Below are 144,179 nucleotides of genomic sequence, written 5' to 3'. Positions count from 1 at the left end.
AGCTTTGGCCCGAGGCGAGCAAAGTCAAGGTGCACTGGCAGCCGGTGTTAGAGCCTCTATTCAGCGAGCTGCTGCAGAATGCAGTGATTTATTCAATTAGCTGTGACTGGGTCAGGTTGGAGCAGGTGTACTTCTCAGAACTTGATGAAAATTTAGAATACACAAAAACTGTGCTCAACTACCTCCAGAGCTCAGGGAAGCAGATTGCCAAGGTGCCAGGGAATGTGGATGCTGCTGTTCAGCTCACGGCTGCCTCTGGCACAACACCTGTGAGGACGGTGACGCCCGCGTGGGTGCGGCAGGTGCTGCGGAAGTGTGCACACCTGGGCAGTGCTGAAGAAAAGCTTCACCTTCTAGAATTTGTGCTTTCTGACCAAGCCTACAGTGAGCTGCTTGGGCTAGAGTTGCTCCCTTTACAAAATGGCAATTTTGTCCCCTTCTCCTCATCTGTATCAGACCAAGATGTCATTTATATTACCTCAGCAGAATATCCAAGGTAGGGGTTTCCCTTCTAATGTTCCTGCTCACTCTTAGGGTTCCCCTGCTCCTGCTCAGTTGTGAAATTCAATGGTTTTCTATGTTGTTTTATAGTTAGGAAGACTTTTGCAGCAATACATTGTTAAAATACCAACGGATACCTTTTATATTCTAAAGTAAAAAAGTATTCAAATGTTTATCAGTTAAAAAGTTATCTAAGCAGTTGTTTTTCTTGGAAATTTCAATAACAGTACACTGAAAACAATGTTTATAAGGTGCAAATAATGACAAGGCCAGATTAGTCACTAATGAATTATTTTGATGACATTTAAATTAATGAAAAATAGTATATTAATTCTTTATAAACGAGGGTATGTACTGACATTTCAGGAAATAAAATTAATTTTACTGTAAGATATTAAGAATATTTCTGAATTTGAGTAAGGTACGTGATGCCCTCACATTTTAAAGCAAAGTCTAGATAATATTTGATCAAAAATATTGTAATTTGATTTTACATGTGCATTATAATTTATGTAAAATAAAATAGCTTAACTGACTTGAAAATATGTGATTGATTTTTTAAAATCTTGGAATCGTCAGAAGATTCTGATAATTGCTGTTCCTTTCCCTTTTCAGGTCCCTTTTCCCAAGTCTTGAAGGAAGATTTATTTTGGATAACTTGAAACCTCACCTTCTAGCTGCTTTAAAGGAAGCTGCCCAAACCCGAGGTATTATAGTTTAGTATTCTTTTAAATAAACTTCTTTATAAAAATAGAAGTTTTAAAAAAGTTCTCGGTTATTCATTTTAGACTTATAAATCAACAATTTCTTACGGTTCAACCTCATATACTTTTTGTGTTTTAAGATGTTTCAGTTACCAGAATGGCATCTAAGAGATGCCATCTAAAAGAATCTAAAGGTGATAAGTGTATTTAAAAATCTGTCCTGTCATGGTGTGATGGTGTAGTCAACGTCTTATACCTGCATGGTGCTTTACGGTTTTTCCGGTGCTTTCCCATTTCTTTTTTCATTTGAGCCTCCCTCATAACTTGTAGCTCATTTGGTAATGACAGTGATTATTAAATTTCACAGACGAGGAGAGAAAGGTTAAGATCAAGGCCGCCAGCCACGTGCAGGGAGGTCAGGTCTTCCACTTGCCCTGTCGTTGCTCTGTTTCTGACACCACTGCCCCTCCGTGGTTTTATGTAGTTACGATGCTGGGTTTGCATTAGGCTTGATCAGCTCCTGGGAAGTGTGGACGAATCCAGTTAACTCTGTGAAGGGGCAGGAAAGGGGTGTTGTGGGGGTCTTAAAGTGATGGGTGTCTGATAGGTGTCCTGTCTTTTAGGGAAAGACAGTAATTTGGGGAAAACAGTCAACATGGTTCTAATTTTAATACTATCTTTCAACTTCTGCAAGCATCCTTTTCCTTGTGAAACTGTTACCTGAGCTTTTCCTAAGTGAGATGTTGTCCTGAGAAGTTCTGGATTTGTCCTGCTGTTCACATTGTCAAGCATACTCTCTGATGTGTCTTTTGTGGAATGTACTTTTTTCTTGTCCAAGATAATGACTTAGGGAAAGTTGCTAATCATTGTACACCTTTATTCATTAAAATATAAGTGAGATGAGTTGGAATGGGAGAGGCAAGTTAGGTCGGAGTTAAAGTGAGACTAAAAGAAAATGAGCATGTAAATGTTGTTTCCCATCAGGGACCTGTATCTATGAGTTGGTAGCTGTCAGACTGACTTTTCAAACATCTAAATTACTCATTTAATTGTAATTGTCATCTTCAAAACAGCCTTTCTGGAAGTCTAAGCCCGGATTCCTATAACCCTGCCAATCTTTGCTCTAATGTTTTGGAGCTCCTTTTTTTTTTTTTTTTTTTTTTTTTTGAGACAGAGTCTTGCTCTGTCACCCAGGCTGGACGATCTTGGCTCGCTGCAAGCTCCGCCTCCTGGGTTCACACCATTCTCCTGTCTCAGCCTCCCGAGTAGCTGGGACTACAGGCGCCCGCCACCACACCCGGCTAGTTTTTTGTATTTTTAGTACACGCTCGGCTAATTTTTTGTATTTTTAGTAGAGATGGGGTTTCACCATGTTAGCCAGGATGGTCTCAATCTTTTGACCTTGTGATCCACCCACCTCTGCCTCCCAAAGTGCTGGGATTACAGACGTGAGCCACCGCGCCTGGCCCTTTTTTTTCTTTTTTATTAATGATGTGTTATATTTTTGTTAAAAGTTTGTGTTGAAATATAAGATACACGTAGAACAGTGCACATTTCATAAATGTAGGCTTAGTGAAATTTTACCACCTGAGCATACCCGTGTAAACCTAGATCAGAACACAGACGATTACCAGAAGATTACACAGATTACCAGCCCCCAAAACCCCTCTTGCCTTTTTCAATCTGACCACTCCAGGGTAGCCGCGACACTGGCTTTAACAGCATAGATTCACTTTGCTATTAATCATGCTTTGTATAGAAGGAGCCATGTGGCAGATATTCTGTGTCTGGCTTTTATTTGCCGTGATGCTGGTGAGATTCATCCAGATTGTTGCTTGGAACTGTTAACAATTCTTTCTCATTGTTATGGTATTTTACTGTGTGGTCTATTACTTTATTTTAAAGAAAATATTTTTGTTGGTGGCAGATCCTTTCTGAGGTGGATGTGGATTTGGAAATGGCCAAAAGTTAATTCAGGGCCACATCAGGCGAGAAGGGTGGAAGGTCAGCAGAGCATTCTGCTTTCACTCAGCATTTTCCAAATATCTTGTGGCACAGAGTGTGGCTACCATTTGCTTCTCTAGCCCTGGGTGAATGGGGCAAACCTGTTGTATTTTTAGGGATGAGATAAATGTATAAATTAATGTAGAAAACTTGACATCTTTCGAAGTTGCATTTTTCCACTTTTATTTTCTTCTTTTTCTCTATTATGGATTCAAGTTTGTTATTTTGGTGTCATAATGAAGCACTATGTTTTGTTTCTGGTCTTGGTTAATTTTCTTGGCATTGTTACACCAGATGTTCATCTGGTGTTTTGTTCATCACACATCATGTGTGGGTCACTCCCATAGATTGTCCTGATGATCACTTTTCTTTATCTAGATTTAAGAGTTAGGCTCCTATTTTCATGATTATTTAATAACCCTGATAACTAGCTGTATTAGTCTGTTTTCATGCTGCTGATAAAGACATACTTGAGACTAGGTAATTTATAAATAAAAAGAAGTTTAATGGACCCACAGTTCCACGTGGCTGGGGAGGCCTCAATCATGGCAGAAGGCTAAAGGCACATCTTACATGGCGACAGGCAAAAAGAGAATGAAAGCCAAGAGAAAGGAGTTTCCCCTTATAAAACCATCAGCTCTCTTGAGACTTAGTCACTACCACGAGAATAGTATGCACTACCGTGAGAACACCACCCCCATGATTCAATTATTGCCCACTGGGTCCTTCCCACAACACATGGGAATTATGGGAGTTACAAGTCAAGATGAGATTTGGGTGGGGACACAGCCAAACCGTATCACCAGCCTTTAAACTTTTTTAAACCAGTCACATGGGTATCTTCCCAATTATTTTTATCTCTGTGTTCCAGACAAAAATTTGTTTTTGATACAACTTTATTGCCATTAATGGTTTTAATGTTTTGAGAGCATGATGATACAGGGACTTAGGGGAAGCCAGTAAGTGACACCTTGCTTTCCTTTCCTGAGTTCTGAGTCAGTGAAGACACAGCAGAGGAATTCAGCAGATGGATGTCAGAAACCACCTCTGTCACTGATTATTGTGATATTGGAGATTATAGCTGTGACAGGCATTGGACTTCTGTCGACTCCCAGAATGAAATGGATTAGCTCATCAGTCTAGTCACAGGTAGCCCTGGAAAGCCACAGACTTCCTTCCAGAGGTCCTGCCCCTACTAAACATCTGTGCCTGTGAGTCCCGCTGAGCATGTGCAGATGCTTTTTCTCAGCTTACCAAGCATATAAGTCATCTTGCTTTCTGGTATGGGGCGTGTTGGGGGAATTAGTGAGTACAGGAGAAGAAAGGCAGAGTCTTATGTTTATGGAGCCCCCTTCATAAATGGTAGGGAACATCACAGACATGTAACGACATCTGATATTTTTTGCTGTACATAATGATTACTCCATTGCTTTGCTGACACAGAGCACTGTGAACTTCTGTTTATGAGTAATCGGTAAACACTGATCGGCCAGTCTGGGAAGTACTACTGCATAAAATGGAAACATGTGTTTGTTCTGCAATGGAAACTTCTCCTCTAATTCTGTAGCTCAAACAAAATCTGTCACATTATTTAATAATTGTACCTTTTCCTTGTATTACATTTAAAATCCTTAGCTAAATATTGAGCTACTGCTTGTATTTTTAGTGTTTACTTCTACAGCCCCTTTCATTAGCAGTTAAACATGTTTCACTATATTCCATTTCAGGAAAAACAAAACAGACCTCGATCTTGATTTTCTTTCTTGTGTTCTGTCATAGTCCAGCTTCCAGAAGGAGTTGTCTTATTGTCTGTCCTTCCTCATTATTTATTATCACTCCAAACAGACTTTTGCTTCCACTGTCATTCCACTAAAATAGTCTGGCTGACGTCACTAATGATTTTTCTGTTACTCAGCTCAGTGGACTTTTCTGTTTCTTTTACCTGATCTCCCGGAAGCTTGGTATTCCTCTTTGAAGCCCTCAGCCGTGATGATACCATTCCTTCTTGGCATCCACTGATTTTGCTTCCTTCTCAGAATTATTTGTGAACCTCTGTTCCTCACTTTAATCCCTAAATATGGGTTAGTGTGGGGGCTCCTTCATCAGCTCTTTTACTTTGTTCCTTTCTTTGAATACATTCATCCACTCCCATGAAAGCGTTAGTGACCACCATATCCTTGGTCACCACCATAGTCTTCAGAGAGGTAGTGTAGCAGAGATTAAAAACCTGGATTTTGTAGTTACACAAATCTGGGCTTAAACTTCACTCCTCTATTGTGTGACTCTGAACAAATTTTCTCTCCTCTCTGAGCCCCTGTTTCCTCATCAGTAACATGATAATACAGTAATATCCTTCTAAGGGTATATCTGAAGGTCCCCAGGATTTGATTACCTAAAATTCAGGATTGCTTCACTGCAAGGATAATGAAATAAGGATTGAGTGGAGGATGGGAGCAATCACAACTTGCCGGCTGAGTTGTATCCAAGTTTGTGTTATTGCAGCAGATCAGGTTATTGAAAGCTTTATTGTAATATCGTACTCACAGCAGGCATTATGCCGAAGATCGAATGAGGAATACGGAATACATGTCGTTTAACACAATATCCGGCACTGAATACTCACAAATGGTAGCTGTTGTTAGCATTTTGCACTTGGAATCCCATAAGTATTTCAAAATCAACATTGCGAAACTTTAGTCTTCATCCTCTCCCCAAACCTGTTTCTCATTTTGAGTGATCCCATTGAAAATGACACCTCTGTTCACAAGACTGCCAAAGAAAGAATCCTTAAATTTTCTTCTTTGTTCCTCACAGTCTCCAGGATCTATTGACTAAATTTTCTGTGCCAGTCCCGTGGTCTTACTCCACTGCCTATTACAGATCCTCTAATTTCTCGTTGTTACTGGATTCTTGCAGTTGATGTCCCTGCCTACAGCGCTTGGGCTTCATCTGATTATGTCACCCTCCTGCTGCAGGTTTTCCAGTGGACACTGAATCTATCAGGAGAAATCTAGCCCTGCTAGCAGGAACTAGGGGACTTTCCATGATTGTGAACTTCCATGATTGTGGACTGCTGTCTCACTGGCCTTGGTGCATGCAGGCGCCCTCTTCTGTTCTAATTATACAAGCACTTGTAGGTTGATGAACGTGAATCCTCCCTAAATTTCATGAAAGCAGAGAGACCTGTCAGATTTGTCACCACCATCTAGCACAGTGCCTACTTCAGTGTAGGTTCTCAGTACTTTTTTCCCTGCATGAAAGTTTTCTCATCGCTGCAGTTTTGTACATGGTGTTCCTTTTGCTTAGAATATTTTCTTTCCATCCTCTACTTTGCCCAGCTAATGTTTATTCATCGTTCAGTACTGAGCTCATGTGTCACCTCCAGGAAGCTTTCTTTGACATCTTGCCCTGTGCCTCACCCCTGCCCTGCAGTCTGAGGTGGATGCTTCTCTTTTGCTCTTGGAACCCAGTACACAGTCCATTTGATCCTCTTTGCTTTATTAGAATCATGATTTTACTGTGCTAGACTGCAACATCCTTGAGAGCAGGGGCAATCTTTATTTTTATATTTCCAAGGTCTGGCCGAGAGCCTGCTTGCCAAGTTTGACTGGACAAGTTGATGCTTCAACTGCTGGGCTGGGTGGGGACTGCATGGAGGAGATGCGGCGCAGAGGCCAAAAGGCAAATCTCGTTCTTGTGCCCGTGAGTTAATAGTTCCTTTTCAAATCAGTGTTTTCTGTAGTCTTGTTTTTTCTTTACAACCGTGAGATAATAGAGCCTGTGTCTCCATTTGAGAGATGGAGACATTGAAGCTCAAAGAAATTGAGGGATTTAAATGACTTGCTTGAGTTGCAGAGTTGAAACTATGAGTTTTGTTTTTTTAATTTCCAGGTCTGAATTATTTCTGTGTGAAGTTGCTTAAGTAAATGGATGGCTATCAGAAACTGGAGAATAGTTAGAAGAGCAGGTAAATGGGCTTTGGATGAAGGAGAAAGAAACAACAGTTGAGTGGCACAGATGAACAGTTGAGTGGCACAGATGAACAGTTGAGTGGCACAGACGCCTAATAGTTAGTGCCAGGGTCTTATTTATAATTTTTAAAATTTTCATACTTATTTATTAGATGAGACCAAAATCTGTAACTTTTCCTATGAGGCACTTCATTAGCTGGCTCCATTTTCTGGGTGTCGTGAAGATGCCTGGTACATGGAAGGTTCTATTGATGTTTGCTTTTTTCATCTCCTTCCCTTAGTTCCATGCTTTTTTCTGTTTGGAGGACAGCATGTTCTGTCCCTCCCTCAGCTGTGCTACATGTGACTTCCTCGCCAACTCCTCCATCTCACTAGCTCTGCTCATCTTTTGTGCAACCCATGTGTGCTTCCATGCTCTGGTCTCCACGGCACTCACACACCAGTACCTGTTTAAGTGTTTGTAATAATTTATCTGACACTTGCCTGCTCCATTAGACTGTAGGGCCAGGTCTGGGACTATGTCTAGTTGTCCATTTCTGTATCTCTAGCACTTAATCAGTATTGCCGAACTAACAAGGTACCTGTTGCTAAGGTGATCAGAATGCTGTTAAGATGAGAACAGTTCAGTTTCTTTGGTTACACCTTTGCTCTCTATCTTAGCTACTAGTTTAGTTAGCCTAAGGGACCCAAATACACAGAAATCTCACAAAGCTGTAGCAGTCCACTTGATTAAAAGTTTCTTGCTTCATTCAAGCAGAGGAGGGATAGATGTTCATGAAACAATTCTTAGAAGTTTATAATTGTTGGTTACCATGGGCAAGCAGTGGAAATAGATAATAAAATCTCTTTTTCTTTATTATAAAGTTAGAATTGTACACTTTGTATAGATATTCCAAAACTTTTTAAAAATTAAAAATTTTAAAAATCAGGTTTTTTAGTCTAGAATCTCTGAACATGATAGCCTGTGCAAAAACCTCACTGGTAGGTTATCAAATGATGTTATGAAGGTATAATGTAATTTGTGCATATGAATTCCATAGTTCGTTCTTTGCTTTCTTTCTGAACCAACACTCCTGACTCTTACGTACTTTGATTTAGTTTGCACTGAAATATAGCTTTAAATCTTAGATGTGTATTTTGCTATGTTTGGAGTTTTGTTTCTGGCTTTTCTTTTACATGAGGATGTGTAGAGATTCTACAGACAGCATTATCTTAAGATACAGAATAATTTCTGTAGCCATTATGTGAAAATTGTGACAATTTTGACTTCTAAGAATGGATTTAATTGTATTCTAGCACAACAACTTCTCTGGGGATATTCAGGTAGGATAACTGAATGTCGTGTTCATTTGAAGCCTGATGTTTTTGTTCATTTGGTTCTTTGAATTCTGTTTTTGCATTTACGTAAGTAGCTAGAAGTTATGTCAACAATTTTTTTTTCTGGTGGTAATAACTATAATATTAAAGGAGAGAGGAAACCGTACTAATACAGATTTTTGTTATTACAAATACCACAGTAAAACTATATTCAAATGACTTGGAAACATTCACTTCATAGAACATTTAGTCTCTAATCAAAGAATGGTGTGGGAATCTGTATTTTAAGCTGTGGTATTTAATGGGAAGTGTGATAGTGAATGCATCCCTATTATATGATGCACACAAATATTCTGATTAAAAAGCATAGAAGGGGCCAGGCTCGGTGGCTCATGCCTGTAATCCCAGCATTTTGGGAGGCAGAGGCGGGTGGGTCACGAGGTCAGGAGTTCAAGACCAGCTTGGCCAAGATGGTAAAACCTCGTCTCTACTAAAAATACAAAAAATTAGCCAGGCGTGGTGGCAGGCACCTTTAATCCCAGCTACTTGGGAGGCTGAGGCAGAAAATTGCTTGAACCGGGGCGGCAGATGAACTGAGATCACGCCACTGCACTCCACCCTGGGCAACGGAGCGAGACTCTGTCTCAAAAAGCAAAAAACAAAAACAAACACACAAAAAACAGAGAGGGACGTAGATTCTGGGACCTGTGACTGTGAAGTCAGGAGACCACAGCCTTTCTGTTCTGGAGTCTGGCTCAGTGTGCTGTGGTTGGTGACAGCAGGGACCCCCTGTCCTGGGTGTGCTGAGGAAGGGAAGGTGGCCAGCCTAGGTCTCACTGGGGACAGTCGGCCGATTGTTCTTACAGTGCCTTGTGTGTCATTTTGCTGACTGCCTTTGTTTTTAATAATAATTTTTTGACTCAACTAGTGGTATTATTTTCCCCAACTTCATGTTTCACGTGGAAATTTATAGGATATAAGATTTGCTTGCAGAAATCATTTTTATGATAAATATTATTATTTGAAGCAGGTGATACACTAAAAATAGTTTAGAAACCAAGTCATTATTATAGTGATAATTCGTGTAAATATTTTTGAGTTCCTAGCTTATATTAAAAATGGTTTATCATTCACAGTTCTTATTACTGTATTTTTCTTAAAGCTTTGTCAATGTATCTTACATGTTTTAAGGTGGCATCAAATCAAAGAGGAAAACAAAATCTTGATATAAGTGGACTGCATAATTAACATTTGCCCTGGTACTGTCTGGTTACATCAGCGATTCTCTAAGACGAAAGCTAAGAAGTCGGTGACAGAGTGTCAGTGGTGATTTTTGAGGAAGAAATGTGGTCACTGGGACTAATGTTGAACCACCCTGGCTTGCTGGACTTTTCTGCTGGGCCCTGGGGTCTGCAGTGCCACCGCTAGGCTGGAGGTGGAGGGAGTCTGGCCTGGCAGGAAGGCTGCCTTTCTTTCCTTCCTTTTTTAGTTTGGTTGTTTCATTTCTTTTTTTCTATTCTGTCTTCATTTCTTTGAAGATTGACTGATCTACAGTACATCATTTAATTGAACCCTGACTGTACATTTACAAAGAGATTTGCATCTCTGTGCTCAGTGGGGCATTGTTAGAACTCATCAGCTACCCAGGCTGCCACCGCCACTTTTTGTAAGGGAGAAAAGTATCAAAAACTGTCACTGTGCTTAGAGCTTTGGATGGATTGTTATTGTAGCCAGCTGGAGACTGGAGGAGTCTGGCTGAATGTAGTAAACTCTCAGTTAATTAAAGCATTCAGGACTGAGATTTCTTGGTTAAGTAAATTTTTAAGTAGACTACATATAATATTTCCGTCTGTGCTGAAATTCATCTCAAGGTTAGCACTGAACATAAACATAAACGATAAAAAGCAGTGCAGTCTTTGAGTACTGATTCATTATGTTGATGTTATTATTTTGAACCAATGAGGGATTGAACTGACAATAGTGAAGCAAAAGCTACTCTTGGAAGAGTTCCTTCTAGGTTAAATGTGGTCATTGTTTAAACCTTTCTGCCTCTTGGAATAATTTCAGTACTGTAGCTAACCTCTGTAGACAGTGCTGATAATTTTTAAGGTTACAAAAACCATTTCATTTATTAAACTGCTACAGAAATTATTTTGCAGATCCTGTTAGAGGTGCTTTACAATTTCTATGACTTTCTAACCCAGGACATGGAGACTTGTTTCTGTGTTAACATTTATAACTAAAAAGCTGAATGTCTTAAATACAATGGATAGAATTCAGGACTTCAGATTGAACTGACTTAATGTACATATGCTGGTGTCTTATTACATTTTCTCTCTCCTTTATTTTCTTTCATGTTTTTTTCAGTTGAGCATGACCGATGTGTTAGTTGCATGCTATATGTGGTGTGTGTGTGTGTGTGTGTTTTGTTGGCATTTAATGTATACATTAAATGAGATCATTTTCCTGAAGGTAGGTATATGTTTTATAAATTGCCAAATTTCATGAAAGGATATTGGGTAAGATTATCTATGGAATGCATGTCGTGGTAATTATTAACATAGAGCACAAAGTGGTGCATATTTAATTTTTTATTTGCTGAGTGTTTTGAATTTTAATTTCTAACTCTTTTTTTGTATCTCTAGTATTATATCCTTGCCTTATTATTTGGATATTCCATTATAGTTAAATCTGATTCAGTGAGCATTTTTTAAAGAAAAATGTTGGAAAATCACATTTTAATAGGACTTACAGATCAAACAGGCTATACTAGTCAAGCTGCTGACAAGATTTTGTAACTTCTTAAATATTAGTGCTTGAATTATTGTAAATCACACAATGTAAAAACTGAAAAATATTCTGAATTTGGGTATTGACACCTTCCTAAAGTTGCAAAAGTGTGCCCTTGCTTAAATTTCTATGGCAGTAATTTTAAAATATCTTGTTGTTACATGAAAGGCAATTTCTTGGTAGAAGATAAAGTCATCTTTTTTATACGTAAGCCTCTGAAATAAGGGTATGCTTTCTTGGACAAAAAAGTAACAATATGTAAAAGTTTCCAGAGCCTGAGGTGGGATTCCTCTTACAATATTTTCCAAACTTGTTTTTTTTTTTTTTTTTGAGATGGACCCTCACTGTGTCGCCCAGGCTGGAGTGCAGTGGCGTAATCTCGGCTCACTGCAACCTCCGCCTCCTGAGTTCAAGCAGTTCTCTGCCCCAGCCTCCTGAGTAGCTGGCACTACAGGAGCCTGCCACCATGCCCGGCTACTTTTTGTATTTTTAGTAGAGATGGGGTTTCATCATCTTGGCCAGGCTGGTCTTCAACTGCTGACCTCGTGATCCACCCGCCTTAGCATCCCACAGTGGTGGGATTACAGATGTGAGCCACTGTGCCTTGCCACTCTTTTATTAAGAGTCTAGAAGTCGTATGTACGTAGGGAGAATATTGAATGTTAGTATCTATACCAGATCGAATTTGAGATGTTTTTTATTTCTGTGGGAAAAATATACCTATAGATGAATGGTGTTATTTTTTTCATTTTTTTCCTACTGATATTATAAATGTTATACTCTGAAATACTAAATTCATTTAGAAAATGTTCATTTCTAAGGCCAGTGGTTAAAACCAGTAAAAACTGCCCCCCCTCAACCCAAGCAAATATCTTCCTAGTGTTCTAGTTTATCAGACATCCAAAAGCGGAGCTGCTCTGCTGCCTTCACAGCACGGCCCCACGTGCTCCCTTTGTTGCCTCCAAAGTATTTCTGCAAAAATCTCAGGGCTCTGAACAGCACACTTTAATAAGTAGCTAGATACAGGGTACTTTGGAAAAGTTGTAAATATGTTCTGTATTTGGGCATAAATACAGAGCAGTCTTTAGATCTAGAATGTCATCCCCATTATTTTTCCAAATGAGAGAATTCAAGTCCCAGAAAAATGAAATGGCACTTAAATTAGACATCTGTTTAGTTGTTGAAAGGAAACCATGTAAGTCTCATTGCTGCCTCAGCTGCAGAAAGCGCTGGTCAGCTGCAGCTGCGACTCTAGCCTCTGTGCGCTGACTTCATGCCCTTCTCTGTAGGTCATGCAGCTGCGTGGCTCCTGGAAACTTGAAGTTAACACAAAACATCCTTCATACAGGTTGGGTGTCCCTAACCCAAAAATCTGAAACCCCCAGTGTTTCAAAATCTGCAACAAGTATCTACATGACACTCAAAAGAAATGCTCATTGGAGCATTTTAGATTTCAGATTTTTGGATTTGGAATGCTCAGCTGGTAAATACAATGTAAATATTCCAAAGTCCAAAAGAATCCGAAATCCGAAACACTTCTGGTCACAAGCATTCAGATGAGGCATAGTCAGCCTTTATTGGGGTCGCGTATCAATTTTTACCTTTAAATAAAAAAGATTCTTATATAAATTTTATCTGCATTTTTTCTTGGTGTTTTTATTTGTGGGCAAATAAGTGCTAAACATTGTTTTCCATATTGATTTCATTTGCAGAACATTATAGGATACTTTAAAAAACATATTTAAATGCATTTTGTATATTTATTTAAAATAAGCATTTTCCAGGCAGAATTATTTCTCTCACAGGTTATTGTAAATATGGATTTATATATAGAGTTTCTATCACTATTATTATTTAAAAATTATTTTAGCCCAGTTTTGCCGAATTTTTACATGTACTTCCAGCTCTTAGAAAACTTTCCAGTACTGGCCAGGCACGGTGGCTCATGCCTGTAATCCCAGCACTTTGGGAGGCCAAGGCAGGTGGGTCATGAGGTCAGGAGATTGAGACCATCCTGGCTAACACGGTGAAACCCTGTCTCTACTAAAAATACAAAAAACATTAGCCGGGTGAGGTGGCGGGCCCCTGTAGTCACAGCTACTTGGGAAGCTGAGGCAGGAGAATGGCGTGAACTCGGGAGGTGGAGCTTGCAGTAAGTGGAGATTGTGCCACTGCACTCCAGCCTGGATGATAGAGCGAGACTCCGTCTTAAAAAAAAAAACAAAAAAACAACGAAACGAACTTTCCAGTACTGTCTTATTTGTGAGAATAGAAAGCTACTGTGGTAGAATTATATGTATTTATGACATTTCTGTGTATGATTTACAGGAAGACCATGTACTCAGCTGCAGCTTCTAAATCCAGAACGATTTGCACGTCTTATCAAGGAAGTAATGAATACATTCTGGCCTGGCAGAGAATTGATCGTTCAATGGTATCCATTTGATGAAAACAGAAATCACCCATCTGTTTCATGGCTTAAGATGGTTTGGAAAAATCTTTATATACATTTTTCAGAGGATTTGACTTTATTTGATGAGATGCCACTTATCCCCAGAACTATACTAGAGGAAGGTCAGGCATGTGTGGAACTCATTAGACTCAGGATTCCATCATTAGTCATTTTAGATGATGAATCTGAAGCACAGCTTCCAGAATTTTTAGCAGACATTGTACAAAAACTTGGAGGATTTGTCCTTAAAAAATTAGATGCATCTATACAACATCCGCTTATTAAAAAATATATTCATTCACCATTACCAAGTGCTGTTTTGCAGATAATGGAGAAGATGCCATTGCAGAAATTGTGTAATCAAATAACTTCGCTACTTCCAACACACAAAGATGCCCTGAGGAAGTTCTTGGCTAGTTTAACTGATAGCAGTGAGAAAGAGAAAAGAATTATTCAAGAATTGGCAATATTCAAGCGCATTAACCATTCTTCTGGTCAGGGAATTTCCGCTTATACAAAATTGAAAGGTTGTAAAGTCTTACACCATACTGCCAAGCTCCCAGCAGATCTGCGACTTTCTATTTCAGTAATAGACAGTAGTGATGAAGCTACTATTCGTCTGGCAAACATGTTGAAAATAGAACAGTTAAAGACCACTAGCTGCTTAAAGCTTGTTTTAAAAGATATTGAAAATGCATTTTATTCACATGAAGAGGTAACACAGCTTATGTTATGGGTCCTTGAGAATCTGTCTTCTCTTAAAAATGAGAATCCAAATGTGCTTGAGTGGTTAACACCATTAAAATTCATCCAGATATCACAGGAACAGATGGTATCAGCTGGCGAACTCTTTGACCCTGATATAGAAGTACTAAAGGATCTCTTTTGTAATGAAGAAGGAACCTATTTCCCACCCTCAGTTTTTACCTCACCAGATATTCTTCACTCCTTAAGACAGATTGGTTTAAAAAATGAAGCCAGTCTCAAAGAGAAAGATGTTGTGCAAGTTGCAAAAAAAATTGAAGCCTTACAAGGCAGTGCTTGTCCAGATCAGGATGTTCTTCTGAAGAAAGCCAAAACCCTCTTACTGGTTTTAAATAAGAATCACACACTGTTACAATCATCTGAAGGAAAGATGACATTGAAGAAAATCAAATGGGTTCCAGCCTGCAAGGAAAGGCCTCCAAATTACCCAGGCTCTTTAGTCTGGAAAGGAGATCTCTGTAATCTCTGTGCACCACCAGATATGTGTGATGTAGGCCATGCAATTCTCATTGGCTCCTCACTTCCTCTTGTTGAAAGTATCCATGTAAACCTGGAAAAAGCATTAGGGATCTTCACAAAACCTAGCATTAGTGCTGTCTTAAAACACTTTAAAATTGTCGTTGATTGGTATACTTCAAAAACCTTTAGTGATGAAGACTACTATCAATTCCAGCATATTTTGCTTGAAATTTATGGATTCATGCATGATCATCTAAATGAAGGGAAAGATTCTTTTAGAGCCTTAAAATTTCCCTGGGTTTGGACTGGCAAGAAGTTTTGTCCACTTGCCCAAGCTGTGATTAAACCAATCCATGATCTTGACCTTCAGCCTTATTTGCATAATGTACCTAAAACCATGGCGAAATTCCACCAACTATTTAAGGTCTGTGGTTCAATAGAAGAGTTGACATCAGATCATATTTCCATGGTTATTCAGAAGATATATCTCAAAAGTGACCAAGATCTCAGTGAACAAGAAAGCAAACAAAATCTTCATCTTATGTTGAATATTATCAGATGGCTATATAGCAATCAGATTCCAGCAAGCCCCAACACACCAGTTCCTATACATCATAGCAAAAATCCTTCTAAACTTATCATGAAGCCAATTCACGAATGCTGTTATTGTGACATTAAAGTTGATGACCTTAATGACTTACTTGAAGATTCTGTGGAACCAATCATTTTGGTGCATGAGGACATACCCATGAAAACTGCAGAATGGCTCAAAGTTCCATGCCTTAGTACAAGACTGATAAATCCTGAAAACATGGGATTTGAGCAGTCAGGACAAAGAGAACCACTTACTGTAAGAATTAAAAATATTCTGGAAGAATACCCTTCAGTGTCAGATATTTTTAAAGAACTACTTCAAAATGCTGATGATGCAAATGCAACAGAATGCAGTTTCTTGATTGATATGAGAAGAAATATGGACATAAGAGAGAATCTCCTAGACCCAGGGATGGCAGCTTGTCATGGACCTGCTTTGTGGTCATTCAACAATTCTCAATTCTCAGATTCAGATTTTGTGAACATAACTAGGTTAGGAGAATCTTTAAAAAGGGCAGAAGTTGACAAAGTTGGAAAATTTGGTCTTGGATTTAATTCTGTGTACCATATCACTGACATTCCCATCATTATGAGTCGGGAATTCATGATAATGTTCGATCCAAACATAAACCATATCAGTAAACACATTAAAGACAAATCCAATCCTGGAATCAAAATTAATTGGAGTAAACAACAGAAAAGACTTAGAAAATTTCCTAATCAGTTCAAACCTTTTATAGATGTATTTGGCTGTCAGTTACCTTTGACTGTAGAAGCACCTTACAGCTATAATGGAACTCTTTTCCGACTGTCCTTTAGAACTCAACAGGAAGCAAAAGTGAGTGAAGTTAGTAATACTTGCTATAATACAGCAGATATTTATTCTCTTGTGGATGAATTTAGTCTCTGTGGACACAGGCTTATCATTTTCACTCAGAGTGTAAAGTCAATGTATTTGAAGTACTTGAAAATTGAAGAAACCAACCCCAGCTTAGCACAAGATACAGTAATAATAAAAAAAAAATCCTGCTCTTCCAAAGCATTGAACACACCTGTCTTAAGTGTTTTAAAAGAGGCTGCTAAGCTCATGAAGACTTGCAGCAGCAGTAATAAAAAGCTTCCCAGTGATGAACCAAAGTCATCTTGCATTCTTCAGATCACAGTGGAAGAATTTCACCATGTCTTCAGAAGGATTGCTGATTTACAGTCGCCACTTTTTAGAGGTCCAGATGATGACCCAGCTGCTTTCTTTGAAATGGCTAAGTCTGGCCAATCAAAAAAGCCATCAGATGAGTTGTCACAAAAAACAGTAGAGTGTACCACGTGGCTTCTGTGTACTTGCATGGACATAGGAGAGGCTCTGAAGTTTTCCCTGAGTGAGAGTGGAAGACGACTAGGACTGGTTCCATGTGGGGCAGTAGGAGTTCTGCTGTCAGAAATCCAGGACCAGAAGTGGACTGTGAAACCACACATTGGAGAGGTGTTTTGCTATTTACCTTTACGAATAAAAACAGGCTTGCCAGTTCACATCAATGGGTGCTTTGCTGTTACATCAAATAGGAAAGAAATCTGGAAAACAGATACAAAAGGACGATGGAATACCACGTTCATGAGACATGTTATTGTGAAAGCTTACTTACAGGCACTGAGTGTCTTACGGGACCTGGCCACTAGTGGGGAGCTAGTGGATTATACTTACTATGCAGTGTGGCCCGATCCTGATTTAGTTCATGATGATTTTTCTGTAATTTGCCAAGGATTTTATGAAGATGTAGCTCATGGAAAAGGGAAAGAATTGACCAAAGTCTTCTCTGATGGATCTACTTGGGTTTCCATGAAGAATGTAAGATTTCTAGATGACTGTATACTTAAAAGAAGAGATGTTGGTTCAGCAGCCTTCAAGATATTTTTGAAATACCTCAAGAAGACTGGGTCCAAAAACCTTTGTGCTGTTGAACTTCCTTCTTCAGTAAAATTAGGATTTGAAGAAGCTGGCTGCAAACAGATACTACTTGAAAACACATTTTCAGAGAAACAGTTTTTTTCTGAAGTGTTTTTTCCAAATATTCAAGAAATTGAAGCAGAACTTAGAGATCCTTTAATGATTTTTGTTCTAAATGAAAAAGTTGATGAGTTCTCGGGAATTCTTCGTGTTACTCCATGTATTCCTTGTTCCTTGGAGGGGCATCCTTTGGTTTTGCCATCAAGATTGATCCACCCTGAAGGACGAGTTGCAAAGTTATTTGACATTAAAGATGGAAGATTCCCTTATGGTTCTACTCAGGATTATCTCAATCCTATTATTTTGATTAAACTAGTTCAGTTAGGTATGGCAAAAGATGATATTTTATGGGATGACATGCTAGAACGTGCAGAGTCAGTAGCTGAAATTAATAAAAGTGATCATGTTGCTGCATGCCTAAGAAGTAGTATCTTATTGAGTCTTATTGATGAGAAACTAAAAATAAGGGATCCTAGAGCAAAGGATTTTGCTGCAAAATATCAAACAATCCCCTTCCTTCCATTTTTGACAAAACCAGCAGGTTTTTCTTTGGACTGGAAAGGTAACAGTTTTAAACCTGAAACCATGTTTGCAGCAACTGACCTTTATACAGCTGAACATCAAGATATAATTTGTCTTTTGCAACCAATTCTAAATGAAAATTCTCATTCCTTTAGAGGTTGTGGTTCAGTGTCATTGGCTGTTAAAGAGTTTTTGGGATTACTCAAGAAGCCAACAGTTGATCTGGTTATAAACCAATTGAAAGAAGTTGCAAAATCAGTTGATGATGGAATTACACTGTACCAGGAGAATATCACCAATGCTTGCTACAAATACCTTCATGAAGCCTTGATGCAAAATGACATCACTAAGATATCAATTATTGATAAGTTAAAGCCCTTTAGCTTCATTCTCGTTGAGAATGCGTATGTTGACTCAGAAAAGGTTTCTTTTCATTTAAATTTTGAGGCAGCACCATACCTTTATCAGTTGCCTAATAAATATAAAAATAATTTCCGTGAACTTTTTGAAAGTGTGGGTGTGAGGCAGTCATTCACTGTTGAAGATTTTGCTCTTGTTTTGGAATCTATTGATCAAGAAAGAGGAACAAAGCAAATAACAGAAGAGAATTTTCAGCTTTGCCGGCGAATAATCAGTGAAGGAATATGGAGTCTCATTAGAGAAAAGAAACAAGAATTTTGTGAGAAAAATTACGGCAAGATATTATTGCCGGATACTAATCTTATGCTTCTCCCTGCTAAATCGTTATGCTACAATGATTGCCCTTGGATAAAAGTAAAAGATACCACTGTAAAATATTGTCATGCTGACATACCCAGGGAAGTAGCAGTAAAACTAGGAGCAGTCCCAAAGCGACACAAAGCCTTAGAAAGATATGCATCTAATGTCTGTTTTACAACACTTGGCACAGAATTTGGACAGAAAGAAAAATTGACCAGCAGAATTAAGAGCATCCTTAATGCATATCCTTCTGAAAAGGAAATGTTGAAAGAGCTTCTTCAAAATGCTGATGATGCAAAGGCGACAGAAATCTGTTTTGTGTTTGACCCTAGACAGCATCCAGTTGATAGAATATTTGATGATAAGTGGGCCCCATTGCAAGGGCCAGCACTTTGTGTGTACAACAACCAGCCATTTACAGAAGATGATGTTAGAGGAATTCAGAATCTTGGAAAAGGCACGAAAGAAGGAAATCCTTATAAAACTGGACAATATGGAATAGGATTCAATTCTGTATATCATATCACAGACTGCCCATCTTTTATTTCTGGCAATGACATCCTGTGTATTTTTGATCCTCATGCCAGATACGCACCAGGGGCCACATCCATTAGTCCTGGACGCATGTTTAGAGATTTGGATGCAGATTTTAGGACACAGTTCTCAGATGTTCTGGATCTTTATCTGGGAACCCACTTTAAACTGGATAATTGCACAATGTTCAGATTTCCTCTTCGTAATGCAGAAATGGCAAAAGTTTCGGAAATTTCATCCGTTCCAGCATCAGACAGAATGGTCCAGAATCTTTTGGACAAACTGCGCTCAGATGGGGCAGAACTTCTAATGTTTCTTAATCACATGGAAAAAATTTCTATTTGTGAAATAGATAAAAGTACTGGAGCTCTAAATGTGCTGTATTCAGTAAAGGGCAAAATCACAGATGGAGACAGATTGAAAAGGAAACAGTTTCATGCATCTGTAATTGATAGTGTTACTAAAAAGCGGCAGCTCAAAGACATACCAGTTCAACAGATAACCTATACTATGGATACTGAGGACTCTGAAGGAAATCTTACTACGTGGCTAGTTTGTAATAGATCAGGCTTTTCAAGTATGGAGAAAGTATCTAAGAGTGTCATATCAGCTCACAAGAACCAAGATATTACTCTTTTCCCACGTGGTGGAGTAGCTGCCTGCATTACTCACAACTATAAAAAACCCCATAGGGCCTTCTGCTTTTTGCCTCTCTCTTTGGAGACTGGCCTGCCGTTTCATGTGAATGGCCACTTTGCACTGGATTCAGCCAGAAGGAACCTGTGGCGTGATGATAATGGAGTTGGTGTTCGAAGTGACTGGAATAACAGTTTAATGACAGCATTAATAGCTCCTGCATATGTTGAATTGCTAATACAGTTAAAAAAACGGTATTTCCCTGGTTCTGATCCAACATTATCAGTGTTACAGAACACCCCTATTCATGTTGTAAAGGACACTTTAAAGAAGTTTTTATCATTTTTCCCAGTTAACCGTCTTGATCTACAGCCAGATTTATATTGTCTAGTGAAAGCACTTTACAGTTGCATTCATGAAGACATGAAACGTCTTTTACCTGTTGTGCGGGCTCCAAATATTGATGGCTCTGACTTGCACTCTGCAGTTATAATTACTTGGATCAATATGTCTACTTCAAATAAAACTAGACCATTTTTTGACAATTTACTACAGGATGAATTACAACACCTTAAAAATGCAGATTATAATATCACCACACGCAAAACAGTAGCAGAGAATGTCTATAGGCTGAAACATCTCCTTTTAGAAATTGGTTTCAACTTGGTTTATAACTGTGATGAAACTGCTAATCTTTACCACTGTCTTATAGATGCAGATATTCCTGTTAGTTATGTGACCCCTGCTGATATCAGATCTTTTTTAATGACATTTTCCTCTCCTGACACTAATTGCCATATTGGGAAGCTGCCTTGTCGTCTGCAGCAGACTAATCTAAAACTTTTTCATAGTTTAAAACTTTTAGTTGATTATTGTTTTAAAGATGCAGAAGAAAATGAGATTGAAGTTGAGGGACTGCCCCTTCTCATTACACTGGACAGTGTTTTGCAAACTTTTGATGCAAAACGACCCAAGTTTCTAACAACATATCATGAATTGATTCCATCCCGCAAAGACTTGTTTATGAATACATTATATTTGAAATATAGTAATATTTTATTGAACTGTAAAGTTGCAAAAGTGTTTGACATTTCCAGCTTTGCTGATTTGTTATCCTCTGTGTTGCCTCGAGAATATAAGACCAAAAGTTGCACGAAGTGGAAGGACAATTTTGCAAGTGAGTCTTGGCTTAAGAATGCATGGCATTTTATCAGCGAATCTGTAAGTCTGAAAGAAGATCAGGAAGAAACAAAACCAACATTTGACATTGTTGTTGATACTCTAAAAGACTGGGCATTGCTTCCAGGAACAAAGTTTACTGTTTCAGCCAACCAGCTTGTGGTTCCTGAAGGAGATGTTCTGCTTCCTCTCAGCCTTATGCACATTGCAGTTTTTCCAAATGCCCAGAGTGATAAAGTTTTTCATGCTCTAATGAAAGCTGGCTGTATTCAGCTTGCTTTGAACAAAATCTGTTCCAAAGACAGTGCATTTGTTCCTCTGTTGTCATGTCACACGGCAAATATAGAGAGCCCCACAAGCATCTTGAAGGCTCTACATTATATGGTCCAAACTTCAACATTTAGAACAGAAAAATTAGTAGAAAATGATTTTGAAGCACTTTTGATGTATTTCAACTGCAATTTGAATCATTTGATGTCCCAAGATGATATAAAAATTTTAAAGTCACTTCCGTGCTATAAATCCATCAGTGGCCGCTATGTGAGTATTGCAAAATTTGGAACATGCTATGTACTTACAAAAAGTATCCCTCCAGCTGAAGTGGAAAAATGGACACAATCATCATCATCTGCATTTCTTGAAGAAAAAATACACTTAAAAGAACTGTATGAGGTGATTGGTTGTGTACCTGTAGATGATCTTGAGGTATATTTAAAACACCTCTTACCAAAAATTGAAAATCTCTCTTATGATGCAAAATTAGAGCACTTAATTTACCTTAAGAATAGATTATCAAGTGCTGAGGAATTATCAGAGATTAAGGAACAACTTTTTGAAAAACTGGAAAGTTTATTGATAATCCATGATGCTAACAGTAGACTAAAGCAAGCAAAGCATTTCTATGATAGAACTGTGAGAGTTTTTGAAGTTATGCTTCCTGAAAAATTGTTTATTCCTAATGATTTCTTTAAGAAATTGGAACAACTTATAAAACCCAAAAATCATGTTACATTTATGTCATCCTGGGTGGAATTCTTAAGAAATATTGGACTAAAATACATACTTTCTCAGCAGCAGTTGTTACAATTTGCTAAGGAAATCAGTGTGAGGGCTAATACAGAAAACTGGTCCAAAGAAACATTGCAAAACACAGTTGATATCCTTCTGCATCATATATTCCAAGAACGAATGGATTTGTTATCTGGTAATTTTCTGAAAGAGCTATCTTTAATACCATTCTTATGTCCTGAGCGGGCCCCCGCGGAATTCATTAGATTTCATCCTCAATATCAAGAGGTAAATGGAACACTCCCTCTTATAAAGTTCAATGGGGCACAAGTAAATCCAAAATTCAAGCAATGTGATGTACTCCAGCTGTTATGGACATCCTGCCCTATTCTTCCAGAGAAAGCTACACCCTTAAGCATTAAAGAACAAGAAGGTAGTGACCTTGGTCCACAAGAACAGCTTGAACAAGTTTTAAATATGCTTAATGTTAACCTGGATCCCCCTCTTGATAAAGTAATCAATAACTGCAGAAACATATGCAACATAACAACTTTGGATGAAGAAATGGTAAAAACTAGAGCAAAAGTCTTAAGGAGCATATATGAATTCCTCAGTGCAGAAAAAAGGGAATTTCGTTTTCAGTTGCGAGGGGTTGCTTTTGTGATGGTAGAAGATGGTTGGAAGCTTCTGAAGCCTGAGGAGGTAGTCATAAACCTAGAATATGAATCTGATTTTAAACCTTACTTGTACAAGCTACCTTTAGAACTTGGCACATTTCACCAGTTGTTCAAACACTTAGGTACTGAAGATATTATTTCAACTAAGCAATATGTTGAAGTGTTAAGCCGCATATTTAAAAATTCTGAGGGCAAACAATTAGATCCCAATGAAATGCGTACAGTTAAGAGAGTAGTTTCCGGTCTGTTCAAGAGTCTACAGAATGATTCAGTCAAGGTGAGGAATGATCTCGAGAATGTACGAGACCTTGCACTTTACCTCCCAAGCCAGGATGGTAGATTGGTGAAGTCAAGCATCTTAGTGTTTGATGATGCCCCACATTATAAAAGTAGAATCCAGGGGAATATTGGTGTGCAAATGTTGGTTGATCTCAGCCAGTGCTACTTAGGGAAAGACCATGGATTTCATACTAAGTTGATAATGCTCTTTCCTCAGAAACTTAGACCTCGATTATTGAGCAGTATACTTGAAGAACAGTTAGATGAAGAGACTCCCAAAGTTTGTCAGTTTGGAGCGTTGTGTTCTCTTCAAGGAAGATTGCAGTTACTCTTGTCTTCTGAACAGTTCATTACAGGACTAATTAGAATTATGAAGCATGAAAATGATAATGCTTTTCTGGCCAATGAAGAAAAAGCCATAAGACTTTGCAAAGCCCTAAGAGAAGGACTGAAAGTGTCCTGTTTTGAAAAGCTTCAAACAACGTTAAGAGTTAAAGGTTTTAATCCTATTCCCCACAGCAGAAGTGAAACTTTTGCTTTTTTGAAGAGATTTGGTAATGCAGTCATCCTGCTGTACATTCAACATTCAGACAGTAAAGACATTAACTTCCTCTTAGCATTGGCAATGACTCTGAAATCAGCAACTGACAATTTGATTTCCGACACTTCATATTTAATTGCTATGCTAGGATGCAATGATATTTACAGGATCGGGGAGAAACTTGACAGTTTGGGAGTGAAATATGACTCTTCAGAGCCATCAAAACTGGAACTTCCAATGCCCGGCACACCAATTCCTGCCGAAATTCATTACACTCTGCTTATGGACCCAATGAATGTTTTTTACCCGGGAGAATATGTTGGGTACCTTGTTGATGCTGAAGGTGGTGATATCTATGGATCATATCAGCCAACATACACATATGCAATTATTGTACAAGAAGTTGAAAGAGAAGATGCTGACAATTCTAGCTTTCTAGGAAAGATATATCAGATAGATATTGGTTATAGCGAATATAAAATAGTTAGCTCTCTTGATCTGTATAAGTTTTCAAGACCTGACGAAAGCTCTCAAAGCAGAGACAGTGCTCCTTCTACACCAACCAGCCCTACTGAGTTCCTTGCCCCTGGCCTGAGAAGCATTCCTCCTCTTTTCTCTGGTAGAGAGAGCCACAAGACTTCTTCAAAACATCAGTCCCCTAAAAAGCTTAAGGTTAATTCTTTACCAGAAATCTTAAAAGAAGTGACATCTGTGGTGGAGCAAGCATGGAAGCTTCCAGAATCGGAACGAAAAAAGATTATTAGGCGGTTGTATTTGAAATGGCATCCTGACAAAAATCCAGAGAACCATGACATTGCCAATGAAGTTTTTAAACATTTGCAGAATGAAATCAACAGATTAGAAAAACAGGCTTTTCTAGATCAAAATGCAGACAGGGCTTCCAGACGAACGTTTTCAACCTCAGCATCCCGATTTCAGTCAGACAAGTACTCATTTCAGAGATTCTATACTTCATGGAATCAAGAAGCAACGAGCCATAAATCTGAAAGACAGCAACAGAACAAAGAAAAATGCCCCCCTTCAGCTGGACAGACTTACTCTCAAAGGTTCTTTGTTCCTCCCACTTTCAAATCGGTGGGCAATCCAGTGGAAGCACGCAGATGGCTAAGACAAGCCAGAGCAAACTTCTCAGCTGCCAGGAATGACCTTCATAAAAATGCCAATGAGTGGGTGTGCTTTAAATGTTACCTTTCTACCAAGTTAGCTTTGGTTGCAGCTGACTATGCTGTGAGGGGAAAGTCTGATAAAGATGTAAAACCAACTGCACTTGCTCAGAAAATAGAGGAATATAGTCAGCAACTTGAAGGACTGACAAATGATGTTCACACATTGGAAGCTTATGGTGTAGACAGTTTAAAAACAAGATATCCTGATTTGCTTCCCTTTCCTCAGATCCCAAATGACAGGTTCACTTCTGAGGTTGCTATGAGGGTGATGGAATGTACTGCCTGTATCATAATAAAACTTGAAAATTTTATACAACAAAAAGTGTGAAGGTATTTAAGGGGAAAAAAAAGAGGTAGATCTTGAATGTGTTGTAGCACAAATACAAATTGCTGTACTTCATTAAGCTTCATTGCCAGTTAGCTAGGAATTGTGAAGCACATTGCAGATTATTCTGGGAGAATTCTGGAGTTATGTGCATGAATACCAACGGAAAACCTTAACTGAATCTAGAAGAAAAGTATTTTGAAGATGGTGGTGAGCTGCAAAACAGGTGGATGGATTTGAATGATTGGGATGGTACATTATTGAACTGCACTTTCTATAACCAAAGCTTAGCAGTTTATTAGATAAGAGTCTACGTATGTCTCTGGTTAAGATGAAGTTAATCTTATGTTTTTAACATGGTATTTTTGAAGGAGCTAATGAAACACTGGACATATCATTGGTTTAAACATAAGGGGAATTAAGTCTTTGTAGTTTGTGATTTTTTTAAGTGGATCTTCTTGGATGCATTATTTTCTTATCAGCTGGCTCTGATTATGAATTTGTTGCAATTTTATGTCGTACTCAGTGCATTTAAGAAATGGTACAGTATTTTAATCCTGTTACTTGACTAAGAGTGTGAAGGTAGTACTTTTTAGAGTGCACTGAGTGCACTTTACATCTTTATTTAAATTTTTTTGACATCTTTTGTTTACAGGCTTCCTGTTTCATGAAGATAGCAATGGAAAACTCAAAATGGTGGCAGTTCTTATTACCAGATGAGATGTTAGTATTGTTTCTGGAAACTGCTTGCCAAGACAACATTTATTAACTGTTAGAACACTTGCTTTATGTTTGTGTGTATATATTTTCCACAAATGTTATAATTTATATAGTGTGGTTGAACAGGATGCAATCTTTTGTTGTCTAAAGGTGCTGCAGTTCAAAAAAAAAAAAAAAACCTTTTCTTTCAATATGACACTTAGTGGAGTTTTTTTTTAAACTTTAAAAACATTAACAATTGTTAAAATCATTGTGTTATCTAGTAGCTTATAATGATCAGCTTATATTTCCCCGTGGTCAGAACTGACATTTAATTCACATTTGTCTCGCCATACTTCTGTAACATAGTTCTGTCGCAGAATGTAAAAGAAAGGTAATGATAATTAGTTTATACAAGTGTACTGGCTGCAAATGATGCTAAATATATTTTATGCAATTAAGGGCTTACAGAACATGTTAAAACTTTTTTACTTTTATCGGTAATAAGGAATGTTTGCACCTCCACCCTGCATTGCTTCTGGATGCGAAACCATGTAATTATTTCTGCTGTTATATAAGGTGCCGTACTTTTAATAAAGCAAAATGTACATATGAAATCATCGTAATGGGTATTTCCTGGGAAATAGTTCATTGGAAATCAAACTTAACATCTTAATATTGAATTTTGATGTGTGTCTAGGTGTGTGTTTATTGGAAATATTAGGAAAATATTTTCCTGTATATTTTCATGCTGGAATTATAGATTTCTTTTTTAGGATTAATAGAATATAAAGTGCTTATTATATACTAGGTTTAGGTCCTCATTGATTTAGTTGAGTTTATGTCACCTTTTTAGGGAATCAGATTAGTTGACATATATGGTATATACGTGTTTGGAAACAGATACATTAAATATTTTTTTCCTCTAGGTAGAACTGAATTGGTATTTCCCTTGCCTCAGGGACAGCTGCATGTCTGGGACTAATTCACACTTTATTACTGACAGATATGAGTTCTTCATCTTTGTAGTTGAGGTACAAGTCTTCAGAGTTAGGCGGATGAGGGCTAAGAGCGCTCTCTGTTCTGGAGCTACCTGAATTGTGCGTCTTCAGCTTTATGTAAAGTACTTGCTATTCCGAAGCTCCAATTCAGCACTTAGATTTTATTGCTTTTGAATATTAAAATTTACACAGAAAGCCTCATTTGGCCTTGATGATAGTTGATCTAGTTGGAGTTTTGTGTTTTTCCAGGCAAAAGAAACCCCAAAAAACAAAAAACCTGATAATTTGATTTTAGAAAATTAATACAATTATATATAACTTTTTAATGAAGCACTCCCACCAGGGTCAGGCTGTACCTGTAATCAAATGCATTGGTGTATTTCTGCAATGAAGCCTATGAGGGTTCACGCTAAATTGAATACACAGACCTGATAAATAGCCTTATGTAATTTGAGTCAACTTTTGCCACCAATAGTTTACAGCAGACTTATTTGAAAATTTTCACTTTTTGAAGCGTTTTAGATACTGAAATTGAGGATAAGGAATTTTGGACCTGACTGTTTTCTTATTTTGCGCTTCCCCCACCCTTTTCCATGGTTTGCTTCTTTTAAAAAGACAAAGGAAGCTGTGTGCTGTCTGTCGTGGATCGGCTGCTCCTGAGTAGCATGCAGTCCAGGAAAGGGATGGAGCAGCAGCTTGCACTCGTGAGCAGGGTCTCTGCTGCAGAGGCTCCAGGGACAGGGCGTCCCCGGCAGGATGGCCCAGTGGTTCATAGTCTCCGTGAGGACACGAGTGAAAAGCACCATACAGTTAGTTAACGGAGCAGGCAGTGCCGAGAGCCCAAACATGATTTGGGTAAAATCTGAAAATAGTATTTAACAGAATGAAGAGCAGTTGTTCACAGGTCTGATTTTGGGATGAGTGGGATGTACTTGTTTCATTAGTGCCAGATGACATTTTTGGTAGTTTAAATGTTTTGTAGATCTCAAGGATGACATTTATAGCGCTGGTAGAAAATAGCATATAGAAGCATATTTGAAGTGGAATTTACTATGTGAAGAAGACTGCTAAAGCCAAGTAAGAGGCGATGTTTCAAAGGAATGAAAGAAGGGGACACAAAGCTACAGAAGCAGACACAATCTGAAAACCATCGTGCACAAAATTCTGCCCTTTCAGAAGAGCTCCTACCCTCATTCCCTGTTTCCCATAGGAGCACGGACTTAACTTGTTGGATGACCTGGTGGGGGTTGGCGGGGGGAACCCAAGACACATGGCTTGACTCTTTTAATATGAATTTGGCTGCTTTCAGAGAAGGCATCTGTCCATCCTCCTCATGTAGTGATTATAGAAGTTGGGAGACTCTAGTGCTGCCTGTGACCAGAGTGGTTTGTATTTTATTCAGCTGTGAAGTTATTAGGAAGTCCATTTTGCTGCAAACCAGCTATCTTTATTATTATTTTTTATTTATTTTTTTGAGACAGATTTTCACTCCATTGCCCAGGCTAGAGTGCAGTGGCACAATCTCAGCTCATTGCAACCTCCACCTCCCGGGTTCAAGTGAATCTCCTGCCTCGGCCTCCTGAGTAGCTGGGAAAACAGGTGTGTGCCACCAAACCCAGGTAATTTTTTGTATTTTTAGTAGAGGCGGGCTTTCACCGTGTTAGCCAGGATGGTCTGGATCTGCTGAGCTCGTGATCCACCCGCCCCGGCCTCCCAAAGTGCTGGGATTACAGGTGTGAGCCACCGCGCCAGGACCACTATCTTTATTATTAAAGCATAATAGTAGATTTTGATCTTCATCTTTTTGACTGTATGTACTTCTCAGTTCATAAATTGGGAAAGAAATGAGTGCTATTTTTAGATCCCTAATGTAGCAACACTCAATAGTCTATAATCACGTAGTATAATAGCAGTATCAGTCTATATACCCTGTGATATATGTTTATAATCATGACCATATGCCTTCAGTGAAAATTTAAATTACATGATGTGTTTAAGAAGACAGATTTATATAATGCATTCTAGAATACAGCTCATCTAAAAGCTTTGATTCTAATGAAGGATAAATTCCTTACTGTGGAGAATGCATTTATTCATAACAACTTCTTTCAACATTATTCCATATAGCTAAGGATCAAAAAAATAGAATTTAAACCTTTTATTCAAAAGGTTCTGTTCTCCACACTTTCTACTTGACTATTTTTATTTATCTCACTTTATCATCTAAGCACAAATTTTTGGACATACGCTATGAGAACCAAGCTAGTTTATAAATGATTAGTGGTTCCGTGTTTTATCAGCTGGGCTTGAAGGCATATTTCGCACAAACGGAACAAAATACCAGGAACCATTTACTTTGACAATAGGAATGTCACAGTAAGAAAGCAATTTTTACTCAGGACTCAACCAAATGGAAAAAGGTAAATACCAATTTGTAAGTAAAAACACCCAACTGCCTGTGAAGTGTGAGGAGCATTACACCGAGTTGAGTTTGCTCTTAACTGCTTGGAAAGCACTGTATTTTTATTTTGCAGTTTCAAGTGTTTATACATTCTGGCCATTTAAACATCAGGGAGTTGTTATAAGCAGGCTATGCTGTTAAATGAACATCTTACTAAGCATTAGGAATAAAGAGTTCACTTTTGTACTTTCTCTTGATTCTGAGACTATGGAAAATGAATTTGAACTTGTATTTATAGTTATTAATATGTCATAACATTAGAAAGTGGTAGTGCTGTTGGTCTCCCTACACCTGTTTGGAGATTCTTCTTATCATAAGTAAAACAAAAACAAATCCCACCACGTTTTGTGATAGAAGTTTGTGATAGAAGGCATTTTACAGAGTGAGCGGATGGCCTACACAAAACGCACCTGTCTTCAGAGGTTCAGTGTGTCCTGTTTGATTTCTATAGCAACTTATAGAGCCAATTGGCACTAAGCATTTTCACAAGCTCTGAGTGTCTTGCTTCTATGAAGTTACATCCAGACTTTTGTCTATCGTGTGGAGGCAAGTACCACAGACTAGCCCTTTGATCTTGGTAGAGACAAAAACTCTTTGGGCTTCAGTTTCATTGTTTGTCAGATAAGTTCTGTACAATGATCACATAGACGGGTATTTCGGACACAGCACGTGAAACTTTTTCAAAGTGAAAAGAGCTATGCAAATTGAGGGTTATATTTTGGTTTAATTTCAGTAGTTACCATGTGATCTTGTGACTTGTTCTACCTGAGCCTTTGCCACCAGTAACTTGGGGAAAAATAATACCTACCTCAAAGATTTGTGAGCATTAAAAAAGTAAGACACCCTTAAACTGTGAAATCTGAAAAATGAGGTTGATTTTTATTGTTTATTGACTATATACAGAAAGTTTAATTTTGTGTGATTTATTCCTTTGACTACATTTTGAAAACCAGATCAACCTCAAATACCCTTCAAAACTTGAAATTTTTCTTGTGAAACCTGATATACTTGCATTGAACTGAAGGGAGGATGTGAAGTTTGAATGCTGTGAAGGAAATGCTGTATAGAACTTTGGGGCATTTTAGTATTGAGCAAGGCTACTCTCAACAGGATGTTAGATAGCCACAGTGGAGCGTCATACGTTAACTCCACACCGAGTGTGTGCCCACAGGGACAAGATGGGGGAGGCGAGGCAGAATTCACAATTGTTCTGGTGAAAATTAATCCAGTGGAAAAACACATTGCTTTTCCATTTCTTCAACTTTTGTGTCTCACATCCACGTGCATTTGGAGATCATGTAGTTTTGTCCAAACACTTTTTCACTGGCACATTTTTTTTCCTGAGTTCCTCTGGAAGCGTTTACTTCCCATCCACGCTTCCTCGGTCTTTCACGATGTGCAGCTGTTCCCTGGGTGTGAGGATCTGGGGCCGGCACTGCACAGCTCACCGAGAGGACGCAGGCAGCTCAGAGGCAGATGCGGCTGTGCTCCTGGCACGTGGTGCCCACGCCGGCCACAGACAGGTACAGCTTCCCATCTGGACACACACAGATTTCGTAGAGGCTCTGTGAGCTGCCAGAGGGACCCCACGTTCCCTGCGCCAGTTTGGGTAAGCACACGGTTTCAGCATCGAGCACAAGCTGGTTGGAAGAAGACGAGAGACGAGGTGTTAAGGAAGGGCCACCCTGGTCAGCAACAAATCCTCATTCTCACAAGGTTTCCAATTAGTTTCTTCTCCTCATGGAAAACGAAATAGGCACCTGACTTTATGTGAGTCATTTCGTAATTATCCGATTCTTTTAAAGCCTAGTTCTACTTTACATGCAGGCTGGAACGTCACAATTCCTTCCACACTGGAGGGAGGCACTTCTCCTTTTTGTCACTGTTTGAGTCCAGCTTAGAAATGTGACCCCATTGTGAAAACGTGTTTCACCTTTACAGTTTGTTTTTGTTTCAGTAAACTGGGTTGCTTTTCAGTTTTGTGACGCTACACTTCTAAAAACGCTTTTCAAAATCGTTTGTCAAACATATTAGAATTCTGCCGCTTCACGTTTATCTTGTGACTCACTTTGACTTTACATAAATCCTCTCCTCCCCATTAGGATAAAGTACAATCCATCGAAATAGATTCATCTTAATAATTTCTACCCATGAATAATGAAATTTATCCTGATTTTGTTCCTGATTTTGTTTTCCTATGAGAGGCAATTAAATTCATCCTATTAGCTGGCAACCATTTCCCTAACTTTTAAATGTTATTTGAAATGGCACGGCCTCCTGTTAGATGCCGAAAACCTGCAGACACACAGACTCAGCCAATTAAAATGAAATGAAAACGACTGGATTTTCTGGCCATATGATAAACTGAAATGCAAACAAAGAGCCGAAGATTGAGGCTCGGAAATCTTTTTGATAAAGAAATAAAAATTGTCACATCCAGCAGCCAAATGTCGCCCACTCCAGGGCACTCACTTGTTATAAGGAATTAAAGGGAATGTGGGTAGGAATAATTCTGTCTTTGCCAACAGGAGAGCTCCTTCCTTTACTTTGTGTGGCTCTTATCCTTGCCTTCCAGTCGATTAACAACCTGCTGTCGGCTGCACGCATTCCCCGGTGTGGACCTGCCCGGTGAGGCTTGATCACACGACCCCACAGCCTCGCAGGCAGCTCTGCGCCCTGCGTGGTCTGGTGCAGTCAGGGTCAAAGAAGTCAAATAGGTGTCAATATGCTTTTCAAGTAGAATCTCTTTAGTTATTACCCAGTGCCTCAGGTTCTTTGGGCGCTTGCTTTTCACTAACACACTTTCAACTTGTTGGCTTCTCCTGTCCCCTTTCTTGTGGTTAATTGGTCAATTTTTTTTCTAGTTGTCATTTTTGACCCTACTCTTCCAGCAAACTCCAGCCGCTGGAATAGTCCACACACTGCCAAGCATCTTTTTTTTTTTTTTTGCCTTTATGGGATTATGTTTGGTGAGAGGTTGGAATCTCTCTCATCCCTTTGAAGTAGCTCCTCATAATAAGGAAGACCCACTCGAGTTATGGGTCTGGCTGTGTGCTGCTTGTAAAAATGACTCCTACTTCATGTCAATAAGTAATATCATTTCAAAATTAAGGTAAGTTTACATTTGTGAACGTAATACTTTTTTTTTTTTTTTGAGATGGAGTCTTGCTCTGTCGCCCAGGCTGGAGTGCAGTGGTGTGATCTCGGCTCACTGCAAGCTCCGCCTCCCGGGTTCACACCATCCTCCTGCCTCAGCCTCCCGAGTAGCTGGGACTATAAGCGCCCGCCACCACGCCCGGCTGATTTTGTTTTTTTGTATTTTTAGTAGAGACGGGGTTTCACCGTGTTAGCCAGGATGGTCTTGATCTCCTGACCTCGTGATCTGCCTGCCTCGGCCTCCCAAAGTTCTGGGATTACAGGCGTGAACCACCACACCAGGCCGGTAATACATTTTTAAGTGTGTAGTGACATTATGATTTCATAATGAAATTCCAACATTCTTGATTTTTATTTCTGCATTTATCTGCTCCTGACATCATAACTTCATAGGTTATGACTTGCAGTGGCTTCCCCTGAAGAACTGTGTTCCACTAGCAGGCTGTTATCTGATGGGTCCTGCCCACACACTCTACATATCCACCTACACCTTTACTACACCTTCCTACTAATATCACAGTAATGTAGTTTCAAAATGTTGGCACCCATATTCCTAAGTAGTGCCTCAAAACCCTATGACATAATTGAGCAAATATTATGTCCCTATTTGAGGAGACAGGCCCAGAGAGGGCCGGGTAAGATTCCCGAATTCAAACAGGTAATGAGGGAATTTGATCTAACACTAGGACTGAGGCTTCCTGCCAGCTGAATCCTCTGTCTGCTGCACCACATTTCATGTGTAGGGGGGGTCTGTGCATTGCCACAGGTGCGATGATAGGGCCAGAGCTGGGGAGGAGCTTGGAAACCCATGTGCCCTCTCACTGTACTAAGAGCGTCCATGGACATTTATCCCAGCACATTCACCCGGTGTATGGAGATGCACCTGACTGCAATAACTCAGGCACTCCCTGAGAATGACTCTAGGACCCAAGAAGAATGTGTGTTCAGAGTTCTGAGCTAAGGAGTCTGGGAGTGGCCAACCCAGAGATTCAGTCCACATCTGTGAAGGACATCGGAGCGCCTGGCCCATCCCTTGGAACACAGGCCATATGGAGGATTGAGGCCCTTTGTTTTGGGTTAAATGGAAGTTGTTGCTAAGTGAAAATGCTGTATAACCTGCATGCTTTTTACAAATGGGAGCAGTTTTCCAGTCCAGCTCGCCACTACTGGACTGCCCTGTCGGTAAGTCCTCCGTAAACCCTACGTCCTGTTCCATGGCTGTGGGTCTCTTCCTTGGCGTTTTGGACATGGTGCTGGCATGACAGCCAGGCAAGGGTGGCATGAATGAACGCAACCCACGGCACTCACTGCACTCGCTGCACTCACTGTTGGTAAGACACAGCTATGTACAAGACAATCCAGGCAGCAGAGGCTTATTGTGAGCACATTCGTACGTACGAAAATATCTGGGCTTAGGCCAAGAAGATGAGATCAGTTGTTCGTACAAATCTATAAATACGGCATCATACAATTGGAATGAGCTTATAAACCAAATCCTTGATTTTCTTCTAGACCATTTAGGAACATCCCTAACATGTCTGAGTTTCTGGTTGACTGAAATCGAGCTTTTTCCTTTTTTTTTTTTTTCTAACAAACAGGGTTCCAATATCAGTAGTGAGCAGTGTGTGCTCTAAGCCTCGTTGTGACTTTGGCTTGTGTCCGTGAGGTTTTAGTAGCTCCTCCCCTGCTGTCTGCTGTTTCGCTTTCCTTGGTTTTAGTTTTGATTTTAGTTATCTGCTGTCAACCTGAGTCTGGATAACATTAAATGGAAAATTCCAGAAATAATTTGTACATTTTAAATGGCACACATTTCTGACTAGCGTGATGGAATCTCGAGCCGTTCAGCCCAGGACACGAATCATCCCTGTGCCCAGCATCTCCAGCTGTCTACGCTCCCAGCCTGTGAGTCACTGAGCAGCCATCTCCGTCGTGAGATCCGCTGTTAAGTTACTGCGGTGCTTGTGTTCAAGTCGCCGTTAATTTTACTTAATAATGTCTCCAAAGCACGAGAGCGGTGATGCTGGCATATTGTTATAATCACTTCATTTTACTGTGAGTTATTATTGTTCTTAATCTCTCACTGAGCCTTATTTATAAGTTAACCTTTAGCATAGGTATGTATACACAGGAAAACAAATAGTGTTCACAGGGTTCAGTACTCTCTGTGGTTTTAGGCCTCCACTAGGGGTCTTGGAACATGTCCCCTGTCAATAAAGGGAGACAACTGTATTTCTAGACTTGAAGTCCCAGGTTTTATCTTTATTGTAGTTGACTTTGAAAAAACAGTTATTTTTCATCTTTCATTTTCGTTTAAACTGGAAATGCAGCTTAAGCGCAGCACTCTGGGCAGTGGAAGGTGACAGTGGTTGTTGGTGGGTGACTCCTAGTGACAAGCCATCCCCAGAGAAGCCGGATCCCTAGGAAATGGCAAAATGGACATTCTCTGTAAACCGTGAATGTCTGTAGTGGTTTTTTTTTTTTTCCAACTTGAAAATAACAAGTCATGGGCCACGCACGGTGGCTCATGCCTGTAATCCCAGCACTTTGGGAGGCTGAGGTGGGCAGATCACGAGGTCAGGAGATCGAGACCATCCTGGCTAACCTGGTGAAACCCCGTCTCTACTAAAAATACAAAAAATTAGTCGGGCGTGGTGGCGGCGCCTGTGGTCCCAGCTACTCGGGAGGCTGAGGCAGGATAATGGCATGAACCCGGGAGGTGGAGCTTGCAGTGAGCCGAGATCCCGCCACTGCACTCCAGCCTGGGCGACAGAGCGAGACTCCGTCTCAAAAAAAAAAAAAAAAAAAAAAGAAAAGAAAATAACAAGCCACTAAGTCATTTGATAGCAAAAATGCCAGTCAAAGAAACCTGTCCGGATCTAATACAGAATAATTTTAGACTTTCTTGGCCCTTCTTTCAATGCTAAATTGTCTTTTGCTTTCCTTGTACATTTGCTACTCTATGACCTTCATGTTTTCCTGCAAACTACTAGAAATTTAATACAGCTTTCCAGACACGATACTCAGGAATATCATCGGGACATACAGTAGGAGGCTGATCTGCGAACTCACCATTCCGTCACTACTATGAAAAAGAATATCCATTTGAGAGAGCGCCTTGATTTTCCCAGCGTGAGCTTGAAGATGCACACCCCTTGGGGCGTCCATGCTTAGTCTCCGAGTGGGGGATTCTAACCTGAGGTGAGGAAAAGAAGCAAAAAAAAAAAAAAAAGAAAAGAAAACAGAAAAAAGTATCAAAAGCCACTCCAGCACTCCCTCAACTTAGCATGGAAAAGATAACTAGTAAGATACATAAGTCTTCAAGTCATTCTCAAATGGTAACATACTGTGCATTATTCGTTGATAAATCCAGAAATAATGTGAAGTAAGAAATAAACTTTCTATCAATGAAAGCCTATGAGATTAGTATCCTCTAAAAGCCGATAAAAACATGAGGCAGTCCTAATCCCATGCAGCAGTTTCCAATGGCGTAGTTAAGTACTCTGGCATACTATTTCAGAAGAAAATGCCATTTATGAAGAACTACACAAAATTATTTTTGCTATGTCGCCCAGGCTAGAGTGCAGTGGCTCTTCACAGTTGTGATCATGGTGCATTGCAGCCTCAAATTCCTGGGCTCAAGAGGTCCTCCTGCCTCGGCCTCTCAAGTAGCTGTGGTAGGCTTGTTTTTTTAGTTAAAATGCCAATTTATTTAGGAAAAAAAGATAGATGTAAGGACAACACATGCATTTTCCACATGTTCATGAGACAGAATATAAGTTTGGTCTTTTTTAGAAAGATTACAGGGCAAATGGAAAGATTTCTTTTGGAAAAATTACTGAACTGACAGAACTGAAAGGAGGGAAGTTGGCCTCAGCTGGCTTTGGTTTTGTACAGTTTATCAGACTCTCCTTGTGGTTAAGCCAAATACAGAAAGAGAACCAAAAATATAAGAGCCAGAGGAATTCTCTTACTTGCCTCTGCCTGGAAAAGGCTGCATTTCCACCAGATGGCATAATGTGATCATTTGAAACACTTTTCAGCTGCTCAGTGCCCAAGTTTGAAATGCTGATTTCAAGGAAACGCTTAAAAGGGCAGTAAGAAGCAGAACAAACAGAAAAAGATACGTAATTCGGAAATCCTACCCAGTGTAGGCTAGGGTTTCATGGGAGGAGAGGGGCAGGGAGCAGAGAGAAAGGGAAGTGGCTTAAGACAGAAGTACGCCGATAATGAATCTGCACTTAAATTGACTGAACATTTATTTGACAGACTTTTTACATCTGATGACTTGCTCCCTTGAATTGGCAAGTTGTTGTTGTTGTTTTTTTTTTTTTTTTTTTAATCACTGTTTGTTATAGAAGGCAAAGTTTCATTTTCTGAGCATGTGGAGTTTGACCTGCCACACATTGTGAAGACTTACCTTGAGTATGAGAAAATGCTTAGAGATATTTATGGAATTTATTGGTCAAGTCAGGCTGGGGAACACTTTGGTACAGCTCCATGTGCATGGTGTGGCTGCCGGCCCAGTTTGCTTTTTTTTCTTTTCTTTTCTTTTTTTTTTTTTTTCTGAGATGGAGTCTTGCTCTGTCACCCAGGCTAGAGTACAGTGGTGCAGTCTCAGCTCACTGCATCCTCTACCTCCTGGCTTCAGGTGACTCTCCTGCCTCAGTCTCCCAAGTACCTAGGATTACAGGCACCCACCACCGTGTCTGGCTAATTTTTGTATTTTTAGTAGAGAGGGGATTTCACCATGTTGGCCAGGCTGGTCTCGATCTCCTGACCTCGTGATCCACCCGCCTCGGCCTCCCAAAGTGCTGGGATTACAGGCGTGAGCCACCATGCACGGCCGACTGATTTCATCTTGATAGTCTGGGTCAATCACCCCGACCAACACTGTAACTCCCTTCTTAGCCTGTTGACTTAAAAGTAGGAGGAGCCCAAAGTGTCCAGGTGGCAATCTTAACTTTCAATTTAATGGAATCATTGTTGTGTCTCCTGGTGGCAGCATTCCTCCCTCTGGAACTAAGACCTCTAGGCCAGCAGAACGTAATGTCACATGAACAGGAAGCAAAAATTTTGCTAGTGGATCACTGGGGTAATGGCAAGTGGTGCCACTTCCACTTCCACTTCCACCCCTTAATTCCTGGATCCGAGAATCCTGGCTATGGGAAAAACAGTACCACATACTGAACACTGATTCAGAGTATACACAGCCTTCTGGAGAACGCTGCCCCAGCCCTGCAAAGTATTGTCACCTAGTTGGCATTGTAATTGTGACTTTAAAAGGTCATTCCATTGTTCTATCAATCCAGCTGCATCAGGATGATGAGGAACATGGTAAAACCAGTGAACTCCATGAGCACGAGTCCACTGCCGCACTTCTTTAGCCATAAAGGGAGGGCCTTGGTCAGAGGCAATGTTGTGTGGAATACCACGATGGTGGATAAGGCACTCCATAAGTCCACAGATGGTGGTCTTGACAGAAACACTGCATGCAGGATAGGCAAACCCCTATCCAGACTAACTGTCTATTCCAGTGAGGACAAACCTCTGCCCTTTCCATGATGGAAGAGTTCCAGTATAATCCAACTGCCACCAGGTAGCTGGCTGATCACCCCAAGGATGGTGGCATGTCAAGGGCTCAGTGTTGATCTCTGCTGCTGGCAAATTGGGCACTCAGCAGTGGCTGTAGCCAGAACAGCCTTGGTGAGTGGAAATCCATGTTGCTGATCCAATGCATAACCTCAATCCCTGCCACCACGGCCACTTTGTTCATGGGCCCACTGGACAATGACAATGATCATGCAAAAATCAATAATAATCACTTTGAAAATGTAATAGAATAAAGAACTCATTCTCAATAGAAACAAAAACTATCAACACCCTGGTAATGAATTCTAATAATTATGGACCAAACCTAAATGGAGAATATCATAAAACATGAAATGGCATAAAAAAGGCTGTGTGAATAGAGAGAGATACCATATTTATGGACAACAGAATTCATTATTATAAAGGCATGAATTCAATGTAATTCCAACAAAAAAACCAAGAGAGTTTTTCATAAAACCTGAAAAACTGATTTTAAAATTTACATGAAAAATAGGCCAGGCACAGTAGTTCACACCTGCAATCCCAGCACTCTGGGAGGCTGAGTGAATCACTTGAGGTCAGGAGTTTGAAACTAGCTTGGCCAACGTGATGAAACCCCATCTCTACAAAAATTAGCCGGACATGGTGGCATGCACCTGCAATTCCAGCTACTCAGGATGCTAAGGTGGGAGAATCACTTGAACCCAGGAGGCGGAGGCTGCAGTGAGCTGAGATCATGCCATTGCACTCCAGCCTGGGTGACAGGGTGAGACTCTGTCTCAAAACAATGAAAAAAAATTACATGAAAAACAAATGTCTAAAAACAGTCAATACAACTCTGAAGAAGACATGATGGGGACACTTGCCCTAGCAGGTACCAGATACATTGTACAGCTCTTAGGGAGATACTGGTTTAAGAAGAAAAAAGCCAGAACAATGGACAAGAATAGGGCATCCATTAAAAGTAGCTTTATATATGACAAAAATAGCATTACAGATAAACAAGGAATAGATTGACTTTTGAAACAACTGGGTATCCCCACTCAGAAAACAAAGGAAAATTATTCGTCTACTTCACATTCACATGAAAAATAACTTCTTGTCTGATTAGAGACCTGAACACAAAAACAAAAATGTTTTTGAAAGAACTCACTCCCTCCTTAGTGCCCAAGCAGTGGTTTCTAAAACACCCAAGTTCCTGAAAGTGTATTTTCATAGAATGCTGCAAGGATAAGTTAACTTTCATACTGGCCAAGTACTCTCCAGAGAAGGATCAGTGTCTATAAATTCATGATTCACGAGTGAAGCATTCATGATCTTCAGCAATCCACTTCTTGTTAGACCTGACCACCATCTAGTTGTAATGTTGACATTTATAGAGATCCGTCTGTGGGTTTTTATTTTTATTTTCTCACTTCTATACTGAATGTTTTTGCACATAAAAACTTGTGTTTTGGTTTACTAATGAACTGTGCAAAGATACCATCTATATGTAGTCGTATTTACACAATAAATGCCTGCATTTTAATAGTTAATGTATTGACGATATTCTTTATGATTTATGACAATGATGAGCTTTGAAATTCAAGTATTTCACTTGAATTCATGGAATCCATGCTTTTAAATGCAGATATAGTGTGATACATTGATATTAACATGGTTGCCCTATATTTCTTCTTCCATGCATCTGTACTGACTTCTAATATTTTCCTTTGAATTGGATCACCTTTCATTAGAACCTTGAAAAAAAACCATACAGTTCTGTAGAAACTATCTCCTAAAAAAATGCATAATAGGGCATAGTTCTAAGTACTGCCCACAGTCAATGCTGACACCATCCCACAGTAATCCAAATTACTGCTGGGATTTCATTATTTCTGAAAAGTGTGCTTCTGTCTTGAAAAAAGATGACTTTTTTAACTCATGAAAAATATAAAATAATCTTCTAAGCTCATCAAGACTGTACTTCACAGAAAAAAACTAATAATTTCTGAGGTCTAGAAGGGAATGGAGTGTCACTGCAATGAACAGAAATTTGTGAAAGATTATGTTGCATTATAGAGTAATGTCACTCAGATAAGATGGCTACAATTAAACATCTATGACATATCCAATTCAGTCTTTCAGGGGAGCCTCAGACTTAATTACTGCAGAAGTCAGTGAACTATAAAAGTTCAGTTCGTCCTTAAGACCTCTGTTTTAGTAACTTTGTTTAGTATTTTGCATCTTACTTGTTCATCTTAAAAGGAATTAGAAGTTTCTGTTTGTTAAGAAAAAATATTAAGTCTTAAAAAGTTCCTTTTAGCTAAAAGAAAATTAGAACGAATATATTTGTAAGTGGTTCTTGAAAAGGGCAACCTATACATTTACATTTGGAGAATGACTTTTCACATAACGTACTTCACATTCTGGATTTAATGGAGCTTTTATAGCTCAGGAGCCCAAGATGTCATCAGTGAATTCTTGTATGAGCACTGACTGCGCTCTTCTGTTATTGAACGAAACTTTCAATCCTCAAACTGTTTTCAGTGGTTGAATTGATGATATGTACTTTTTTTTTACATTTTGTAGTTTTTTCATTTTTCTTGGAATTGCTAGAATTAAGGAAAATAAGCCACACCATAAGTTGTCAGTTACCGGAAGGAATAAATTGTTTTCATTGTTCAAGTTAAGAAGACTTAAGATACTAACTTGTGATGAATAAAATATACATACTTGGAACCAAGGATGTGATTGCGCAAACAGTGTTAGATCACTTCAGTGCTTCACTTGTATTTGTAGACACTGATTTTTATCAATGAGTGGTATAAAACCATGAAAACAACAGGAATTTTAAAATTCCAATGAGACTACTTTCAGACCACTTACTATACAAATACAGTTGAATACTTAGATTAAGTGAATAATTTCCTAGGGAAGTACAGTCGGCCAAAATCAACTACCATTAAAGGTAGAAAGCTTAAACACAATTTTTTATAAAAGACGAAATAAACTATTAATATTAAAATACTGTCTTTCAAATTTTCATCAGGCCCATATGGTTCCAGGGAAAATTCTATCAAACCTTCAGAGACCAGAACATCCCAATACTCCACAAATTATTCCAGAACATTGAAAATGAGGAAAAACTTCCTAATTCTTGAACCAAGAGTAACAGGGTTACTTAAACTTTTTAATCATAGCATAGCCAGGCACAGTGGCTGACACCTGTAATCCCAGCACTTTGGGAGGTGAGGTGGGAGGATCACTTGAGGCCAGGAGTTCAAGACCAGATTGGCCAACACAGCAAGACCCTGTCTCAAAATAGTATGATAATAATAATAATTATTGTAGTGCATTCCTGTAGTCCTATCTGGAGGCTGAGGTAAGAGAATCGCTTGAAACCTGCAGCTGGAGGCTGCAGTGAGCTGAGATCCTGTTCCTGCACTTCAGCCTAGGCAGACAGCAGAGCAAGACCAAAAAGAAATGCAGACTAATATGAGTTATGTGTATAATACTTCATGGCCAAAGTAGGATTTATTCCCAGAATGCAAGATTGGTTCAGTATTAGAAAATCCATTAATGTAATACTCCATATTAGTATATCTAAGAGACATAGATGACTATCTCTGTAATTACTAAAGACCCTCTTACTAAATTCAATACCTATTCAACACAAACTAGAAATTGATATGTGCTTTCTTTATAAAATACACATTCACATCATTTTGCTTAATGGAGAAATACCAGAGGCATTTCCACTTTGACTGGAAAAAGACAGGGATGCTTACTATCTCCATTTCTTTCTCACACTGTATTGAGGACATCAGGAAATCCAATTAGCCAAGAGAAATGGATTAGATGTTACACTTGCAAAATAAGGTGTAAAACTACATCTATTTGCAAATGATCTGATGGTATACCTGGAAAATCCCAGTGAATCAGTCATCAAATGGATGTGAACAATACAAGGTTTAGTGAGGTTTAGTAAGGAAATAAAATTAGCACACAGGAATCAATAGCCTTCATATCTAAAACAATAACAGGGAATAATGATGACATGATAAACCTCCTTTATAATAGCAACGAATAGACGTGGAAAACATATATGAAGAAAACTTTTCAATGCTCCCGAGAGGTGTAGAAGTAGCTTTGAACCAACGGAAAGACAGCCCTGTTCTTGGGTAGATCACTCAACACAGTCATTTGTCAGTTTTCCCTAAGATAATTTATAAACTTAATATAATCCTAATAAAAAATAAGTTTTCTGGAAGTAGACAATACTCAAGTTCATATGCAAAAATACATAAGCAAGAATAGGCAGACTAATATTCAAAGATATACAAAGTTTGTGTGTGAGCACGTGCATGCATGTGTGCACAACTAGTCCTACTAGACATTAAAATATCTTCTCTGTAATCCCAGCACTTTGGCAGGCCGAGGCAGGTGGATCACCTGAGGCCAGGAGATCGAGACCAGCCTGGCCAACATGGTGAAACCCGGTCTCTATCCAAAAAAAAAAAAAAAAAAAAAATTAGCCATTCGTGGTGGCAGGCTCCTGTAATCCCAGTTACTTAGGAGGCTGAGGCAGGAGCATCTCTTGAACCTGGGAGGCAGAGGCTGCAGTGAGCTGAGAATATACCACTGCACTCCAGCCTGGACAACAGAGCAAGACTCCATCTCAAAAAAAAAAAAAAAAAAAAAAGAAGCCTGTTTAGTTAACAAAGTCAGTACTGACTCATGAATGGAGAAACTGGTGCAATAGACTAACAAGTGCAGGAACAGCCCCAAGTCTACAGAGACATTTAGTGGTAAAGGTTGTATTTCAAATCATAGGGGAAAAGTAGAGTTTTAAATAAACAATCTAGTTGGTAGCATGTCTGGTTGGCCAATTGGAAAAGATAAAATTAGAATCAGACCTCACACCTTATACATCATACCTCACACAATAATAAACTCTGAGTGGATCAGAGGTCTAATCGTAAAAGATAAAACCATGCAATAAACATATTAAATTCAAACTTAAAATCCAGATACAATAAAAAAGATTAATAAACATGAGCATGTAAGCATTAAAAAGTCTGCACAGCATAAAGTACAATAAATCAAAAGCCAACTGAAGCTGGGAAAAATTATTTAAAACATATATTACGGATGAAGGGCTAATATCCCCAATATTTAAAGAAGTCTTAAAAATTGAGAGGAAAAATATTTTTTTAAAAAGTAGAAAAAGATAAATAATTCACAGAAAGGAATATAAAAATGGCCTTTAAACATATGAAAAGTTGCTCCACCTCACTCATATTAAGAGAAATGTAAACCATTTTGAGATATAATTTCTAATCTATCAGATTGGCAAAATTTAAAATATCTTAAAACACATTGTGTTGGCAGCTATGGGGAAAGGAAAATAGGTTTTATCGTATCAATGCTAGTGTGCAAACTGGCACACCCCAATGGAGGGGGAAGTCACTGGAAGGGAATTTGGCATTATCTGAGTAAACAATATAGGCATTTATGTTTTTCACCCACGGATTCCTCTTCCAGGAATTTATCATGAAGCTGTATCTCCAACAATATGAAAATATACCTGCACAAGCGAACTGTAAATAAATCAGGTGCTTACATATAGGGGAGCAGTTGAAAAACCTCTGATACGTGCACACCTGGGAAGCTGTATGCGATTTCTGGGACTGTTTCCCGGCACATGCCCTCTTCTCTGGTCCGCTGCCCCACAGACTCCCCACTCTCGGATCTCTTTCTCCTCCACTCCCAGAGATGCCCATGCACTGACTGGATTCCCCCTCCCTGTGCCCTGATTCTGAACATGCCTGTGGGCAGAGAGCTCGGGCAAGTGTAGGGCTCACCTCATTAGTTTCTATCTTGTTTTGCACTTCCTGTTATCCAGTGTCTGAAAGTGGTTGTTTCATATATTTGTCAAGTGTTCTGGTTACCAGAGAGGGCGCATCCAGTCCCAGTGACTTCATCCGGGCAGAAGAGGACTGTTGCCAGACTGCCCTGCTGCAAACTTGCAGGGGTTCCCCTTCCCAGATCCTTCTTAACAATCTCCTTCTCCCACTTCATAAGGAAAGACATGCTCATTCATTCTGAATCGATTGTGATGTATTACCCTGGGGTAGAAATATTTCCAGAGGGGATGGTGTGGGACGAGTCGGTGAGGATATGGCAGTCACTCGTGTCTGGGTGGCAGGGTAGGGGAGAAGGTCCCGCCGGTCACAGCCCAGACTATGAAGGGCTGGGAGTGCCCAGTGGAGCTCTTAGGATTTTCCTATGGCTGATGTGATGTGGGAGCAAAGAAGCATTTAAACCAGCTTGCATTTAGCAAACTCATTTTGATACCAGTGTGAGAGGCAGATTGGAGAGGAGGAAGGAGGAGGGAGGAGGAGGCTGTGAAGAGGCACCAAGTGTGGAGTCAGTGGGACTTTTTGACCTCCTTTGGATTTTAATAAATACTATCTAGTTATAAGCAGAAAGTCTTGAAAATAAAGGCAACGGATGAAATAAGAAACAGTCAGGTCGTAGTCACTGCTGACATATTATTCCAGCACATACCCCCTTGTTTTCTACAGGAGAGGTTGTTAATATTTGAAGAAAAATTCTTACCTAAGGTCTTGAAATGGGTCGGCTCTGACAAGGGGCGTCTCCACTGAATGTTCGAAAAGAGCCCCTTCAGGCCCTAAACAGAAAACAAAGATGTATCAGGAGCAGAAGTAAAACAAGTGGCACCGGACAAAATAAACATTTAGCCTAGATATTAAAGAACATATGGATTTTGTTCTTTGTTGCAGAATTTTTGCAGATGTTTGAGTTACGGGTGGAAAAATAGGCCCAACTGCTTCGCTACTTTTCTGAGGCTATCACAATTTCATTATGTTCCCATAAACAAAGTATGTTTTTCAAAGCAATTACAAATTAGCAGGCTTATTTTAAAACTAGAAAGCAATATTAGTCTTCAAATCAAAAAAGAAAAAAAAGTCCTTCTGAAAGTTGCATACATCCGTATATTTTAAGTAATACTAATTTAACTAATTCTCTAGATTTTATGTGTAAAAATTGTATCTTGTGTTACTTGTTTCTAAGGCACTCAGGATATTTACAGAAAAATTACAAGCTTTAAATATTTAAAATGAACCTTCTAATCCCTAGGAATCAGTATGTTCCCAGCTGTTTCATGAGTCTGAGAACCTAATTATATGCAAGGCCTTGTGTCAGCTGGGGTGCAGAAAAACACAGGTGAAAGTGACATGCTCTCTGATGTATCCTAACTTGATTAATAATCAGACCCCTACAATGCAGGTAATATTTTCCCATTGTACCCATGAGGAAGCTGAGGAAGAGAAAGGTTAATTAACTTGCCTAGGGTTCCACAGGTGAGAAGTGGCAAGGCTGTAATTTGAATTCAGAGCCCACACGTTTAATCTATATGCTATAGGGGTTTTCATACATAAATAACAATATGTGATAGAAAGTAATGTGCCAGTAGCAAATTGCAACAAAATCATCTGGAGAGTCATCAACGGGGAAGAATTACTTTAAGGCATCAGGGACGACTATATAAGAAAGTGAAGTGGGTCTGAACCTTAAAATAAATAAACCTTTATGAACATATGGAGATTGCGAGCAAGAATTTCAAAAGGAGCAGCAGTCCAGGGGCAGGAAAATGTGCTGAGTGTCCAGGAATAAACAAATAATCCAATTCACTGGAAGCAACGAATTCTACATGGAATACAAACGTGTATCTTTCACATCATATTTAAATCTATATCCTCTTGAATTTCATGGGCATATTCACAGATATAAACAGCACCACGCACTACATTGCGTATACATGCTCATCATGACTTCCCCAGGTTGCTCATGCCTATCTTGGGCCCTGCCCTGCCTAGGGTCCCACCCCTGGCTCAGGCCCTAGCCTTGGCTTAAGAGGCTGTGGCTGCCGCTTGCAAAGCGTTTTTCTCTCCCTTGTGATTCCACAGGAACCTCAGGATTCATCCTCACGCTGTGAACTTCCCTCTTTAGGAAATACAGAGGGTCCCCGACTTGCCATGACTTTGTAGCAGGCAAGCCACTGCAAGTTGAGGAGCTTCTATAATGAAACAACTAAAATATTTATTTTTAAATCAACTCTTGTACTAGTTTCAATATTGGACACTGAAGAAAAATTGCCTGGGTAAAGGTTTCCCAGCCTCTGTGTTGAGAAATCCTCATCCTGGGCAAAACATCTTTTGAGCAGCCCTTACTAATTTAAAAAAAAATTTTTTTTTTTTAAGACGGAGTCTCACTCTGTCACCCAGGCTGAAGTGCAGTGGCACGGTCTCCGCTCACTGCAATCTCCGCCTCCCAGGCTCAAGCAATTCTCCTGCCTCAGACTCCTGAGTAGCTGGGACGATGCGTGTCCACCACCACACCCGGCTAATATTTTGTATTTTTAAGAGAGACAGGGTTTCACCATGCTGGCCAGTCTGGTCTCAAACACCTGACCTCCAGTGATCTGTCCGCCTCAGCCTTCCTAAAGTTCTGGGATTATAGGCGTGAGCCACCGCGCCTGGCCAGTCCTACAGTTCACAGTACCTTCACATTTTCTCCAGAGTATTACTGGCTATATTAGCTTTGTTATTATAATTACTACTTCCTTAGTAATTTTATTTAAATATGAAGATACGATAAAAATCTACACTGGAAAAAAGCCCTTATCCAAGAAATAATAGCTCGTGGCACAAAAGCAAAACAGACTTAAATCAGAACAAAGCGAAATTTTAAAATTACAAACGGATTTAGTAGGATGATTTACATAAAAACTATAATCAACTGAAATAAAGGAACACACATAAGTGAAGGTTAATGTTTCATGAAAATTATAATTTATGTAAATTCTACTCAGATGAGAAATAGATCCTCATACATGCTGTAACAAGTCACATTTTCTTAAAATACCACTTAAGCAAACCTAAATGATAATGGAGATCATTATGTAAAGTTAGGCTATACCAAGCACTGGCGTTTCCACAATAAATGGTGCAGTCAAATTTTAGAGCACAATATCTGGTTTGTTGATGTATTGACAACATTTCCTGCTTGGCATACAGAGGAAAATAATTTAACATAGTAATCTGTATAATAATATGTATTCATTTTATTCTTTTCTTTCCTCCTTGCTTCTTCTGATTTGCAAAATAATACACCTCAAGTCAATTCTCAAGAAGACAAGCAGAGCTATGCTTAGTTTTATGTAAGTATATTTACTGTGGTTTATGTAGCATTGTTTGAAACCCAAGTAATGCTTTGTTATCACGAACCTAGAATGAGCTTTATGAATCATCAAAAAATAATGATTTCTTTCCATAACTAAGATATAAACAAAAGGAATGTGGGCATAAATTTTTATGTAATTATTTTCTCCATTTTTATATAAACAAGATGATATTACGAATGAGAAAAAAGTCAACACATTTTACTTTCTATAACACATACCCTTGTAAAACAAAACTAAAGACTGCAATCTATTCCACTTTCATGGGCAATTTTTATTTGAGCACAGTGTTGGGTCAAAATAAATATAGAGATAAATCTCTAAATGATTTTTGGGGGAATCACAGAACTGCAATTTGGGGCATATCTCCAAAGAACAAAGAAAAAGTTGGGAGTTTTATTAGAAAGAGAAACGTGGGCGGGTGCAGTGGCTCACGCCAGTAATCCCAGCACTTTGGGAGGCCAAGGCGGGCAGATCACTTGAGGCCAGGAGTTTGAAACCAGCCTGGCCAACATGATCAAAGCCCATCTCTACTAAAAATACAAAAATTAGCCAGGTGTGGTGGCGCACTCCTGTAATCCCAGCTATTCGGGAGGTTGAGGCATGAGAATCATTTGAACCTGGGAGGCGTAGGTTGCGGTGAGCCAAGATCGTACCATTGCACTCTAGCCTGGGCAAGAAAGTGAGACTCCATCTCAAAAAAAAAAAAAAAAAAAAAAAAGGAAAGAAATGTTATATATTGTTTTGAAAGAAGGCTCATTGGCACTAGAGAAGCTTCTGGGAGCTGGGAAGCTCTGATTGGTGAGTGAGGGCAGCAGGTAGAACACTTGTTGGTGTCACGGCAGGTCGTTTCAGCATTTACTAGGTAACACTGGTCTTAGGGTGATAGCAGGCCATTTCAGCGGCTGGGCTTGAGGACAATTCAGTTCTTGAAAAAGGTGCTACATGCCCTGAGTGCTTTCCCCCGCAGCCCCTCGATTTGCTTGGGTATGACAACATGACCCAATTCATATAATCAACTTTCACAGTAGCTTCAATTCTCTTTCCCAATAGCTGAATTTATTCAAAGACTTTCAGTGGCACTATTTTACAGGGCAGTAAAACTCGGTAATTAGTTTTTAAATGCGTGCCAATTACTTACCTTCTAATGTAACTATAATTAGTGATATTATATTGACATATGATTATGGTAATGTACTTATAGGGAGAGAGAAAATCTATAAACTGATATGTATTATCTTTAAATAAGAGCAGCAGTTTCTCTACATTGAAATGATAAATGCCCAAATTATATGCTCTTGATTATATCATTAGTATTCAGCCTCAAAGTTAAATACTCCTCGGAACCTATTTGCATATAATACAATGAATTTTCCTAAATGGTTTCATAAAATGATTCTCAGGAAATGGTTGTTGATCTTCAATTTAATTGCATTTTCTTTACGTTTGCATTCATTTAAATATTCACAACCAAGATGATATAAGAAATATAATTGGTGTAATACCTCTTCTTTGTGGAAAATAAAACATTATTTGAAGTCCTATAATCTAAAATTTTAGACAGGAAAAAAGTTCTACTATAAAATATCATTATATAAATCACGCATTAAAATGACCCTGTATAATATGCATTATTTATATAGGAAAGTACAAATAAAAAGGAAAATAAAGGAAAGCCTAGTCTAATAATGTTAACTTTTTTATTTTTAGAATATGTCATTGAGATTAGACATGGACGTGTCATTGAGATTAGACATGTCTGTTTCTACTGTGAAGCAGTAGCACTCAACATCATTCTTCCCTTCTGGATTCTAGAGCATTGTATGATGAATGATGCTCACATGAAGATCCGTAGTAAGACTGTGGTGCAAGATGGACTGAGATGGTCATGAAGGCAGTTGGAAAGTTCACGGTACAGAGCCCAGCAATCATGACACTCTTGGACAGAGCTCAGCAACTGAATGGCAAATTACTCTAAGTTGCTACATTCTTTGCAACATACTGTTGTTTCTAGGTTCCTTCAGTTATAGAAATACATAGAATTCAATATTAATACTTCTGTTCAAACAGTAATACATTATGTGTCTCAGTATGCATTCATTTTTGTATCAACACTGATAACTATTTGTTAAGATTTATTCTACGCATTCATCGAGCATTTATGGACTGATATGGGCTTTTCAAGTGATGTCAAAAATATTCCATTTCTCTTCTTCAGGCAAACTTCCGCTTAATGTCCCCACATAATGCCTCTACTGCCTCCCATCCTATTCACTTTGTAATCACTTCAACCTGCCTTTTGCTTTTATTACTCCAGTGAAAAATGCTCTCCTTAAGATTGCAATGACTTCCATAATAATAAATCCAGTGACAATTTCTGTCATCTCTCCTGGGTCCAAATTCTGAGAAAATAGTCTCTCTTGACACCAGAAAAATGATTATTGTAATATCCCTCCCGCCGCATTGCCTGTCCCTTATTCTCCTTTGGTGGCTGCTCTGCCTTTATTTGGCCTCGTTGGCATTTTTCGGAGCTCAGTTGGTTGATGACGCCCACATTTATCTCTAGTCTAGACTTCTGCTCTGAGCAGTAGCTAACTCACATGCCGAATAGCTGACATGACATATGCACTTGGCAGTTTTCCCAGATGATCTTCAGTTTACGTGTCTAAAATATTAACTGTTGATGCTGTCTGCCCTGCAAATGAATTCTCCTCCTCCTCAAGCCTCTCCATTACCCAGAGAGTAATGCCATCACCCAAAGCAAATATTATCATTGAGTGTCCTCTTGGATGCCTGCCGTACATGTGATTCATGGGCAAGGCTGTAGCTGTCAGATCTTAAATTGGAGTAATTCACTTCCCTCTCTGACCATTGCTACCACCCAATCCAGGTCACATTCACTGAGTACCTGTACTACAATTGACATCCTCCTAACTGGTCTTACTGCTTCCATTCTTTCCTCCAACCTCCCTTGTAATGGTTGGATTGACCTTAAGATGTATAATGAATCAAGGAGTACCCTGTTCAAAACAATTCAATGCCCCCCCATTGAATTAAAACAAATCCTAACTTCTTATAACGGCCAGCAAATCCCCTGCGTAATCTGGTCCCACTCTATCTCCCTTTACACCAGGCTTTTTTCAGACTCAAACTTGGTAAGATTAAAAATAATAATCATGAAATAATATGGCATAGATAAGCCAAACACAGCAGTTATCACAATGAATGTGAATGTTTTAAATTCCACATTAAAAATCAAAATAAATTATGTTACAAAAAATAAATCCAGCCAAATGCTGCATACAAAAGAAATTCAAATAGTTTAATATGAGAAAAATTTCAGCTGGGAGAGTCACTTAAGATGCCAAATCACTGAGGTCCTCTTAGAGAGAGATGTTGAGAGAAGTCTTTGCAGCGGCAAGTGATGTCTGCAATTGATGGAATCATTTTGCAACCAAAAAGGGAAATATCAACATACTTGCAGAGAAGAAAAGGTAGAGAAATATTACTTGGCTACTAAATTAATCAACAACCTGGGGTTACCCTTTCCCCAGCCTTCCTATGTGAGATTTGCAGTTTAAGCCTGTTTTAATTGGGACTCTTGTTCCTTTCAGCTGAAATACCATTGACTGCAGCACAGCACTGACCGCTGCGTGCAGTGCTGCATTAGTGTTCTGTGCCCTTGGGTATGTGTTTGAAGGATATGGTGCTCCTAAAAGCACCTTCCAGATATCTGTCTTCACGTCTTTTTCGACTTAACATCCTTGTTTATTTTCACTTCTTCAGTGGCTGAACACATTCTCCAGGTCCATTTTTGTCACTGGCTATAATTATGGGTGACTCTAGCATTTCTACACTATCACTTTTGACTTTTTGTGATCCTGCTTAGCTGCACAGAAGGCATGAAGAATTGGGATTGTTGCTAGATCTTACTTTTTCTCATTAGTGGTGGGAAATGGATCCTATTAAAAAACTCTGTTTTTAAAGATAATATTGGGAAACAGACCAAGCCTAGCAAATTGTTGCCAGGGAGCTAAAATACACTTATGGTGGCCAAACTAGCAATTTGTCATCTGGCAGAAGTCAGTTCTGGCAATGGTGTAGAATAGTTTTTTGAAGACAACATTGTGATGTTATTCCAATGGTATGTTCTGTAATTTGGGTTAATAAAGGAAACGTTAACTTTGGCCACTTGGTGGCTAATTTTGTGGGGGAGGAAGATGAGCCTGCTCAAAGGCCTAAATCGATTTCAGACTGAACTGGTGAAATTGTGTAATCGCTTCCATAAATTTCACTTAAAAACTATTATTCAGTAGCCTAGTTGACTAAAGTATAAATGGAAGCTGTTTAAGAATTAAAGAGAGGTTTTAGCTTATTTGAGTCATTAAAATAATAGCAATAGCAATTGTCTTAATTACTCAAAGAATGGCAATTCGAGTCAGGATTGGGACTTGGTGCAGCCAGGAGTTTCGAGTGCACCGTCTTAAGGAGAGAGCCACTTTAAACTCCCCTTTCATCGGAGCTATGGGCTGCTGTGCAAGTGACGAGAGCAGAGAAAAGAAGCAAAGAATTGGGTTTTCTTTCCAGTCCTCAGAGTGAGGCCGCCTATCTCTTTTCCTACCACTGCTCTTTCCTTGGCTGTCAACTGCTGTTGCTTTTGCTGACCTGAGAAACTCCAAAGGCTACTTGAAGTCCATCCAAGTAGATTTATGACAAAGGGGTCATATCCAGAATCTACAAGGAACTTAAACAAATTTACAAGAAAAAAAAACCCCATCAAAAAGTGGGCAAAGGATATGAACAGACACTTCTCAAAAGAAGACATTTATGCAACCAAGAAACATATGAAAAAAAAGCTCATCATCACTGGTCATTAGAGAAATGCAAATCAAAACCACAATGAGATACCATCTCACACCAGTTAGAATGGCGATTATTAAAAAGTCAGGAAACAACAGATGCTGGAGAGGATGTGGAGAAATAGGAACGCCTTTACACTGTTGGTGGGAGTGTAAATTAGTTCAACCAGTGTGGAAGACAGTATGGCAATTCCTCAGGGACCTAGAACCAGAAATACCATTTGACCCAGCAATCCCATCACTGGGTATATACCCAAAGGATTATAAATCATTCTACTATAAAGACCCATGCACACATATATTTATTGTGGCATTATTCACAATAGCAAAGACTTGGAATCAACCCAAATGCCCATCAATGATAGATTGGATAAAGAAAATGTGACACATATATACCATGGAATACTATACAGCCATAAAAAAGATGAGTTCATGTCCTTCGCAGGGACATGGATGAAGCTGGAAACCATCATTCTCAGCAAACTAACACAGGAACAGAAAACCAAACACTGCATGTTCTCACTCATTAGTGGGAGCTGAGCAATGAGAACACATGGACACAGGGAGGGGAACATCACACACTGGGGCCTGTTGGGGAGTGGGGGGCTAGGAAAGGGATAGCATTAGGAGTAATACCTAATGTAGATTACGGGTTGATGGGTGCTGCAAACCACCATGGCATGTGTATACCTATGTAACAAACCTGCACATTCTGCACAAATATCCCAGAGCTTAAAGTATAAAAAAAAGTTACCCATTGTTATTTTCAGCAATTGTCCATTAATATCTGTTCTTGAGTACAGTCTGTGTAGAATGCTAATCCTTATGTTTTCTTCCTGATAAACTCCTACCCATCTTTCTAGGACCAGCTCAAATGTCTCTTTCCTGGAGAACTCACTGCTGACCTATTCTGCCTCTCTTTCCACGCATCACACCCGGCAGAATGAATCCTTTTCTCTGGGCTGCTCCTGTAGGCTTTTGCTCAAACATCTTTTAGTGTCCTTAGCCGATTGTATCCAACAAATTAATTTGTGTTTCCACCTCCCCAGCCAAAGTATACGCATCATGTAAAAGGAAGCATGTCTGAATTATTGTGTACTGGAGGCTTTTAGGTTAGTCACTGACACACAGCAAATGCTATGTAAATGCTAATTCCAGAGAAACAGTATAAATTTAAGTGCTTCTAAATTGGGGGAGATTTTACTCCCCCTCCCCCAATAATGGGGAACTTTGGCCATGTTGGGAGAGATTTTTGGTTGTCACAACTGCTGGGGTGGGAATGCTACTAGCATCTAGTGAGGCTAAGGATGCCACTAAATGGCTAAGGATGCCGCTAAACATCCTGCAACGCACAGGACAGTCTCCCCCAATCTCCACCAAAAACATTATCCAGCCCAAAATGTTAACAATGCTAAGGTTCAATAGCAAAGACATAGAATCACCCTAAATACCCATCAGTGACAGACTGGATAAAGAAAATGTGGAATACTATGCAGTCATTAAAAAGAATGTGATCATGCACACCCTTCTAGGGACATGGATGGAGCTGGAGACTATTATCCTTAGCAAACTAAGACAGGAACAGAAAACCAAATTCTGCATGTTCTCACCTATAAGTGGGAGCTAAATGATGAGAACATGTGGACACATAGAGGAGAACAACAGACACTGAGGCCTATTGGAGGGTGGAGGATGGGAGGAGGGAGAGGAACAGCAAAAATAACTAACAACCTGGGTTAATACCTGGGTGATGAAATAATCTGTACAACAAACCCCCATGACACAAGTTACCTATGTAATAAACCTACACTTGTACCCGTGAACTTAAAGTTTAAAAAAAAAAAACAGTGTTAAGATCGACAAAGCCTGCTACCGTAGACAATGGTTAGAGAGTCAGACCTTGGATAGAGACAAAACAAGAAGGGAAACATCAAAACTGTGGAATCTCTTAGTTTCTTTCATTACAAAATGTAAGGAAGCCAATAACATATTGGAAAATTGAGAATTATGGTTTGCTCAAAATTGTACCGTTTGTACACTCTCAGTTCATGGTGTCTCTGGCAATAAGAGCTAGAAATGTTTGCAACACCAAAATAACAAGGAAAGCGTAGAGTCATTAGAGGTGGGGTATATTTTGCTTCGTTAGCTGCACTGCAGAGGAGGAGTTTGGGAGAAAACTGTGCCTCAGGCAAAAACAATTATGAAAGAGAAGATTATAACTTGTCTTTTGAAAGGACAACTTGAATGCATGTTCTAGAGCAGGGACTCTAGATCCCTGGGCCATAGATGGGTCCTGGTCTGTGGCCTGTTAGGAACTGGGCCTCACAGCAGGAGGTGAGCAGTGGGCCAGCGAGCATTACCGCCTGAGCTCCGCCTCCTATCAGATCAGTGGAGGCGTTAGATTCTCATAGGAGGGCGAACCCTGCTGTGAACTGTACGTGTGAGGGATCTAGGTTGCATGCTCCTGATGAGAATCTAATACCTGATGATCTGAGGTGGAGTCGTTTCATCCCCAAACCATCTCCCACACTGTGAAAACATTTTCTTCCATGAAACCAGTCCCTCGTGCCAAAACGGTTGGGGACCGCTGTTCTACAGAGAGCGTTGACATATTTGCTGACCTGCTGTTTCTCCTGCTGGTTCACGTTAGTCCAGGGCAGTGGTTCTCAAAGTGTGGTCCCCAGAGCTGTGGCATCAGCAGCACCTGGGGACTTCCTAGAAACACAGATTCTCAAGTCACATTCCAGACCTGCTGAATCAGAAGCTCTGGGGATGAAGGCCAGCACTATTATTATTATTATTATTATTATTATTATTAAGACATGGTCTCACTCTGTCGCCCAGGCTGGAGTGCAGTAGCTCAATCTCAGCTCACTGCAACCTCTGCCTCCCAGGCTCAGGTGATCCTCCCACCTCAGCCTCCCGAGTAGCTGGGACCACAGGCACACATCACTGCGTCTGGCTAATTTTTGTATTTTTTCTTTTGTAGAGATGGGGTTTCACCATGTTGTTCAGGCTGGTCTTAAACTCATGGGCTCAAGCGATCCACCTACCTCAGCCTCCCAAAGTGCTGGGATTACAGGTGTGAACCATTGTGCCTGGCCCCCAGCAGTGTATTTTTAAACAAGTCCTCTGGATGGTTCTGACGCATGCATACAGGTAATAAATAATACAGTTGCTTATCAATTTTTCTCATCTGTTCCTCTAATTGATGTCATGGCCCGGAAGGAGTCCTGGGCTAAGGAAAAGTTCATTTTACTGATTCTCTGTGTGGGAAGGCTTGGGTTTGAAGCGATCTAAGCTGTTAGACTGTTTTCCCTGCAGATTTTACTGCCCTGCAGTGCAATGATACTCTACCAAGAACTCTGCTGTCCTTTGCATACTTAATCCACTTAACCCAGCAATGATAGTACAGTTGACATTATCAACTCACTTTTAGAAGTCAGGAAACAGAAAACAAAAATTAACTTACTTGAAATTATGCAGCTAGTAATTGCAGAGGTAGGAACTGAATCCAGGTCTACCCAGCCCATATTCTTTATCGTACGCAACAGTGCATTTCTGATGCTCAAGGTGCTTTGTTGGACAATGACCAATTTCCTTTAACTAAATGCCCTAGTGTCTTTCATTTTAGTAACAAAACCAGATACATGACTGTCTTAGAGTGTGCAACATTAGGTTATGATTGTTGTAGTTTGTTAGGGCCGGTAATAGGGTGGAGTCTACTTCCTTGGCCAGGAAATATTATTTGTTTTTCATTTGGGAGTATTGATAGGATTGTGTGAGACAATAACATCGCTATTGGTTTTCACAGTAGTACAGAAAGGCACTGGGATAGATTTAACAAGTGTCTGCTTATGTCTTCTAGTCTTTAGCAAGTGAATTTAGAGTATGTTCTGAAAAATTTTTTTCATAAAATGGTCTCTTCTCAGTCTTAAAAATGAGTCCTATGAGACCGGTATTCAACTTTTAGTTCAAAAAGAGAACTTTTTTGGTAGAAATATGAGAAATTCAAGTACATGATATGATGAGAATAAAAGAAACTTGGGAAACAGATACTTGAACTGCACAGATAACAGTGACATTTGATAAGTCTGTGGGTTACTCCAGTTAGAAAAAGACGAAGAGTGGCAGGGCACTGTGGCTCACACCTGTAATCCTTTGGGATTACAAGCACTTTGGGAGGCCGAGGTGGGTGAATCATTTGAGATCAAGAGTTTGAGACCAGCCTGGCTAACATGGAGAAACTCTGCCTCTAAATTAGCCAGGCATGGTGTTGGGTGCCTGTAGTCCCAGCTACTCAGGAGGCTGAGGCAGGAAAATCGCTGGAACCCAGGAGGCGGAGGTTGCAGTGAGCCAAGATTGTGCTACTGCATTCCAGCCTGGGCAACAGAGCGAGACTCTGTCTAAAAAAAAAAAAAGAAAGAAAAAGAAAGAAAGAGAGAAAGAGAGAAAGAAAGCAAGCAAGCAAGCAAGCAAGCAAGAGAGAGAACGAAGGAAAGAAAGAAAGGAAGAATGAATGAAAGGAAGAAAGGAAGAAAGGAAGGAAGAAAGAAAGAGGAAGGAAGGAAGGAAGGAAGGAAGGAAGGAAGGGTAAACCTGTGGTGGAAGAAGGGTGGGCATCAAGAGAGTTGCAATGGAGAAAATGCAACACATTCAAGCTCTCTTATCTGCTTGAAAGATTCCACATAAGCTTGTCAATAGTACAATGTGTTTTTGCAGATGTGTACTCCATCGAATGTTGTGTTTTTCTCGAGTTAGTACATACCAGTTACTCGAAGTTTATCTGTACCAACCACAACTTCCTTCTCATCTACAGTAAATAGTGGCTTGCCGTTGTTGGAGTTGATCTGAAACTGTTGACTCTGGACTTCTACCATTTTGGGACCTGAAGAATTAATTAAAACAGTTTATTATAAACTGTTCACTACAAGCAGTGTCACAATCTCTATTTTTACACATGCCATGTCAACCCAACAAGACCAAGTACCTAAAGATTTGGTATTTGTTAGCATTAGTGGTACTGATTGATTCTGTAATTAAACTTTGCAACTTTTAAGTCTAAATTTATCATATTATTAAAATTAATTTATGTCAAACATATGTTAACCTATATCAATATATGTACAAATACATTATTTAAGAGTTTCTTCTTTAAGATTTTTAAATACTTGCCCAAAATAATATGGTTCTCCTATTCGTGGTTAAACTTGTATTCTTTTGGTTATGAACCACCTAAGAATCCTACATTCCGAAATGTGAGATTTGTGAAAGACCCTCTTACAAATGGCTCACTTTAATCGTCAAAGTTAACCTAGAAGATGAGTCATATCCTGAATTTTTTCTCTGCCATTATTCTCAGAAGAGCTGCTCACCCTCTACTCCACAGGAAAAACAAGCATCACTGTGGAAGAACACCTTCCTGTTTTTGCCCTTCCCCTAAAAAATTTTTGACTTTGCCATGCCTTCTGTTTCACGTTTGTATCCAAGCTTATGCCCTTCACCTGAACTCTAGACCCCCTGCCTTCCAGCTCTTTCATCTATTCAGCAGGTGTTCTGTGGGTGCTCACTCACCCTGTGCCATCCAGACATGAGGGTGAGGTCACACCTCCCACTCACTCAGCTACACACCAACCCCCGGCACTCATCATATGTGTTCCCCAATTCGTCTTTGATGCTTCCAAACTTTCTAACCCAGGCCTCATGGATTAATCTCCCTAGAGTACAGCCTTCATTATCTACTTAAGAAACTATGAGTTCCCCAATTTGTTTATGTTAGCTTTATATTCTTTTTTTTTTTTTTTTTTTTTTTTTTTTTTTTTTGAGACAGAGTTTCGCTCGTGTCACCCAGGCTGGAGTACGATGGCGCCAATCTCTACTGGCTGCAACGTCTGCTTCCCAAGTTCAAGTGATTCTCCTGCCTCAGCCTCCAGAGTAGCTGGGATTACAGGCATGTGCCACCACATCCGGCTAATTTTGTATTTTTAGTAGAGATGGGATTTCACCATGTTGGCAAGGTTGGTCTCGAACTCCTGACCTCAGGTTATCCGCCCACCTCAGCCTCCCAAAGTGCTAGGATTACAGGTGTGAACCACCACGCCCAGCCTATATTCTTATCTGTAAAAGTAAGTTGAGGCTGGACACAGTGGCTCACACCAGTAGTCTTAGCAGCTTGCCAGGCCAAGGCAAGCGGATCACCTGAGGTCAGGAGTTTGAGACCAGCCTGGCCAACATGGAGAAACCCCATCTGTACTAAAAATACAAAAATTAGATGGGCATGGTGGTGCGTGCCTATAATCCCAGCTACCTAGGAGGCTGAGGCAGAAGAATTGCTGGAACCCGGAAGGTGGAGGCTGAAGTGAGCCGAGATCGCACCACTGCAGTCCAGCCTGGGCGACAGAGCGAGACTTAAAAAAAAAAAAAAAAAAAGGAAGTTGAGAAAAGAAGTCATATCTTACAATTTTTTTGTATGTGTCCCTCTGACCCTAACAGTTCTCAAAAAAATTTTTGGATACCTGGTAGAAATTAAGTAAAGTCTTTCTATTAATGCATTAATCAGTTTTGGACATGCTCATTTAAGTGTTCTTAATTTTATTAATTTGTATTTAAAACCCTCCAGTGAGTCTTTATTTAAATAAATAAATGTTTTTGGCAAGAGTTCCGGTTATAAAGTTGACTTTTTTCTCTATATCTCCTTTTTTAAAAAAAAAAAAAAAGCTTCACTTTATTTTTTGGTATTTGTATGTTATTTTCCCCAATCTGAGACTCAGAGTTCCTGTTTATCTCTTCCGGGTCACTGACATGCCTGTGTATTTATTATATAAACACCGATTTGCATTTAATGGTGACTACCAAGTTACCTGACTTTAAAATTGAGAAATAATTGGAATAATTAATCCAGTAAGAGTTCATTGTTTTGCTCACTAGAGGTTCATCTTACAATTCTAAGAGGCCTTATTAAGTATAAGGGGTTAAACTAAGTGACAATTTTTTTTCTGTAGTTATTACATCGATAAAATATTCAACAAATAAGTTTAGTTTCATAGTAAGTCTGTGCAGCAAATACACATAAATTGTTACTCAAATCAAATAAAATGCAGGAAAGTGAATGGTTCCATTCAGTACAAATCTATTGCATGCTTTTTATGTACAAGGTTCTGTGCTAAGCATTGACAATGTGCAAATGAGTGAGATATAGCTCACAGCGTAGAGGATTCTGTGGTTCACTAAAAAGAAAAGCATGTAAGCCTGGTTTCAGGACAATTTGCTAAGTATTAGGATGCAAGCATGAGAGAGTCTTGACTAGGAATTCATGGTCCATCCATCCAGGCTAAGAGCAGCGTCCAGAGACGCGATGCCTGAACTGACTTGGAAGAAGGAGTTCATGCTTCCTGCTGGGCGTGGTGGCTCACCCCTGTAATCTCAGCACTTTGGGAAGCCGAGGCGGGCGGATTGCCTGAGCTCAGGAGTTTGCGACCAACCTGGGCAACACAGTGAAACCCTGTTTCTACTGAAAATATAAAAATTAGCTGGGCGTGGCAGCATGTGCCTGTAGTCCCAGCTACTGGGGAGGCTGAGGCAGGAGAATTGCTTGAACCCGGGAGGTAAAGGTTGCAATGAGCTGAAATCAGGCCACTGCACTCCAATCTGGGTGACAGAGCGAGACTCTGTCTCAAAAAACAAAAAAGAAAGAGTTCATGCTTCCCTGTTGAAGGAAGAACAGGGATCTCCAGGTAAAGGAAACTATTTGAGCAAAGGCATAGCAGCGAATAAAATCCCATCTCCATTTTATTAAAAATAGACACTGCATGTTTAAATTTAAATACGCTTTCCACTTCAGAGAAAACTGTACTGTTCTTCAATAGTTATGGAGTTTGTAATTAATTTTCTAACTTTTATTAATATTCTAGCAGTTTTTTTAACCTAGTTGGACACTGATTAAAGCTGAGGATGTAATTGTCTTTTGCAGTAGAGGTCTTTGAGAAATAAAATTTAAATTCTACCTTGTTGATAAGAAAAGAGCTATCTGTACAGTCCCATTTTTAATGAAAGGCTTTGGTACAAAGAGAAAAAGTTAATGGTTTTGTGATCTGATTAATTAAGTTTGGGAAATTAGCTTAAGGGTTTTTCTGGTGAAAATACCATCAAATTCTCCCTTACATATAATGTGTCTCATCAGCAACCTTCTTTTGTTCCTCAGGATATCTTTAATTTAAAATAAAATAATTTAGAAACAAATATCACAAAGTCCTTTAAAAAAAGGAAACATATATTCTGCTGGTGCAAATATGGTATCACAGAGAAAGGACTGGGCTGGAAGCACAAAGCTGTGCTTGTTAGCGCTACTACTTTTGTGGCATAATCTTGTATTATACAGTTCCACTTCATATGCCTGGCACTAATGACCTTTACTTGTGTTAAATAAAATAAAATGAAATAAAATAAGAGACGAGGCTTGAGAAGTCCCTGAGCAAACAAAGCTAGTTATGCTATGCCAGTGAAACTTAGGTTATTTCTAGTCAATGTCCCTGATAATCATAAGCAAAACTGACGTAGCTTTCCAAAAATGCTGTAAAATGATTTTTTTTTTTTTTTTAAAGACAGGGTCTCAGTCTGTTGCCCAAGCTGGAGTGCAGTGGTGCGATCTCAGCTCACTGCAACCTCTGCCTGCCGGGTTCAAGCGATTCTCCTGCCTTAGCCTCCCGAATAGCTGGGATTACAGGCACCTGGTTGACTTTTGTATTTTCAGTAGAGATGGGATTTTGCTATGTTGCCCAGGCTAGTCTTGAACTCCTGGCCTCAAATGATCCGCCCGCCTCTGCCTCCCGAAGTGCTGGGATTACAGGCATGAGCCACTGCACCCGGCCAGATGATCACTTTTAACCAATCTTCTGCCATCTGGAAACCCTGACTGTAATAATCAATCATTGTAAAGGTTAACCTCCTCATTTCACTATATATATATATAGTGAATATATATAAATAATATATATAATATTTATATAATTATATATAAATATATCTATATATAATAAATTATATACATATAAATATATATATATAATCCAACCATTAGAACACTATCCTACTTGCCAACTGGTTTGTCAGCCCATCCCATCCTACCCAATCTTTTATTCATTCCTCCCTTCATTTATTTAACAAATATTTATTGTATAACCTATTACATGTAAAAGGGTAGCCTGAATTATGAATTGTGGCATTAACTGAATTGAAAAAAATCTAATTCCAATTAGTGAATCAAATTATTATACATATATTCCTTGAAATATTACATAGCCATGAAAATAATGCTATGATTTTTAAAAATTTCATAGATTAAATTGGAAAAGGATGGACTTCTGGGTGGCTGATGACCACGCTGGCTATATAGTAATCAGTTTCCCAAAAGGTCATCCCCAAACTCTAAGGAGTAGCTTCACAGCTATAAAAATTCCACACAAACCAGGCGCGGTGGCTCACGCCTGTAATCCCAGCACTTTGGGAGGCTGAGGCGGGCGGATCATGAGGTCAGGAGATCAAGACCATCCTGGTTAACACAGTGAAACCCCATCTCTACTAAAAATACAAAAAATTAGCCGGGCGTGGTGGTGGCACCTGTAGTCCCAGCTACTCAGGAGGCTGAGGCAGGAGAATGGCGGGAACCCGGGAGGTGGAGCTTGCAGTGAGCTGAGATCTCACCACTGCACTCCAGCCTGGGCGACAGAGCGAGACTCCGTCTCAAAAAAAAAATAATAAAATAAAATAAATAAATAAATAAATAAAAACAAAACAAACACACACACACACACAAACCAAACCCTTGCATTACTTAAAGGCAGAACTGTGAGTTAAGGGAGAAAAATTAACAAGTGCCAGGACTACAACTTCTCACACACCTGCTCCATCACAGGCGTTATGGTAAGCAAAGGCCATGGGAAGGACGGATGAGGAGACTTAGTGAGAAGCCACTTAAGGAATGGACAAAAGTAATGCAGGAAATGAATACTAATGAGCTGGGATAAAAATCCTGATATCAGACAAAGTGGAATTCAAGTCAAAAGCGTTAAATATGACAAAAAAAATTTAATGCTAAAATTACAACCCACAAAACAAAGTATTTACAAATATCTATCTCCCAAATATCACAGAAACAACCTGCATGAAACAAAAATAAAAGATGTGAGGACCCAATGCAGGAGCACCCAGATTCATAAAGCAAGTCCTTAGAGACATACAAAGAGACTTAGACACCCACACAATAATAATGGGAGACTTTAACACCCCACTGTCAATATTAGACAGATCAATGAGACAGAAAGTTAACAAAGATATCCAGGACTTGAACTCAGCTCTGCAGCAAGCTGACCTAATAGACAACTACAGAACTCTCCACCCCAAATCAACAGAATATACATTCTTCTCAGCACCACATCGCACTTATTCCAAAATTGACTACATAGTTGGAAGTAAAGCACTCCTCAGCAAATGTAAAAGAATGGAAATCACAACAAACTGTCTCTCAGACCACAGTGCAATCAAATTAGAACTTAGGACTAAGAAACTCACTCAAAACTGCACAACTACATGGGAACTGAACAACCTGCTCCTGAATGACTACTGGGTAAATAATGAAACGAAGGCAGAAATAAATAAGTTATTTGAAACCAATGAGAACAAAGATACAATGTACCAGAATCTCTGGGACACATTTAAAGCAGTGTGTAGTGGGAAATTTATAGCACTAAATGCCCACAAGAGAAAGCAGGAAAGATCTAAAATTGACACCCTAACATCACAATTAAAAGAACTAGAGAAGCAAGAGCAAACAAAGTCAAAAGGCAGCAGAAGACAAGAAATAACTAAATCAGAGCAGAACTGAAGGAGATAGAGACACAAAAAATCCGTCAAAAATTCAATGAATCTAGGAGCTGCTTTTTTGAAATGATCAACAAAATTGATAGTCCACTAGCAACACTAATAAAGAAGAAGGGAGAAGAATCAAATAGGCATAATAAAAAATGATAAAGGGGGTATCACCACCAATCCCACAGAAATACAAACTATCATCAGAGAATACTATAAACAACCTCTACGCAAATAAACTAGAAAATCTAGAAGAAATGGATATTTCCTGGCCACATATACCCTCCCAGGACTAAAATAGGAAGAAGTTGAATCCCTGAATAGACCAATAACAGGCTCTGAAATTAAGCAATAATTAATAGCCTACCAACCAAAAAAAGTCCAGGACCAGATGGATTCATAGTCAAATTCTACCAAAGGTACAAAGAGGAGCTGGTACCATTCCCTCTGAAACTATTCCAATCAACAGAAAAAGAGGGAATCCTCTCTAACTCATTTTATGAGGCCAGCATCATCCTGATACCAAAGCCTGGCAGAGACACAACAAAAAAAGAGAATTTTAGACCAATATCCCTGATGAACATCAATGCGAAAATCCTCAATAAAATACTGGCAAACCGAATCCAGCAGCACATCAAAAAGCTTATCCACCATGATCTAGTTGGCTTCATCCCTGGGATGCAAGGCTGGTTCAACATATGCAAATCAATAAATGTAATCCATTACATAAACAGAACCAAAGACAAAAACCACATCATTATCTCAACAGATGCAGAAAAGGCCTCTGAGAAAATTCAACAGCCATTCATGCTAAAAACTCTCAATAAACTAGGCATTGATGGGGCGCATCTCAAAATAATAAGAGCTATTTATGACAAACCCACAGCCAATATCATACTGAATGGGCAAAAACTGGAAGCATTCCTTTTGAAAACTGGCACAAGACAGGGATGCCCTGTCTCACCACTCCTATTCAACATAGTGTTGGAAGTTCTGGCCAGGGCAATCAGGCAAGAGAAGGAAATAAAGGGTATTCAATTAGGAAAAGAGGAAGTCAAATTGCCCCTGTTTGCAGATGACATGATTGTATATATTTAGAAAACCCCATCGTCTCAGCCCAAAATCTCCTTAAGCTGATAAGCAACTTCAGCAAAGTCTCAGGATACAAACTCAATGTGCAAAAATCACAAGCATTCCTATATACCAATAACAGAGAGCCAAATAATGAGTGAACTCCCATTCACAATTGCTACAAACAGAATAAAATACCTAGGAATACAACTTACAAGGGATGTGAAAGACCTCTTCAAGGAGAACTACAAACCACTGCTCAATGAAATAAAAGAGGACAGAAACAAATAGAAGAACATTCCATGCTCATGGATAGGAAGAATCAATATTGTGAAAATGGCTGTACTGCCCAAGGTAATTTACACATTCAGTGCCATCCCCATCAAACCACCAATGACTTTCTTCACAGAATTGGAAAAAACTACTTTAAAATTCATACAGAACCAAAAAAGAGCCCGCATTGCTAAGACAATCCTAAGCCAAAAGAACAAAGTTGGAGGCATCACACTACCTGACTTCAAACTATACTACAAGGCTACAGTAACCAAAACAGCATGGTACTGGTACCAAAACAGATACATAGACCAATGGAACAGAACAGAGGCCTCAGAAATAATGCCACACATCTACAGCCATCTGATCTTTGACAAAGCTGACAAAAACAAGCAATGGGGAGAGGATTCCCTATTTAAAAAATGGTGCTAGGAAAACTGGCTAGCCATATGTAGAAAGCTGAAACTGGATCTCTTCCTTCCACCTTATACAAAAATTAATTCAAGAAGGATTAAAGACTTAAATGTTAGACCTAAACCATAAAAACCCTAGAAGAAAACCTAGGCAATACCATTCAGGACATAGGCATGGGCAAGGACTTCATGACTAAAACACCAAAAGCAATGGCAACCAAAGCCAAAATTGACAAATGGGATCAAATTAAACTAAAGAGCTTCTGCACAGCAAAAGAAATTACCATCAGAGTGAACAGGCAACCTACAGAATGGGAGAAAATTTTTGCAATCTACCCATCTGACAAAGGGCTAATATCCAGAATCTACAAAGAACTTAAACAAATTTTTAAGAAAAAAATCAAACAACCCCATCAAAACGTGGGCAAAGGACACTTCTCAGAAGAAGACATTTATGCAGTCAACAGACACATGAAAAAATGCTCATCACTAGTCATCAGAGAAATGCAAATCAAAACACAAAGAGATACTATCTCACACCAGTTAGAATGGTGATCATTAAAAAGTCAGGAAACAACAGGTGCTAGAGAGTATTTGGAGAACTAGGAACACTTTTACACTGTTGGTAGGAGTGTAAACTAGTTCAACCATTGTGTAAGACAGTGTGGCAATTCCTCAAGGATCTAGAACTAGAAATTTCATTTGACCCAGCAATCCCATTACTGGGTATATACCCAAAGGATTATAAATCATGCTGCTATAAAGACACATGCACACGTATGTTTATTGCAGCACTATTCACAATAGCAAAGACTTGGAACCAACCCAAATGTCCATCAATGATATGACTGGATTAAGAAAATATGGCACATATACACCATGGAATACTATGCAGTCATAAAAAAGGATGAGTTCATGTCCTTTGTAGGGACATGGATGAAGCTAGAAACCATCATTCTGAGCAAACTATCGCAAGGACAGAAAACCAAACACTGCATGTTCTCACTCCTAGGTGGGAATTGAACAATGAGAACACTTGGACACAGGAAGGGGAACATCACACACCGGGGCCTGTTGTGGGGTGGGGGGATGGGCAAGGGATAGCATTAGGAGATATACCTAATGTAAATGACTAATCGGTGCAGCACACCAACATGGCACATGTATACATATGTAACAAACCTGCATGTTTTGCACATGTACCCTAGAACTTAAAGCATAATAATAATAAAAAAAGTTTTCATGTTAGTTTTCACTTTTTTCTTGTAGTTCCTTGAGTAACTTAATAATAAACACTTTGAATTATTTATCTGGTATTTCAAAGATTTCATTGGTTTGGATCCACTGCTGGAGACTCAATGTGAGCTTTTGAAAGTTTTATAAAACCCTGTTTTTTCATACGGCCAGAATTATTTCTCTGGTTCCTTCTTATTTGGGTAGATCCGCCCGTCTTGGCCTCCCAAAGTGCTGGGATTACAGGCTTGAGCCGCCACACCCGGCCATACCTTTCTCATTCTTATTCTCTTTTTTTCAGACAAAGGTTCTCCTCCACCACAGAATCAAATTCCTAGTGATCCTCCCTGCCTCAGCCTCCCCAGTAGCTGTGACTACAGACATTCACCACCACACCTGGCTAATTTTTTAAATTATTTTTTTAGAGATGTTGCCCAGGCTGATCTCGATCACCTAGGCTCAAGCAATCCTTCCGTCTTGGCCTCCCAAAGTGCTGGGATTACAGGCATGAGCCACCAGGCCTGGCCTGCATTCCTTCTTACCAGTTGGTTTGCTCTTCCGATATTGCTTTCATCTATATTTCTTCTTGCTGATCTTCTCCGTTTATAGGATTCCATGTGCCCTCGCTCCCGTGTGACCTTATTCTCCCGTCTTAGTTGACTGGATGGGTGGACGTAGCTGACTGACCCGATGGAATGTGGTGGGACAGATGAACTGGGCTAATTAGAGTACTTTGTGGACTTAGAATTTGTGTAATCGAAGACTAAACTGTGTGATGTTGATAACTACAGCCGAGCAGATAAGAATCAGGGAGGCCCTGTAGGTTCTGTACAGTGAGAAGTGATACAGCCAAGTGAAAATGGTGGCAAAGATAAACTGGAAAGGAGGAGAATGGAACACATGGGGAGAAGCAGAGAGAAGAGAAGAAAGAATAGGGAGGGAACTGAATCTATTCTTGGCTCTCAGCCATGGGTCTCTGTGCTCTTTGAGGCCAACTACTTGGGTTCCTCTCCTTTGGTTGCTGCAAGAGTCTTTGGTAACCTACAATAAACATTTGTTTCTTGCACTAGCTTTAATTGTCCTCTATTTCTTGGAACAAAAATAACTCTAATCAAAGCACTTCAGGCTGTCCCCTCAGCCCCCACCCCACTCTGTGGTGCTATTCTGTGGTCAACACAGCATGATATTTAGAAAATTCATACTTTGTTCATAAGTAGCTTTGATTTCTTTAGAAGAAAAAACAATGCATCCATTTAGCACTATTCACGGACCACATGCATGCAAAACACCACAATGAAGCTGGACTCACCAACTTTCAACCTGCCTGTGACCTCCCCTTCTGAGTTGCGTGCATTTACAGTCACATTCTGGGTTGATTGTAGAAGCAGAGATGAGTCCTAGAAAGGGATTTATAAAATTTGCAAAATACGTACTGTTTAAAATGATTACATCTTTATAATTCTATGTCAATTTAGGATTTATGTAAAATTATTTACCCATTGTCACAGATCCTAGAAATTCTATAAATTTGTGGCTAAGACAATTAAAAGTCCTGAGTCATATTTTTTTTAACGTTTTGAGAACTTATTGAAAGATAAAAGAATAACAATCATAAAATGAGACCCAAATGCAAGATAGGGATAGAAAAAATATGAATTATTTAGAGAAATATGCAATTTAACAGCGCTATATGGTCACAACTATGTCAAGGAAAGACACCAACAACGGTGGGGTTCTAGCTAATAGAAATGACATATACTTTTTCCTGCTACACTCGATTTCCATAGTTTTGTAATACATTTGTATTTTTATAGTGTGTAAAGTAAACTTTATCAAAATAAAAAATCGATGTATACAGCAGAGTTATAATTACAGACACATTTGTGGTATTGACCGCTTTGTTCTTGCTCGCCAAGTTAAAAATAAACTAAGCATTTAGCTTAAGACGTTAGAAAATACACAATAAAACAGACATCAGAGAATAGAAAGAAAAATAAATTTCAAAGCACAGTTTTATGTATCAGTAAACAATAGTTTTGAAAAAGCACATGCAGTCTGAGTTGGTTATTTAAAACAAACAGAATTAAACTTAAACAAAAAATAGCGAAAACAATGTATTTAAATCAAAAATTCAGAGGAAGTAAAATGTATAGCTATGCTAACTATGAAGGGAATAGTATTAATTAGCCAAACTGACTTAAGAACAATGCTGGAATTGGCCAATAACTACGGAAATATTAGAGAACACTGCCAAAGAGCTACTCCAAATGTTAGCAATTGTCTCTTGGTGGGTAGCATTATGGGTTATTTCACTCTCTCTTTGTGTGTGTGTGTGTGTTTTAAATTTTTACTTCTTACTTTTTTCTCCACTACAAGCTACTTTAATTCCTTGAACAACTTTTCCACGCAGGTAAAGTATTACCATATTTTCCTACTAAGATAAATTTTCAATAGCTTTTTTTCTACAATAAAATTTACTAAAAACATCTGGTTCACTAATTTTTGTCTATATGAATGCTGTCCATAGTGGCTTTTGAAAATCTGAGTTTTCTTTGATGACCACATTTCTACCAAGATCAATTTTCCTGAGTCAAATTTTGTATATCCAGTATAGCATAGTATAGTACAGTATAGTATAACCTTTTACTTTTAATATATTTGTTTCTAGGCAAGCTTTTGCATTCCTTGTGGAAGAGGCACATGCACCAGCACTGCACATTTCCTGGCTATGTGTCTTGGACGTGGCCTCACAACTGTCTAGTGATTATGAGGGGCAGGCGAGTGGCTGGCAGATACTCTGGCCCTAACATGGTTTAGTGCTGAACCGAAGCTGTAGCTGCCCCCTCCAGCTTCCTGTTATGTGAGACTAAAAGCTCCTATTAGTTTATTCCATGGCTAGCTGGGTATTCTGTGTTCACAGGGTAAAGATCTTTTAACTGATGCAGTGACAGAGCAGAAGTGGCTCTGTGTCTATATTACCAACAAAACTGTATTCATAACTGCTACAATAATGCAATCTCTTATATTGAATTGTACTTGCTCTTTAATCTACATTTTTAAGAAGTACCTTAAAACAATCAACACGTACATTTTTAATAAAACTGATGTTTATTGTGAAGTCCAGAGACTTTATTTCCATGTTCTAGGTAAGAAAACTGAAGTCTATAGATTGTGAATGCAATTTTCAGGTTTTTGTTTTTTGACTTTTTAAAACAATTTTTATTGTATTAAAAATATATATGCTATGCATATAAGTTATACATAGCATAAAATTTACTATTTTAACCATTTTTAAGTGTATCGTAGATTGACATTAGGTATATTCACAGTATTGTACAACCACCACTACTATCATTTCTAAAATTTTACATAAGAGATTTTCAGTTTTTATCATTAGCTAATGACGCCTTTTAGAAAAATTTTACGCCATTTAGAGAGTGACAGCAAGGTATAAGGAGAACATTTTATTTTTCTATTCATATCAGTTGAACTCTGAATGTACCTGTTTGAATACAGATGTTGTGTCAACACTACACCTTAGGGAGTAGTGAAAGAGTCACAGAACATAGAACTTTTTATTACCTTTCTCAACAGTGCGTGACACATAGAAGGAGCTACGAAAGAGGTGTATAAAAAGACCATTAACAATATAAGGGGTAACTGGTATGACCCAAAGATAAATCAAAACTGCTATAGGAGTTATCAATACCCTATGAGGCTGATGAGGTTGAAAGTTTTAAGATACTTTTTAAAAATGTAGATTAGAGGGCAAGTATAATTCACCACTTCATTTACATACATAATTAACTACTTCAAACTTGAACCTAATATGGGAATGGCAGAAACTAATTTAATCATTAAAGCAGCAACCTATGTTAAGAATTCTATCAAATAGTACATGGGAAAATTACGTTTATTGGCATAAAGTTATTCGTAATATTTCCTTCCCATTCTTTGAATGTCTGTGGGATTCATAGTGGTGCCCCTTCTATTTGTGCCCTCTCTTTTTAAAATATTCAGTCTGGTTCAAGGTTTATCAATTTTTATTGATCTTCTAAAGGAATCCGTTTTGGGTTTCATTAATTTCCTCTATTGTTTTATGTTTTCTGTTTTGTTGATTTCTTCTCTCGTCTTTCTTTTCTTCTCTGACTTTTGGTTTATCATGAAGGGATGCTGAATTTTATCAAATGCTTTTTCTGCATCTATCGAGATGATCAAATGGTTTTTGTCCTTCACTCTATTGATGTGATGTATGGTGTTTATTGTTTTGCATATGTTGAATCATCCTGGCATTCTTGGGATAAATGTGTTGTATTTATTTGGTTTGCTAATATTTTGTTGAGGATTTTTACATTTATGTTCATCAGAAATATTGGTCTGTAGTTTTCTTTTTTGTTGTGTTCTTGTTTGGTTTTGGTATCATGGCTATGCTGGCCTCGTGTAATGAGTTACAAAGAATTTCCTCTGCTTCAAGTTTTTGAAAAAGTTTGAGAAGGACTGGTATTAATTCTTCTTTAAAGGTTTGGTAGAATTCAGCAGTAAAGCCCTCTGGTCCTGGACTTTCCTTTGTTGGGAGGCTTTTTATTACTAATTCAATATTGTTACTCAATATTGGTCTGTTTAGATTTCCTGTTTCTTCTTGTTTCAATATTGGAAGGTTGTATGTATCCAGATATTTATCCATTTTCCCTAGGCTTTCAAATTTATTGACATATACTTGTTCATGGTAGCCTCTAATGACGTTTTGTATTTCTGTGGTATCCATTATGATGTCTCCTTTTTCATTTATGATTTTATTTGTTTGGATCTTCTGTCTTTGATTTTTGGTTTAATGTATTCTTTTTCTAGTTTCTTAAGGACTTGAAACTGCAGGTCATGTGATCTTGGCTCATTGCAAGCTCTGACTCCTGGGTTCATGCCATTCTCCTGCCTCAGCCTCCCGAGCAGCTGGGACTACAGGTACCCACCACCATGCCTGGTTAATTTTTTGTATTTTTAGTAGAGACGGGGTTTCACCGTGTTAGCCAGGATGGTCTCTATCTCCTGACCTCGTGATCTGCCCACCTCGGCCTCCGAAAGTGCTGGGATTACAGGCGTGAGCCACTGCACCCCGCCAATTTTCTTCTTTTTTAATATACGCATTTAATGCCATAAATTTCCCTATAAGCACTGCTTCAGCTATATCCCCCCAAATTTGATGTTATTGTTTTCTTAACTGTCATTCAGTTCAAAATACTGTTTAATTTCCCTTTGGATTTCTTCTTTGACCCATGGTTTATTTGCAAATTTTTATATAATTTCCACTTATTCAAAAAGTTTTCAGACATATTTGTGTTATGGTTATCTTATTAAATCCACTGTGGTCAGATAACATGTTGGAAGACTTGAATGTTTTTAGATTTATTGAAAATGTTTTATGGTTCAAAATGTGATCTATCTTGATAAATGTTTTCCCTGTGCACTTGAAAAGAACTCTTTGTCTGCTACTATTGAGCAGCATGCTCTGAAAATTTAATTATGTCAAGTTGGTTGATAGCATTGCTCAAGTCTATATGCTTACTGTTTCTACATCCATTTCTCCTATCAGTTATTGGGGGGGGGCTGAAATCCCTGAGTCTAAATGTGAATATTTCTGTTTTTTTTCTTACATTCTATCAGTTTTTGCTTCATGTATATTGATGCTCTGATAGTGGATTCATGTGTTTAGCAACATATATATTGAAGAATTTACTTCTATGTCATCTTAAATGACCCTCTGTACCTCTAAAATATTTATCTCTTTGTTCTGAAATCTACTCTGTCTGTTTTAATATAGTCACTCCAATTTTCTTTTCATTAGTGTTAGTATAGTATAGCATAGTATAGTACAGTATAGTATAACCTTTTACTTTTAATATATTTGTGTTTTCATAATTAAGGTAGGTTTCTTGTAGACGGCATATAGTTGGATCTTGCTTCTGTGTTCAATTTCACAGTCTGTCTTTCAGTTGGGATGTTTTGACCATTTATATTTAATGTGATTATTTTAATGTGATTATTTATATGAGTTGATTCAAATATACCAAATTGCTATTTGTTTTCATATTCAACTAATTTTCTCTTTGTTCCTTTACCTCCTTTTGAATTGAGTATTTATCATTTCATTTTTATCTCCTTAGTTAATGTATTAGCTACACTTTTTATGAGTTTACTTTAGATATACTAAGCATCTTTAACTTATTATGGTCCATCCTCACTAATTTTTTGCCACTTCATGTGTGATGTGAGAACATTATAGCAATACTTCTATCTTTTCCTGTTATGGTATTTGTTTCATTATTCTCATACACTTTATTTCTATCCTGTTGCAACATCCCAAATACATTGTTATTCTTTTGGCTTTGAGCAAAGTGTCTTCTAACATTTTTTAAAATTATTTTTTGTATACCCACATATTTACGATTTCTGGTATTTAAAATTTTTTCTGGTGAACATCTAGATTTTTCTTCTAGCATCATATTCTCTTTGCCAGAAAGGCTTCCTCTAATATTTCTTGTGGTGCAGATCTGCTGAAGTAACTTGTTTTCAGCTTTAGTTAAGTCCCCAAAAGTCTTTATTTTGACTTTGTCTTTTAAAGATACTTTTGCTAGGTATAGAATTCTAGGTTGGTCTTTTTTTCTTTTAGTACTTTAAAGTCAGCACTTCAGTGTCTTCTGGCACGAAATGTTACTGACTAGAAGGCTGATGTCATATTTTTTTCACTCCTTTGTATGTTATATATCCTTTTATTTCTAGCTACTTCTACGATTTTCTCTTTAAGATTTTTCTCTCTTGTTTTTAAGCAATTTAATTACAATGTACCTTGTAGTCTTCCTTGTTTCTTTTGTTTGGGGTTCACTGAACATATTTTATCTGTGGACTTAAAGTTTTTATCATGCTTGGAAAAAAAATTACAAATTATTCTTTTTAAATAATATTTGTCCTCTCTTCTTTCTTCTTCTTTGGAGATGCCAGTCACACATACATAAGGCCCCTTGGTATTGTCCCTGTAGTTACTGATACTCTGTTGCTTTCTTTTTCTAGTCATTTTTCTCTGGGCTCCATTCTGGAGAGTATCTATAGCTATACCTTCAACTTTACTAATCTTTTCTTCTGTGATGTCCAGTCTGTTAGTAATCTGTTAGTCCCACCATTGGCTTTTTAAAAATTTCAGATGTTATACTTTTCATCTCTAGAAGATTTGTTTGTGTTTTTTCTGTCTTTCTATATTTTATGTCTCTCCTTAACATGATTATGCTTTCCTCGACTTTTGTACACAGATGAAATGTAGTTTTTTAGAACTTTGTTCTGGGATGGAACAAATCACTTGGAAAAAGCATGATGCTTTCAAGGATTCCTGCAAGCTTTGTTAGAATGGACTAGAGCAGGATTTTTCCTAGTGTTGATCTTGTACCACTTCTGAGCCACACCCTTCTGTATTCTACCTGATGCCCATAATTTATGAAGTTTTCCACTCTGACTGGTGAGAATATGAACTGTTCCCCACTCTGTGTGACCTCCAGACATGGTTCCTTCTGCTCCCTTTGAGTGGGTATTTCACTAGTCTCAAGGTAGCTTCCTCACACACACGCACTGGTAAATATTTATCCATGGACTTGGACTTGGTGGGGGTGGGATGGGGTGAAGTCTCTGCCATCTCCGGAGTGCCATCCATGTGCAGCAAGCTCCTCTCTGCAGTACTCTGCCTTGCAAACTGCGGCTGCCTTGGTCTCCTTGACCTTCCAACCCTGTCTCTTCAACTCAGGGAGACCACCTGCGTCTGCATTGGCTCCCCTCCCTCACTGCAGCCTGGAAACTCTCTTCATGCAGTGAGTTAAGGCAATCTGAGGAGTCACTCTTTTCTTTTTCTTCTTGCAGGGATAACTGTCTCCTGAGCTGTCCATTGTCCGATATTTGAAAACCACTGTTTCATGTATTTTTTTTCAATTTTTAGTTATTTCTGCCCCGTAATTTCTCTTCTGATTTTATAATTTCTTGTTATTTTAAGGAAAACTCCTTTAAAAATAGCTTTATCTCTTTGAGAATCTTAAGTATGTTTTTCTAGTCATTTTCAGATTGACTATTTTTATTTAGTTGGATATTGATCTTCCTTTATGTAAAGTTTTTTGGGCTTTTTTTTTTAGATGAAGATTTCATCATACGAAATTTCAATTTTTATGTTCCACTGTGTGGATGCGTCTACCTTTCGGCTCTTGCCAGCCTGTCTAAAGTCTGTCCTGTTGTTTTCACTTGGTCCACAGGGCCTCCCAGTCTTTCAATGGTGACTTAGGGCTTCTGTCCTCAGTGATATTCAAGTTCTGGATGGGCATCTTTGTAGCTTCCTCCCCTCAGATATGCTGCTTTACTCAAATAGTTGTAGCTGTTTTTTAATATGCTGTTTTATTCAAATAGTTGTAGTTGTTGTCTGTCTTCAGCACTGTCTTATGCAATGGGCTTGCCTGGAGTCCCAACGAGGTGACCATTTGGTTCCTGTCACACTGTGGGCTCTGGCTGTAAGCTAAAGCTTCTTTTCAGGGCTGGGAACTTCACAGATGATCATTTCAAGTAAGCTTTATTACCACGTATTTGTTTCATTTAGTTTTTGATCATGGCTCTGTATTTTTTAAAAACCTTTTTGTTTAAAGGAAATAATTGTTATGTGTTTGAACTAATGGGCGTGGTGGATGGGTTTAAGCCATGAATTCAAAGTATGAACTCAATACAGGCCCTCATGTATTACTTTTGAGGGACTACTGGGTAATAAGATGTTAGAGGCCAGAGTAGCATGTTGAATTATATTTATAATGAAGAAATTATCTCAGCCCATCAGTACACATAAATGAGTTATGTGTCAAATTTTGCAAATTCATAAAGTAATTTCTTTTCTCTAATTTTATGGAAAATTGCTTCCTATACTCATCTTTGAAAAGGAAATTTATAACTAATATATCAATCCATACAGAAGTTAGGAAGCATAGTTTTGTTCTGGGATGGCTCTTATTGGAAAGCCATATTAGTTATAAAACACTGTACAGCTCTGTTATCACATAATATTATTCAAATTGTTACTGAATTTTATGTATTGACATACTCATTAATGCGACATTCTAAGACTTTAATATGTGATTATCTGAGATATTCTCTATAATTTTGCTTTCTGTTTTTAAAAGCATACTGGAGATGAAATGGCCTGATAAAATATAACTGAGAGTTATTATTAATTCCAGAATATTAAATTTGCTATGATCTAGTCACCTGATTTCAGTCACTGGACTGTTCTACCAGTCTGATTCTTCCCAAAATATAGCAGAAGATCAGCCAACGCAACTCCGGGGAAAAAAGAAGGCCAAGTTCTAACACTCGAACGCTTCATTCATGTCTGACTTCCCTTTTTACAAAAGGGAAATCCTGTAGGACAGGATTGTTTCACACACTGAAATGCCATCGCAATTAAGGTAAGTGTATGACATAAGGTAAAGGTAAGCCTCACAGAATCAGGCTCTTACCTGCCTATTATACTGCAGGTCATCATCTGGCTCCCACTGCCAATAAGATAGCCCCAGAAGTAACATAACAGCACCTAAAACTACTTATGTATTTTTCACTCACTGGGATCTGTCTTTGTGATATTTATGTGTTAGTCACATGCCATGCCATTTTGCAATTGGTAATAGAGCCTGGTGAATGTCTGGTTCAGGAGTGTGTTTTATCTCTCTAACAATACCTCATGTTTCTTAGTAAGTCTTTTGTTTCCTTTCTAATTCTCCTATAGTAGCTGGTACAGCCTCCACAGTAAGGAGACACTGAAATACCCTTTCATATTCAGAAATATGAAAGGAAAATGAAGACTCTGCTCTTCGAATAACCAGAAAGTTATAGCTGGGTGAAGTTTTCACTTTTTGTGGGTCGGGGAGGTAATGCCATTTATCAATAATCTGGCAAAATGTTCATGCCTACTATAATGGTCATAGCATTACTTAAGTAGAAATAGAACATACTGCAAACACTGTTTGAACGTATTTGCACTTTATTCTTGGCTGTCCTTCTTATAAGCTCCATGGAGGTAAATGAAGAAAACCTTGATTTACTTTTAAAGTCACATAATTATTTAATGACAATGCTGAATCTACTTATTTAGAATCTTACAGGATCATAATCTATAATTAGTATAATAAATGCAGAACATAATACAATGAAACGATTTTTTTGTGTGTGTGTGTGTGACAGAGTTTCACTCTTGTTGCCCAGGCTGGACTGCAATGGTGCTAGCTGGGCTCACCACAACCTCCGCTTCTCGGGTTCAAGCGATTCTCCTACCTCAGCCTCCCAAGTAGCTGGGATTACAGGCGCCCGCCACCACACCTGGCTAATTTTGTATTTTTAGTAGAGACAGGGTTTTTCCATGTTGGTCAAGCTGGCGTGACCTCAGGTGATCCGCCCACCTCGGTCTCCCAAAGTGTTGGGATTACAGGCGTGAGCCATCGCACCTGGCCGAAACAAATTTCTTTCTAAGCTTCTTAGATAATTTTGAATACCCTAAGATAAATAGGTTTAAGTTAGTTGATCTAACATAAGGAAGTTTAAATTGTTCTTGGTAAAAATTTTCATTTCTAAAACCTTTAGTTTATTGTGGTCTAAACTACTGAGGCCACTGAATTCAGATCTGAAGCACATTAAAATGAAATATTTTTAGAAGGTAATATCAGAGATAAATTCTACAACCTAATAGTCAAGCTTTTTATAAAGAGCATATCATGAATACGTGCACGTGTATGCGCTTTAAAAATCTTCTCTAAACTATATTGAATTTTTGTGCTTAAACATGATTTATTTTTCATAAAGCACAAATTATTTGTCTTTCAACATTTTCTTACCATTCTGGAGTGTATTTCTTTGGCATACAATGGGAATAAAAATTCTGATTCCCCTTCCAAGCGCAGTCCATCTTTTGTTACACGCAAGTGGCCCATTCCTGCCTGTTAAAAAAAAAAAGAGACAATGCATATTTTTTTATTGCTTGCTTTTTCATTCCTCTTGCTATTGACTTAAATCACGCATGTATTTCCATATATTGCCTACCACCTTTTCTGTATTTCTCCTAAATACTGTATTTAAAACTTCACATCTTTTAATTCAATATTCAATACTATTAAATCTTGTATAAATACAAAGAGCTGTTTAGAAAACACATATAAAATTTCAAGAGTCATTTTATAATAAACATTCAAGAGCCCATCACTATGCAAGAAAAAGAATCTTACTATTACTATTTTTTAAAATTTAAATTAAGTTACAATAAAATTAATTGTTTTGAGGTGTACAGGTCTATGAGTTTTAACACATATATAAGATTTGTGTAATCATCAACACAATCAGAATATAGTATAGTTCCATCACCTGCCCGAAAATACCATAAATACCATCATCTGAGTTCGCTATGTAGTAGATATTTACTGAGCACTTCTTAAGTGAAAAGCAAAACAGGAGGATGTAGAGGTCTGTTCAAGGTGCCTGCTCTCAAGGAGTTTACAGTCATGAAGGGTTACCAGATTGGGTGGCAGACATGATTCTGGAGGTCACCAATGACCGCTGTGCTGTTAAAACTTGTGGGCATTTCCAACTTCATGCCCTTTGCATTCTCAGGGGCATTTGGCACTGGACCCTTTCCTCCTTGAAACACTATCTTCCTCTGGTTTCCATGATGCTGTGCTTGTCTGCGCTCCTCCCACCTCCAGAACCACATTCTCCATCTCCTAACAGGCTCGTCCTCCCTACCCAGCCCTTGACTACTGGCTCCCTCAAGTTCGGTCTTAGGCCCTTTCCTGCATTCATGCTATGAATTGGCTTCCATTTACTATTTCAGTGTGGAGGCTCATCCGTTTTTTTCCAAATTTTAAAAATTGTAGTAAAATGTCATATACATTTTACCATCTTAACCACTTAGAAGAGTACAGACCCATGCTATTAAGTATATTCATGATGTTGTGTGACCATCACCACCAACCATCTCCAGAACTGCTTTCATCTTGCACAATTAAACACTGTACCCATTAAACAATTAACTCCCCCTTCTCCCCTCCACCCAACCCCCGGCAACCACCATTCTACTTTCTTGTTTTAAAGTTTTAATATGTAATTGAGGCATTGTACTTGTACACATTTTGGGGTACAATTTGAAATATATGTATATGGCGATAAGGTTAAATCTTATAGCATTTCTGTCTCTATGAATTTGATTATTTTAAGTACCTCATGTAAGTGGAATCATATCGTATTATCTTTTTGTGGCTGGCTTATTTCACTTAGCATAATGTCCTCTAAGATCATTCATGTTATAGCATATTATGACATTTCTGTTTTTTTAAGGCTGAAAAATATTCTACTGTGTGTACAAACCATATTTTGCTCATCCACTCATCCATTGATGGATACTTGGGTGGCTTCCATATTTTAGCCATTGTAAATAATGCTATGAACATGGGTATGCAAATATCTCTTTGATTCCCTGTTTTCAATTCTTTCAGTATATAGCCAAAAGCAGAATTGATCGATCACATGGGAATTCTATTGTTGATTTTTTGAGAACTGCCATACTGTTTCCCGTGGTAGCTATTCAATTTTATATTCTAACAGTGCATAAGAATTCCAGTTTCTCCACATCCTCCCTAACACTTGGTATTTTCTGTTTGATAGTTGCCATCCCCATGGAAGAATCCGTTTTTACCTGTAAATAGTCTGTTCTGAGCTTCATACCCATGTATCTGATTGCCTACCTGTCATCCCCTTCTGACTGTCTTAAAAGCATCTGAATTCAACCAGCTGAGCTTTGATCTTCCCGCTCTTCCCCAAATAGAAAGCATTATTTAAAAAAGGAAAGCAGGACAGTCCAAAGGATGAAACAAAGCAATAAGGGACATTTTACGTTGTGACAAGTGAATTTCTAGGATACAGATATGTTATCCTGACGTGAATCTTACCTGCTAGGCAATAGACTTCTACTTTCAAAGACATCATCAGTTGAAAGCTCCATTAACAAGAACCAAATTAAATGTGTGGTTATGCCATGTGGTTCAATCCATAAACTACAATTCGAACTGACATTTGGAGTGGTGGCATTAGTAGTGTGCATGTGGAAACCACACACACTGCTGGATGCAGCTACCTCCCACACTAGGTAGATGAGCACTTCTGAGCTTTTTTTTTTTTTTTTCTTTATGGAATCTCACTCTGTCTCTCAGGCTGGAGTGCAGTAGTGCAGTCTTGGCTCACTGCAACCTCCACCTCCAGGGCTCAAGTGATTCTCCCGCCTCAGCCTCCAGAGTAGCTGGGATTACAGGTGTGTACCACCATGCCCGCCTCATTTTTGTATTTTGAGTAAAGATGGGATGTTGTCATGTTGGCCAGGCTGGTTTCGAACTCCTGACCTCAGATGATCTGCCCACCTCAGCCTCCCAAAGTGCTGGGTTACAGGTGTGAGCCACCACGCCTGGCCTTCTGAGCTCTTTTATCCATGTGATGCACTGGGAGGTTTTGTTTGAAGAAAGGGCTCAGAGCCTAAAGAGGCTGACAACTACTGTTTGGGATTTTCTCATGGGATCCAGCCAAGCATTTATAATATAGTTTATAAACTTAAACCAACATTAGAAAATTATAAAAATCGATCATGTATGCATAATCAGCCAATTTTTAAAGCAAACATTTCCATTAAAGATTTTATGGCCTAGAGTTAAACAAAGCAGAATTTCAAGATTACAAATTCTGTTCTGAAAATCTGCTGCTGAATTTTTGGGTTCAAGTAAACATATGGCAGCAGTTTTCTGGACTCTACTTGTTATATCACCAAAAAAATCCTAATGTTAATCCTAGCCTCTGTGGTCGCTAATTTCCATAGTCAGCTTACCAAAGCTGACTGTTCATTGTCATTTCTTTCTCTGGCGGTTACTTTCTTTACTTGAAAAACATGCAGGAAAATACTGAAGCTACTCAAAAAAATAAAATAAAATAAAATAAAACAAAATAGAAGGAGGGACTCATTCCCAGCTCATCCTAAGAGGCAGCATCATCCTGATACCCAAACCTGGCAGAGACACAACAAAAAAGAAAACTTCAGTTCTATATCCTTGATGAACACAGATGCAAAAATCTTCAACAAAATACTAGCAAACCGACTCCAGCAGAACATCAAAAAGCTAACCCACCATGATCAAGTAGGCTTTATCCCTGCAATTCAAGGTTGCTTTAACATATGCACATCAATAAATACGATTCATTACGCAAACAGAACTAAAGACAAAAAGCACATGATTATCTCAATAGATGTAGAAAAAGCTTTCCATAAAATTCAACACCCTTTTGTGTTGAAACTCTCAATAAACTAGGTATTGAAGGAACATACTTTAAAATAAGGAGACGTCTATGACAAACCCACAGCCAATATCATACTGAATGGTTAAAAGCTGGAAGCATTCCCCTTGAAAACCGGCACAAGACAAGGAAGGAGGCCCTCTCTTACCACTCCTATTCAACATAGTATTGGAGGTCCTGGTCAGAGCAGGCAAGAGAAAGAAAGAAAAGGTATCCAAATAGGAGGAGAGAAAGTCAAACTAATCCTGTATGCAGATGACATGATTCTACATTGAGAAAACCCCATAGTCTCTGCCCAAAAGCTCCTTGAGATGATAGGCAATTTCAGCTAAGTTTTGTGATACAAAACCAATGTACAAAAATCAGTAGCATCCCTGTACATTAACAGCACCCCTAAGCTGAGAGCCAATTCAAAAGTGCAGTCCCATTTTTTGCATTCCCATAAACAATAGAGGAGAGTTATAGTTGTTCCACATTCTTGTCAGCACTTGGTACTGCCAGGTTTTTTTTTTTTTTCCATTCTTAATAGGTGTATAATGAATTTTTTTTCTTTCTGGGATTTTAATTTCTGTAAAAGAATTCATTCAAATGATTATGGTCACAAACATGATTTTAACAAAAAGATTGCTTGCCTACCACATCAGTGCATGACGGACGTGGACAGGCAGCCAACACATTGTGCATTACCTAAGCTCTCCTCTTTCAGCTGCCTCATGATGCCATCTTCATTTGAAACAAGGGGGATTCATGCCAAAATCAGGAAAAAGAGCCTTCATTTTCTTTTTCTAAATTATTCTAAAAATAAGACAGCAGGTAGAAACACAATGCACTGTGAAGATAAAAAGAAAAACTGAAAAGATTCATTGTCCTAGTAAATTTTCATAGTAATGTTGGATCCGTCAACCTGTCTGTAAACCCTTCAGTAATTTTTTGTTATAAATCTAGTAATAAATTTCTGTCATTCCTTCTTGGTCATTGCTAACTTCATACACACAAACACTTGTGAAAGTTATCTTTCATATTTACACATTTTTTGAATCATAAAATATTTATTGGGTACCAAATTATATGTATGGCACTGTGATATGGCTGAGGATTCAAGAGTATAGTGTTCTACTGGCCCCTGAATTTCTCTGACACAAACAGATACACCCCTAGTATAGACAAATTCAGGGGTTCTGAATGGGACTTGAACAAAGAGTACTGGAGAATTTGGGGAATGCCTCTCAGAAGACGTGAGATTTGCACTGGGTCAAGCTGGAAGGGTGCATCTTGAAAGAGTTTTAGATATTTAGTAGAATGTCCATGATAATTCTGTCATGGAGAGATTACTCTGGAATAACATGTTCAAGATTCTAATATGCTTCATTGCTAAGAAAAGGTAGATAATTATCCTCTTTTACTATCTCATTTTTTGAGTACTGTCTTCTTTGAAATTGTTATTTCACATTTTGTGCACATAGTCTTGTAAGTTACTGAACATCTGAAATTGGTCTGACTTCCACATTTGGCCGTTATGTATAGCCTACATCTTATTGCTATAAGATGATGGCGACTATCCACAAAATATGTCTTTGTTTAGGTTTTTTTTTTTTTTTAACTCTCAGCTTACTCTGTTAACACCTACTAAAACATCCATGCTGGGATCCATATTTCCATATTGTACCAGTGGGGTGGTGGTTTTTGTCTGAGTGCAAATTTTCACATTATTTTTATAATGAGAAGTTTAACAGGATAGCAGGTACTTTTTCACGTTATACTAAAAATAGAATAAAATAAAGAATAACTTTCGTCAAAGGATTTCATAATTTTGTGCCAGGCTTAAACTGAGCATTTAATTAACATAAGTAATCACTAATGGTCATTGTTCTATGAGTGTGTGTGTGCTATCAAAGAATCACTGATTGAACATAATCCTAATTAAAACCAAGACTCTTACCCAGTCTGAATCCTAAGCTAATATTCTTTTCACTGTTTTTACAGTGTCTCAAAGTAGGTTTTCCTAAATAAAACCTATCAAGTACATAAGATTAGTTGGTTTATAATTTCAAGATACTATCTTTGTTAGCATTTGTGAGAAAAAACTGTTACCAGAAGACATTAACAGTTTCCTATTATTGGTAGAAACGGGAGGAAAGTGAATAGATCTGCATCTGGAGCCTATTAGTTTTGTTATAATAATATTCCCTGCGACAGGAAAGTGAGCCCTAGTTCCAGTTCAGGCTGATGAACGTCCCTCCTTGCAGCAAGAGCCTATAGCTTAGGAGACCAGGTGTGCTGTTGCCTTCCTTATTTCCCAATTGCTGTAATATGGTTAAATCACTCATAAAAATTAAAATAAAAGAGAAAATTGAAGGCATATCCCTGGGATAAAAATTAAAACTATAGTGCTATTTGTATCTTTAAACACTGGTAATGATGGGATTTGTATCACTGATATCCATGATAATGAAATTCCTCTGTACGTGGAATAGCTCTAGGTTTGTCTTCCTCCTCCAAACTCAGTCTTGATAATATCTTGTCTTCTAAGAAAGAAAATGCCATTAAGTTAGTACATGTTCCTACTCTCTGTGACCTCTGCTTCAACCCTACTCTATTACAAGTAGCATATAAATCAAACATTTCAATTTGGTTTTTGGACTGGAAAGCACTGATATAATATAATACCTTTTAGAAAGACATAAATAATTTGAGAGAATGCCAGGTACTGGTTAAAAATGCTACAGTGTCATATTTTTCTTTTAATCACAGTTCCATTCATTTGAAAAACAAATGGGATGGAGATGCAGGTGGTTTAAGGCATCAATATCACACTGCTGAAAATCAAATGACAGTGTGAGCTGGGCATCATTAAGGCAGGAATGGAGGAGAATAGCAGGGGATAGGGTTGGTCTGGGCACCAGACACCTCTCTGCCACCAGCACAGTGTAGACAGAGGCAGTTGGAAGACCAGTGGTCCAATGTTTCTAAATGGAGCCACCAAGAATGTCAGATAGGCACAGCAAAGAAGTTGACGTCTCTTCCTTGGTTTGTGTGCCAGGTAATACTCCACTGCTCTTCCTTCCCGCACGTTGCTTTCCCTGGGGAGGTTACTGTAAGGGAGGAGACCACTACTACTCCCGCTGCCCTCCTCCCCCAACCTTGCCTAGTTCACAAGACAAGAAGAAAGAGAGAAAGCAAAAAGTTGGAAAAAACAAAAGTAAGATAAATAGCTAGACAACCTTGGCACCACCACTTGGCCCTAGAAGTTAAAAAAAGCAATAATAATAACGTCAACCCCTGACCTAAACTACCTGTGTTATCTGTAAATTCCAGACACTGTATGAAAAAAACATTGTAAAACTTTTTGTTCTGTTAGCTGATGCATGTAGCCTCCAGTCACGTTTCCCACGCTTGCTCAATTTATCACGACCCTTTCACATGGACCCCTTAAAGTTGTAAGCCTTTAAAAAGGCCAAGAATTTCTTTTTCAGGGAGCTCGGCTCTTAAGACACGAGTCTATCGATGCTCCCGGCGTAATAAAAACCTCTACCTTCTTTAATCTGGTGTCTGAGGAGTTTTGTCTGTGGCTCATCCTGCTACAACTGAAACAGCAGGGGTTTGGTCTAGGTCCTGCTGTTTGCTGCACAGAAAGCCAAGTGACAAGGAAGAAGGCTTTAATTGGGTGCTGCAGCCCAGGAGATGGGAGCTCTGTCTCAAATTAATCTCTGATCAACTAAAACTAGAGGTTTTTACAGCAGGGAAGAAATTTAACAATGTGTAGGAAAACAGGAACTAGGGTGGGACAAGGAAGCAACCATGATGAATGTGGGGTCAGGCATTTTATTGTCTGGATGTGGTGACCTGGTAAGTTTCAGTTCTTTGATACTTTTTTTGAGAGGTCTGAAGGCCCTTTCCTGAGAAAGGAACTCAGATAAAACAAATGCAAGTTTCAAGCTTTAAGACCAGAAGGGTCAATTTCTGTTTATCCAAAAAACTGTCTATGGAAAAACTGGGTCACAGTTTCAGAGAGTTCCTTTCATGGCCAAGTTTGTTAGAGGTCTCCCTGCAGCCGAGGCCACACTACCCTTCCTTAGGGAGCACACAGGAGCCAGCCCCAGGGAGCAGAGCAGAACCACCCCCAGACTGAGCCATGGTTGCCTGCAGGTGGCCATATGCAGCTGCCTTAGGGGCACCTGCCAGCCTCTCAATGATGAAGGCAAGCAAAGTGGGATGATGAACAAAGATATCTTAAGATACACTATAGCACTAGCCACTAAAAATATGGTAGACATTCTGTTTGTTCATATAACTATCACAGTAAGTTTTTTTTTTTAATTAAAATATCTGTCCAATCTGATAAAATGTTATTTATAAAATATATTTGCAAAGTGTGTTCATATTTGTAAAATACTGAACATGTTCCCAGAAAGCATTTTAGTAGAAGTCATTTTAGTTTTGGATAACTTTGATCTCTTTAAGTTCAGTAAATGATCAAGGGCAAATACAATACAATTTTAGTAGTTTGCATTGTCATCTTTTCTTATTTATTTTTGAAATGGAGTCTCACTCTGTCACCCAGGCTGGAGTGCTGTGGCGCCATCTGGGCTCACTGCAACCCCCACTTCCTGGGTTCAAGTGATTCTCCTGCCTCAGCCACCCAAGTAGCTGAGATTACAGGCACGTGCCACCACGCCCAGCTAATTTTTATATTTTTAGTAGAGACGGGGTTTCACCATGTAGGCCAGGCTGGTCTGAATTCCTGGCCTCAAGTGATCTGCCTGCCTTGTCCTCCCAAAGAGCTGGTATTACAGGCATGAGTCACCATGCCCCACCAGTTGTCTTTTCTTAAATTAATTAATCCTATAAATTGCAACCCTAATTATTTGCCAATGAAACCACTGCAGAGATGTGGTACTCTGCCCGTGAGACCATTGCAGAGATATGGGTAATAAAACTGACAGCTCCTTACAGAAAGTTTCCTTGTGCTGTTTGCATGATTTCATTCAGGCATACTCCTTCTTTTACTTCCCTTTCACCACTTAAGAAATGGAATGCCTCTATCTATATCACATCAGCACTGTCAGCATAAAACATTACGAAGGAGATAACATGGGAAAGAATGTGATATCCGAGTTGAGGACTCCTGCTACTGATGCTGTATTCCCTGAGTGTAATTTAAACTTTAGATGACCCTGAAGTCTGCAGTGTCTGCAAACCAAACCTGCTCTGTGACACAGGACTTATCTGGGGCCCCTCCTCAGACCCAATCCACCAGCCTCTCCTGGGAAGCAGCTTAGCAGTATCCATTTCTAAGAGCCTTCCCAAGTAACTGGAGCCTCTCTTCTCGCTCTCTCATATCATGCCCATGCTTTCACATCCTCTCTAATTTGCCTTTGGGAGATTCAGTTATTCTTCTACTAATTTTTAAGCATCTGTGCTTTCTCTAGGTTACTTTGCCTCTTTCTATACTCATTTGCTAAAATCATAAAACAACAACTATATTAAAGTAAATAAAAAGAATACATCCCTTGGTCATTCAATCTCTTATTTATCAACTCAAGAAATACTTACAGAGCATCAGTTTTTTTGCTAGATCCTGAGTCTACCAGGCTCAACTGACATGATCCTACAGGGTTAGCAGACATTTAACAACCACAAACAAAGTTGGGTTTTTTTTATATGAACAAAAATTGTGGTGTGCTATGCTATGGAAAAATAAGTCCGACTCCTACAGAAGAGAATAATAGGAGGATCCTGTCTTAGACTGGAGGTGATCAAGATAACCTCATCAAGAAAGTATCATTTTGAGCTGAGACCCTGCATTAGTCCATTCTCGCATTGCTACAGTGAAATACCAAAGACTGGGCAAATTATAAAGAAAAGAGGTTTAACTGGCTCATGGTTCTACAGGCTGTACAGGAAGCATAGTGGTTTCTGTTTGGCTTCTGGGGAGGCCTTAGGAAACTTATAATTACAGTGGAAGGCAAAGTCCTAGCAATCACGTCTTACATGGCAGGGGCAGGAGCAAGAGAGAGAGGGAAGATGCTACACACTCTTCAACAACCAGATCTCATGATAACTGTCAGGACAACAGCACCAAGGGGGTGGTGCTAAACCATTCATGAAGGACCCCCTCCCATGATCCAATCACCTCCCACCAGGCTGCACCTCAACACTGGGGGTTACAGTTCAACATGAGACTGGGTGGGGACACAGATCCCAACCATAATGATGGGACTGTGTGTGTGTGTCTGGGTTGGAGCGGATGCTCTAGATAGAGAGAAGAGCATATACTAAAACACTGAAGCAAGAGAGAACTGTCTGCAGAATTGGAAGCCAATGAGCAACAGGAGAGCAGTTTAGAGCGAGACGGCAGAGGTAACTGTGCCCAGCCTGCGGTCAGAGGCTGGTGTGTTTCTTTTGTTTTTCAGTGCAACAGGAATGGATCCATTCATGTATTTTCAATAATAAGGTAAAATCAGATAAATACAGTGAGGGCATTTCCTGTCCCTGATTCTCACAGGCAGAACTTTGAAATAGCCAGAGGTGATGCGCCGGTAAGTGGGAATAATGATTAATCACTTGGTCTCTATGGTGAAAGGGGGGTCAAGCTTTCCTCTCCACTTTTCTGCCCCTCTCCCCAGTTTCTGACTTAGATCCTCACTCTGGCAGCCTGAAAAATCAACATGAGATCACTTAAGTGGGGGATGTAGGAGGGATCTCTCATGAGAGAAGCACTCTGCCCTTCTCTGCAGCCCAGGGCAGGAGAGTGACGTGCGTGGCTGGAGAGTTAGGAGAAGTGCAGGCTTCTGGCTCCTCTCCTCCTTCCCCAGGGATCCACTTGCCCATGCATTTCGGGTCTGATGCGGGTATAGGAAATCCCACCAGGAAGAATGTGTCAGTATCAAGTCCTTGCCTCGCAGCAGGCGTCAGGAATTCTCCATGCTGCCTGTGACTTGATGGGTCATCTTTCTAATTCTGGGGTGCAAGACATTTGGCCAAATCCAAGCCAGTACCCTCCAATCAGCTTTTTATAAGTAACACAGATGGTATTTTAAGCTATCTCTACCAGATTTTTTTTTGTTCCTTTCAGTTGGGTTTGAATTTGGATGGGGAAAAAATTTGTATTTATTGGGTCCCATAAAACCCCAAAAGGGCTTTTTTTGGACATGGTTCAAGGATAACAAGTCTGTGTATTGCCTTCATGGTACCATCTTCTGAGTTGGTTTTCCTGATCTTCAAGGATCCTGTTATCTGCTGAGATACACTTAGCTTTGAAATCACTGAAATAACAATACATAAAGTTGAAGTCTGTCAATCTCAAACTCATGGGATGATGATGAGGATAAATTGAGTTAGTAGGCATGAATGGATTGTGAAATCTATTATATGCTAAATGATGAGTCATGAAAATAAAAAAGACAAAAGTCTTTTAAAAATAAACTTTTTTCATAATAAATACTACATCAATATATACACTGATTTCCTCAATTATGATGAGCTAAAATGATCACTCATATTAATGCATCAAAGAACATTTTTGTTATTAAAATGAAATTATTTTTCATTTCAAAATATTTTAAAAAAGAATAATGTAATTAATAAACAAATAATTTCCCAGTAAGAAGTGGTTAAAACATACATGATTAGATTAGGCTACACATTATCTTATTGCTAAATAGTTATTTAAAATATATATTAATATCCAGTAATAAAAGATTAAGAGCTAACAATTTCTCTCTTAATAAATGGTCAAGAGTATGGGTCATCAGATAAGTTTATACAGGTAATTTTAGAGTTTTTCTCTTTGTTTTGTTTTCTTTTTGTCAATATCCAGCAAAACAGAAATTAAACACTTCACATGGTGTAGTAACATTGTACTAGTTTTCTATTGCTGTGTAACAAATTTCCAGTGAATGATCACCAATTGCTTAATGACAAAACACAAAGTTAGTAGTTTAAACAATATAGATGCTGTTTGATTTATGAAGAGAATTGAAAATGCATTTGATACACCTCACCCACCTAACAGCATAGCTTGGTTTAGCTCACCTTAAATATGCTCAGAACCCTTACATCAACCTACAGTTGGGCAAAATCGTCTAACACAAAGGGTACAGTATAGTGTTGAGAGTCTATAAAATGCAAATGGGATTTCAGAAAATACCACTACAAGGGTGATATTTTAACAAACTTCTATGACCATTGTGCATTCACAGACAGCCTCTGGTCACTTGCATATCTGCATTCTTTTCTAAGTTTTAAAAATCCTTTTCAAATGATTATATTAATATAATCATAAGGCTGAAATAAATGTCATTAAGATGCCATCTAATAACATTTTCCCAGCTTCCTATGAATGATCACTAATTGCTTAATGACAAAACATTTATCTAAGGAAATATCCACAAAGGCTGTGTAGCAAGGGTTTACTTTCTTGCTAAATGAAAAGTTCTTAATGGGAAAGTCCTTAATGGGGAATTCCTAATTGCTAGTTTCCAAAATGAATTAATTTTAAATCCTTGTTAAGGAGAAATCTACCAGGGTTTCTTGACCTCCTAAAAAGGGCAATGTTACTTATTACCATAATAAATGAAAACAAACAAAACTTATCAACAGAGTATTTTATAGAATTATAAGCTTAATGATAACATTTAGTATTATTATTCTTCCTTGATCACTTATATCTTTTTTCCCAAATAAAAGTGCCCCCAAGATTTAATTACCAGAGTTACTATAATTAGCTTAGAATCATTCATCTTACCTTGATGATAACCTAAAGCTACATTCACTAAAATGCACTAAAATATTTTATATGCAAAGGTTGATAACTCTAATGGTCTTCTAAAAACTCAGTATCATTCAAAATTAAAGATGTCTTATTTTAACATGCAGATATGACCCATGTATATTATTCTACACTCGTGAACGCTGTAACAAACTAATATTGCATATTATTTTTATAGAATGAAAATATAATAAGGAAAAAGCATAATAAGGTACCCTACTACACTGATTTCTTTTAATAACTGCATTCCTGACTGATTTAACTATTATAATGGCTAACAGGGAATATTTTAGAATGTTTATGCTTAGCATCAGTTGTTACAATGTCCTAAATATCACTTTATATTCAACAGATGTCTTTTCTGGAAATTGTGAAAATTTCTCTTACATCAAGTTTTAATTCTAAGAGTAGAATTGGATTTGTGAGATACTGGTAATTTGGGTTCTTTCTAACCCCAGCTGGGCAGATAAAAGCAGGCTCGGCCTTATTTGAATTCAGATTAATACTCCTGTCAACATTTTGCTCTTGTCTTCTCTCTTTTTTTTAAACTTTTAATATTCTTTGGTGTCCTTACGCATTCATTCTGTGATGTTTTACTGGCTTTCTCTCCTAATGTTAACTTGGCATTGTTGAATACATCATTTGTAGTTAGTTTTACCGTTTTCTACAGTGAAACATTAAAGCATGATGAGGTGTTGAAATGACAGTACATGTAAACTAATAAAGGTGCCATTGCTACACTGTTGAGGATCTGAGCAGAGAAAGCCATGCTGAACTTTGTTAATTTGAAAAAATTATGGGTTTCCCTATATTCTAACAACTGGATGGGTGATAGATAAGCAATTACACCGAGTTTGGGTAAATAATTATATGGTAGTTGTTACAAGCTCAAAACTACGCAGATCTCTGCAAATGCTCAAAGCCCTATTTAACTTTACCATTTCAGTGTCAAAGTGCTCAAAAGAGTTCTTTTATAGACATATTAAAAGTTCTCTTACAGACATACTTCTTTGGGATGTTAATGTTCAAGAAAATACATTGGTTTATATATGAAAATAAAAAAGAAACTGGTTTCCATTCTTTTGGATAAATATCTGAAAGTGGAATTGTTGGATCATAAGGAAGTTTGATTTTTAATTTTTAAAGGAATTTCCATACTGTTTTCCATAGTGGCTGCACCATTTTGCATTCTCACTGACAGTGCACGAGGATTCCAATTTCTCCACATCCTTGCCAATATTTGCTGTCTTTTGTTTTTTGATAATAGCCATCCTGACAGGTGTGAGATAGTAGCTTATAATGGTTTTGATTTGCATGTCCCTGATGATTAGTGATGCTGAATACTTAGGCCATTCTATGTCTTCTTTGGAGAAATGTCTATTCAGATGTTTTGTCCATTTTTAATCGGGTTGTCTTTTTGGTCTTGAGTTATAGGAGTTCCTTATATATTTTGGAAATTAACCCCTTATCAGATATATAGTTTGCAAATATATTCTCCCATTTCATGGGTTGCCTTTTCACTCTGCTGATTATTTTCTTTGCTGCACAGAGGCTTTTTAGTATAGTGTAGTCCCACTTGTCTATTTTTGCTTTGGTTGCCTGTACTTTTGATATTCAAGAAATCATTTCCAAGACCAATGTCACGAAGCTTTTCTCCAAATATTTACTTCCAGAAGTTTTACACTTTTAGGCCTTATGTTTAAATCTTTAATCCATTTTGCATTAATTTTTATGTATGGTTTCAGATAAGGGTTCAAATTCTTCTTTTGCATGTGAAAATCCAGTTTTCCCAGCACTGTTGAACAGACTATCTTTTCCTTATTTGATATTCTTGGCACCCTTGTCAAAGACCAGTTGATCACACATGCATGGATTTTTTTCTAGAATATCTATTCCAGTGGTCTATATGCCTTTCTTTATGCCAGTACCATACTGTTTAAATTATGATAGCTTTGTAATATATTTCAAAATCAGGAAGCATGATGCCTCTAGCTTTATTCTTCTTTCTCAAAACTGATTTGGCTGTTTCAGGTCTTTTGTAATTCCACATGAATTTTTGGATTGTGTTTTCTATTTCTGTAAAAAACATAACATTAGGATTTTGATGGGAATTGCACTGAATCTATAGATCACTTGTGGTAGAACGTACATTTTATTAATACCAAGTCTTCCAATCAATGAACATGGGATGTCTTCTCATTTGTGTCTTTAATTTTTTCATCAGTATTTTATAGTTGTCATTATGTAAGTCTTTCATCTTCTTAGTTAAGTTTATTTCTAGATATTGCATTCTTTTTGATGTTATTGAAAATGGGATTGTTTTTCTAATTTCCTTTTCCCATAGTTTGTTGTTTATCCAAAAGAATGGAAATCAGGAACTGGAACAGGTATCTGCTCTTTCATGTTCATTGTGGCACTATTTATAGTAGTCAATCAAGATGTGGAAAAAACCTAAAAGTCTACAGACAACAGATGAATAAAGAAAATGTATATCCATACAGTAGAATATTATTCATCTTAAAAAAGAAAAAAGTTCTGCAATGTGAGACAACACGGATAAACCTTGAGGACATTATGCAAAGTGAAATAAGCACAAAAGGACAAATATTGCATGTTTCCACTTATATGAGGTATCTACGGTAGGCAAACTCATTGAACAAAGAGTGAAATGGTGGTTACCAGGGGCTGAGGAAGTGAGAATGGGTGCTATTAATCAATGAACTTCACATTTCAATCAAGCAGGATGAGTAAGTTCTAGACATCTGCTGTACAACATTGTACCTATTGTTAATGATATCATATTGTACAATTAAAATCTGTTAAGAGGGTAGATCTTGTGTTAATTTTGTTCTTGAAATAAAATTTAAAATAAATAGAACATGAAATCTTATATTTTAAAATCTTTCAAATCAGTAAGAATTAAAACATATGTTAATTTACAATTTACTGTTTCAAAACATATGGGATAATTACAAAAGTAAGAAATCAAACTTACGCACCTATGAGAATTACATCATTTATGTCATTCCACTTTGAGAATAATGATGCAAAGTCTAACCGGCATCTTCCAATTAAGGCCTGGCATTTTCTGTAGGTTAGTGCCTTTGGGTATCTTGCCTTTTGATTCCATAAATGTTAGTAGTAGTTTTTCTTATTTTGTTAAAGACAGCACTAAAGAATCCTGAATACTCACTACCAATTAGCAACAGGTTCCTAACTGAAGAAAATACCACACTCGACCATATCTCACTAGAAAGGGCAGGGGATGGGCAGCTGCGGTGACGGCAGGAACGTCTGTGCTAATGTCTGTGGGGAGCCCTTCTCCATCAGTGAAATGGACTCAGCTGCTGGCACAACTTAATTTAATCCACATTTATAATACCTCAAAGTTGTTTTAGATGCCACATGACAAGATTATAAAGTAGACATATTGTCACTTTACAGTCAAATAGTTTACAAAATTAATTCACTCTTATTTCATAAATAATGCACATCATTCATTCCAGATAAAGTCTGTCCTTGCTCAGCATGTGCTGGGCTGTGGGTGGCTTTTCCTCATTCCTGGGCCCTTCCATGGGCCTCCTACTCAGGACACTGCCTCTCTTAACCTTCTGCATAACTGACAGTCTTACAGCAGGCTGATGCAGGGCTCTCTATTCAGAGTTGTCTCTGGCAAATCCCATAGTTTATAATTTGAGGACTTTAACACTGCTTCAGTCTCCAGAAAATGTTAAACTATTTTATATTTAGATATTAAAATTTATATGATGTGCAAAAACATGTACCCTGTTAGTTGTGCCACTTTCATGAAGTAACATTGTCCAATGGGACTAAGTACTAATGTGATGCTGTAGAAATAGTGATTTTATAAATTTTAACTGAGAAATCACAACTTAAATTGGATTAATTTGAATATATTTACATAATTGTTCATATATATTTATAATATTTATAATTTATAACAGCTTATATTATATATTTATATTGATTGCATTCATATTTACATCAAATATACTAACACAGTTTCAAACTATATTTTGATTTGATTGGTATTTTACCTCTTTGCATATATAAAAACAAAAATATTTATTATGTCAATAAAATAAATAATGTATCTACTGGCTAGAACTATAGTGGGATAGAAATACTTGCATAGAAAGTGAGGAAGAATAATAATAGAAGGTGTTTCAGAATGAATGACTTCAAGCATTGTTCTCAGAAAGAGCCTGTGCAGAGGTGAAGGTTGCAGTGAGACAAGATTGCACCACTGCACTCCAGCCTGGGCAACAGAGCAAGACTCCGTCAAAAAAGAAGGAAGGACGGAAGGAAGGAAGGGAGGGAGGGGCCTGGGCATATATCACACCTTCAGATGCATGGAAGCAACAGACTGACCTGCCTGCGATGTTCTCTGCAATATTTTTGTCTCACTGTGGCTATCTTGTAAAATTAAGACATTCTACATTAAGCATTTTTTCAAAAGTACACAAAATATTATCAAAGAATACAAAATTATGTAGATCTTTAAAACATAAGAATGTTTAAAATAGAATATGAATTCCTTAGGATTGACGTTTTAGTTACTAAATCTGTTGCTGAATGCTGAAGTGTATACATGAATTTACTGTCTATTAGTAAAGGGTCTTTAAAAAATGAAAGTGTAACTTGATTACCTGTAAATAAAAAAAAATTTTAAAGGAGAGTGCCATTTAAAGTAAATATTTATGAATTAATGAAAATTAAGAAAATTATTTATACAGTTTTACAAACTGATGAATTAAATAATCAGTAAATAATCTTGACTCAATCAACCACAAACTAAAGACTATTACAATATTCCCACTATATAGAGATGACTAATGAAAAAAATTACAGCAAAAATACACAAAACCAACACACTATAGTTCACAATGAGGTTTCAGGAAAAGGGAAAAATGTAAATGCTACATACATATTTTGCTCCTGAAATTCTGATCCAGATAGCAAAGAAATGAATGTTAATCACATAAAAGGAAACTCCTATCAATATAATATAGACGAAGTGATACAGTGAACAAAACAAGAACATGGTTACCAGAAAACAGTGATACTTACTGGAGAAAACCACATGACTTTAAGAATCCAAATTGTAAGAGCTAAATTCACAACGAGGATGATGAGTAAAAGAAGAACAAACAAGTAGAGGCAGCGCTTTCTCCAGCCATAAATGCCAATTTTGTAGACATACGGATTCTCTGGCCTCTCTATGTGGGTGCCTTCTGTGGCTGTAGTGTACTGCTCACGCACCATCTGCCACGGGTGTGTTCATGAGAGGAGAGAGAAAGAGACAGAGAGGGAATGAGGGAGTCAACTTGTTTGTTAATACTGATTTACTATGAGCCTGAAAACATATTTTTCATCCCAGTCATAAATTTCCAAAATTAATGATTTTTTAAAAAGATAATTAAATATTATTCTGAAACATGTCACTGTGTTTCAATCACAGGGAGATATTTAATCTGTCATTTAGAATATTTTATGTATGATAAACATTTGAAATCTAGTGACCATATTTTCAGATGTTAGTAACTTCAGATGTTAATAAATTCTCTGTATCTATCAAAGTTCTTCAGGGTTAAACTTGGAATTGAAGCATTAACCTAAAATAATCAAGTTACCAAGTTCTACGAAGGTTAATTGGGAGGAAAATCAAGCTGGTATCTTTAAAAAGGAATCCGTGGCCAGGGAGGTGGCGCGCGTCTGTAATCCCAGCACTCTGGGAGGCTGAGGTAGGCGTCTCACGAGGTCAGGAGATCGAGACCATCTTGGCTAACATGGTGAAACCCCGTCTCTACTAAAAATACAAAAAATTAGCTGGGCGTGGTGGCAGGCGCCTGTAGTCCCAGCTACTTGGGAGGCTGAGGCAGGAGAACTGCTTGAACCCAGGAGGTGGAGGTTGCAGTGAGCTGAGATCATGCCATTGCACTCCAGCCTGGATGACAGAGCGAGACTCCATTTCAAAAAAAAAAAAGAAAAAGAAAAAAAAGAAAATTAAAAAAAGTATTCATTTTTCCCTTTATACAAAGAACAGAAGTACTTCTTAGCTACAAAGTTAAAATGGGAGATTATGAAGACTTTCCTGATGGTAAATGTAGTAAAAAGATGAATCAGAATATAAATACTCTTCTCTGGGATTTCTTTTGTGCAAAAGTCACACATTTATTTTTAGGGGTGATTTGGAGTTGTCCTTGTTAAAAATAAGTTATGGTCTAAAACAAATCTTTAAATCTCCTTCCAATTTAACGACAGGCATTTTCACATATTCTGATTACCTAAAATTAGGCTATTCATCACATAGTATTTTCAAATATCCAGGACTGACAGCCAGCATTATTCAACCCCTAAATGTTTAATGATTTCATAAGCGCATTATTCATTGACTCATTTCTTTGAACTCCTCCAGTCTTCCTTAGATCACAGCCAGCGGCTCAAGCCAAAGTACCAGATGTATCCCTGATGGTTCTCTCTTCCCTCAAGCCCCACATCAGCAAGTCCTATCAATTCTAACTTTCATATATATCCAAAATCTGTCTACCTCGCTACATTTCCATTGCTACCGCACTAGTTCAGGTTACTCTGAGTGCTCTCAACTACACTGCTGAAAAATCCACTTTCATTCTTTCCCTTCTTGAAAACCATTCCCCACCCAGCAGCCAATGTGTAAAATGTAAGTAAGCTCCAGTCACTCTATTTTTCCAAACCTTCTGATGGCTTTTCACCACAGTGACAATGTCCAAATGCCTCTATCACCTAAAAGACCCTATCTAAGCCGGACTTTGCTGATGTCTTTGGCTTTACCTACCACCATTGTGTCCTTTGCTCACAAGACTGAAGCGAAGAGTCGGTACTCTTCAACAGACCAGGTTAATTCTCACCCTAGGACCTTTGTCCTGGACTCGGTCTTCCCCTGCTGGTCCTGCTCATCTTTCAGTAGCAGCACACGTGCCATCTCCTCAAAGAAGCCTCCTTCTCTGGACACGCAGTCACTCTCAACCACTTCCCTCTATTATATTTATTTCAAAGTGCTTATCATCTGAAATAATGGCTCCAGAATTTCTATAAAGGACAGACTAGGAGAGCGCAATTGGATGGGGAAGGGTGGCCAGGGAGTCTGAACCAAAAGCAAGCACAGTACTTACAATATTGCTACAGATGGACACAACCAGCAAAGTTTTCTAAGAACACATGTGAGTATATTTCTATTTCTACATATTCCTAGTCCTATATATATAGTTTCCTACTATTGCTGTAGCAAATTATCAGAAACCTAGTGGCTTAACACAATTTTATCTTTTAGTTGTGGAGGTCAAAAAATAGGTCTTACGAGTCTAAAATGAAAGCGTGGGCAAGGCTGTGTTTTTCTGGAGGGTGGAGGGGAGACATTGCTTGCCTTTTCCAGCTTCTAGAAGCTGCCCACGTTCCTTGCTCGAGCCTCTGTTTCCATCACACCTCCTCCTCTGGCTCCGATGCCTCTGTCTGCCCCTCACAGAGACCCCTGTGATAGCACCACGCCTGCCTGGATAACCCAGGATGGCCTTTCCCTCTCAAGAGCCTGAGCATAACCACACCTGCAGAGCCTCCTCCTCTTCCACGTAAGGTGACCTCTTCACAGGCTCCAGGGGTTATTAGAACACGAATGTCTCTGGGGGCCATTATTCTGTCTACTGGATAATGGTTTTGTTCACCCTTACATAACATTGAGAAAACTTCAGTATCCATTTAAAACAATTTTGTCGTGGTTTGCTGGAGAGCTGACAGCAATCCTGTGATGAGGACAGCTCTTAGATCCCCGAAATCAGCACCTCTGCCATAGTCTTTCACCTGCGTCACTGCAACAGCCACCTGACCGTCCCCCTGCCTGTGCCTCTAAATCTCCTACAGTCGATTTCTAACGTAGAGGCTGGAGTGGTCCTTCAAAGCATGCGTCGGTTCATGCCCCACCTCTGCAACAAACCTTCCTGTGGCTTCCCATTTCACTCACAGCAAAAACCAAACTCCTCACCCCCGGACATGGTTCCCTGCCTTCATCCAGTCCCTCTCGCCCTGACTCCTCCTGCCCCAGGAACAGTGGTCTTACTCGACCAGGAGTCCCCCAAGTGTGACCCCACCTCAAGGACTCCACAGTTAGAATTCCCTCTACCTGGAAGGTCTCCCCGATGCCTGCATGGCTCCTCTCAACTCTCTGTTCCAAGATGGCTTGTCAATGACCTCCCCGATCATCCTATTGAAACAACAGACCCCACCAACACCACCACAGAGCTCCCCGGGCTCCTCTGACATTTTTTCTCCTGCAGCACTTAACTCCCCAGGCATACTACGTATTTTACCTACGTATTTGATTGTAAATGCTCACCCCCCACATATAAGCCCTGAGAGGCTGAGGTTTGCAACTATTTTGTTATTTTGTTTTACCCTCGGCCCCTAGAACAGCAGCCGACATATAGTATGTGCTTAATAAATATTTGCTGAATTAATTACATACACATGTTGAAAGGAAAAATTCCCAGACTTTTTTTTTTTTTTTTTTGAGACAGAGTCTTGCTCTGTTGCCAGGCTGGAGTGCAGTGGCATGATCTCAGCTCACTGCAAACTCCGCCTCCCGGGTTCAAGTGATTCTCCTGCCTCAGCCTCTTAAGCAGCTGGGATTACAAGCACACACCACCACACCCAGCTAGTTTTTGTATTTTTAGTAGAAACAGGGTTTCACCATGTTGGCCAGGCTGGTCTCGAACTCCTGACCTCAGGTAATCCACCCGCCTCGGCCTCCCAAAGTGCTGGGATTACAGGCGTGTGCCACTGTGCCCGGCCAACCCAGACATTTTTATTCAAGCATACAACAAGCAATAAAATAGGTTGGGAGTTACTTCAGAATTTCCTTAACTTTTTATAATGAGTCAATTTGAAGCTTGTGCATAAACAGGGTATGTTTAGTGTGATTAGTTGTTTAGGACTCAGAAGACTCAGCAAGATCTCCTTCAGTCTGGTGAGGTTCTCCCAAAAGAGGGGAGCCTGGGGAATGTGCTGTCTTTGGCTCTTGAGTCCCCCTACATCTGCCCACTTGCCCTGCTGACAGCTTGAGTAAGAAGCTGGACCCTATATCCCTGGAAGAAAATACTGATCACACACTGGTTTTTGGAAGCTGGCGACCTGCCTTCTAGTCCTCCCATATTTGAGCTGTATTTACCAATCTTTTTTGTTTTTAAAAAGCTTGCCAGCTGTAATTCTTTTTATATCGTGTTTTGTGATAGGCTTCTTTAACGTTTTTAAAGTGCCATCTACCAGTGTTCACTGCATTGTGTAAAAAAGTCCTTTTACTCTCGACAAGCCTGAGTTAAATCGCTAGGTGAAACATTCAATTTAAATATCTCTCTAAAAAGTTGATTTTGTTGTTTATATTTCTCACAACTCACAAGTGGCTTTTATTTTTATTACACACTATATTACATTTTTGCCAGGAGAGACTTTCAGAGGCTATCTGGTTCAACCAGCTTCCTTTAGGTATTTACTCAAATTAGGCTTGAGAAGAATATCAGTGCTTCAGCACTTGGGGGTCAGGCAACTGCATTAGTGGTATTCACGTTGGCAAGAAACTGCACTGGAATAACGCACAGCACTTTGTGATCTACTTACAAACCCTTTACAAAACATAATTAGTGAAATAAGTGTATTAGAACTTAAAGTCTATATTCCAAGATAAAGAATTCTAATTTTTAATGTATCATGAACTAAATTTATTTTCATAGACTCGTTTATTAAAACAAATTTTGTCATTGAAAATTACATTATTTCTCCTGCTAACCATCCTTCAAAGTATGTTGGTGCTATACTTAATTTTTTTATTTTTATTTTGAGACGGAGTCTCGCTCTGTTGCCCAGGCTAGAGAGAAGTGGCATGATCACGGCTCACTGCAACCTGCACCTCCCGGGTTAAAGCAATTATCCTGTCTCAGCCTCCTGAGTAGCTGGGATTACAGGCGCCGCCACCACGCCCAGCTAATTTTTTGTATTTTTAGTAGAGACGGGGTTTCACCCTGTTAGCCAGGATGGTCTTGATCTCCTGACCTTGTGATCCACCTGCCTCGGCCTCCCAGAGTGCTGGGATTATAGGTATAAGCCACCGCACTCGGCCATGCTATACTTAATTTTGATTGCTTTTCAATGCATCTCTCAGGTATAGTTTTCAATCCTTTAATGGATAGGGCTCCAGATGTGAAGCACTATACTTGTTTTGGTATAAATATCTGCTTTTATATGCTTCTGAATTCATGATCCCAGGTTTGTTATTTAAAACAAAATGACCTTAAGGACAGATAATCTGTCTTCTACATTATTTGATTCTTGTCATAGCATATAATATAGTGAATCGAACATAGTGTCTACTAGGTAAATGTCGCTAAATGACATTCTTCATTTCAACCAATATTTATTGTCATGCCTAGTTTGGGTAGGTCATTATCAAGAGTCTAAGATAGAAAGATTATAAATGCAAGGATAATGCCCAAAAGGAGTTAATATCGTATAATTTTTGAAAAGGTGAGTTTGAGAAAGAACAAAACAGATCTTTTAGAAATGAAATTTAATTCTAAGAACTCAAAGAATGAGTTATAATAGTTTAAAGTTATCTGTCTGATACTGACTTTGGTATACCACTTTGGGTTTCAATATTTTTCTAGTACAAATTTCCACCACTTTGCTTTCAACAGTTCATTGAACAAGTATCTACAAAGCTTTCTGTTAGTGTTACGTCTTTTTTTTTTTCCATTGGGATTTTTAAAAGTTTTTTTTACTTTTACTGTTTTCCAGATTCAGAATGATTTTCATAAATTTGAATTAATTTATTGTGTTTGTGAGTCAGTGTCTGTTTTCAATTGAACTTGTCTTCAGTTCAATTAGAAAACTCTTGGCAATTGCTTCTTTAACCATTGTCTTCCCTACATTTTCTCTAGTTACTTCCATTGGGGCTTCAGTAAGATATATTTAGACCTCCTCATTCACCAGTCATGTTTTTTAAACTTAGCTTTATATTTCCACAGCTTTATCACTCTGCTGTTTTCTAAGATCTATCTTCCAATAGACTAATTCTCTTTGCAGCTGTATGCAATCTGTCAGATACAGAGTAAGCCATCTTTCCAGTCTTCATGGGAGATTCACCTGAGTGTCAGGGATGGCATTCTACCTGCCTTGGGTAAGGTCCTTTCTGGCCACAGGGCTTGCTGACTAGGGGCTTAGCAAACCTCTTATAGCACTTATGATGTCAATCTGAAAACTCCTGAAAAATTACTTTCCACAGTTTCAAAAACCGTCTTTCATAAGCCATGTCACCTAGCTCTAATATCCAGATAGGTAATTTCTTACTAGGTAACAAGCACCATCATGGTGCATCATCCCTCTGAATGACAAGGTCACCCGTGTGAGAAGTCAATTACAACAATGTGACTGGGTAACCGTGACCAGTATCAGTTATGTGCACATAATAGGCAGTCAGTAAGTGCTTGTTGAACACATGAATGCATAGGGAGTGGGACTTACCCTACAGGTTGTGATGATACAGCTTTGTGCTACAGTAACAACAACAAAAAAAAATGAACTAGTGACAAATAATTGACAAGTGAAAGAAAATAGAGAGTCTAGAAACAAGCCCATACACACGGATCGTAATAAGGCAATGAAAAGTGAGAACTAAGACACATCCCGTCTATACAAGTTGCTCTTCCAGAAGGCAAGCTGGCAGGGAAGGAGCAAGCTACTGTGCTGGTTAAATTCAGGCTGCCTATGTTATGCTAGTATCGAGAATGACTGCATGAGTTTTACCTCTATTTTCCTTTAAACTTCCAAGAAACATCTCATCTCGTGCTAATTAATGGCAGTAATTCTCAGTGTGTTTTCTGCCTCACTGTTTGCATCATAACTTACATAGTTCTGAATGAGCTCCAACATTTCGGAAAGGAGGAGGAGAGGGGAGGTGCCTGCCCTAGGAGATGTGTGGTACAAAGAACACCATGGCAGATAAATTGGGAAAAGTATTTGCCTTAAAGATAGGACAAGGTTAATATCCTTAAAATATAAATGATCTCAACTCAGCAAAAATAGAAAAAATTCCAGTAAAACTCAAACAATGAATATGCCTATACATCAAAGAAACACACACGACGAATAAACATATCAAAAATGTTCAGCTTCACCCTGAATTAAAGAAATGCAAATAAACACCATCACTGCAGCAGTTTTCAAAGATTAAGGGAAATTTAAAAACTGATAATAGGTAATACTGGCCAGGTGATTGAAAAAGAGACATGCTGCTCCTCTGATGAAGAAAGTGAAAGTTAACATAAATCCCCCAAAAGATACTGGGCACTAAGTATCAAGAACATCAAACAAACAATAGTACTTCCAATTCTAGTAACCTACCCAAAGGAAACACCTAGAAATGAAAACTACAATTTGTGCCTAAAGATACTGAATTTACCATTATCTGTACGGGGGCAAAACTGGACATTAAATGAAGAAGGATTAAAATTAGAGTAATTAATTCATCAAATTATTGCAGTATTACAAAACCAGTATTTTGGGTATGTGACGTATGTTTGAAAAACATATAATAACCTAGGGAAATTCTAGTGATATAATGTTAAATGAAAAGTTAGAATACATACATATTAAAATATATACCCATAGGAAAAATACTGCAAGGAAACTAAAAAATTATTAATAATTTCCTCCTAGAGTATACCTTTTTTCATTCAAAATAGTATTTCCCAAATTTCTTTTGCATTTTTTTCAGATTTATAGAATTGATATATATATATTTCTTTTACAATAGTAAATTCAATAAATTTACCATACTCATCCCAACTTCATTACTATATTTAGATGACCAAATAATTTCAAGAATAGTTCTCCTTTATCCTTTAGTCAAATTGCTCAGCACAGCACACAAAATATAGCAAAATAGATGGATCATAATTATCAATGTCATCAAAAGTTATAATCAGCATAATTCCCAAATTCACACATACCCTTATCACACACACACACATCTAGATTAAAAGGTCAACAAATCATTCTCTTCTTTACAATAGGATTGACTTTTAAAATAAAATGGCAAACTCTGCCATTTTAAAAAGTTCCCTACAAAATACACCAAACCAACAGAACAAATGCCCTTTAAAATCTAACAGAACTGAAAAAAGAAAACACCTTTATTCAAAAGGGCAAGTGACTAAAAGGGAAAAATAAATAAATAAATAAATAAAACAAGCTCAAACCCACAGGCATACAAATGTTAGCTTACAAAACTGGTCTTGTTTTGATTTTTACTTCAGCTATAGGCTCATTTTAAAACACAGTTTTATATTTACACAAGTAGGCAATTCAGACAAACTTTTCTCATTGCTCTGTCCTGGTTTTTATCAGGTGCTCTCAGAAATCAGAAATCTAAAGCTTTTGTGGTGTCATTAGGTAGTACTTGACTAAGGAATAACACCAACATCCAGAAACATTAACGAGTTAGCAGAAACAAGACGCAGAATGGCAACTGAGCAAGACCAGCACTTACAGACACCTAGCCTCTTAACCAAGACCAGTTGTTATTTGGTACCAAATCTCCTCCAGCTCTTGGCATGATTTATACCTACCATCAATCTCTGACTTAGTGCCCAAATAGCTAATGGTTAAGTTAGTAGTTGGCTGCAATGAGAGCTGAGTTAATGTTAACAAAGAACTATATGGAGGAACTGTTGGATGCTCAGCTGTAACCCTGTGTCTGCTTCAGTATCCTATTACAGTGGGCGCCTACTGTTTTCTTCTGTATCCTATTATAGTGGGCACCTACTGTTTTCTTCTGTGTCCTATTACAGTCGATGTCTACTTTTTCCTTGTGTACTCTGTTATAGTGGGCACCTACTGTTTTCTCGTCCATCCCTAGAACACTCCTCAGCTCCACGTGGTTGTGGTCCAGGTATCGGTCATGTGGGCACATCTCCAGTAACACAGGTGTGTATGTGGCACATACTGACCAATCAGGGTATATCAACAGTCCAGACATGGTGAATACCATTAGGAAGTCATGGGACACAAGCAAGCCAGTGTCGGTTGTCTCATAATTAATATGAATGCTCCAAGAGAGAAGCTGGCCTCTGCTATCAGAAGTTAATGGACCTAACACTGCAGTGCCAACATTCATCCCTTAGCCACTTGGAGAGAGACAGCCAGAGAAGAAATCAGGAAGAATGAGAAAAGAGGGAGAGAGGGTGAGAGTAGGGGTGAAATCCTAACAACATCATTTGAGATCCTAAATTCAGCACTAAGTTTCATCTTCACCTGAACTTCTTCGACTTGGGCTTCTGTCACTTGCATCTGAAACAGTCCTGGTTAATACACATAGCAAGAGGTGCAAAGGCAGGACGGCTTATGATGGTAAACCACGGAATAAGAACACCTTCGACCAACATGATGAGTAATGCTTGCAACTATTTTTGACCTATTTTCCTTCCGCACCAAACAGGTCCTTCTAAAGAACACACAAGTCTTTAGATAGAAGGATGTGTTTCCAGAAGTTATTTTGCCATATTTAGCTTTGGCTAATATCAGTCAGAGGGATCACACAACCTCCTTGTTTCCAAATCCAATATTCACTTCCTATTTTATTTCTCTCACTTTTTAAAATTCATTTCACCGCCGGGCGCGGTGGCTCAAGCCTGTAATCCCGGCACTTTGGGAGGCCGAGACGGGCGGATCACGAGGTCAGAAGATCGAGGCCATCCTGGCTGACACGGTGAAACCCCGTCTCTACTAAAAATACAAAAAACTAGCCGGGCGAGGTGGTGGGCGCCTGTAGTCCCAGCTACTCGGGAGGCTGAGGCAGGAGAATGGTGTGAACCCGGGAGGCAGAGCTTGCAGTGAGCTGAGATCCGGCCACTGCACTCCAGCCTGGGTGACAGAGCGAGACTCCGTCTCAAAAAAAATAAATAAATAAATAAAAATAAAAAATAAAATAAAATTCATTTCACTCTTCATTTTATTTGAAATGGTTGGCTATTTCCTCTTTGAAAACACTTTTTTTCTTAAAATCAGTATTCTCCTAGTTTTATCCTCTACCTTTCTGGACTTTCTCAGGCCCTTTCATAATCTCTTTCACTCCGGCCTCTAAATGGTGGGTTGTGCCTGAACTGGTCTAGGACCATCTCTTCTCTCCCATCAATCTTTCAAGGTGATCCTTTTCATTATCATGTAGTTAAATATTATTTATAGGCTGACGGTTCCCAAATTTTTATCTCTACCTAAAACATCTCTGAACTCTCTAATCTGATAATTGCCTGTTTGACATCTCCACTTGGTATTTCGAACTGAACTTGTTAAAAGGTAATTTAATTTTCAATAACTCTCCCCTCACCTCCTGAATTTCCCCCCTTCCCTTCTCTATTCCCATCTCAGTCCATGGCACCGGCCATGCCTAGCTGATCATCTCAGAAGCCTGAGTGCCATCACAATCCCTCTCTCTGCCACCTCACGTCTACTTCATCAGCAAGCCCTGCCTGCCACATCCTGAGGACAGCTGTGCTCATTCTGGCCTCCCCATCTGCACTGCCCCTGCTTCACTCCAGCACTGGTGGTGCGGCCTCTTCGGGGTCTCCTCCACCCACTCTGCCTCTCTTTATCCAACCTCCACACGGCACCCAACAAGAGGACCATTGCTGCCCTGTTTAAAGTCACTCGTGGCTTCCCACTGCACGTCTGATGAAGCTTCACTCCATCTGGACCAGCCAGCCTCTCCAGCTCCATCTCACCTCACTCTGCCCTTCTCAGGAGCACCAGCCTTTCCATCCCTCAAACGGAATAAGCTTTTTCCTATCTTACAGTCTTTGCACACATTGTACCCACTACTGGGAAAACTGGTCCATACCACCTGGCCACCACTCTGTCCTCCCGACCTCAGCTTTCCATAAACACCTGCTCTTGTCCCTTTTATCCTGTACAATCTGCAACTGTGTCCTGTTCGTTTCCTTCAAAGTTCCTTTTAGAACATAATGATGCATTTATTTGTTTTACTTTTTATTGCCTGGTCCTCATTAGGCTCACCTCCAGGAGGACGGGAAGGGTGTCTGTTTGTTTATTATATAACTGGCACCTAAAGTGGGGTCTGGCACATAGTAACGGCTCCGTTATACATATTTGTTAAAGGCAGGCAGAATAAAGTATATTCTCATCTACTGTATTGATCAAATAGACTTCCATGTTTAGGATATAGCATTACAATTAAAAACCTAAATTATTCTATCTTTACTCATACTTCATACATCTCTCATAACTGTTCTTTAATAAAGACCCTAACAGCCAGGCACCGTGGCTCACGCCTGTAATCCCAGCACTTTGGGAGGCCGAGGTGGGCGGATCACCTGAGGTCAGGAGTTCGAGACCAGCCTGGCCAACAGAGTGAAACCCCGCCTCTACTAAAAATACAAAAAATTAGCTGGGCGTGGTGGCAGGCACCTGTAATCCCAGCTACTCGGGAGGCTGAGGCAGGGGAATCATTTAAACTCCGGAGGTGGAGGTGGCAGTGAGCCGAGATCACACCATTGCACTCTAGCCTGAGCAACAAGAGCGAGACTCCGAGACTCCGTCTCAAAAATAAAATAAAACAAAACAAAATAAATAAAATAAAATAATAAAGACCCTACCAACTTCAATAGAAACAGCAGCATCCCTCAATAAGACCAAGCAGCCACTCGAAGTCAGCAGGGAGTGCTTCTATCAGAGGACACAACGTGAGTCCCAGTCATCTTCAAGCTGCTGCAATCACTTCACCTCTTCATACCATATACCACTGGTGAGGACACGATGCACCATTCTGACAAGAATTGTCTGGGAAGAATATGTTTGTCACCTGGACGGACCAGCAAGGCATTTGCTGGTATTCCTCTGGCCATTTTGGGAGCAAATGCTCAGCCATGTGTGAACCACAAGTGCATTGGGACTGGTTAGGGGCTGGTGACCAAGGCTAAGACCCCTCAGAGTTGAATGTCTGGGTCACCCCAAGGCTACTCAGACCAGCCAGGGTGTTAGATGAGAATGAAGAGAATGCTGAATGGGTAGGTGAAGGCGGTGGGAGGGGAAAAGGATGAATAAGTATCAGCTGTAGTCATGAGACCATCTGCATAAGGGGAGACTCTAGTTCCTGTCATTAATATTCCCTCAGCGTTTCCCCAGGAAAAGAGATCAATTAAACCCTCGGAGGAGCTGTTCCCAAATTAGGTAAACAAAGCAAGAGGATCTGAGTGATGCGAGGGGTGGACTCTGGTGCTGTGTCACCCCTGTCACCCTTCAGAACCAAGACACTCCTTCCTTCAGTTGTGGGAGTGATGGCTGATGACGAGAATGACTTCAGACTGCACTAAGCTGCCTCGCCCATGGCTGTGTTTCCCCACGAGAGGCGCACTCCAGCGTTTTATCAGTGCACTGGATGAAAGCCCGGCCCCCTCCCCTGCAGGCAACAGCCCTGCATGACTCCAGTTCCGTGGCAGCTACAGTGCTATCCTACATCTCCTTCTGCCCACTTTGCCACCTTTGCTGTCCTACAGGGATTTTTTTTTCAAGATGGGTTCCAATACATGGCACGCATATCTCCAGCTTGGAGTCTCTTTCCCAGGGAACCTGTCTAAGCAATTGCTGTTGGAAAAATTGGAATTTAAAAGTGATCAGGGGCCGGGCGCAGTCGCTCATGCCTGGAATCCCAGCACTTTAGGAGGCCAAGGAGAGCAGATCACGAGGTCAGGAGATCGAGACCAGCCTGGCCAACATGGTGAAACTCCGTCTCTACTAAAAATACAAAAATAAGCTGGGGCGTGGTGGTGGCTGTCTGTCGTCCCAGCTACTCTGGAGACTGAGGCAGGAGAACTGCTTGAACCCAGAAGGCAAAGGGTGTAGTGAGCCAAGATCGCGCCATTGCACTCTAGCCTGGGCGACAGAGCGAGACTCCGTTTCAGGAAAAAAAAAAAAAAAAAAAAAAAAAAAATTAGCGATCAGGTACACTGATAGATTTCTCAGAACACTATTCAACTTTATCTATGTGAAAGTTGTCAGGATCAAAATGGTGTCACTAATGTTAAGAAAACTCTGACAAATAGAACCAGGGAAGATCATAAAGAAAAATTTTTTATGCTTATATGCTAATAAATTATCACAAAAGATTGCAAAAACCACAACCTTAAATACTTCTGCGAGGACATCTGCCTGCAATCTCATACAGATTTCATAATCATACCGATTAATTTCAGAACAATGTGTAATCCTCATATTCCCACCGCAATGCTCTATTCACAAATGAACATCTTTTCTTTGGGAGCTTGCTTGTTATTTAGGTTGACACTATCTCACATCAGGTTTCCTGGAAGCAGCTTGAGATGCGGATTCTTGTTCAGGTATTGTATTAAGGGAATGCTCTCAAGAGGAAGGCACCAGGCAATGAGGGAAGCCGGCTAGGTTAGGAGAGGAAGCTGGGAAAGGTGTGGGCTGAGGCCAAGGACACTTCTTAGAGAAGTCAGAGACAGAGAGAAACAGAGAGAGAGAGAGAATTAAAAAGACCCCCTTACTGGTCATCCAGAAACCAGTTCATTACATACTAGCCCTGTGAGGGGGACCAGCCTACACTGCAGTACCATTTATCCTGTGTAGACATGACTCTTAAATTTCATGTTATTTACAAAGGATAAGGGAGTTTAGAATATTCTTAAAATTACACACGAACGCTGTGTTTAACCAAACAGCAAATAAAGTAGCCTGTAATCTATTTTATAAATATTTTGATTTTTATACTAAGCCTAAAATTTTTAAGCAAATCAACTATCACTGCCCCCCTCAAGAAAAAAAAAAAACCTTCAATTTGCCTAGTCCCTAAAAATTGCGTATAACTAAATTCTAACTCTGAAAAACATTCACACAATATTAAGTGAAAATTTTGAGAAAAGGAAGTTATTTCAATGTATCAATTATGCTGTGCTTCTTTTTAGTTACAAGACTAAATGCAAAAAGAAATTCCTGAGGTACACTTAATTAAGTTTCTTATTAAACGTGGTATATATGTATTTTTCCTATGGCCTGACAGTTCATTTAAAAAGTTTCAGATGGCCTCAGGGCCATTATTCACTTCCACCCTTATTAGCACCTTTGCTTTGGGATATGAATGGGATGATTTAAAGTGACTTTCAAATGTTGCCAAAATACACACATTCAAATGCATTCCAGTATGGAGACAACACACTTGTATTGTTTCACCAAGGTTAACATTTTAGAGTATTTTGTATCAGCTGGGCATGGTGGCTCATGCCTGTAATCCCAGCACTTTGGGAGGCCGAGGTGGGTGGATCACTTGAGGTCGGGAATTCGAGACCAGCCTGGCCAACACGGTGAAATCCCATCTCTACTAAAAATACAAAAATTAGCTGGGCATGGTGGCGGGCACCTATAATCCCAGCTACTTAGGAGGCTGAGGCAGGAGAATCGCTTGAACCTGGGAGGTGAGGTTGCAGTGAGCCGGGATCGTGCCACTGCACTCCAGCCTGGGCGAAAGAGACAGACTCTGTCCTCCAAAAAAAATAAATAAATAAAAATAAAGAGAGAATATTTTATATAAAGTTTTTGTTACAAGCTAAACTGTTGAACGAAAGGAAGATTTTCATGGGAAAGGAAAAGTCACTTGCCTTTCTTTCCTTCATAGACCTTACCATTAGGGATAGGCAGGTGGCCACCAGGAATGCCAGGAGGGTTATTTGCATCCTGGAATGCACACGCCCCTTCTGAGCAGCCATGGCTGCGTGTAGAGAACTTCCTCCATAGAAACGGCAGAAATAGCCTCAGCCTGGAGTCTCCTGCCTGCTTAGGGCTCCTTTCTGGTGTGCCTTCTTAGGGGACTGTGAGGAGCAGGTTCAAGCTCCTGACCAGTTACCGTCATTTTCCCGTCTTCCTGACTTCCCTGCTGTGTGGGGTCAGGATAAGAGGGTGCATTGAATGGTGATGACCGTGGAAGCTACTATTTACTAAGAAGTCAGAAACTTTCTAATTGTCTTATATAAGCTAGATTTGATACTTGCTAAAATGGTAGCTGCTACAGTGCAACTCCTCTCACCTTACAAATGAAGAAACTGAGACATATAGAAATGAAGTAATTCATACAAGGTCAAATGGCAGTCTGGCTCCATAGCCTAAACTTTTACTCATAGCCTCTTCATTGATGTTAGACTTTCCAGAGATGTTTCTCAAGTAAAATCAATTGAGCATTTTAAAAACAGAGTTAAACAAGTCACGAAGGTGAAGCTGGGTTTTAAGGTGCCCTTCACTGCCGCCTCCACTGTCCCTAATCCATTCTCCATGTCAACTGCAGTGATCCTATCAAAGCACCCACGGGACTGCGCTGTTCTCCTTTTCTAGAGGTTCAAAGGTCACACCGGTGCTTAGGATGAAGCACAAACGCCTTTGGGCACAGCGAGCCCTCCTTTGTCCCGTTCCTCAGTGGTCCTACACACCAGTCCTACTGAAGTTGAGTAGGCACTGAGATTTTCACAGATTCTGAGAAAAGTCTTGAGACCTTTACCAATCCACACATTACTAAATACTCCTGTACCAATGTTCCCGTAAAACTATCTACAGCATAACATAAACAATTAAAAATGAAGCTGGAATCCGAAATGGCCAAAGTAGCAAGCGATGGATCCTGCAATCCTCATGAGAACGTCGTAGAGCTATCTGGCTCTGCAGTAGGTCTGGAGAAGAATAAAGCCAGACAGATGCTACAGAGGCTGAGAGAAGAGGAGGGAAGGAGGGAGGGAGAGAAAGGAAGGTATCATGAGGGTCAAGGCGGGTTCTGAAGGAGCAGGACAGTAGCAGAGCCATCCTCAGGATGCTGTAGTTTCTCCCTTCCCACTAGGAAACCACAGCCCTGGCACCTCAGCTGAGAAGACGCAAGGGCTGTGATGAGGGAGTGGAGGGAGATCCTCAGGTCCTATAAATTATGCAAAACTGAACACACTGGGCACCCACTATAATTTATTATTTAATTTTTAATGCAATTTAATAACAACTTAGTTTAATGACTAGCAAGTACATTTTTTAAAGGACAATATGGCACAATTTCATTTTCGGCATTTTAACTGCAAGCTTAGCTGATATCTTTCGGACACCTGAATTTGTTAGTCCTTGGAATGCTATATCTAACTACATTGAAATGCTACTTTTCATTCGTCTTTGAAAGACAATCTGAGATGAATCCTAGAACCTAGAAAACGAACCCCAACTTGTAGCACTACTTTTTAAATTCCGCAAAGGTGCCTCTTTGTACCTACAAAATGTTTGCAAGAAAATAAGCAAAAAATAAACAGTGTATTCTGTGGTTCATTTTGTACTGGTAGCTACTCCATCCTGCTGGCAAATCTTTCAGTCAGCTGAGTTATATTTTCCCTTATTATTTTTTTCTAAGCCTTCCTTTAAAAAAGTTGTGTGTGCTAGTTGTCATATATTAATTTAGAAAACTCAGAGAAAGAACTCATAACTTCAGTAAGCTGAAGCATTAGCACATGTGTACTTTTACCCTACTTATGTTTATTTTTTCATACATATTTTGAGCAGCATTTTATATCTTCCAGATTTGGGGAAAGAAACATTCTTCCCTTTTTCACTCCAAAAATAGCGAAGGAGTCAGGTTGCTATTTTGCTCTTGTTTTGTTTATTTCCAACTTATAAAACCACTGGACTTTTGTTGTCACTCATTTTAGTTTATTTCTTAGTGTCTACAACAAAACTATCAAGAAAATCTAAAGCAAAGGTAATTCTACCACTAAAGTTTGACAGCAGAATTACAAGCAGGTGATCTTAAAGATGATACTTTGTCTAGATTAACTACAGGATACACTTCAATGCCCAATAATACAGAAATGCTACCTTTGGCATTCTACAAATTAAAAATATTAGAAATACAGGATTATGCCAAAACTACAGAGCATATTAGTAGTCAGAATAACTTAGTTGAAATGAGAATGCTATTGATATTTGATATATCATTATGTTCTGATACACAAATTTATTCAACATTGTTTCAAATTTACTAACTATTATGCCACCAAAGAAGAAAGAATATTAAGAATCCTCATAAGTGTTTGGTTTTTAGGTTGTACTTTGTATTGATATAAAATCCAAGTTAAAACTGAGTGCTTACCTCAGCTATTAAGAAAAGTGCACTGGCGAATGAACTACTGGCGGCCTGAGCTCTCCCGAAGACAGAATGTTTCAAACTTTTCCATGACTTACAGAAAGAGAGCAAAGGATGAAGCTTCAGCAACTGTCCCTGGAGAAAGCGCTCTCACGAGTTTAGCCCTGTCTCATGTTTCATCCTCTCACATTAGCAACAGGCGTGTCTAATTTTACTCAATGACATAAACAGTTCATACCACACTTAAAATTGTTTGGGCACCAATTCCAGGACACAGCTCTTTACGTGCCAAAAACAAACCAAACTCTTCTTGTTACAAAACCAACATTTCAACATTTAAACCCTAAAGCATGATAGTCTAACATAATTATAACTTCCTAAAAAAACCTTTACCTCAAACAAATAACAAAAAACTTCTAAGACTAATTTCCATTAGAAACTAATATTGATAAAATTTTATGAAAAATCTCTTCAAATTAATATGCAAGTTAGAACTTGTGACTATATATATTACACATATACTAGTCTCATCCAAATGCATATTACCATGTAACAGTGACTCTTTAAAAATCACTTTCCCTGAGCCTTTTTAAGTGAAAAACGTTAATATCTGAGGAGAAAATCCTAAACAAAGATCACCATAATAGAAGGTAAACAAACTCTGCATGTTAAAATTATGACCATTCTTTTCTAGGAAACTCACATTTCTATTATGTTTAACAAATGATGTGAATGTTACAACGTGATCTTAAATTGTCTTTATCTTCATTTAAGAGTAATTAGGCCATTCCATTTTATAAGGTGTAAAGGCAATAGAATAAATATCCAACTTCTGAATAATTTTAATATTTTATTTTGCCTTATTTTTATGTGGCCTGGTGTGCAGCATGAACTAAAACTTACTAAATTATATACTTCATATTTGCATTTTAGTACTAAACCTTGAATGTAAGAAACAGCGCCTTAGTATACACGCACACAGAGTTGGGAACAACAGATACTGGGGCCTACTTGAGGAAGGCGGGAGGGAGAAAGGTGGGGATCAGAAAACTGTTGGGTACTAGGCTTACTACCTGGGTGATGAAATTATTTGTACATCAAATCCTGGTGATATGCAATTCATCTATGTAACAAACCTGCACATGTACCCCTTGAACCTGAAATAAAAAATGAAGAAAAAAAGGAGCAATGCTGTAACAATGCATATGCTACATTTTCATTTTATTTTCTTCTCAGGACACTTCTCTTCATTCTGCTTATTCACACTCTACCACAACTTCTTTTGAAATTTGATGCTTCTATCATACCAACAGCTGCAGGCCTTAAATTACAAGCCGATACAGCTTCAAATAATCTTACATTTGTAAGACATTTGAAAACCTTTCATGAATTCTCTGCACATTAGTACTTCTACTTTGGGAATTCAGCTAGACATAAAATTGTAGGACAACTATCAATTTCAAACAAAAATAATATATTAAACAATAATGATATGAAATGTATTTTTGTATCAGTGTCTGTCTGAAAAGTCAAAGTCTGAAACTGCTAACTCGATATTCTGATTGAAATGTCATGCATTTAAAGGTTACAACTGAGAGACCTTTTCATCAATCGTAAATTGGTTTTGTTGCAATGAACTTTTCAATGTTTTGGGAACTGCTTTGTACAAATATTAGCCAGGCGATGTGTTTGATCCCCACTCATATTTACAGATTCATTTAATACTATCCACACCTATGTTTAGCAGGGCAGAAGAATGACATAAAGAAGCCTTTGATTTTATCAGTTAGTTGAAATTATTAAAGCAAGACCTTCAGTTTGTAATGTAGGCAGCTAAGATTGTAATGCGCGCACGCACACACACACACACACACACACATTTTGAAATGTTCTCAAAGGAATCATAACATTTTAAAGCTCCAAGAGACCGTAAAGAAATCTAGTCTAACACTCATTTAGGTGTAAAATAATTGGTTCCAGATTACAAAGCTGGTAAGCCTATGGGTGGAAGTGACTTCGAAAGTCCTTAGGCCTAACGTACCCATTTGGTACTTGGGGGCTCCACGACAAACGTGCTTCCAACTATAGTCCTACGAGCCTATGGGGACCTTTCCTGGCTTCCCCCTCATTCTCCCTCTGCTTCCATTCTTGACTACTACAGTCATCAGTTAGCGCTGACCTTTCTTCCTGACATCCTCTCATCAAGCTCTTCCTTCAGTTTGGGCATGGATAACCCTGTTGCTGGCTTAAGCGGTTGGGTTGGGGGGGGATCACTTTCAGAACCAGTGAAAATAGGGAATTTCAGTAGTGATGTGGTCAGTTTTGGAGAAATCATTTCTATTTTGAGATGAAGTAAGAGATGAGGTTATCTGTAGAGGGAGAATGTGGAAATAAGGGAATGAGAAAGTTCAACATTTGAAAATAACAGAGCATTTTAATGATTTGGGTTGTCAATTGACTAGTGAAACATATTAGGCCATGTCCAAGGCCCAAGTGAAGTTGACAAATATATGGATAGTAGTCTCATTTTAATAGTTCTCATGACTTTGTAAGCTAACTGCAGTCATGGATTACTGTGACTAAATCCCTCAAAACTGCTCAGCCTTTCCTCCAACACAACACACCTTGTCTCTCCACAGTTCCTCCAATACAACACCCATTGCTCTTTCATCCGTCTTTCCTTCCTCAGTTGACGATGCCATCCCCCAGAAGCTCACAGAAGACAGCAGACTTAGGGCTCTCCCTCACTCACCAGTCTGCCAGTCACTAACTTCAGTGGATTCCCTCTGCAGGACCTCCTGCTCTGCCTGCTCTCCCTCCTTGTCCCTGCCTGACTTAGGGCCTCACCTTCTCTGGCATCGCCTGTTGCCATAGCCAAGTACCTACTTCCTACGCTTCCAGGAACTGCCAGTCCCCATCCTATACACCTGGGGACTGCCAGAGGAATGACGAGAACAGGTAATTCTGTCCGTATTACTCCTTGGCCTAAAGCCCTTCAGCGAGCCTCCAGGATGCAGGACCAAGTTCTTGACACATGCCTTCAGGGATGGGCCTTGTTCATCTCTTCTGTGCCTTGTACTGGGGAGTTCAGAATCACAAAAGTGACAATGTCCTTGGGTGCCTGGCTATCTTTGAATAGGGTTACCTCCCATCTTTTTCTACTGGTGAACTATAATTTAACCTTTAAAAGTCTGCTCACAGGCCGGGCATGAACAGCTTATACCTGCAATCCTACTCTTTACTTAAGGGGAATGAAAGCAGAGCAGATCAACACTAGATTAAGGAGTTCAAAACCATCCTAGCCGAAAAAGAAAAAACATGGTGAAACCATCTCTACTAAAAATACAGAAAAAAATAAAGCAGACATGGTGGCAGATCTATAATCAATACTTGGGAGGCTGAGGCAGAAGAATGGAATTGAACCTGGGAGGTGGAGGTTGCAGTGGGCAGAGATCACGTGCCACTGCACTCCAGCCTGGAGTGACAGACTCCGTCTCAGAATCTGCTTACATGCCACTATCAGTTTCTGCTTAAAAGGGACACATACTAATTGTATATATTTACTGGGTACAAAGTGATATTTCAATACACGTATACATTAGGTAATGATCTAATCAGGATAATTTTTTATTCTGATTTATCCTGACTAGCATATCCATCACCTCAAACATTATAATTTCTTTATGGTGGGAACACACAAAATCCCCTCTCCTAGCTTTTTTGAGATACACAATACCTTTTTGTTGACTATAGTCACCCTACTGTGCAACAGGACACCAAACTTCTCTAATTCTAACTTTTTACCCGCTGACCAAGCTCATCCCTTTCTTACCCTTCCCCTCCCCATTCTCTGGTAATCATTGTTCTACTCTTAACTTCTAGGAAATCAACTTCTAAGGTTTTGCATATGAGTGAGAACATGCAGTATTTGTCTTTTCATGCTTGGCTTATTTTACTTAACAGGATGTCCTCCAGGTTCATCCATGTTCTCAAAATGACAGGATTTCCTTCTTTTTAAAGGCTGAACAGTATTACACCATGCAGATATATAGCATTTTCTTTATGTATTCATCTACTGTTAGACACATAGGTTGATTCTATATCTTGGCTACTGTCAATAGTTCTAAAATAAACATGGGAATGCGGATGTTTCTTTGACATACAGATTTCATTTCCTTTGGATATATACCCAGTAGTGGCACCACAGAAAACCTCTAAACTACAAAGGTAAACAACAAGAGAGGAAGGAAGGAACAAAGAATCTACAAAACAGCCAGCAAGCAATTAATAAAATAGCAGGAATAAGTCCTTACCTATCAACAATAAACTTCCATGTAAATAGGTTAAATTCCCCAACTAAAAGGTATAGTGTGGCTGAAGGGAGGAAAAGACTCAGCTGTATGCTGCCCACAAGAGACGTATTGCACCTATAAGGACACACACAGACTACAAGCAAAGAGATGGAAAAAGATATTCCCTGCAAATGGAAACCATAAGTAAGGAGGGTAGTTATACTTGTATTAGAAAAAATAAACTTTAAGTCAGAAACTATAAAAAAAGACAAAGATGGTCATTATATAATGATAAATGAACATTTTCAGCAAGAAAATATAGCAATTATAAATATATACGCACCCAACAGTAAAGCACACAAATATATAAAGCGAATGTTAGATCTATATGTACTTTTAAACTTAACTGTAGTTACTTGTACTTTTGTTGTCATTACTTGTTTATGCTGTCCTCTCTACTAGACCATAAACTCTTTGTTCAATGTATACATATAGTGAGCCTTCAATGAACTAAACTGAATAGTTACACCAGCCTTATTAGTTTTTTTTAAAAAGTGATATTAATTCCATACAGTAACCTTAAAAAACTTGAGCTATCACAGTATCTGGATGACATTATAGGAAGTGTCCAGAAGAGGTCAGTATAACAGTAATAAAAGTATGGTTTTGGGAGCAAATTAAATGTGAATGCAAATTAAATTATTTTGCAATCAATAAACTTTAAAAGCTTTCAAAAATACTATGTCAATTATTTTCCTCTTTAATTAAAGTTACAATCCTCAAAATAGATGGCCATAGACCTTTCACATAAAAAAAATGAGTAATCAAATGATTTTATACTCAACTAAAAACTAAGAGTTTTCATCTGGATTGTAATTACTTGGATGATTCTCACTCAGATTCTCTGATTATTTATCAATATGAATCACCCAGTGAACACATTTTAACAAATATAATTAATATTCCCTGTAAAATTGTTATATCAATTAAATATTCGTATATTAGACTACTAAATGTATTGTTTTCATGGTACCTTTGGGGAACTGGAAGTCAATACTTATAAAAATTGAACTCAGTGTTCTAAGAGAAGATAGAGGGGAAAAAATTCACATGTAATAAATAAGAAATCATTGAGATGCAGGAGAAATTAGGTATAAGAAAGGCTAAAAGAAAAAGAAAACTTTTCTCTTTAGAAGAGAAAATAGAGTACTACCTAAAATTTCAGTGTTATGTTATACACTGGCAATTACTGAATTGGGTTATGATATTCTAAAAGTATTTTCCCATGAACACATGACTTTGAATAATTTGTAAGAAACAGATATTGCAACTCCATCAAGAATAGACTTTTTGGGCAGTGATTATTTGGGCAGAAAATGTAAGTGTGACGTGTGTATATCAGAATCACAGGAAATACATGAAGAATAATTATCAAAATAGAATCTATGCATGGTAAAAAGGAAGTCAATCAGAAAGGCTTAGAATAAAATCTCCTGCTGTCTCCTTCTTTTCCCCCACCACACCACTACCTCCACGTGTCTGAGGTCACTACTTAGATCTTCCTTTTCATACTTAGCTCTTACCTTTAATTGGCCTCCTATTGCTATGTCTCAGTGTATTAACTCTAGACGTGATCTATCCAGTTTTTTCATGCAGGTTTTCATCCTGCAGCACTCTCCTCCTTTCTCCTATGTAGTTCTGTCACCCCTTTCACCTCCTTCTGCGGTCAACTTGGCAATTTCACACAGTCTACTTAAATATTTATCTCCTGTTTCAAAATCATGGAGAGTATACTTGACCCTCATGCTCTTTTACCGAGTACACGGTGCTGCAGCCGCTCCATCCTCCACCTGTGACCGTGGTGCACACCACTCCTGTCTCCAGCCCTCTTTCAGTTTACCTGCACTTTTACATGATCAAAGCTGATTCCATTCCATTCCATTTGAAAACCATAATGGCATCTCCTGTGATTTGACCAGCTTGATTAAAAAAAAAAAAAAAAAAAAAAAAAACCAACAGAAAGTGTTCACATTTTTATAGCTATTTTCCTTTCATAGACAAATACTGATTTTATTACCTCTGTGCCACTCAGTGTTTCTATTACCAGTTCCAAATGGAATCTACTTTGAAAAATATCCCTCCAAATATTTTAATGACTTCATATTGACATTATGGCTTTCCCACACAGTTTTTATTGCTGGAATTTCTGAATTCCTTTTTTATCTCTTTGTTACAAGAAGAAATTGCGTGAAATATGCCTCTGACATTCTATCTTAGTTGTCTCTTGACTTTTATTAATTTTTAATCTACTATATGGAATCGATTCCATTTTTTCTCCTTGAAAGGTACTTGCCTTCATTTTTTAATATAAACAGTTTCTGTCATGGTTGGATCATGACTTTCTTGTGTGACTAACCTCCACCTCCCTTGTTTTGTAACTATATTCCTTTTCATTTCTTGTATTGTTTACCTCTATCACATCCTCAAGCTTCTGCCAAACTTGTAGTAAACATGACCATCATATACAATCTCCTTTTTCTGTGGTATTGGTGTGATGCGGGCTCTCCCTTTTCCTGTCCCCATCTGCTGGTTGAGGCTCCCACAGCTGTGGCCTTGAGTAGGTGTCACTGCTCTCTTGAGCTGGGCTAATTGTTCTCTGGACCTTCACTCATGTTCTTTCATTTACTCCCTTGCTTTGATGGTGTGCACCCTCAATAATTATTCAGAAAGGAGGGTTGGGAAGCAGATTGTCTGAGACTTTTGGTGTCTGAAAATTTATCTATTCTGCTCTCAAATTGGTTAATAATTCATTTCATTTAGCATAGAATTCTGGATTGAAATAGTTCCTACTGAACTTTGAAGTCCTTGCTGCACTGACATCTATCATTAAGAGTTCCTGCAGAGACATGTAATTCTGTCCTAATTTTCATTTCTAGTTTACACTGAGTAAGATATATTACTGTTTAAAGGCATCTGTGCCTATCTTTTGGTCAAATTAATATTCTTCCCAATTTATTTCCTTTTACATTCATCTGACATTTTATATATCTGATGTGATCAAAGAGAAGACAGCATGCAGTTAGGAAATTTAAGTGTATTCATTCTTATTGCAAACTAGTTATTATCAAGAATACTAAAGTTATATTCCATGAATGTTCTTAAATTTCTTTACCTTGATCAGAAATTTCTGATGAAGGGTTAGAAAGTGGATGATGGTAGGAATTACGAAAAGAAAAATAGATGACATAAGGTAAATTTGGAGGAAAATAGCAGAATTGAACAGAAAAGAGCAGAAGTCTGGATATAGAGGAATAGACCGATCTGTGCCCAGGAACCTTGAAAGTATGTTGGCCATTGAAAATTTGTGGAAATCTTCATTTACATAAGAAACACTCCTTCTCCGAGATGGTTTCTTCCATTATAGTGACATTCCTGGGCTCTCTCTTCAATTTTTACTCATTTCTTCCCAGGAAAAGTGCATTTATGCGCCTCATCTGTGAGCTGGAGCCAGAAAGCGGGCCTGCATGTGTGATTCCTCCTCCCTCTTTAGGGACCTGGCTCCATGTCTGCAGAGAGGACAATTTTTGCCTGGGTCCTTCATGCTGAGAGTTTAAGATGCAATCTTCCCTTTGGAAACCCATGATTTCCCAGCGCTGCCTGGTGGGTGAGTGGGTAGACCCTTGTCCAGAATGTAACATCAGGAGTCCACCACTGCTGCACATCTAGCATACATTCTCTCACAGCTCCATTTGTCAAACAAAACTGACAGAGCTTCACTGGCCTCATTCTTTTGTCTGTTTTTCAGTTGGCTCAGAAAGTGGGCGGTAAATAGAGATATGATTTTTCTCAATCTTCTCAAACTCAAAAAACATTAACATCAGCATTTAACAACCACATATATTTGTTGAGAATCTACTACATAGTAGGGGCTATTCTGTATCAACATGTGTCCTTCTTTAACCCTTCTCTCCCACTTCCTCCTTTCTTGCAGGACTGGTGTCCCCCTAAGCACCTTCATCCTACTCCTGGCCTTCAGCATAGACTAATCTGTGACTGTTGCTTGTCTATAACCTGTTCATCCATCACTTGATATTAAGTTTGATGGCAGAGACTCAGTCTTGATACCTACATTTCTTTAGTCTCTAGATACTCATTAATTATTTGCTAAATTAATGAATAGATCAGTAAACCATTAACTTTAAACCATAAACTTTCTGTGCTTAAGTAGCTTTCTTTCCCACTGAGGAGGCAGACAGCTACATACTCGATAATATGGTTAGCATTACAATTTAGACATGAACTAAGGGCTGTGGAAGCAAATAAAGGAAAACTTTAATGTATTTGGAAGAGACCTGTTGATTCTCCAACAGCACAGATCATTATTATTAATTCTTTTAAATGTTCTAATATTTTTATATATTTTAAATATGCATAATATAGTAATATATGAATATAATTTATAAATGTATAGAAGTCAACACATACTGAGATATGTATCAGTCACTTTCCTAAATGTTATGTTTTTTATTAATTCATAAACAAACTTGGAGATCACCAACCTAAATCTTAAACCAATTTTCTTCTTTGAAAAGAAGAGAGAAAAAGAGAAAAGAGAAAACCACATATTCTTAGAGCTTATTGGACATCTCCCTCAAACGTTCCCTGGAATACAGACATGAAATCATGCAATATTGCAATTGCAACATTGCAAATGCCCCAGGGAATAAAAGTACAGATAAGGAGAGGTTAATCCGTGAGTAAGAGGTAGTGGAGATGACTTGTGATCAGATATTCAAGTCCAAAGGCAATCTTCCCTGTACAGGAAACCTGATTCCTTTCAATTACATGGTATGGGCCTCAACCCTGGCCTCCCTAATTTTGAATCGTATCCTCAGTGTTGATGACTTTGGCTCAGCCTCTTAGATCAGGGGTTCCCAAGCCCAGGCCATGAACCGGTACTGGTCCATGGCCTGTTAGGAACCGGGCTGCACAGCAGGAGACGAGTGGCTGGTGAGTGAACATTAAATTAATGCCAAGCTCTGCTTCCTGTCAGATCAGTGGAGGCATGAGATTCTCACAAGAGTGCGAACCCTGTTGTGAACTACTCATGAGAGGGATCTAGGCGGCATGCATCTTATGAGACTCTAATGCCTGATGATCTTATCTGGAACAGTTACATGCTGAAACTATCCCCTATGCCCTCCATCTATGGAACAACTGTCTTCCACGAAATCGGACTCTGGTGCCAAAAAGGTTGGGGACTGCTGCCTTAGATCCCAAAAAGTCAGATGCAGATTCCTTATAGCCTCCTTGGTTTGACAGCTTGGCTGATATCCTGTACTCTGATTCTGATTAACATTACATGGCGTTAGTTTCAAAATCTTCTGTTCTCTATTTTTCCTTAGAGATAACAAAAATCTCAGGCTTTGAAGTCAGTTGAGCTTTAACTTTACTTTCTTCACTTAACAGCAGTGTAATGTTAAGTCAGTCAGTTATCTTCTTCAATGGTCAATGTTCTCCTATTAATGTTGGGAATAATACTATCTCCCATTTAAGGTTAACGACATAATTAAATGAGATAATGTACAAAAGGTGTTTGACGTGTAGTAAAATACATGTTAAGTAGTTAGCTATTATAATTATTCCTTAATGCTGAGAGTGAATTTATCAAAAAGAAATAAGATACGTGACTTACAGATTATGATACATGTGGCCTTTACAATAAAAGTATCTTGGTTTACCTACTGAAATGCCTGACATACTAAAGACACTTTGACTTAATGGTATATGTTATCATTTATGTGCTCAATTAGTAATTAACTCTCATAGGCAGACCATAGCATAGCACTTTTATACAATCAAGCCAAATTATATTATTTTCTTTATAGTTTAGCCTTCAAATCGACATCATGGTCAACAAGTTCCTCTGTTATGATGCATACAGGTCATTAGGCTTGACCACACACAGGGGCACGGCCATGGGCTGAAAGGCAGAGAAGCTGGACACCCATGCAGCTGCACTTGTCTTGCTCCTGACACTACCTCTCTCAGGTTACTTCTGAGGGTCCCTGAGCTCCTCACCTCTCATCCTCATGCCAGCTACTGAGAACTCTTTACCATCCTGTTCCCTCAAGAAATCTTTGTCCTCTGAAAATGTGTGCCTGGATACCAGAGGCCCCGTGACAACAGACATGCTGTGTCGTGAGGTCACAAGGGTGGTGGCAAGACAATTACGCTGTGGCTGGGGGAAAAGACACCAGAAGAAGAAGGTGACAACAGGAAGAGGAGAAGCAGCAATTCAGGTGGCTTTAGCTCCTCGTGTTTGAAGACTCAAAGGCAGGGACATTTCATGGACACATAGACAAGCTCATGTCTTTATCATCCTTCCTTCTACTCAAACTTTCTTTGCATTGATTCTCTGCCATATGTGCCACTTGGCTCCAGCAGACATCTTACATCATTTAATTTAAATCATTTCAATCAATGTGTGTATACTACCCTCAATAAGCTAATGATCACAAAGTCCATTTGTTTTCACAGGAAAGGAGGATTCCAATTAAAGGAAGAAATGAAGGGTTTGGCCCCAAGTACATTAAATATATCACCCAGCCCAGTTCCTTAACATGAAAGAAAGAAAGCAGTTTGATATCAAGCATTAGATTCTATGGGATTTCATGTGACTTAGGACAGGACAGGCCAATCAGACATTCTCTTGTTCATAGAGATTATTTTGGAAGGATTCAATCCAAGCCAATTAGACTTAATCAGAGCAAATTCCACTACTTTTATTTCTGCCACCAGGAAGACACACTTTCTTCTCTGCTTGCCCTGAATTGGATAGTGCCGGAAGCCTGGATTTGTCAGCAGCCACACAAGCCAGCCAACGCAGCAGAGAACAGAGATGAGGGACAGAGAAAAACTGATGGCCATGCTTAGGCCATGGATCAAGGCATGCCCAAGCCAGCCCCCATCTTGTGTTTCTCAGTTACGCCAGTCAATAAATTGTCTTTGTTGCTCAAAACTGTATAGCTGGTGTTTGATCATTTGCAACATGAAGAATCTAATACAAGTTTGAGGCAAACCAATGCAATAATCTAAAGAAGTTGCGTGTGTGTGTGTGTGTGTGAGAGAGAGAGAGCGAGAGAGAGAGAGAGAGAGACTGAGTCTCACTCTGTTGCTGGGCTGGAGTGCAGTGGCGAGATCTCGGCTTGCTGCAACCTCCGCCTCCCTGGTTCAAGCGATTCTCCTGCCTCAGCCTCCTGAGTAGCTGGAACTACAGGCATATACCACCATGCCCAGCTAATTTTTGTATTCTTAGTAGAGATGGGGTTTCACCATGTTGGCCAAGACGGTCTCGATCTCTTGACCTCGTGATCCACCCACCTCAGCCTCCCAAAGTGCTGGGATTATGGGTGTGAGCCATTGTGCCGACTGCCTTTTTTTTTTTTTTCCGCAGGGTGATGGTGGGTTAGCTCCTGACAAATGGAAGAATAAGGGGGAATGCAACCACAAGTAGAAAGGGATATTTAAAAATGAAGAGAGAAGATGGACACAAATTTGAATGACTCCCTGCCATTAGTAAAGCAAACAGAACTTACAGGTTGTGGAAATCCACATCATCAGTGTTGGCTCACATGAATGAGGAGGACTGTTCAGTGTTCTCCTGTGCTCTGGGTAGGAAGGGGGTCAAAGATGAGGGTAGAGAAAGATTACTAGGTTTTGCAAGAGAGAACTAGTGGGAAAATTTAATATGACAGCTCTAAGTTTTATATAGATATATATTATAAATTATTCAGTAAATGATATTATATATAAAATAATTTATAATATATATATAAATTATTCAGTAAACCTCATGGATGAGTTCTTGACTTTCTCATATACTGTATCTCATCAAATCTAAGAATGATGATTATAAGAACACCATTACTTCTATGCCATTAAGAAAGGAAATTCCAATGCGAATTAAACCATATTACTGAATGTAATATGCCTCACAATTTCAGAGCTACTAAATGTGAGAAAAATGGGCATCTTAGATTTGGTGAAATATGATAATAACACAATAGAGTGCATATTAATAGCAGATGCCTGTCAATCATGCCTTATATAGACAATTGTTATCAATGATTATCTCTGTCAGGTATGTGAGCAAGCTTTTGCTGATTTTAAAAAATGTTTGTCTGCTAGAATAGATGACAAATGTAGTTCTTGTTTAAGACAGAGAAGTAATGGATTTTTAGGTAATTGCATGGAAATGTCCATTATTATGTACAGAGATTACAGTAACGCAATTAATTACCAACTGTCCTCAAGACTGTACTGAGAAGCTGTGTTATTTTGTGTTACATGAGTTAGCTGTATGGCAAAGGCACCAGTACCCTGCTGGGGCTACTACTGCTGTCTTTGGTCCAAGAGGCACCAACTAGGTGCCAAACACTGTTCCAGGGCTGAGGACACCATCGCGAACGGGACAAAAGAGGCCTCTTGTTGTAGAGACTTCTTAGAGGTTATATTCTAGCTGAAGGGAAACAGCCAGTAGGTATGAAATTTCTCATATTTAAATATGAAACGCAAGACAATTTTCTATAGTAACAAGAGAATAAATAGAATCACTAGGAGAATATTTTAAATACAATGGTAAAGAAGGTTTTTCTGGCACATGAAGCTAAAAAGCTTCTGTACAGCAAAGGAAACAATCAATGAAGTGAAAAAACAAGCCACGGAATGGGAGAAAATATTTGCAGACTACCCATCTGACGAGGGATTAATAACCAGAATATCTAAGGAGCTCAAACAACTCTATAGGAAAAAATATACTTATCCAATAAAAAAATGGGCAAGCAGGCCAGGCACGGTGACTCATGTCTGTAATCTCAGCACTTTGGGAGGCCGAGGCAGGCGGATCACCTGAGGTCAGGAGTTCAAGACCAGCCTGGTCAACATGGTGAAACCTCATCTCTAACTAAAAATACAAAAAATTAGTTGGGAGTGGTGGCACATGCCTGTAATCCCAGCTACTCAGAAGGCTGAAGCAGGAGAATCGCTTGAACCCAGGAGGTGGAGGTTGCAGTGAGCTGAGATGGCGCCGTTGCACTCCAGCCTGGGTGGCAGAGCAAGACTCTCTGTCTCAAAAAAACAAAAACAAAAAAAAAGGCAAAAGATTGGAATACATATTTCTCAAAAGAAGACATACAAATAGCAAACAGCATATGAAAAGGTGCTCAACATCATCGATCATCAGAGGAATGCAAATAAAAACTACAACGAGATACTGTCTCACCCCAGCTAAAAATGGCTTATATCCAAAAGACAGGCAATAACAAATGCTGGTGAGGACGTGGAGAAAGAAGAACCCTTGTACACTGTTGGTGGGAATGTAAATTAGTACAACTACTATGGAGAACACTTTGGAGACAAAGACTGAAAACAGAGCTACTACATGATCCAGCAATCCCACTGCTGGGTATATACCTCTAAGAAAGGAAATCGGTCTATTGAAGAGATATCTGCACTCCCATGTTTGTTGTAGCACTGTTCACAATAGCCACAATTTGGAAGCAACCTATATCCATCAACAGATTAATGGAAATGTGCCATAAAGCAAATGTGGCACATGTACACAATGGAGTACTATTCAGCCATAAAAAGAATGAGATCTTGTCATCTGCAACAACATGGATGGAACAGGAGAACATTACGTTAAGTGAAATAAGCCAGGCACAAAAAGACAAACATTGTATGTTCTCATTTATTTGTGGCATCTAAAAATCAAAACAATTGAACTCATGGAGACACAGAGTAGAAGGATGGTTACCAAAGGCTGGGAAGGGTAGTGAAAGTGGGGGTGGGTGTTTGGATAATGGGTTAAAAAACAGAAAGAATAAGACCTAGTGTTTGATAGCACAACAGGATGACTACAATCAATAATAATTTAATTTTACACTTTAAAATAAAAAGAGTATAATAATTGGATTGTTTGTAACACAGGCACAAATGCCTGATGGATGATGACTGCATTCTCTGTGATGTGATTATCTCACATGGCATGCCTGTATCAGCTGTCTTCAATTCATTATGATTTTAGTTAAATTTTTCATATTTAAAAATGTTCCCTTTTCTGATTCAGGTAACTTACTATATCTTAGTTTTGAAAAAGAGTTTAGCAACAAATATTGAGTAAAGCCTACTAGACAAAAATAGTGTATTTTTACACATTAATACCTGGTTCATGTTACTTTTCCCGTTCAGCTTTCATTATTTAATTACTAACGTAGCTATACTTTGATATAATGGAATGACTCAGGGTTTTGTACCTAAAGCAACCAAGCCCACATCCATGCCGGAATTTAATTTAGGTGATCTCACTCAGGGGTTCAGAACTGGGTCCCCTCTTCAAACCAAGCCTGAATGAGGCATTAACCTAATTGAAATTGAGTCTGAATTAGGTATTAGGTCCAGACATTTTTCTAGACAGCAGATCTGTAACTACTACCAGATTAAATTACCTTGGAAAGCATCATTTTACCCTCTTCTTACTTTTCCTGCTGTTTCCTATTCCAGCACAAATATTTCCCTCATATGTAACAAAATGAAATGTGAAAATGCATGTTGCTAAGATAGTTATTTTATTTCCTAATTTTGAAGATGTCATATTCAGAAATGTATATGCTAATTTACTTTAACCGGGGATTCCTGTATAGAAAACATTGTATTGTTACCACTGTCAACACACAACTAATTTTTTTACTTCACATGTTTAACTACAGAAAACCTAAGAAAATTGGCATTCAGAAACTACAAGGCACCATCACTTAAGTATGAATTATTGTACCACTATTATGTCCATATAAATAATTTTCTTATAATTTTAGAATAAGAAATAAAATTATCTTTATCTTTTTTAGTTAACTATAACCATGTCCCTAGATACTTATGTATTTTACCCACAGTACAATAAGGTATCCTGTAGGACACAGTCTTATTTTTCTAAATTATTTATTTATTATTTATTTATATATATTTGAGACTGAGTCTTGCTCTATCACCCAGGCTGGAGTGCATTGGCACAACCTTGGCTCACTGCAACCTCCGCCACCCAAGTTCAAGCGATTCTCAGCCTCCTGAGAAGCTGGGACTACTGGCGTGTGCCATGGCACCCACATAATTTTTGCATTTTTAGTAGAGATCGGGTTTCACCATGTTGCCCAGGCTGGTTTTGAACTCCTGACCTCAGGTGATCTGCCAGCCTTGGCCTCCCAAAGTGCTGGGATTACAAGAGGACACAGCCCTTTTTTTTTTTTTTTGTAACAGACAGAGTCAAGTTCTGTTGCCCAGGCTGGAGTGCAGTGGCCTGATCTCGGCTCACTGCAAGCTCTGCCTCCTGGATTCACGCCATTCTCCTGCCTCAACCTCTGGAGTAGCTGGGACTACAGGCGTCTGCCACCATGTCCGGCTAATTTTTTAGAAATATTTTTAGTAGAGACGGGGTGTCACTGTATTAGTCAGGAGCCAGGATGGTCTCGATCTCCTGACCTCGTGATGGGCCCGCCTCGGCCTCCCAAAGTGCTGGGATTACAGGCATGAGCCACCGTGCCCGCCCAGGACACAGTCTTAAGTAGTAAACATCAAGTGAGAGTCTGACAAATAAGAAAAAATCATTCCTAAGATAACATAATGATGCTGATTAAAATGTAATAGTGTGTGTATATATGTGTATACATATTTAAATAAAAATGATTTTAAATATTACCAACCCACAATTTATAAAATGCTACTTTTAAAATGAGGTTATTACCCTGGTTATCTCTGAAAGGTGTTTCAGTAGTTTTAAAATGTAAATAAGTTATTTGTACAATGTGAAAGTTTGCTTATTGATTTTATAGTCTGTTATATAGACTAGCTAGGCTATGTAGTTCTGATCATTTGAATTTATTAAATGAGCTATTTATCACTACCTTTTTTCCGTGATTTAAGAAAGGCTGCCTGACAGATTACAGTCATGACACAGGACACCTTCTCTGCACATGTGAGGCCACGGTGTAAGTGTACCATACACGTTAATTATTTACATGTAACATGCACTAAATATTGCGTCTGTCATATTCAGCAAAAAACATTAAAGGTGAAAAGAATAGAGGACTTAAGTACAATATTTGAAAATATAACTGCTGTATAACTTTAAAAGTTTACTGTAAGATATTTTAACACATGTGGATGGATGCCTGCTTGCTAGTCAATTTGGAAGCATACTGTCATGAAGAGAAGTTTTCATACCAGAGACACTGAACCAGTTAGCAAAAGAATCCATCAACAAAAACGAAGATTTCAGCTTATGTGTAATTTTGGACTGGAATTGTATAATCTTTTCTTTACAGTTTCTTTATAGCCTGTTCACATCAAAGGAAGAAAAGCATAGGAAGACCCGTATTCAAAATATTTGCATTGAAAAATGTAAATACTATTCCATTGCTTTACTAGCACCAATTTACCTGCGTTAAGGAACAGCCAGGAGTATTAGTACATGAATACTATGGATACACAGGGAGTGCCAGCGTTATAAAATTCGCCTGTACAATATCATCACGGGATGAGTGGATGTTTCACAGATCAACTGTCTGGTACTGTGCTAACATTCAGAAACATCAGAATACTCAGTAATGATGTAAGAATAAGCAGCTTGCTGACTTTGATGTAACCAAGTGACAGCATGCATATATGTAAATACTAATTAGTGGTACTTAATGGCGGTAATGAGTATAAGGGTGGTGAGGATCATCAAGAAATTATGTAATCCCACTGAAGACGACAGAGCCCCGCTGCGCTTCAGTTCCCCTCTAAAACCCCCAAGCAAACCCTATGCAACTTTGCACTTGGTGCAGACACTCGGCTTACTGTGTTACAGACTTCCCAGCGAGCAACCCAGAGCAATGTTTTTGGCAAAATCATTTGCATCAAACCAATTCACTCTCATTCTCTCACACCAGACACAAGCACACAACAAGTTATCAAGTCTCACTGCAGAAGGATCAGTTACTGAAGTCTTTGGGCAAAGAAAGGCCAACTGTCTAAATTACATTTTACTCTTGTCCCTGAGCCCCGACAAAGGGGCAGGGGAAGGATACTGCTGTCTAGGGCAGAGAAGGCGAGAAGAAAGAGGACACGGGTGGTTATGGAGTCCTAGGGGGAAGGCTGGAACTGGCATAGCGACGTCTAACAACAGAGGGGTTAGTTTAGGAGGTTGGAGGAGAAGGAAGGGACCCAGGAATCCGGGGAACTGAAGGCGAAGGGGCGGGCAGTGGCTATTCTCTTTACCTGCTGTATTTCTTGGAGTCCCGGAACGCAAACAGCCACTGCATTTCCCTTCATTCCAGACGGGATGACACCACCGTCTTCTCCCCGGACAGCGCGGGCCTCCGCTGCGTCCTTCCTCAGCGACCGCAGCGACGACTCTGCTCCAGGGCGGGGGAGCAGCTTTCCGAGCCGCGGGCGCCCACCTCCCCCCCGGACTCCGGGCAATACCGGCCAGGGCGCGCGGGGAGGTGGGGGCCAGGGATTCCCCAGGAACTAGCCTGGGCTGCTGCACCGCTTTCAGGGCAGTCCTGCGCCTCGCCGAGCCCTGGGCGCCGCCAGCTGGACGCCAGTCACCTCCCACTGCGCCCCAGACGCCGCCAAGTCCCGGTACCGTGCGCCCCTCCAGATGTCCGAAAGCGCCTCTCCAGGGCAGCTGATGCCCCTCTGTGTCCTTCCCGCGACGGGCCGGGCCCGCCACTCCACACCTCCCGTGTCCCTCCACGTCCATCACCGCGTGCCTCTCCAGCATCCCCCTCCCCTCCAAGATCCAACACAGCACCCCTTCAGCCGTTTCCCGCGTCCCTCCAGAAGTTCCTCCAGCGACTGCCCCGCCCCTCCACTCCACACCTCGCGTGTCCCTCCATGTCGGTCACCGTGTGCCTCTCCAGCATCCCCCCTCCCCTCAGTTCCAACCCTTTCAGATGTTCCCCGCGTCGCTCCAGCGACTGCCCCGCCCCTCCACTTTTCCTGTCTCTCCAACGCTATCCAGGCGCTCCCCTTCAGCACGTCCCCACTCCTCCACTGCACTCCCTGGTCCCTCCACTCCCTCCCCGCTCGCCGGCACTCTCACTCCGAGCCCCTCTGTGTCAAAACGCCGCGCCCTTCCAAGCGCTCCTCCTTCGCGCCACCCCAAGATTCCCCTCCCTCCACATCCTGCACTCCTCCCGCACCCAGCCACGCACTCCTGCAAGCCTCCTCGTTGCACCTCCACCCCGCGGCCTCTCCACCCTCAGGCTCGCCCCGGCGATCCAGCGCGCGGGGCGCTGGGCAGGGACATGTTTCGCTCCCCACCGACTCCGCTGCAGACTCTGGGCGCCTTCATCTTTCCAACCCAACTGCTGCTGCTGAATGGATCTTGCTTGGGCTTGGAGCACCTGACCACAATCTTTACACTTCTGGGCCTGGTCCTTTACTGTCAGAAAGAGTCAGCACCTGTGGCGATTTAGGGAGTCCCTCTAGGGGGAACGGTTCCATTTGCGAGGCTTTACAAGTCTTGCCACCCAGCCCGTCCCTCGCAAACCCCTTGGGTTTAGCAGTTTACTCCTAGAAGCTCGCCCAAGGCTCGCTCTCGCTCCGCCGCTAGGAGGCGCTCCCGAGGGTTTCCAGGAACTCGCTGTGGTGAGAACAACGCTGCGTGCAGTTCAGGCTGCACCTCAGTCAGCTCTCGGAGGCGAGCTGGGAAATAGTGACTGCTGACCCATGACAAAGAAACCTCTTTACTATGTTCTATTTCCAAGGCCTGAAGAAGTTCTCTGGAACACATACCGTGTCCTGAGTTGGCTCCTGCCGGTGGGTTCGTGGTCCCAGGAAGGAAAACCCCGGACCTTTGCAGTGAGTGTTCCAGCTCTTTTAGATGGTACAGACCGAAGAGTTGGCGGTAGCAAGGTTTACTGTGAAGAACTAAAGAACAAACCTCTCATAACCGGGAAAGGGGACTCCAGCGGGATCTCTGCTGGTGGAGGGGTGGGGGTGGGGGTGAGGGGTGGGGGTGGGGGGTGCGGGCGTGAGGGGTGGGGGTGGGGGCAGCTTTTCTTTCCTTATTGTCCCCTGCCCATCTTCCCTTTCTGTCCTGTCAGAGTGCCCTTTTTTCAATCCTCCCCGTGATTGGCTACTTTTAGAATCCTGCCTGGTGCATTTTACAGAGCGCTGATTGGTGCGTTTTACAGAGCACTGATTGGTGCGTTTTACAGAGTGCTGATTGGTGCGTTTTGCAGAGCACTGATTGGTGTGTTTTACAATCCTCTTGTAACAGAAGAAAGTTCCCCGAGTCCCCACTCCGTCCTGGAAGTCCAGCTGGCCTCGTCTCTCATACAGTTTTCTTTTTTTTTTATTATTATACTTTAAGTTCTAGGGTACATGTGCATAACGTGCAGGTTTGTTACATTTTGTTACATATGTATACTTGTGCCATGTTGGTGTGCTGTCTCATACAGTTTTCTAATTAGTGCTTATGTATTTCAATCACTTATTTATTCATTGACATTCTCGCCTACACGTGCATCACAGGGGAGCATCTTGATTTAGCAGTTTTGTGTGAATGGTATGGGTACCCGAAGATGTTTGGTGAGTGTGCTAAGGAGGTAAACTTTAAAATATATTCCCAAAAGGATCATGCCAGTGTATTTCATGATTTTTTACAGTAAAAATCTGGTACCATATTTGGAACCAAGTAGAAACATAAAGATGTTGGACCGTTTTAAAATGTTTTCAGTGAAACAGAACGGATAACTGCAAGGCAGAAATATTTATAACTTCTAGATTACACTTTTTAAAAGCAAACTTTTGCAAAGGTAGAAAATGAAACGAGAAAAGCCAGTTTTCCAGAAGTGTCCAGTGCAATATTTCTCTAATTATTGCTCTCTTATAGATGATAAACAGTGATAATAATTTTCTAAAAATATTTCCCCCAAGGAGCAAAGGATAAACAAGATGGATATAGAGATATATTATTACAGGTATATTAATAATTTCCTACATATATCACAGGCAGCAAATGACAGATATTGTGAATTGTTACTCTAAAAATGTCCATACTAATCAGTAAAGGTTGCAATTTAATATTTCTGCCAAAGAATCCAAAAGTTAATGTGTTTTAATTGCCAAAACTAACATGATCTCACAGCCAGAACTTCTCCTTTGTTGGCTTAGAAATAAATTATTGGCAACAGTTTGTGCTGGGGATGATGATCGCAGTGGGGATCTAGAGAACTTATGAGTCCTGTGATGGAAAGCTAAACATATCTGAAGTGGTGTATGAAAACAGACAGGGGTGTGGACAAGAGACACGGTCTCCAGACTAGACTGAACATCTTACCAGTAAAAAGAATTTTGAGCAACTCAATACATGTATGTTTATTTATAAGTTATATGCATTTATGAATTTATTGTATATTTAATGTGAATACCAATATATTGTTTACATTGTAAAACAGAGAGAAATATAAATTTTAGAAGGATATATGAAAGTACATATAAATAAGAAAAGCAAGGAGGCTGAGGCAGGAGAATCGCTTGAACCGGGGAGGTGGAGATTGCAGTGAGCCAAGATTGTGCAACTGCACTCCAGCTTGAGCAGTGGAGGGGGACTCCATCTCAGGGGGGAAAAGAAATCAAAGAAAAGCACTGGAATGGAGACATGCAGATCTCTGCAGATCCTCTCGCCAGTGATACAACTCTACCTGATAAAACTTCTTATTTTATTTTGAAATTTATTTTTAGCTGTAATGAACTTTATTTTTTAAAATTCTGATGTACTTTTTAAATTTCAATAGTTACGTGGATGAATTGTAGAGTGGTGAAGTCTGAGGTTTTAGTGCACCCATCACCAAGCCATATACATTGTACACAATATGTAGTTTTTTATCCTTCACCCCTTTTCTGGCTTCTGAGTCTCCAGTGTCCATTCTACCACTCTGTATGCCTTGGTGCACCCATAGCTTAGCTCCCACTTATGAGTGAGAACATGTGGTATTTGCTTTTTCATTCCTGAGTGATTTCACTTAAAATAATGGCCTCCAGTTCCATCCAAGTTCCTGCAAAAGACATTATTTTGTTCTTTTTTATGGATGAGTAGTATTCCATGGTGTATATATGCCACATTTTCTTTATCCACTCATTAGTTGATGGGTAATTATGTTAGTTCCATATCTTTGCAATTGTGAACTGTGCTGCAATAAGCATATGTGTGCAAGTGTCTCTTTGATATGGTGACTTCTTTTCCTTTGGGGTAGATACCTAGTAGTGGGATTGCTGGATTGAATGGTAGATCTACTTTTAGTTCTTTGAGAAATCACCATACTGTTTTCCAAAGAGGTTGTAATAATTTACATTCCCATCAGCAGTGTATAAGCGTTCCCTTTTCACCACATCCACACCAACATCTGTTGCTTTTTGATGTTTTAGTAATGCCTACACTGGCTGTGGTAAGGTGGTATTTCATTGTGGTTGTAATTTGGAATTCCCTGATGATTAGTGATGTTGAGCATTTTTTCATGTTTTTGGCCATTTGTACATTCTTCTTTTGAGAAATGTCTATTCATGTCATTTTCCCACTTTTACATGGGATTATTGTTTTCTTGCTGATCAGTTTTGGTTCCTCATAGAAACTTCCTAGAATGGTCCACGCCCGTATAGATTCACTGGTGAATTATACCAGACATTTAAGGGAGAATCAATATAAATTTTTTACAAACTCTTACAAAAGATAAAAGAGGAGGAACACTTAACAATTTATTCTGTGAGGTGAGTATTACCCTGAAATCAAACCACACAAAATCCTCACAGTAAAATAAAACTACAGGTCAATATCTCTTGCAAATATAGAAATAAAAATACTGCAAACATTACAAATAAAAATTACTAGCCAACATAATCTAGGAGCATATAAAAGGCATTATACAGCATGACTGGCTGGTCCAAGTGCAGTGGTGACACAAATAATTGATCACAACCAGTTACAGATTTCTTTGTTCCTTCTCCACTCCCACTGCTTTACTTGACTAACCTTAAAAAATAAAAAATAAAAAAGTTTAAGACAAAAAACAAGTTATCATCTTAATAGATACAGAAAAATCATTTGTCAAAATGAAACGTCCTTTTCTAATAAAAATGTCCAACAAACTAGAAATAGAAAGGAGTTTCTTCAACCCGATAAAGGGCATTTATAAAAAACCTACGGCTAACATCATACTTAATAGTGAAAGACTGCTTTTTTTCCCCCAAAGAAGCAAATATTAGTAGATCTAAAGTGAGTGATAGAGAACAATAAAATAATAGTAGGGTACTTCAACACCCTAATTTCAGCAAAAGACCGATCATATAGACAGAAAAATCAACGTACGACCAGGAAGCATATGAAAAAATGCTCAACCTAACTACACATCCAAGAAAGGCAAATTATATTGACATAGTTTGGTTGTGTGCCCACCCAAATCTCATCTTGAATTGTTCCCATAATTTCCACGTGTCTTGGGAGGGACCCAATGGGAGGTAATTGAATCTTGGAGGCGGTTACGCCCATGCTGCTGTTCTTGTGCTAGCGAGTCCTCACTGGACCTGATGGTTTTATAAAGGGCTTTTCCCCCTTTGCTTGGCACTTCGCCTTGCTGCTGCCATGTGAAGGACGTGTTTGCTTCTTCTTCCACCATGACTGTAAGTTTACTGAGGCCTCGCCAGCCATGCTGAACTGTGAGTCAATTAAACCTCTTTTCTTTATAGATTACCCAGTCTCTGGTATGTCTTTATTAGCAGCATGAGAATGGACTAATACACATATGATCTAGCAATCCCACTACTGGGTTTATGTCTAAAAGAAATGAAATCAATATGTCGAAGAGGGACATCTGCACTGTCATGTTTGTTGCATTAGTATTCACAATAGCCAAATTATGGAATCAAGCCAAATGCTCATCATCAGATGAATGGATAAAGAGAATATTATATGCAATGAAATAGTGTTCACCCACAGAAAAGGATGAAACTCTGTCATTTGTGACAATATGGATGAGCCTGGAGGACATTTAGTAAAGTGAAATAAACCAAGCACAGAAAGACATGTGTACTACAACTTATCACCCATATTGGAATCTAAAAAAATTGACTGATACAAGTTGAGAGTACAACAGTGGTTACCAGAGACCGAGGAGAATAACGAGAATGGGGAGAAGGGGAGAAGGTGGTCAACAGGTGAAATGTTACAGTTAGACAGGAGAAATAAGTACTGCTGCTCTTTTGCACAGTAGAGTGACTATAGCTAACAGTAATGCATTGTATATTTCACATATCTAAAAGAGAAGATTTTGTCATGAATGTTCTCGTGACAAAGCGATGATAAATATTTAAGGTGATGAATATGCTAATGAACATGATTTACTTATACAATGTATACATGTATGGAAGCATCACACTGTACCCCATACATATGTATAATTATTATATGTCAATAAAAAAGTTCATTAGCTTCAAAAAAAAATTGACAAGCTAGTATCAAAAGTCATATAGGAATGCAAGAGTACCAAAACAGAGAAAGTAATATGGAAAAAGAAGAACAATGTTGAGGCCTCATGATTTCTGATTTAGAAACTTACTACAAACTTTATGGTACTAGCGTACGACATATACATCAATGGAACAGAATTGAGTTCAGAAATAAACTCTCACATTTGCAGTTAATTGAACATTCAATGGGAAAAGAATTATTTTATCAATAAATGTTTATAAAACAACTGAATATTCACACACAAAAGAATAAAGTTGGGCTCCTTCTTCCTACCACACACAAAATTTAACTGAAAATGTATTATATACCTCAGTGTAAGAGCTAAAACTAAAAACTTTCAGAAAAGAACATAAATTTTTATGAACTTGGGCCTAGCAAAAGCTTGTTACACACATCAAAATCAGTAGTAACAGAGGAAAAAACAAATTAGGCCTCATCAAAATTAAAAATGTTTCTGCAGCAAATTATACCATCAAGAAAGCCAAAGAAAACATGAAAATGGTACAAAAGATTTGCAAATTCTATATTTGATAAGGAGCTCAATAATAAAAGGACGAACTAACTGAAAATGAACATTCCTCCAAAAAAGATATACAAATAGCCAGTAAGCATAGGAAAGGATACTCAAAAGCATTAGCCATTTAGAAAACACAAATTAAAACCACAATAAGACACCACTTCACAGCCTCTAGAGATGCTATAGTAAAAAAGACAATCACAAATTTGTGAGGGTGTGAAGAAATTGGAACACTCGTGTATTGCTGGAGGGAATGTAAAATGTTGCAACCAATTTGGAAAACAATTTGGGCGTGCTTCAAAACATTGAACATAGCTTTATCAGATGACCCAGAAATTCTCTTCTATTTATCTATTCAAGAAAAATAAAAACATATCCACACAAAAACTTGTATACAAATGTGCACAGTAGCAGTATTCATAACAGCAAAAATGGGGAAACAATCCAAATATACATCAACTGATGAAGGAATAAATAAAACATGATATATCCATACAATGGAATATTATTCAGTCATAAAAGGAATGAATTATTGACACATAATACAATATGGATGAACTTTGAAAACATTAGGTGAAAGGAGTCAATGACAAAATATCAGATAGCATAATTCATAGACATAATATGAAAATAGACATTTAAGGGTTAATAAAAATGTTCTAAGTTGAGATTTTGGTGACTGCTGCATAACTGTGAATATAGTAAAGCCTTTTTCATTCTGTACCTTAAATGGGTGAATTTTGTGTGGCATGTGAATTATATTTTAATAAGGCTGTGAAAAATGCATATGCATAAAAAACTAGCTTTTGTTTTTCTCTCATGCTCCAGTGAGATGCAGAAGTCAGAAAGAGGATGAGGAAGCCATCAATTCTGCATTTACCCGTGCACTCTTTTCTTCTGTAGTTAAAACTAAGTAAGAGCTCTCAGGTCATTTCCACAAAATCCATCCCCTTTCTTATTTGTTTATTTCTTTGATGATGTTCAAGGTTCCTTTTTTTTCCCCCTTCAGCACTATATTTTATAAGACTGTCTGCAAGCCAAGGGTTCTTCTTGTGCCTCCATTTGTATGTAAATTGGTACAGGTGATGTGTTAAACTATAACTTTAAATTTGTGACTTTAAAATTCAGTTGAACACCATGCTGTGATGAAAGAACATTGAACTTTATGCTAGAGGTCCTGGTTAATCCAAATTCTATTCTTAGATCTAACAATCTTTTCTATGGTAACAGCTACCTTTATGGGCCTAAGACTTCTCATCAGTGACTGAAATGCTTGTTTTAAAAAAAAAAATCCCTAACATTTTTTTTTTTAAATTGATGTTTAAAAATTTCCTGTCTCTATTTTTTTCTTCTCAGCTTTTTTAGTATTCAGGAATGTGTTACAAGAACTGCTAAAGGTCTGAATGGTCCTGTGTTTCTTAACTATACAACATGTGGGCTCACTGCACCTGAAATTACTATAGTTCTAAATGTCAACGATTCTGAATATTAATAACCTTCTGATTATGTAAAGACCACATAGTATAAGGTTAAGGGGCCTTCTGGGTCTAGAAACTGTGGGCTCTGATCTCTTTCTGTTTGGTCATTGTATGATCTTATGACCTTTGGTAAGCTGTGTAAATTCTTTTTCTTTTTTTGAGACAGTTTTTGTTCTTGTTGCCCAAGCTGGAGTACAATGGCTCGGCTTACCACAGCCTCCGCCTCCCGGGTTCAAGTGATTCTCCTGCCTCAGTCTCCCACGTAGCTGGGATTACAGTCATGCACCACCATGCCCAGCTAATTTTGTATTTTTAGTATAGACGGGGTTTCTCAATGTTGGTCAGGCTGGTCTCCAGCTCTCCACCTCAGGTGATCCGCCCGCCTCAGACGGCCTCCCAAAGTGCTGGGATTACAGGCGTGAGCCACCACACCTGGACTGTAAATTATTTATACTTCTTTTTCCCAGTCTAAAACATGAGGGTAAAAATTAAGATGTAAATGATAGGAATGTTTTAAGAAATAAATGAGTTAAGGTATGCAAAATATAGAACACAATACTTAGAATTTAGTAAGTTATTATTATTTTTTAGAAATGCCAATATCTTTTCTTTTTTTCAAATTACACTTGCTAGTATGGGCCACTTTTCACTGGTTCCTCCAAAGGAAAGTTAATATTAAAGCAAGGTATGTAGCTAATTAATTTCAAAAAAATTCCTTTAATGTTTTACTTTATTAGAAAAATTAATGTTTCCCCTTGATTTTTTTTTTTTTTCTTATTTAAACATGTAGTGTCGATATGGAAGTGCTGGGAAGGGATTATGGAAGTGTGGGAAGGGAAGAACGTGGTCCCTTTAAATGATACTGAAGGGAGAAGGAAAGTGCTGGGTAGAGGAGGGTATAGTCCCTGGCTAGGGCTTCACCCCCACGGACCTAGGTGAGGACAGATGAGACCACCCTGACCTGCCACGCCCCCGTCCTGTGCCTAAAAATCTGTGAGACCCTAGCAGTCAGACACATAGGTGGCTGGACAGCAGGAGAGGAACATCAGAAGAGTAACACAGGGGATGTGGAGAGACAGGTACTGGCACGCCAGCAGGCCACCGACCACCAACGGGCAGAGGCAGAATGAGGCCTGCAGGTTGCTGATGGACAGAAGCACAACCATGCAGAGTTTGGCTGGGGCAGCCGGAGGAGAACCCAGGATGTGGAGTGGCCCAACTCCAGGGGAAAACCATCTTCCTTCTGGCTCCCCCATCTGCTGAGAGCTACTTCTACTCAATGAAACCTTATGCTCATTCTCCAAGCCCACGTGTGATCTGATTCTGGTACACCAAGGCAAGAACCTGGGATACGGGAATACCTTTGTCCTTGTGATAAGGCAGGGATCTCCTTGAGCTGACCAACACAAGCTGCCTACAGGCGGCTAAACTAAAAGAGCACCCTGTAGCATGCCCCCTGGGGCTTCAGGAGCTGTAAACATTCACCCCTAGACCACAGCCTGCCCGTCTGTGTGCTCCCCTAGAGGTTTGAGTGACCAGGCACTGAAGAAGCAAATCAGACCCTATCACAGACCATGAGAGGAGGACAAGGGAACTTTTCCGTTTCAGTGTAAAAAGTTTCTCAAGGCCAAAGCTGATTAAACTCTTCAATAGAAACTTCATGAGCCTTTAGACTCAAGGAGAACTGTTTCTGGGCCTGGGTAACTAAGTGACACAAAGTCGGGGAGTAGCTCCCCACCACTTGGGGTCAGAAGTTGGGGGAGAATCAGAGGCAAGTCTGTGACATTTTGAACAGCAGACTGAGAGGGATGGGTAGATGCATGACAGTGACTGCAACAGACGGTTTTCTTTAGAAGTACGAGTGTGCAGCCCTGAAGGCTGTCCAAGAAATAGCTGTTGACAGTTAGTGCAAGAGAAAGGGAAATTTTAATCTCCTTACAAGTTGTAGCCAGTCTATTTTTGAACTATATATATTTGGATCTGAGTGTTCATGACTCATATCTCTGACTGAAACCTATGCGTATACATTAAAATCTCAAAAGCAGAAGTTTGAGTTACATAAAAAGCAGACTTTCATTTCAGGATAATTGTCATACGCATGGTTTGAAAAAGTGGCTCGTGGGCAGGCGTGGTGGCTCACGCCTGTAATCCCAGCACTTTGGGAGGCCGATCACAAGGTCAGGAGATCGAGACCATCCTGGCTAACACGGTGAAACCCCATCTGTACTAAAAGTACAAAAAATTAGCCGCGAGTGGTGGCAGGTGCCTGTAGTCCCAGCTACTCGGGAGGCTGAGGCAGGAGAATGGCGTGAACCCGGGAGGTGGAGCTTGCAGTGAGCCGAGATGGTGCCACTGCACTCCAGCCTGGGTGACAGAGCGAGACTCCGTCTCAAAAAAAGAAAGAAAGAAAGAAAGAAAAAGTGGCTGGTGAGGGTGACAAGACACAACCTGAAAATATTAGCAGTGAGTTTTAATAGCATGCTTACGTTTTGTAAGGCAGTGAGTTCCAAAATATTCAGTTTTCTCTCATGTTGTATGTCAACCATTGTAGTTTGGCTTCTCTGCTGCTCTGTTTCATAGTTTTTCTCATTCCAGGACCCAGGTTAAAGGAGAACCTCTTATTTGAGATGTGCCAAGCATCACAAATTTGGATTTATTTGGGAAAAATCAAGGGAGCTGGTGAAAACACACAGTGGATCTTAAAGCTTCTGTTCCACCTGGCATATGTTAACACAAGTAAGTATACTCCTCCACCAAGGCAAGTCACCTACCCATACCTGGTGTCAACAGAGCCTGGATGTATATGCTTATCCTTCACAGGACACTGTAAATCATTTGTCTGCAGATGGGCTTGTGTAATCCTCCAAATTATTTAGAAACTAAAAGTAAGAGAGAATGACCAGTTCAGAACAATAATGCAATCTACCACACAGGTCAGTATGCCAGATTGTATTCTTCGATTTTCCTTGCTTTTATTTTCTATCTTCAGAAATCAGCCAGTTTTACATTATTTCACAACAAAAAGCTTTATTTGTTTTGTCATTGAATTATCTCAACTCATGTAGCATGACGCTTCTGTTTCCAACAGTTACACATTCTTGTTTTTGCTAGGACACTGGTTTTTCAGCTGGGACAGGCCTCCTTAAATTTAGGGGTCACTTGGTACTGACTCAGAAATAACAGTTCTCTAACTGATTCGCTGCCATTTATGTACAGATTCTGCACGATTTTCTTGTTAACTCTACCTATGATATTATAAATCATCATTCATGGGGATAGGACCGTGTTTCAAGTTAAATACTATTTCTGTGGTATTTTAATAGTGTAACAAATATATTAGATAATAGATAGGAATGCTTCAAAATATTCCTGCAGCTATCAAATATGATAGATGTTTCAGATGGTCTTCAGAGTCTTAATTTTTATAGCTAAACTTGAATTATTTCAAAGCATTTCTCTTTGCTATATGAAACTAATGAGCAATGCGGTGAAAATTTATTTTAGAGTTCCAAAAGGCCACCATTAATTATCAGTGTTTTTGGCCGGGCACAGTGGTTCATGCCTGTAATCCCAGTACTTTGGGAGGCCAAGGTGGATGGATCGCCTGAGATCAGGAGTTCGCTACCAGCCTGGCCAACATGGTGAAACCCCATCTCTACTAAAAATACAAAAAATTAGCTGGACGTGGTGGTGGGCACCTGTAATAATCCCAGCTACTCGGGAGGCTGAGGCAGGAGAATTGCTTGAATCCGGGAGGCGGAGGTTACAGTGAGCCAAGATCACACCATCGCACTCCAACCTGGGCCACAAGAGCGAAACTCTGTCTCAAAAATAATAATCATCATAATAATAATAATCAGTGTTTTCATGCAATGACTATGTAGCCACTTCCTTTTCTATTTTGTTCAGCTCAGTTATTTTGCGTAACAAACTTTGCTCATTTGTCTTTGAAATTTATTCCATGGCCATAGTAACTTTTGGCTTTACATAACATTTTAATTTTTAAAGGTTTCACATTAATTTTTCACTCTAACTTCTTAGTACCAGTGCAAGGTGAGCTGCTAAATGATTTGTTGTAAAGCAACAGATTTTGATGTTTCATTGAAATATTATAATGTTTTTACCTTTCTATAGACCTATTCCATTTTCTTCATTTTATTTAATGTAATCTGATTATGTGATAATAAAAGCTAATAGCCCACGTTCTTTAAGTACGTAAACATATTGGGAGAAGTCAGACATGTTCTGAAACAAAATGGACTTTTTATGGCTCTAATACCATTTGTGTTTTACTTTTTCAGTATATTAAGTGTAGCCTAGTGTCTAAAAGTAATTATTGCAATTTAACAAACTGTATTATTTCTAGACAAATATTTATCCAATAAAACAGTATTAATATGTCTTTAGTTATTTTCCTGTAAGTTTTTTACATTTCTTCCTTTTTACTGAGGAATTTTGTGGGTTTTTTCATAGGAGAAATCCCTATCTTTTTATCAAATTTCATAATCTTAATTTAGAATAGTTACAATTATTGCCATGATCTCGTGCCAACTACTTAATTTTACTAAATCTTAACTCTATCAATTTTTGTATAATTAAAAAATCATTTTAACAAAGTTAATTTCTGAAGACATGCTAGTGCCATACGCTCTGCCACTGCCCCCTTCTTTCTCAACTCTCTTTTCTTTCCTGCTTCTCCTTTTTATATCGATAGACAATTTCAATTTTCTTTTCTTCTTTTCTAGTCTTTTGTGTTTTGTGTCATTTCCCCCACTTTCTCTTTCTTCCAGCTTTTCTTCCTTTACTTTGGTCCATCATTCATTTTTCATCCCCATTTATTTATCTAATATCATTCTTGGAATTCGTATCTACTTGATGTTTTCACTTGAAATTTACTTGATCTTTCTCTTTGTCCTTTAATAATTTATGATTGCTGTCACAGCACACTACAATCTCTGCTGCCTTCTGATGTCAGGGATGCTTTGAGAGGGCGCAAGTCTTCATTCTGCCTGTCTTACTTTTTCTTTTAGCAAATATTGAAAAACATGATGATATTTAGTGTTATAAAGGTTTTGGACAAACGACAGTTTCATAAGCTATTAATAGGTGGGGTTTTTTTCATTTGTTTTTTGTTTTGTTTTGTTTTGCTTTTTGAGACAGAGTTTCGCTCTGTCGCCCAGACTGGAGTGCAGTGGTGCTATCTTGGTTCACTGCAAGCTCTGCCTCCCGGGTTCACGCCATTCTCCTGCCTCAGCCTCCCGAGTTGCTGGGACTACAGGCGCCGCCACCACGCCCGGCTAATTTTTTGTATTTTTAGTAGAGACGGGGTTTCACCGTGTTAGCCAGGATGGTCTGGATCTCCTGACCTCGTGATCTGCCTGCCTCAGCCTCCCAAAGTGCTGAGATTACAGGCGTGAGCCACTGCGCCCAGCCAGTACGAGTTTTTAAAAGTGAAACAATGCTTCTGGAAGACAAATTAGTTGGAAGACAAATCCATCAAAAACTTCTAAAAATATGTTTTGGAACAGTGATTCCATTAATACTACCAGGGATTTTTCTTAATATAATATTTTGACAATGTTGCAAAGATAAACTTTGAGATTGTCATAGCATTATTAACTGTAATGTAAATTTGTAAACAACTGAAATGTCTAATCAATAAGGCATTGATTAAATGAACTATTGTATAGCTGTACAGTGGAATATCAGTCAATAAAATGATGAGGTAAGTTTATGTGACTTGAAGAGGTGTTTATGATGTATTGATAAAAAAGACAAATATAGAACAACCTTATAGAACAACTTACTTTAAAAATACATTTTTCTTTATGAGTGCAGAAGGTTTGAAGAATATACAACTAAATGTTATCTTAGGGAAGTAAAGCTAGGCATTTTCCTTTATTTCTTTTTTTTTTTTTTTGAGACGGAGTCTCGCCTGTCACCAGGCTGGGAGTGCAGTGGCCGGATCTCTGTCACTGCAAGCTCCTCGGCCTCCTGGGTTCCCCGCCACATTCTGCCTCAGCCTCCCCGAAAGTAGCTGGGACTACAGGCTCACCACCTCGCCTGGCTAATTTTTTTTTTTTTTTTATTTTTTAGTAGAGACGGGGTTTCACCGTGTTAGCCAGGATGGTCTCGATCTCCTGACCTCGTGATCCGCCCGTCTCGGCCTCCCAAAGTGCTGGGATTACAGGCTTGAGCCACCGCGCCCGGCCTCTTTTATTTCTTTTTTTCACTTTGTTTTCTGAATGTTAAATAAGGGGGAAAATCCATTTTCAATACTTTTAAAAATGAAAATTTCTGGCCGGGCGCAGTGGCTCACACCTATAATCCTATCACTTTGGGAGGCTGAGGCAGATCACAAGGTCAGGAGATCCAGACCATCCTGGCTAGCATGGTGAAACCCTGTCTCTACTAAAAAATACAAAAAATTAGCCAGGCATGGTGGCAGGTACCTGTAGTCCCAGCTATTCGGGAGGCTGAGGCAGGAGAATGGTGTGAACCTGGGAGGCGGAGCTTGCAGTGATGTGAGATAGTGCCACTGCACTCCAGTCTGGGCAACAGAGTAAGACTCAGTCTTAAAAAAAAAAAAAGAAAAAGAAAATTTCTGACCAATAAGTTCCTAATTGTGAGATCATTGTGTTAGGTATATTTTGGATTTTCAGAATTCTACATAAACATTACTGAGAAATAAATATAAATATACCACATGTTTAAAATATGTATAAAATAGAAAAATTCAACTAAATTCAATTAAATTCACTAGGCATGTCATAAAGCATCAACATAGTTAGAAAATAACCTTTAAAAATGGATTTGTGGGCTGGGTGGGGTGGCTCATGCTTGTAATCCCAGCACTTTGGGAGGCCGGTGTGGGCGGATCACCTGAGGTCAAGAGTTCCAGACC

The 144,179-nt window shown here is 39.0% G+C and overlaps 2 protein-coding genes and 2 long non-coding RNA genes across 11 annotated transcripts in view; 3 read left to right on the top strand and 1 right to left on the bottom strand.

Annotated features, from left to right (window-relative positions):
* Positions 1-26,486, top strand: part of SACS (sacsin molecular chaperone) — a 106,157-nt gene extending 79,671 nt beyond the window's left edge. For 2 of the 4 annotated variants that reach the window (XM_009191628.4, XM_009191629.3), the window contains 4 exons: positions 1-496; positions 1,117-1,208; positions 8,477-8,503; positions 13,616-26,486. The exon at positions 1-496 is cut by the window's left edge and continues 993 nt beyond it. In XM_009191628.4, coding sequence (XP_009189892.3) covers positions 1-496; positions 1,117-1,208; positions 8,477-8,503; positions 13,616-25,170 — 12,170 coding nt within the window. In that variant the 3' untranslated portion in view covers positions 25,171-26,486. Of the gene's footprint in view, positions 497-1,116; positions 1,209-6,798; positions 6,912-8,476; positions 8,504-13,615 lie in introns of those variants that run through there. The other 2 variants (XM_003913666.5, XM_031655762.1) reach the window with 2 other exon arrangements.
* Positions 26,487-30,179: 3,693 nt separating this feature from the next.
* Positions 30,180-129,121, bottom strand: SGCG (sarcoglycan gamma). 5 transcript variants are annotated; one of them, XM_031655759.1, is made up of 9 exons: positions 121,792-122,812; positions 117,526-117,689; positions 94,279-94,473; positions 76,928-77,029; positions 67,345-67,432; positions 56,951-57,070; positions 44,677-44,749; positions 35,554-35,677; positions 30,180-30,968 (listed from the first exon to the last, which is right to left on the bottom strand). In XM_031655759.1, exons 3-9 carry the CDS (start codon positions 94,471-94,473, stop codon positions 30,795-30,797), a joined length of 876 nt encoding a protein of 291 aa, XP_031511619.1. In that variant the 5' UTR covers positions 117,526-117,689; positions 121,792-122,812; the 3' UTR covers positions 30,180-30,794. The 5 variants fall into 5 exon arrangements, with proteins under 5 accessions (XP_031511619.1, XP_031511617.1, XP_031511620.1 ...); XM_031655757.1 differs by lacking the exons at positions 117,526-117,689; positions 121,792-122,812 and adding an exon at positions 129,025-129,116; XM_031655760.1 differs by lacking the exon at positions 117,526-117,689.
* Positions 35,600-49,701, top strand: LOC116270543. The gene is made up of 3 exons (XR_004178616.1): positions 35,600-35,682; positions 47,262-47,302; positions 49,139-49,701. It is a non-coding gene; the product is annotated as an uncharacterized LOC116270543 (long non-coding RNA).
* Positions 129,122-129,884: 763 nt separating the features above from the next.
* On the top strand, positions 129,885-140,843 carry LOC103879093. The gene is made up of 4 exons (XR_002518236.2): positions 129,885-130,614; positions 136,626-136,710; positions 139,871-140,011; positions 140,096-140,843. It is a non-coding gene; the product is annotated as an uncharacterized LOC103879093 (long non-coding RNA).
* Positions 140,844-144,179: the final 3,336 nt, after the last annotated feature.

The sequence above is a fragment of the Papio anubis genome, chromosome 15 (genome assembly GCF_008728515.1).
Source record: "Papio anubis isolate 15944 chromosome 15, Panubis1.0, whole genome shotgun sequence".
Lineage (NCBI taxonomy): Eukaryota > Metazoa > Chordata > Mammalia > Primates > Cercopithecidae > Papio > Papio anubis.
Note: the sequence above shows the minus strand (reverse complement) of the source record. Positions and strands in the feature narration are given on the sequence as shown.

Coding starts and splice junctions, on each gene's coding strand:
- SGCG (XM_031655757.1), bottom strand. CDS start 129,078: ATGAAGGGAAATGCAGTGGCTGTTTGCGTTCCGGGACTCCAAGAAATA. Junction 77,030..94,278: donor AAGTCATGTGGTTTTCTCCA/GTAAGTATCACT, acceptor TTTTTTTAACAG/GCAGGAATGGGCCACTTGCG. Junction 30,969..35,553: donor TTCATAGTAGTGACGGAATG/GTGAGTTCGCAG, acceptor TCTTCCAACCAG/CTTGTGCTCGATGCTGAAAC.